The sequence below is a fragment of the Mytilus edulis genome, chromosome 8 (assembly GCF_963676685.1).
Source record: "Mytilus edulis chromosome 8, xbMytEdul2.2, whole genome shotgun sequence".
NCBI classification, from domain to species: domain Eukaryota; kingdom Metazoa; phylum Mollusca; class Bivalvia; order Mytilida; family Mytilidae; genus Mytilus; species Mytilus edulis.
In genome coordinates this window covers 72,433,441-72,577,619 of record NC_092351.1, presented here as the reverse complement: position 1 = coordinate 72,577,619, position 144,179 = coordinate 72,433,441, and the positions used below count along the sequence as shown (strand labels likewise).

Here is a 144,179-nt window from a genome sequence, read left to right as displayed (position 1 = left end):
TGAAGGTTTCAACTCGGATCTTTAACAGGATGATAACCCTTTCAGAGGTCTTTTTATACTGTTTGTAACAACCTGAACTAAAAAATACAAACATTATCTAATATAGATAGTGAAAAATTACAAATATAAACATAAATAAAATAGTTATAAATGGTAATGTAACTTTTGAGGGACATCTGGGAACAGTATATCTAACATATATATGTTCCTGGGGACATGGACCTCATTTCCTCAATTCTAAAGATTGCTTTATAAAGTCACCAACTTCTGTCAAAAGCTCAGATTCAGGATTTAAAAATTGTTTTAGCTTTAAAAGTGGTTGATAATTTGTATAATCAGGGTTTATGTATGAGTTGACATGGTACAAGTTTGCAATGGTACGAGTTCACCTGCTTCCGTGAAAATAAACGAGTTAGTTCACATGTGAGATCGAGATTATCGGAGTTTATCACAATGGGAAACTCACATAAATTACCATCATCTATATAATAAATGTAACTACCTAGAAAAAAATAATATAAAACAAAAATATCCGGCAAAATTTTGTTTTATGTTTCTTTTTGTTTATAGTTTATTATTTTGTTGTTGTTTTTAATGTGTCTTTATTTTTGTCTTTTCTTATACCATATAAATTGAAACCAATGAAATTGCAATTCATGAAAAGCCCTACTTCAGGAAAATTATCCCCTTTTTCAGATTGTTACTGAGTATGAACGAGCTGTCATCTTTCGACTGGGTCGAGTACTGCCAGGAGGGGCGAAAGGACCTGGTAAGTTTGTTACATACTAATGAGCCTCCTACTGGGGTTTTTATACGACCGCAAAAATTTGAATTTTTCGTCGTATATTGCTATCACGTTGGCGTCGTCGTCGTCGTCTTGCGTCGTCGTCGTCCGAATACTTTTAGTTTTCGCACTCTAACTTTAGTAAAAGTGAATAGAAATCTATGAAATTTTAACACAAGGTTTATGACCACAAAAGGAAGGTTGGGATTGATTTTGGGAGTTTTGGTCCCAACATTTTAGGAATTGGGGGCCAAAAAGGGCCCAAATAAGCATTATTCTTGGTTTTCGTACAATAACTTTAGTATAAATAAATAGAAATCAATGAAATTTAAACACAAGGTTTATGAACTCAAAAGGAAGGTTGGGATTGATTTTGGGAGTTTTGGTCCCAACAGTTTAAGAATTAGGGGCCAAAAAGGGGCCCAAATAAGCATTATTCTTGGTTTTCGCACCATAACTTTAGTATAAGTAAATAGAAATCTATGAAATTTAAACACAAGGTTTATGACCATAAAAGGAAGATTGGGTTTGATTTTGGGAGGTTTGGTCCCAACAGTTTAGGAATAAGGGGCCCAAAGGGTCCAAAATTGAACTTTGTTTGATTCATCAAAAATTGAATAATTGGGGTTCTTTGATATGCCGAATCTAACTGTGTATGTAGATTCTTAATTTTTGGTCCCGTTTTCAAATTGGTCTACATTAAGGTCCAAAAGGTCCAAAATTAAACTTAGTTTGATTTTAACAAAAATTGAATCCTTGGGGTTCTTTGATATGCTGAATCTAAAAATGTATTTAGATTTTTGATTATTGGCCCAGTTTTCAAGTTGGTCCAAATCGGGGTCCAAAATTAAACTTTGTTTGATTTCATCAAAAATTGAATAATTGGGGTTCTTTGATATGCCGAATCTAACTGTGTATGTAGATTCTTAATTTTTGGTCCCGTTTTCAAATTGGTCTACAATAAAGTCCAAAGGGTCCAAAATTAAACTAAGTTTGATTTTAACAAAAATTGAATTCTTGGGCTTTTTTGATATGCTGAATCTAAGCATATACTTAGATTTTTGATTATAGGCCCAGTTTTCAAGTTGGTTCAAATCAGGATCCAAAATTATGATATTAAGTATTGTGCAATAGCAAGAAATTTTCAATTGCACAGTATTCAGCAATAGCAAGAAATCTTCAATTGCACAGTATTGTGCAATAGCAAGAAATTTTCAATTACACAGTATTGCTCAATAGCAAGAAATCTTCAATTGCACAGTATTGTGCAATAGCAAATATTTTCAATTGCACAGTATTGCGCAATAGCAAGAAATAACTTAGCAAGAAATTTTCAATTGGAGTTATCTTTCTTTGTCCAGAATAGTAGTTGAATCAGCTTAAATCACTGTTTTATACAATATACAATGTATATTCACTTTTACTACCAACTGATAAATTAAAACAATCTTTACCATTCAGTGATAACAAGCACTTTATTTTACATTTTAATATTTTATGATGTATTTAAATGAGTAGTTATTGTTGCAAACTCCATTAGGAATTTGAATTGAGATCAGTTTTGGAAAAAAGGGAAAGGGGGATGTGAAAAAAATGGGGGGGGGGGGGGGGGGTTAAATTTTTCTCATTTCAGATTTCATAAATAAAAAGAAAATTTCTTCAAACATTTTTTTGAGAGGATTAATATTCAACAGCATAGTGAATTGCTCAAAGGCAAAAAATGTATTTTAAGTTAACTAGACCACATTCATTCTGTGTCAGAAACCTATGCTGTGTCAACTATTTAATCACAATCCAAATTTAGAGCTGAATCCAGCTTAAATGTTGTGTCCATACTTGCCCCAACTGTTCAGGGTTTAACCTCTGCGGTCGTATATAGCTGCACCCTGCGGAGCATCTGGTTGATTATGTGATTACTTGTCCGTTTTTATAGTGATTATTTGATTACAAGAACAAATATTTCATGAATATTTAATTATTTGATAATCTAGGACTTTATTTTTGATTATTTGATTACCTTGTTTAAAAAAAAATTAATGATTATGTGATTATATTGGCAAAAAAATTGTGATTATGTGATAACTTGGACATCCCCATGAGGGGCCATACTAGTACTTTTCATTTACTAATGCAATTGTTAAATATTCTCGATAATGCAACAGAAATACCGATACTCGGTCAGTCTTAATTTCAGCATTCAGATAGAAGTATATTTACGTATAATTACCGGTATAAGGCAATGGCTACGATTACCCGCAAAAAGTAACGAACGAATGATACTTTTGAGACTAATTGCCGAAAAGTAGTGCCGGACAAGGACCCGATTTCATAAAACTCTTTGAGGGGTCGTAGTCGGTCTGTTGCAAGGCAAATGTGCTATCCTACATATACCCCATTTTCGAGTGACGGTCTTAATTTCCCACACTCTGGCCTCGTTTCTATAGACCAGCTTTGCAGAACCTAGTTCCTATTGGACTGACATGAATTTTTATTTTGTTGTCGTTCTGAATTTGCATGAAAAATTTACATATTTTGTTTTACAGGAATGTTCTTCATATTACCATGTCTTGATGAGTTCAAAAAGATCGACCTTCGTACAGTGTCATATGATGTCCCACCACAAGAGGTAAGAAAACGTATTGATAAATAAAAATGCTTAAAATCTTGACCACTGTGCACAGAGGATTTGACTTCAACCATGCAACACCAATGCATTTCATTATTTCATATAAATTTTTAAATCAAAGCGCAGTTTAAGTAATAGAACATTCATACCAAATAAACATGAGGCTCTGAAATATGAGTGAAGAGTAGACAACAGCAGCCGGTTGTACGAACATTGCATTAGCCTAATGTGTCATTAAGTCTTCATTATCCTAATGTATCATAAGGGCTTAATGAAGACTTAATGACACATAAGGTTAATGACACGTTCGTACAACCGGCTGCAGTAGTATACTGCTGTTCAATAAAGTAAATGAGTGTAAAGCATCGATCAACATTGTGAAAACTCCTGTTATCATTTACGTAGTTCTAATTCGAATTGGATTGTGAATGTGTTACTTTAGTTCATAGAGGGGCATGGCACGCTTTTGGGATATGGGATATAAGGGATAAATAAATGGGGATGTTGGATAGAGGGGATAAAAAATTGGGGTTGTTGGATAGAGGGGGTAAAAAAATGGGGATGTTGGATAGAGGGGATAAAGAAATTTGGGGATGTTGGATAGAAGGGGTAAAAAAGTAGGAATCTAGGATAGAGGGGTAAAACAAGTGGGGAGGGGGAAACATTTACACAAAAAAAAAGCGGGATTAGCGAAATGATCATCCCCGTGTCACCCCCTCACTGTTTTAAAAGTTGTGTACTCCTTTTAGATTTTGACGAAAGATTCTGTAACAGTTGCTGTAGATGCTGTTATTTACAGCCGTGTTTTCGACCCCACGATGTCGGTGTGTAACGTAGAAAATGCCGATTCATCTACTCGATTATTGGCAGCGACAACCTTGAGAAATGTCCTTGGAACTAAAAACATGTCGGAACTCCTGACTGAAAGGGATTCTATTGCTCAACAAATGCAGGTTGGTATTGATCTATGAAATTATAACGCGGTGAAGTATGTCAGTATATATATATATATAGCCAATTTGTTTTCTGTTATCATTCAATATGACATAAAAATTATGATTACACAAAGGACGTGGTATGATTTCGGGCCAAATTGGTCCTAAACTCAAATTAAATATATATATATAGAATTTTGAATGTATGTACTTTGATAAAATAATGATGATTTGGTTATTAATATACCCTTTTTAAGAGTTATATGACCATAAAGTTACAGTGAATTTAGTAAATGGTGAAAAAAGGGAGGTAAAAGATACCAAAAAAGGCCAAGGGACATTCGAATCAAACTCATAAGTCGAAAACAAACTGACAATGCCATGGCGAATAACGATCAAAAGACAAACAACAGTATACAAAAGTTTAAACACAACAAAGAAAACTGGAGACTGAGCAACACGATGATTTCAGGTGCTCTGGAAGGTTTAGCAGATCCTGCTCCACATGTGGTTGCTCATTTAAGTACAAACCCGGTGATAAGTTTAATTCGGTAGGTCACATCCGAGGAAAAGAGGACGGGATTGTGGTTAAGACTATTGGAACATATCCGTCGGCATCTGTGAAACAAATATGACATAACGGTCAACCAACTCGCGATTGCTCCCGTTAAAGGGGGTCTCATTGGGGGGTTCTTATCCAGGATCACGCTTACTGTTTTGTCAGATTCCCGTATCCCGCTTACACTATATATGTAAGCAATTATCATTTTTTGGTAATTTTCCATGTCCCGCTAGACTTCATTTCCCGTTTTCACGCACAATAATTTGACTTTCACGTGTCACGCTTACAAAAATCGGCAATCCCGCATCACACTTAGACCCCAATGAGACCCACGTTAAATTTTCGAAGGGATAAGTTCAACTTCTCTACTTGGAACTCTTGGTTTAATAGCTTCTTTGTAATTAGTAACCCTCTATTACGGAAATCATGATAGGAAATGCAAGCTCTGGAATATTGTATGAACTGGGAGATGTATACTTCATATGCAGGCGCTGCTAGAATGTTGCTACATAGAAATGGAAAGTTAACAATTGGGAAGCTCAAATCATCTCTCATAGACATACCGGGTGTCAGTCTGTCCATTTGTCCGTTCGGTCTTGTTAACGCTCTCACATGTACAGTTTTTTCCAGATTTGTATAGAACTTGTATCATAAGTTTATATCAGCAATGAAAGAGTTATGCCCTTGGAAACATTAATTAAATTGAAAATTGCATCTCTCTCATTCTTGCCAGATTTTTTATAAAACTTATATCATAGGTTTATATCATCAATGTTTTTGACGAGTTCAAAAACCAGTGTGATCAAACATTTTTAAAAGAGTTATGCCCCTTGGAAATATTGATTAAATGGAAAATTGCATTGCAGTTAGTGCTCTCATGTGTAAAATTCTTGCCAGAATTGAATGAAACTTGTATCATAGGTTTATATCAGCAATGTACGTCTTTTACACTTTCGAAAATAAGTGCTGATCAGATATTTTTAATAGGTTATGCCCCTTGGAAATATTAATTATAAAGGAAAAAGTTATTTTTTTTTCAGTTATTGCCCTTGTTCCTTGGATAGGTAATTTTTCTTGTTCTTTGGATAGGTAATTATGTGCAACGCAGGGAACATTGAAACTCTGTTCTTAGACTTTAATGTTATAAAGTTTAGTTCTTATCCGATTCTCATTGTCAATTTCTAGATTGTCATTAATAGAGACATCATGGAGAGTAGGTGATCTATAATGACGATGACCATGACTGTGTCTACGTTGAGGAGGAGAGTTGAAAATATTCATCACATTCACCGAGCTACAGAAAGGACAATTGCAACCATATGGCGTCACAGTTCCCAATTGTCGAATCCAGTCGTCTCCTTTTGTCTACGGAGAGGTGTTACAAGAGGAGGATTGTTAGTCCTGTGGTATATTTTTTCGATGTTGCGAACTCGCATAGAAAGTATTTTTTTTATAGAAGTTCCTTGATCTGTTCTGCAAGTAATAGATATTTACTGAAAGTAAAAAAAAAGTTTGTCTTGTTTGTAAGAAAAAGTGTGAAACCTTTGTCATTTTATGGAACCATAGACTATTTTGGACATCATTATTTCAATTGTTCTGTCTTATTTTTCAGGCAATCTTAGATCAATCTACAGATCCATGGGGAATCAAGGTAGAGAGAGTTGAAATGTAAGTATCAGTCATGTCACTGTTATTATTTATACCCACTTCAATGGGGGGTGGGGAAGGGGTAGTATTAGTTATCTTGTTGTATTCAAGTTGTACAAAATTGTACACCAGTATTGAAAATTCATACACCCTGAGACGCTCCTTTACTTATTTTTATACTCAGGTTTGAAATTGAAAAATTCTTATGAAGAACTTTCACTTCACATTTTATTAACACCGATGTTGGTGTGCATGTCAAATGTAACCTTTTTAATTTTTATATTTTATTTGGGGAATTTGGGGGAACATTTTTTTTAATTTAAAAAATATTTTTGGCAATTTTTTTATTTTTAATTTAACCCTGGGTGATCTGGGGTGGGGTGTTATTTATCTGGGGTGGGGTGTTATTTATCTGGGGTGGGGTGTTATTTACTACCGGTGAATTAACCAATCAGATCGTAAGATTCTTCCTTCATAAGAAATAAACTGTTTTATCCCTATTTGTCTGTCCGTTCGACTGTCCTTCTCATGAAATTTCAGTTGCATTTTTCTCTGGAACTATAAATCAGAGCTTCCTGAAATTTGGTATCAGGCTTCTCAGTGAATGTGAGCATGCCATACTGTGTGACGTGTTTTCATCAGGCTTCTGAATGTGAGCATGCCATACTGTGTGACGTGTTTTCATCAGGTTTCTGAATGTGAGCATGCCATACTGTGTGACACGTTTTTATCAGGCTTCTGAATGTGAGCATGCCATACTGTGTGACGCGTTTTCATCAGGCTTCTGAATGTGAGCATGCCATACTGTGTGACGCGTTTTCACATCCATTGCTCATCAACTTCCAGTTTACAGATTACTTAAATAGCTTGAGTATCTTCAGTGAATATAATAGCTCACAGTTCAACTTGTTTTATTATGCTCCACCTACGATAGTAGAGGGGCATTATGTTTTCTGGTCTGTGCCTCCGTTCGTCCGTTCGTTCGTCCCACTTCAGGTTAAAGTTTTTGGTCAAGGTAGTTTTTGATGAAGTTGAAGTCCAATCAACTTGAAACTTATTACACATGTTCCCCATGATATGATCTTTCTAAGTTTAATGCCAAATTATAGTTTTGACCCCAATTTCATGGTCCACTGATTGCACTGAACATAGAAAATGATAGTGTGAAGTTCAGTTTAAAGTTTTTGGTCAAGGTAAATTTTGATGAAGTCAAAGTCACATTAACTTGAAACTTAGTACACATGTTCCCTATGATATGATCTTTCTACTTTTAATTCCACATCAAAGTTTTGACCCCAATTTCACGGTCCACTGAACATGGAAAATTATAGTGTGCGAGTGGGGCATCCGTGTACTATGGACACATTCTTGTTCTCTATACATTCAATGTATGAGGATCAGAATGGGGTTTACAGAATAGAGAATAATGGACAAAAAGTGCAGTAAAAAGGGAAAACATAAGGAATAGAGAAATATAGGCCAACAAATAAAGAGAATAATGGACAAAATGAATAAAATAAACAGAATATAGAAAAATTGTTTAAAAAATTAAAGAATAAAGAAATGAAGGACCCCCATGCAGACCCTCCTACATTCCTTGTCAAAGATTTTCTGTACCCCCATACAGACACTCCTACATTCCTTGTCAAAGATTTTCTGTACCCCCATGCAGACCCTCCTACATTCCTTGTCAAAGATTTTCTGTACCCCCATACAGACCCTCCTACATTCCTTGTCAAAGATTTTCTGTACCCCCATACAGACCCTCCTACATTCCTTGTCAAAGATTTTCTGTACCCCCATACAGACCCTCCTACATTCCTTGTCAAAGATTTGCTGTACCCCCATGCAGACCCTCCTACATTCCTTGTCAAAGATTTTCTGTACTCCCATGCAGACCCTCCTACATTCCTTGTCAAAGATTTTCTGTACCCCCATGCAGACCCTCCTACATTCCTTGTCAAAGATTTTCTGTACCCCCATGCAGACCCTCCTACATTCCTTGTCAAGATTTTCTGTACTCCCATGCAGACCCTCCTACATTCCTTGTCAAAGATTTTCTGTGAGTTCTTTTTTGTGTAGCTGGGGAGGCAAAGCATCTGTTACTAAACCATGAAGAACAGAGAAACTCCTTCAATCCTTAAATGTGAACAATTGAACCTGGGAACAGTATATCTAACAATATATATGTTCCTGATTGAACTTTTTTATTTTTGTTGTAAAATCAATTGTCAAATGAAGATTCATGATGTTATGATGTTAGAAGATAATGCATGCTTATTTAATTACCATTACAATGTTCCGACCATTAGTTGTAAATAATGCATTCCTTTTGTTACAGTAAGGATGTCAGACTTCCAGTACAACTCCAGAGAGCAATGGCTGCCGAAGCAGAAGCTTCTAGAGAAGCACGTGCTAAAGTATGTTCACAACACGTTTTTCTTTCTTTTTAGTATTTGATATGTAGCTAAAAGCAATGCAATTTTCAATGCATTGGTTGAAACACAAGATGAGGGGGGTGACACACTTTTTGGATGTAGGATATAGGGGTAAAAAAAGTGGGGAAGTGGGATAAAGGGGGTAAAATTGTGTGAATGTGGGATATAAGGGGTATAGAAAGTGGGATCTGGGAAATGAGCACCGCCGTGTAACCCCCTGTCATGATTAGAACTAGCATTTTCTTTAAGCAATTATAAATAACCTCTGTATACTCATCCAATGTATTTTAATTGAAGTGGGCTTGGACTTAATATATTTTTAGTATAATAGTCCCAGGAGTGGGGTGTGGGTTGAATTTTATTTTTTTTATTTTTTTATCATTTATTTTTTGTTCTTGTCAAAACTTCTAAGGCAATACAATAAAATAGCCAGAAATAAAAATAAGGTTGTTTTGTTTATTTTTTCTTTAAGTAGTCTAGTTTTTTTCTTCATTATAGCCTTAATACAATATTTACAAATATTCAAGATTGGAGTTAACTCAATTATTCTCAGCCATGGTATCATTGAAAATTTGTTTGGTAGTTGCTTTTTTATTTATTTGTTATGTGTTCATAAGGTTGAAATTGAAAATGACCTTTGGCTTTAACATAATAAACTAACTTTAGAAAACACTTTTTTATTTTTATATGTTGAAGGAGATTATTTTATTTATTTTCAATAGGTAATAGCAGCTGAAGGAGAACAGCGTGCCTCACGTGCACTGAAGGAGGCAGCCGACATCATGGCCCAATCGCCAGCCGCCATTCAGCTCCGTTATTTGCAAACATTGCAAAGCATTGCAGCAGAGAGAAATTCCACCATTATTTTTCCATTACCAATGGATTTGTTGAGTGGATTTGGCAAAAAATAAAACTGGTGTTTTTATGTTTTTAAATCCATTGTTGTTTGTACAACGTAAATGAAAGACTATGCTTGAAAATGGCGTTATATCAAAACAATATAACTTTATATATATATAACAAAATATGCATGGTCTTGTGATCTCATGAATATGCCTTAATTACAAGATTAAAAACGAAAACGAGATTTTTAGTGTTTAACAAGTGGCTTTTTTAAAAGGGCTGGATCCGCCCCTGAAATATCAAAAGTGTTAATAATTCAGCTGGTACAAAACTGGGCTTTACACCAAGGGTAAATAGGTCTATAAATACGTATTTAAATACTTGCCTTTTTTTTAATGTTACACGTTAAGCATGTTGATTAAGAGATGCAAACACATATTCCATGTTTTTTTTTATTTACTTGTTGTTTGTATACTATATTATTCTTAATTTCATAATAAATTTGAATTATGATCCTTTCCCAAATATTAAAAGTTTTTAATATATTCTATTTTTACTATATTGTTATTTGTACTATATAATATCGTAAAGGAAAAAAATCAATAAAAAATAATCTATGTATTGTTTCATTTTTATTTTGACAAATATGAGTCACGCGGAAGACACCGAAATTGATTATTGAATCATTGCAATACTTTACATGTCACGTGGTAACGAGCTCGCTTCGAATGCAGAGGTCAAGGGTTCAAACCCCGGCTAACGTCAATCAAAAGACTAAGCTTTAAAATTGGTATTTGCTGCTGAAGCAAGCATCAGCATTTAAAAAGGAATGCACAGCAAGTACTTGTCGGTTCGAGGTTAGAATAATATGAGGTTTAGGGATACGGCAAAATTTATTCCTGTGGACTATTATCTTGTGAACTAGCAGGTAAAAATCGTCGGTCTAGAATAAAACAGGATCCATGATCATATTCTAATCATTGATTGTAATATTTGCAGCTGGACGTTAAGCAGCTATTCGTTCTAAGGGTCAGCATTAATATGCTAATATAAAAAAAAATGTGTCATTCTATTTATTATCGTACATACAAAATAACCGGAAAATTTGGGGAGACGGAAACAATTAACACATATGAAGAATTCGGGGGCATTTAGTTCCAACTATGTGTCCCCATTCAATTAACTGGTTCGCCGTTCTATCTATAGCTTCGCACCGTTAAGCGATAAGTGAACACAACAGGGGTCCAGTTTACCCATTCAAATGCACTGATCGTCAAAAAAGGGGGGGTCCAATCCTCGGACCCCCCCGCCACTGAGAATTTGTCGTTTGTGGTTGAGTTTAAATAACCTGTCATAATTGAAACATAAAATAATTTGTTTTAATCTATTAATCTATTTAGATTGAGAATTGAGGATATACATTTAGAATAAAAAAAATCTGTGTGCGAAATTATAAAATAACCTGGAAAATTAGGCACAAATAAATCTGTAGCTTTTATGTGAAAAATAAGCGCATTATTCTCGTCTGGATGGGGGTCTCCATATGTATCTTTAAATTTTTCGGCCATTTTTTTCGATTTATTATATTTTTATTATATTTTATTTTTTTTTGGGGGGGGGGGGGTTATCCTCTATTTTTTATATTTTAGTACCCCATTATCCTCTAGCTATTCTTTATTTGTTTGCTCTATATTCTGCATTTTCCCATTATTCTCTATTCTGCAAACCCTATGTAGAGCCTCATTTACTATATCTTGGTGTTGCTCTCCCATAGACGTCATAGGCGGATCCAGGGGGGGCCCGGGCCCCCCTTTGGTGGGACAAATTTGGTTGATTATATAGGGAATCAGCATGATTCGAGCGCCCCCCCCCCCCCCCCCCTTTTTGGAAAAGTTCTGGATCCGCCACTGGACGTATACCGTCATCTCCTTTTATTAATATATACAATAAGAAAATTGCATACAGGTAAACTGGACTGTCTTTCGCTTATTATTTTACTTATAAATCAGGCCTTTGGTTTTCTCTTTTGAATTGTTTCACATTGTCATCCGGGGCCTTTTATTTCTTACGCTAGGTTAAAGGTTATTTCTTTGGTATATGATGGATAGTTGGCTCATTGACAATAATACCACAGCTTCTTCGTATCGAGCTAAGTATACCCCACACTACGAAGATGCGAGGGGTATTTAGGAGGGTTTGGATGGGGTTAAATGATTAAAGAACAATGCCCTTAAAAATGAAGATTAGAGAATAACGAGCAAAAAAAATGAAGATTAGAGAAAAAAGGGGTTAATTTTTTGAAGATTAGAGAAAAAAGGGGTGAAAATTAAATGTTTACAGAATAACAGACCCCCCCCCCCCCCAATCCAGACCCTCATTTAGTCTTTGACCCGTCTGTCAGTCAGAATGCCGTTGTTCTGCATGTAGATATATAAGATAAAATAGACGAAAATTTCAAAAATTTAATATCTAAAGAGGTAGAAAACAGAGAACAAAAATTAAATGAAAAACAAACAGATGACCCTATTAAAATATCTGAAATAAAAAATGTTATAAAATCACTAAAGAATGGTAAAAGTACTGGCCCAGACTTAATTTGTTATGAAATAATAAAACACAGTAGCCAGGTAATGCTAACTTCATTAGCAAAATGCTTTAATCTAATATTAGATAGTTCAATTTATCCAGATGAGTGGAATAAATCATATATAATACCTATTTTTAAACAGGGAGACTTACTCGATCCAGCTAATTATAGGGGTATTTCCCTAATGAATTGTTTAAGTAAGATATTCAATTCTGTCATAAATAACAGGTTGATAATATTTTTTGAAGATAACATGAATCCATCACAGTTTGGGTTCCGAAAGAATAATAGAACTTCAGATAGTTTGTTTATTTTAAAAACAGTTATTAATAAATATATAAATAATAAAAACCAAAAATTATTTGGATGTTTTGTAGATTTGAAGAAGGCATTTGACTCAGTTTGGAGACTAGGCCTTCTATATAAATTGATCAAGACTGATAATATTAGACCTAAATTATATAAAGTGTTAAAAAATATGTATGAATGCACTGAAGCTTCAGTAAAATATAAAGAAAACATATCTGATTCAGTATTTATAGATAGAGGCTTGAAACAGGGTGACAGCCTCAGTCCTAATCTTTTTAATATTTATATAAATGACCTTCCTGAAATTTTTGATAGTGACTGTAAACCAGTAAATCTCAATAACATGTCATTAAGTTGTCTTATGTTTGCCGATGATTTACTTTTATTGTCTGAAAGTGCAGAGGGTTTACAGAAGTCATTAGAGAAATTAAGCAACTATTGTAAAAAATGGCAGTTGTCAATTAACATAAATAAAACTAAAGTGATAGTATTTCAACAAAAAAACATACAATACACTAAAGCAGAGTTTACTTTGGATGGTTATAAATTAGAAAAAGTATTAAAATATAAATATCTAGGTAATATTATAGAGGCTTCTGGTAAATTCCATACATCACATATGGAACTATCAAAAAAAGGCACAAAAGTTCTATTCAGTTTGTTTAAATATATGAATAATATAGAAAATATACCTATAAATATACATAAAAAACTATTTGAATCTTTAATAAAACCAATTTTAATGTATAACTCAGAAATTTGGTATATGGACTACTATGAAAAAGTACTGAGGTCTCAGAGTAGAGCAGTAAATAATGATAAAGATTTTGATATACTTACATCAATTGATAATAGCTTTATTGAAAAGGTGAATTTAAAATTTTGCAAATTAATTCTAGGTTTAAGTAAAAAAGCAGTTAACATTGCATCAAGGGCAGAGTTAGGACAATATCCAATACATTGTAGATGTATATGTAAAGGTTCAAGCACTAAAATATATGGCAAGAGTATCTAACACAGAAATTAATCCGTTGTTATATGATGCATACTGCACAACTAAACTGTTGGATGAAACAGGAACCTATTCTTGGTATACTTTTGTAAAAAATATAACTCATGAAAATAATTTAAATATATCTGATATACAAAATATTGACTTCATAAAAGAAAAATATAAAATGAATAAACACATGAAAGATATTATGCAAGAAAACTATAAAAAGCTGTTCTTTAAAAATTAAATTCTTTAACAGAAAATAATAAATTATTTATTTATAGTAAAATCAAAAAAAAATATGAAACTGAGCCTTATTTACTTAAAGAGAATAACTTTGAAATAAGGAAAAAATTTACTAAATTAAGGGTAAGTGACCATATTTTGGAAATTGAAAGGGGTAGATACAAAAATATAAAAAGGGAAGAACGTTTATGTCAACATTGTTGTCTAAATAAAATAGATGATGAAGAACATTTTTTATTTACATGTATTAAAAATAAAGATTTGAGACTTCAATTTTTGCAGAAAGTTAGAAATACCTATTCTGATATAGATAATATGGATGATGTGGATAAATTGGTTTTATGTCTTTCGTGTCCGTCAATTATGCAGTATACGGCTCCATTTGTTAAAAAGTCATGGTCACTGAGGAGAGTGGACTCAACAACTGCATGATAGATACTTATATGTATATAATGTTTGTTCTTTTGTTGTTATTTTTGTATGATGTATTGTGTTCATTTATATATGCCTTCAACCCCATTGGGGTATAAATGTGCATTTATTCAATAAACAATAAACATATAAGCTTTTCATATGTTTTTTAGTTATAGCTCTAAACGTTAGCATTATGTCTTAACGTTGCATGTGTGCTTTATTTTTTATTCGTGCTTAATTTTTAGTTGTGCTTCATTTTTAGTTATGCATCAGTTTTGGCATATTTAGATGTGTAGTTTAGTAGTGCTTTGCATGTATTTCAAAATGCCTGTAATAGTATGCATTGAAATAATAATTGGTGCTTATATATCTTATCTGCATGTTCTGTGTTTTGATGTGATATGTATATGTTATTTATATTCGGTAAAAAGCTCTCGAGAGCTTACTATGTTTGTATTGTTATATGTGAGCCGAATCAAAATAAAAGTTTCGTATTAAGGTGGTACCTAACACTACATGGAGATAACTCTGTAAAGTCAGCTAAACGTTTTAATTACGTTGTGTTGTAAAGGGAATATTAAGCTTCTCAATGATCAAAATTGGTGTTTGTCAAACTGCTATATAACCAGTGTAATTTTTCTGACAAAACGGTTGGTTCAAAATTTTTGAAATTTTTATATTTTTGTTAAAGGTTTTACAGTTAATACGTTGTAACAATTTTATGAAAATTAAACGAGCCAAATTAATTTTAGTGAAAGTGTTGGGTACCACCTTAACATTCGTATTCGTAGATATTTGATATCGGATTGCAACCTTACTTGGATATATGGTCTCATATAATGAAAGGATTGTGAGGTCAATTAATCAAGGGATAAGGTCATAGTTACTAAAATGGACCGCAATTTGTACAGGAGAGTGGTTTTCGGATGCTTAATCAAACATTACATATAGGATTGAAACTTAACTAGGATATATGGTCACTTATGAGAAGAGGAAGATCCCTATAGATTTTAAGCCAATATCTTCAGGTTCAAGGTCAAAGTTAGTAAAAATAGACCGCAATTCGTATATAAAGTGATTTCTAGATGCTTAATCTAATACTACAAATGTTTTTTTAAAGCTTTTGCCCTTTAAATGAGAATGTGGGATATGTAAGCTTACTCACTAAAGAGTCTTTATTTTTTATTGGCTGCCTATATCACAAATTCAAATGTTCCGTACTCCTTAAACGACGGTAACTGTTTTCGCATGGTATAATATATCAGATATTGGTCAAAAGAAATTCAGAATGTACTTGCACTTAAATACAAGGATGTTTTTTTTGTCAAAATTCAGGAAACAGTTTTACATGGAAAGATATTCGAATTGGTATACTTAAGACAAAATACTGAGTATACTAAGGTTATTCGAGTTGGTATACTTGTGACAAATTAGTGAGTATACTAAAGATATTCGAGTAGGTATACTTAAGATATTCGACCGGGTATTCTCAAAAGATTCGAGTGGATATACTTACGATATTCGAACACTGTACAGCACCAATACCAGATGCGTTTTCTGCGATTATGATATTTTTAAGAAATATGTGTATAAATAATGAAAAATATCAACCACCTTAGTATGCTTAACCCAAAAACAGGGATTTTTCGATGGTGTTACAAGAGCGCAATTATTATTTTACTTTTTACAAGCATTTCTTTTTACCAAGGATAGTACCAAAATGAGATCCTGTCCAACTCTTGACTGCATGGATGAAAAAGGATTGAATTTTGTTTTGTTTGAAAGCTTACTAAACTAATTTTAAATAATCCAGAAAATTAAAGTCAAAATTATAAAGTCAATGTTTTTACGAAGGAGACATTCAAATTTTGTCTTTCCAATTCATTGAAAAAGACGCGTTTTTCAACTTTACATATACAGTGGAGGGTTGAGCTCTCACAAAACATGTTTAACCCTACCACATTTTTGCGCCTGTCCCAAGTCAGGAGCCCAGGCCTTTGTTAGTCTTGTATGTTGTTTTTTTTTATAAATTTTAGTTCATTTTTATGTTTCGAAGTTTAGTGTGGCGTCCATTTTCACTGAACTAGTGCACATTTTTGTTTAGGGGCCAGCTGAACCCCGCACATATTTTCTCTGTGTTGAAGACCCATTGGAGGCCTTGTGCTTTTGGCTCTATGGTCGGGTTGTTGTCTCTTTGGCAAATTCCCCATTTCCATTTTCAATTTTATTTTAGGTTAACATTTGCCGCATGACTTTTACTACTTTCTGGCTGGAAGATAACGCAGACATTTCTATTAACTGAAACTGCTACCTATATTTTCTAGATTGTGTAGTCTTCAAGAGATAAATATGGAACACAACTAGTACTCTATGGAAAATCCATTTCAAATAATTGCGCTCTGGTAACATATCATAAGTCTGGTATATTTGATGAGGTTTTTTAAAACTGTTGAGCCAGGATCATATACATTTGTATATACATGTAGCCCATGTATATATGTCTCTGGTTAAGCTGATGAAACTAATTTATAGATATGATGATTGATCTATGATATCACTCGATCCTTTTGCGTATCGGGAAATTCTGAAATGAAAAAAATCAAAAGAGTTGCATAAATGTTAATACGCTCAACTTCCAAGCAAATATTGCAGCTCGCAAACTAAGCAATGCTAGAAACAGTTTGTTTCGGCAGATTTCGTTGAGCCCGGATATCAGGCATTGCTTCAATTCGCAAGTTGTTGTAAGCTTGTAGAAAGCTGATTCAAATAAATTAAATAATTCTACAAAAAAGTGAATTAAAGATCGAGTCTTATTTATCAAAATGACACGAGACTTTTTCGAATTCAAATTTAAAAGTGAAAATGTTCAAATCATTTCCAATGATCTGTTTTGTATAGAGCGACACGATGAAATTATTCTTTTATGCTGAGACTGCTGTAACACAGTGTTAGAGTAGTCTCAGTTGTATGTAGAAATGGTCTGGGCAATGAATATTATCACTTTAATATTTGTAGTAATGATGGACTAGGAAACCGTCAAAGCTTAACTATGCGTATAGAGATTTTACTCACATTAAACTCAAAATCTTTGTGTATTGTCATTAAAATTATTTAAATAAGTTTGCGACAAATGCAACTTGATAAGACAAAATTGACTGTGTAACACAGTGTACATGCTCCACGCGTTAGTAAACTTTGGTGGTTGTGGTGGTGCTTTTTTTTTTTAAATTTATTTATTAAAAAAGGGGGGGGGGCGGCAATTAATTTTTTTGAAATTTGTCACCCAATTTGAGAGGAATTTAAAAAAATGTTAGTAATATTATACATGTTATACAATCGAAGTGTTATATGTTATATAGCATGTTATTATAGACTGAGACTACTATAACGATAACATAATATGTGTTATAGTAGTCTCAGTTATAGATAACAATCTATCAGTCTTCATTTTTTTCTTACCATCAGTGACATCAGGGTTTTAAATCCGCCCAAAGTTACTGAAATTAACAAGATTTATTTACGATATAAAATTCAACATCAAATGATTTTCTTATAAATACGTTTTAGTTTTACGCATTTGATTACATAAATAACCTACATCTATCTTTTCCTATTTACAAACGTTCATTCATATTTAAAACCATGTGACTTTTATTAATATAATTCTTTTCAGGATATTTTTAGAAAAATCGATCGGTACAAATGTCGCGAGGTGACCTTTAATCCAACAGGTAAATTAAGGTAGATAACAAAACATACCCAATACATATCTATTGATTAAATACATACATGTATATTTCATAATGTATACTTCATGGTCATGTGTGTTGTGACGTATCTAAGTGTGGTTTTCCGGCCATTTCAACACAACAACTTATTACCTGTGACTATTTAAATTTCGTTACAGGGATCACGACAACACAGTTTTTAGTGCACCTGTGGATAAAGCGAATATTCACAGTTTATCAATCTGGATACTGAAATGTCACAGTCCAATATTAATAAAGGTAGGCATGAGTTAACATTTTACGATTTTTTTTTATTGATTTGTATTCATATGTCAAGGTAAAAAACATAGGGGTGTGGCTGTTTGCTTGGGCAAGCAACATAAGCACAGTAAGCTTGTTACCCTGGTGAGGGCAAAATTTGGGACACGGACAATTCCACATTTTATCTACTGACTGCGGAAATATTTATAATTTGGTACATTTATAATGCGTTAAACATGTTAAACAGTTATAACAGTTAAAATTGTATTGTTTATAAAATGATGAAGATAATATTACCAAATAAATTTATTTCATGTTAGTCTAGCTGTTGTTTTTGCATGAATACATTTGTCTCGCTGGCTAATTGGCTGAATATATAAAACACAGATGCACACTAAAAAAAATCTAATGCGCTGTGTCTAAAAATAGGAAAATCTGCCCGTTTACTAATAAACATGTGATATTAAAATAAGTTTTGGTTTTTTGGTTTGTTTCGTTTTCGATTGATTTGTTTTGTTTTTGTGTGATCTTTGTCTGTATTTTTTATGGTAAACATTAGATAGATATAATGTGTAATATTCGTATATTAAAATAAATCAGTAAATTATTATTGTATTCAGATCGATGACCAGCACTAACCAGTTTTGCGCACTATGAAATTGACATAAAATATCATGCATGATCTGTATGTATCACCTGTATCTAATGAATTTCTGCCAATATAGGCACACCTCCGAATCGTAAAAAAAACTTTAGTGGAATGAACTGATATTATTTAATTTGCATTTATCCCAACTAAGACATAATTGCAATCATGGTGAATGTTTGGAAGTAGAGCATATGAGGGGCGTGTTATGAAGCGAGTTAAGTTCTAAATATTGAGTACCAGACTGTATAAATAAAAAAGAAGATGTGATATGATTACCAATTAGACAACTCTCCACAAGAGACCGAATGACACAGAAATTAACAACTTACTATAGGTTACCGTACTTCAACAATGAGCAAAGCCCATACTGCATATTCAAAGTTTTGAACCTGCTACTCTGGCTTTTTTTTATGTTGGTACTTGTTTTTAGTTCTCCCCCTACCCCCCTTTCCTAGCAAGGAATTTTCAGTATTGTATACAAATCCGTGTTCCTACATTTGTCCTTGACAATTAAAAATATATCAAAATTGAATTGTCGTATATTTTATATGTTATTTTCTGTCGAGACCTTTCCAATTGTGAACTTTCCATTTCTAAGTAGCAACATTCCAGCAGCACCTGCATACGGGGTATATATCTCCCAACTGATACGATATTCCCGTGCTTGCATTTCCTATCATGATTTTCTTGATAGAGGGTTGCTGCTCACAAGGAAGCTATTAAAGCAAGAGTTCAAATGGTGAAGTTGAAATCATCCCTTCGTAAATTTTACGGACGCTATCACGAGTTGGTTGACCGTTATGGAATAGCCGTTTCACACATGATATCGGATATGTTCCTTACGTCGCAACTACAATCCCCTTCCCTTTCATGAATGTGACCTACCGAATTAGACTATTTACCGCATTTGTTATCACATTAGCAACACGACGGGTGCCACATGTGGATCAGGATCTGCTTACCCTTCCGGAGCACCTGAGATCACCCCTAGTTTTTGGTGGGGTTCGTGTTGCTTATTCTTTAGTTTTTTTATGTTGTGTCATGTGTACTATTGTTTGTCTGTTTGTCTTTTTCATTTTTAGCCATGACGGTAATTGTCAGTTTATTTTCGATTTATGAGTTTGACTGTCCCTCTGGTATCTTTTGTCCCTCTTTTTTTAGATCTTAGAAACTATTTACGCATGCATATACTTATTTGTAATATTCAAGTACACTTATATGTTGAGGATATCCGTTTACAAATTATCGTCGGTCTTATGCGACTTTGAAAATATATATTTGGGGTCACGTGTTAAAGCAATTCATCGATGATAAAATTATAAACAGCAACCTATTGACAAACTGACAAACGTGTAATGGAATAATGCGGCTGTGTACCAATATATCTAGCATGATATTTATCCATCTATGGGTGCATTTCTTTCTAACACAAACGATGCAAACGGTTAAGCGCGCATTTGCTTATAACATACGTTAGCATTTACATAAACTTTGACAACCTATGCACTCGATAAAAATGCGTCTACAGAATAAACGCTACAATTGTTTTAACTTCACCCTGATTAAACGATGTATGTGTTTCTACATTTGTAAAAAGTCTGTTTATCAACAAAATGTGCATGCATTATTGAAAGTTCAAACAGGGTCAGTAAACACTGATTAAACGATGCAATCTAATTAAAAACCGATCTCTCATCGCTCCTGTTTCTGATATGTCGCTCCCACGCGACATATTATCAGAAAACGGGAGCTATGAGAGATCGGTTTTTAATTAGATTGTAAACGATGTATTTGTTTCTATTTTTTGTATCGTTAAAAATTAACAACAAACGCCACACAACGTTTACAAATTTTGGTTAGAAAGAAATGCACTCTTAATTATTTACGAATTTTTCGTCACTTGATCATGGCGATTTTAATTCATCGTTGGATCAAGAAGGGGTCCAGAAGTAGAAACCCTAGAGGTTTTTTGGGGACCTTTTTTATCACTTAAAATCGACATGATTTAGGCTGAAATTTCCCTTCTTTCTATGTTGCCATGAACCCAGTTAAAAACCTTCTTTGAAAATTTCTTGATCCAAACCCTTACAACGTTTACATTTTTGCTAATCATTTAATGTAATGACTCACAAATCAAACCAACTATATGAAAGGACTGATTTTTCAGACGTTGAGGTTGCTTTACTGTTTAAAAGTATTAAATGACCGAGAAAAACATGAAACGAAAATGCTGGACGAAGTTTTCGGACTCAAAAAAAAAAATGAAACACACTTTTCTTACCTCGACGAAAATTGGGTTTGTCTCCACCTTTTCCAGGTTCAAAATCCGTTGACCCTCTTATGGGGGTAATTTGTGCCTCATAAACATGATAAAGTTTTTGTTTATATAATAAAATCTGTAAATCTAAACAATTATGGATCCTCTCCTGTTAGTTTAAACATATTTATTTATAGTGGTTTGGGAAACAAGTTTTGCAACTTATATTAATCCCTTTCCACTTTGCGGGTGCGAGTGCTGCCTTGTAGCGGCATTAACCTGCTCTTTTTCGAAATCTACAAGGTGGTCTTTAACGTGTTAGAGATGTGGCTCTCTCGTAACACGGTTCAACCATTTATCGTCCCATTCCAACAGACTATCATCGTTTCCTCAAGACCATTCTCGCAAATGGTGTCAAGGGAGAGCCGAAAATTCAGTCCCTGAAATTTTCATCCCGCAACGGGAATCGAACAGGAACCTTTGTGTTAGTGATCCGATGCGCTAACCATTACACCACGGCTCTCCTGTTCAGTATGATTCAGAGGCGGATTTAGGGGGGGGGGCAGGGGGCCCGAGCCCCCCCATTTTGGGAAAAAATTTGATTGCTTATATAGGGAATCACTGAAGCGTGACTGGAGCGGGCCCCCTCTTAGGTCAGTAGGTAATAAAATTTCTGGATCCGCCACTGTGATTAACTACGCTTTATTGAATGATATAGTTTACTTTTGTTTTACCACACTTATTGCATTTTTATACGACCGCAAAAATATAAATTTTTTGGTCGTATATTGCTATCACGTCGGCGTCGTCGTCGTCGTCGTCGTTGTCGTCGTCGTCGTCCGAATACTTTTAGTTTTCGCACTCTAACTTTAGTAAAAGGGAATAGAAATCAATGAAATTTTAACACAAGGTTTATGACCACAAAAGGAAGGTTGGGATTGATTTTGGGAGTTTTGGTCCCAACATTTTAGGAATTAGGGGCCAAAAAGGGCCCAAATAAGCATTTTCTTGGTTTTCGCACTATAACTTTAGTTTAAGTGAATAGAAATTTATGAAATTTTGACACAAGGTTTATGACCACAAAAGGAAGGTTGGGATTGATTTTGGGAGTTTTGGTTCCAACAGTTTAGGAATTAAGGGCCAAAAAAGGGCCCAAATAAGCATTATTCTTGTTTTCGCACAATAACTTTAGTATAAGTAAATAGAAATCAATGAAATTTAAACACAGGGTTTATGACCATAAAAGGAAGGTTGGGTTTGATTTTGGGAGTTTTGGTCCTAACAGTTTAGGAATAAGGGGCCCAAAGGGTACAAAATTGAACTTTGTGTGATTTCATCAAAAATTAAATAATTGGGGTTCTTTGATATGCCGAATCTAACTATGTATGTAGATTCTTAATTTTTGGTCCCGTTTTCTAATTGGTCTACATTAAGGTCCAAAGGGTCCAAAATTAAACTTAGTTTGATTTTAACAAAAATTGAATCCTTGGGGTTCTTTGATATGCTGAATTTAAAAATGTACATAGATTTTTATACGACCGCAAAAATTTTAATTTTTTGGTCGTATATTGCTATCACGTTGGCGTCGTCGTCTGTGTCGTCGTCGTCGTCGTCTGCGTCGTCGTCGTCGTCGTCGTCGTCGTCCGAATACTTTTAGTTTTCGCACTCTAACTTTAGTAAAAGTGAATAGAAATCAATGAAATTTTAACACAATGTTTATGACCACAAAAGGAAGGTTGGGATTGATTTTGGGAGTTTTGGTTCCAACAGTTTAGGAATTAAGGGCCAAAAAAGGGCCCAAATAAGCCTTATTTTTGGTTTTCGCACAATAACTTTAGTATAAGTAAATATAAATCTATGAAATTTAAACACAAGGTTTATGACCATAAAAGGAAGGTTGGGTTTGATTTTGGGAGTTTTGGTCCTAACAGTTTAGGAATAAGGGGCCCAAATGGTCCAAAATTGAACTTTGTGTTATTTCATCAAAAATTGAATAATTGGGGTTCTTTGATATGCCGAATCTAACTATGAATGTAGATTCTTAATTTTTGGTCCCGTTTTCAAATTGGTCTACATTAAGGTCCAAAGGGTCCAAAATTAAACTTAGTTTGATTTCAACAAAAATTGAATCCTTGGGGTTCTTTGATATGCTGAATTTAAAAATGTACTTAGATTTTTAATTATTGGCCTAGTTTTCAAGTTGGTCCAAATGGGGGTCCAAAATTAAACTTTGTTTGATTTCATCAAAAATTGAATAAATGGGTTCTTTAATATGCCAAATCTAACTGTGTATGTAGATTCTTAATTTTTGGTCCAGTTTTCAAATTGGTCTACATTAAGGTCCAAAGGGTCCAAAATTAAACTAAGTTTGATTTTAACAAAAATTAAATTCTTGGGCTTATTTGATATGCTTTATCTAAATATGTACTGTGATTTTTGATTATGGGCCCAGTTTTCAAGTTGGTCCAAATCAGGATTCCATATCAAGTATTGTGCAATAGCAAGAAATTTTCAATTGCACAGTATTGCACAATAGCAAGAAATATCTAATTGCACAATATTGTGCAATAGCAATTAATTTTCAATTGGAGTTATCTTTCTTTGTATAGAATAGTAGTTGATAATATATGTTGGAAATTTGCCAGACATGACTATGATGTCATTTTCTATTTTTATTTGCCAATAACTTTATGTAAATAACTTCATTGGAAATTTGCCAAACAAAATGTTGCTGATGAAGCTTTTTTTCCTTATCTTATCTAAAATGTTTTTAGATAATGTATGTTGGACATTTGCCAGACATGACTATGATGTCATTTTCTATTTTTATTTGCCAATAACTTTATGTAAATAACTTCATTGGAAATTTGCCAATATAAAATGTTGCTGATGAAGTTTTTTTTTATTGTTTTATACAATAAACAATGTATATTCACTTTTACTACCAACCAATCTTTACCATTCAGTGATAACAAGCACTTTATTTTACATTTTAATATTTTATTATGTATTTAAAAGAGTAGTTATTGTTGCAAACTCCATTAGAAATTTGAATTGATATCAGTTTTGGAAAAAATGGAAACGGGGATGTGAAAAAAAAAGGGGGGGGGGGGGTTTAAATTTTTCTCATTTCAGATTTCATAAATAAAAAGAAAATTTCTTCAAACATTTTTTTGAGAGGATTAATATTCAACAGCATAGTGAATTGCTCAAAGGCCAAAAAAACCTTTTAAGTTCATTAGACCCCATTCATTCTGTGTCAGAAACCTATGCTGTGTCAACTATTTAATTTTAGATTTAAAAAGTTTGAAGAAGAAATCTTTAATTGATTTGTAAAATCTTGACATTTGTTTTGTGTAAAAAAAAACAACATGTAATGTCAAAAATTTGATCACAATCCAAATTCAGAGCTGTATCACGCTTGAATGTTTTGTCCATACTTGCCCCAACTGTTCAGGGTTCGACCTCTGCGGTCGTATAAAGCTGCGCCCTGCGGAGCACCTGGTTCATATATGTATTAAAAACGTCCATTATCATGTGATAATTAGGCCAAATAAAAATATATGTGTGGTCCCAGTTACATATACTTTTAAAAAATAGGGTCGGTAGGTCGGCAAATTTTTATTTTTTTATTTTTTATTTTTATTTTTGAATGTCAAAATCCGGAAAAAATATCGTGTTTACCGAAATTGTTTCCGGTATTATACACACCCTTACACCGTTTACTTTTTTGCTAATCATTTAATGTAATGACTTAGCACAAATCAAACCATATATTTGAAAGGACTGATTTTTCAGACGTTGAGGTTGCTTTACAGTTTAAAAATATTAAATGACTGAGAAAACTGAACATGAAAGGAAAATGCTGGACGAAGTTTTCGGACTCAAAAAAATGAAACACACTTTTCTAACCTCGACGAAAATATGTATTAAAAACGTCCATAATCATGTGATAATCAGGCCAAATAAAAATATATGTGTGGTCCCAGTTGCATACTTTTAAAAAATAGGGTCGGTAGGTCGGCCAATTTTTTTTTTTTTTTAATTTTTATTTTTGAATGTCAAAATCCGGAAAAAAATCGTGTGTTTACCGAAATTGTTTCCGGTATTATACACGCCGAAACCGGAAGTCCACCATTTTTACATGTGTTTGGTTGTAAAATAAACAGTCATGTCAGATACGTTTTTAGTTAATTTTGTTGCATTTAAGCCATAACAGATACTTGTGATGGAAATTCAGATGACAGAAATCTATGAATTTCAGGTTAACCAGGGTCGGTCGGGTTACTGGAACCACACATATATTTTTATTTGGCCTCATGATAATAGGGTACATTTCATAACTATAGATTAAAACAGTAACACGACACCAACGTTTACACTTAATTCCCTTCGATAGTTTATTCCGGGGAAAAAATAATAATTGAATAAAAAACAAACGATTATGTAGAACAGAACATTGTATTTCACGCTGGAATTGATTATGTGCTTAAATTCCTGTAAAATAAATCGTCTATATTAAATCAGAGACATATATATATGTCTCTGATTAAATTAAAAAAATTGAGACGCATGCTAATTTGGTGCGGTCTCAAATCTTCACAGAATCTTTGGACTTGTATTTTTAGATGAAAAGTCGATCCTTGTACGTTCTGCACATAACAATACAAGTAAGTGTGATCAGTTTTGGACAGTGGTCTAAACGGGATATAAATGTCCATTTTTAGAATCTACAGCTAATTTGTTTTAACACTATAAACGCGGAAGAAAGCTCATTATCATTTGTGATTGTTGTTACAGCATATTCCATTGAGTTTGTAGACAAAGGTAGTATCTTTGGTTAGCTTTAATACTTGCTAGCTGAACTGCGAAGTCATTATTAGGCTAGGTAAATTACCCTCTTTTAAGAGTAGACTAGTCCGACAGATAACCTATCTACTGTCTGTATGACCAGACTACTTCGAAAGGAGGGTAGTATTTCTTACCCAATAATGACTTCACGCTTGAGCTAGCTAGCAAGCTAACCAAAGATATTACCTTTTCCTACACACTTAATGAAATCTGCTGTAAACATAGAAAAGATATCAAACTATCTGTAAGCTAAGCGTGCCCGTCACAGATATAACAAACATGGGCCATATATCTATCATGTGTACATACATGTACATGCACATGTACATGTATCATTTGGACTTTTTTTTTTTATTACAAGTCAAAATAAGTGAAAATTTGTATCATGAATACATGCACATGTACATGTATCATTTGGACCATTTTTTGTTTGTTTTGTTTTTATTACAAGTCAAAATAAGTAAAAATTTGTATCAAACTTAGGTTTTTCACGTATATGTTTGTATATGTATTCATACAACCGTAATGCTAACATTAAGTTCACCGAAAATTATGACTGGTACTAATTTGACTTTCAAAAAGAGAAAATCTTCGTTATTCTGGAATCGGTTTTAAATTCAAATATCGCCGGAAATTAAACCTAAATTGGACGCCAAACTATCTCGTTTTGACCATTTCCCTGGCTTGGTTGACGCTTTAGGGTGGCGGCGTTCAAATTGCTTTTTTGTACAGCAGAAACTGTAAACCGTTTGTCTTGCAAAGGGTTAATTGCTATTCATATTGTGAAAAAATGTACTTTTTAAATTTGACCTATGGTTTAATGAAACAGCTTGGTTAAGTGATTTTCACAAGAAATTAATATATAAGATTCAATTAAAAAGTTTATAGCATAGCACTGATGACTTCTTGCAAGTGAGTGAAGAACTACTGTCTGCTTTAAATGTCTGTTGGTGTGATACTACTGCTGCTTATGATCAAATATGTGTCCACTAAAATCGAGCTAAGTCTCTCAAGCTTAATCAAACTTTCCTTGGAAAACAGAGCTTAAATAAATTTCTGTACAAAATCAAGCACAATCATACTTTCCGTAGAAATCAAGCTTTATCAAACTTTCCTAAGCATATCAACCTTTGATAAGCTCTTTTCAGAAATTAACCTTTTCTTCATAGCATTTATGGTTTCTTTGCATAGCGATGTAATAATGTGCAATCTCTCCCCTCGGGCAAGACATGCATTATTTGTTTCTCATCTGCATGAACATGCATGCCATTTACTCTTTAACAAACTGCATACTCAGTCAATTATATTTTCTGTTTTAACTTAAAATAAAAAATAATAATCTTTCGGCGAAGCTCTCAAATGCTTTCCTCTGTATTTCAACAAGACACAAACAATTTCTGCTCTCATAAGTATGGTTATAAGAATATATAATCCTTGCACGGATTCGGCTATACTTTTTGGAACTCAGTTTGGATTATAGCTCTTCATCTTTTATATAAGCTTTGGATTTTACATATTTTCGACACGAGCATCACTGAAGAGACATGTATTGTCGAGATGCTCATCTGGTGCAGAAAAATTGGTACCATTAATGTTATTATAAGAAGCTGTTAGGTATAAAGCATGGACAAACATTTGACTATCTATCACACTGACCATACAGTCTGGTAAGGTCCGTGAATGCCTGATAAATCTGTTCAAATGGTGTGCAAGTAACTTACTACCAACGATATAGGATCCATTTCTTTCTTGTTTGAAAGTTACCATGCGTCAGGATTATTCTTTTTTCTGTCTAGAAACAAGTTTTTGTTTTGGAGGTCAAGATGAAATTCTTAAAGGTGAAGGTTTAAACCAGTAAATATATATATATATATATATATATATATATATATATATGTTTTTACTTGGCGTTCTTCAAACATACAAATTCAAATTTTGATGTTGCTATACCAAATGATAAACAACAGTTTTGAATGCCATAAAAATGAACACTTCAATAGAATTAAGCGTTGATTTCATCTCAACACAAATATGTTTTAAAGCAGCCTCCCTCTCTTTCTAGCAAGAAAATATTTGTGTTAGAGATGAAATCTTACCTCCATCACTTTAAGATATGGACCGCAAAATGTCGGTTGGAAAGAATTGAGAACCATGACACACACATACGTTTCGATTCAATATAATATTTTTTTTAGTATCAACACAGGTATCACACTTAATTGTAGGACAGCTAAATATTTATATATTTCTCGTTTTTATATAGATTAGACCGTTGGTTTTCTTGTTTTACTGGTTTTACACTAGTATATAGCTTGCTGTTCGGTTTGAGCCAATGATCCGTGTTAAAAACCGTACCTTGACCTATAATGTTTTACTTTTATAAATAGCTACTTGGATGAAGAGTTGTCTTATTGCCACTCAAACCACATCTTCCTATATCTATATATATTCTTATCACATGATCCCTCTTACTAGAAACAAAAACATGTACATTTGAAGTTTTCATTCTATAGTATAGGATTTTTCATGAAATTGCGGGTACATGAATTGATGATTTAAACAAAATATCAAATTTAACCTTGACATTGCAAAAATGTCGATACTAATTATAATTGATATTGACACAAAATATAAATGGGAGAGATCCGATTGCGCAAAAATATTATTAACTAAATAAACAAGTTAATATTAGTTATATTGATTGTCTTTTAACAAATGACGAACCATATCGATTTCGGCTGAGAAATTTGGAAATGATCTAGTGTTTATATAACGTAGAAAAAAGAAATGCGTTATTAAAGAAAATTTATTTTTAAATACATATTGTGTTCTTATATCCAGTGTGAAAAGATGTTCGTGGTATGATTTTGAATAGAATTTTTAATGTTGATATTTAATTGTCAAATTCTTATTCTCTAAAAGTGCAAAAATGTACAAATTACAGGGGCGGATCCAGCCATTTTAAAAAAAGTGGCGTTCCCAACCCAAGACAAAAGGGGGGTCCAACTATATGTCCCCATTCAAATGCATTGAGCGGCAAAAAAAGGGGGTTCAGACCCACGGAACCCCCCCCCCCCCCCTGGATCCGCCAATGAATTATATATTATTTTTTAATCTCAGAAGAACTCTAATCAAATATAAATCAACTTTTCTACAGAAACCTGGTAACAATATATATGTTCCTGCTCAAACCATTGCAAATCAAAAATTATAATATAATACATCTGTTTAGTGTTGCATTTTTTAAATAATAGAACAGGAGAAGTATAATAAACTAGGTAAAATTGTGTTTAAAAATATTTTTTTAATAATCCTTCATTTGATTAACTTTAACCTGAACTTCAAAGCCCCACTTGATGTATCACAACATTAAACAGGAATATTTGTATGCCCTAACCTAGGGGCATTGTGTTTTTGGGTCTGTGCGCCCGTCCGTTCGTCCGTCTATCCCGCTTCATGTTAAAGTTTTTGGTCAAAATAGTTTTGATGAAGTTGAATTGAAGTCCAATCAACTTTAAACTTTGTACATATGTTTACATTCCTGAAACATGGGTCGTTATACAGATTTGTATAGTCTTTAAAAAAAAACATAATCCACTTATGCCGTGCCTTCATGGAAGCCATACCGAGTTAGGTAAAATATCTTGAGTAATAATGAAGTATGATTATAGCGTGAACCACTTTCAAATTGTCATGATTTACAATAAATAGAAAATATCATCTTCCACACATATGACAAAGAAAATACTGAGATATTATTTTTAAGTTGAATTATTAATTAGGATAAAAAAAGTTCTAAGGTTCACGTATTGTCTTTCTTTTTAAAAAACAACTTATTTATATATTGCAGGTTACCAAATGGGTGACCAGAGGAACATGCAGGATTCATCCGAGGACGGGATCGGATGCTGCGGATGTATATTGATGGGACTATCGTATCTTCTTGTTGCCTTGTTCTTTCCTTTTTCTCTTTGTATGACAATAAAGGTAAGTAAAAAACAATGAGATATGGTAGAACTCGAATAACTCAGCGCCCTCTATCCACTAAAATTTTGGAAAGATATCGTACTGCCGTGTCCAATTTTTGTCGAGCCTGCAACTTTTGTTGCAGAAAGCTCGACATAGGGATAGTGATCCGGCGGCGGCGGCTACGGCGGCGGCGGCGGCGGCGGTGTTAGCTCACTTCTTAAAAGCTTTATATTTTAGAAGGTGGAAGACCTGGATGCTTCATACTTTGTATATAGATGCTTCATGTTACGAAGTTTCCGTCAGTCACATGTCCAATGTCCTTGACCTCATTTTCATTGTTCAGTGACCACTTGAAAAAAAAGTTCAAATTTTTTGTAATGTTGAATTCTCTCTTATTATAAGTAATAGGATAATTATATTTAATATGTGCGTACCTTGCAAGGTCCTCATGTCTGTCAGACAGTTTTCACTTGACCTCGACCTCATTTCATGGATCAGTGAACAAGGTTAAGTTTTGGTGGTCAAGTCCATATCTCAGATACTATAAGCAATAGGGCTAGTATATTCGGTGTATGGAAGGACTGTAAGGTGTACATGTCCAACTGGCAGGTGTCATCTGACCTTGACCTCATTTTCATGGTTCAGTGGTTATAGTTTAATTTTTGTGTTTTGGTCTATTTTTCTCATACTATATGCAATAGGTCTACTATATTTGTTGTATGGAATGATTGTAAGGTGTACATATCTAGCGGGCAGATGTCATGTGAAGTAGACCTCATTTTCATGGTTTAGTGGTCAAAGTTAAGTTTTTGAGTTTCGGTCTTTTTATCTAATACTGTATGCCATAGGTCAACTATATTTGGTGTATGGAAATATTTTATGATCTTTATGTCAGTTGCGCAGGTTTTATTTGACCGTGACCTCATTTTAATGGTTCATTGCACAGTGTTAAGTTTTTGTGTTTTGGTCTATTTTTCTTAAACTATAGGTAATGGGTCAACTATATATGTTGTATAGAAGCATTGTTAGCTGTACATGTCTGCCTGGCTTGGTTCATCTGACCTTGACCTCATTTCAAGGTTCATTGGTCTTTGTTTAGTTATCTTGGTTAATGTTAAGTTTATGTGACAGTTGTAATAAAGCTTAGCTTTATACTTAGGACTATCAACATAATATCAATGATTAGTATAAAAGGCGAGACATTTCAGTGTGTGCACTCTTGTATTAATAAAGTACAGATCCGGTGTTTTGCTATAAGGATATGAAATGCTCCGTAATACTTAAGAACTTTCGGGGTCCTCTGCTTTTTGTCGAGCCTGCACCTTTTGTTGCAGAAAGCTCGACATAGGGAAAGTGATCCGGCGGCGGTGGCGTTAGTTCACTTCTTAAAAGCTTTATCTGACCTTGACCTCATTTTCATGGTTCATTGGTCAATGGTAAGTTTTCTTGGTTAAGTTTATGTGATAGTTGTAATAAAGCTTTATATTTAGGACTATCAACATAATATCAATGATTAGTAAAGAAGGCGAGACATTTCAGCGTGTGCTCTCTTGTGGCAAATTAATACACAACTTAAAAATTTTAAACGTGTTGAAATTTCACAATCGGCAAACTTCGGTTGGTTCCGATTTTCGGAAACGGCCGAGTTGTGACGAATAGAAATTAATTGGCTAATGTAACAATTAAATTGTTGTCAGATTCTTGAACCAAAGTTTGGAACAGGATATTTTGAGCAATGTTAGATATCAATAAATCAGAAGATCATTTATTTTTTTTACGGTTTTGGTTAATTTGTGTCAGTAAAGGTTCCGAACAGGCACATGTTCAAACTTCTCGGACCCGACTAAACTTTATGGTTCACTACACAAAATCGCAGTGGTTTGGACCTGTTTTATAGAAGCATTCAAGATTGATGTTGATGATAAAACTATTTTGACATCAGTACATTTTTGATTGACTGTGACAGTCACAATTTTCTTAACGACTATCCTGACTGTCACGACTATTATGACTTTATTGGCTGTTTAGTCATGACAATCATGACTATTTTAACTAAAACCATCGAAATCACCCGTAGGTTTAAAAAACTAAGACAACCCTTTCGTCATCAACCAATCAAATATTTATGGAATAGAGCAGCTCGATACGGAAATCAATTATATTGTGTCACATACTATAATTAAATATGTAGTGTATGGCAATAAAGATTTGAATTGAATTATTATTATTAAAAGACCTGAATGATGTGTCGTATCTCTAATAACTAAAGTGACGGAAGGGACGATCATTCGCTTTTCGAGGGAGAATTTTTTCGCGGGATGCCTCAACTCTTCACCTGTAACTCGATTAATGTTTAGATATGCAGTCATTCTATTTGGAGTAAGGAGGGTCAGTGGTCGTATTCCGATTAACCAATAACCAAGTATTGTTGTTTTTATATAAGTCCCTATGTGTGAAGTATTTGCTACTGAACGTTACTCAAACAACAATCAACTGTTAAAGTAAATAATTCTGCCGGAAAATTAAATATATCACCATTGCCCTCTTTTCAAATGTATATTTAATTATCCTATCATCAGGTTAACCATTATGATTACCAATAAATAGGTGAATTGAGGTCCTTTAAAAATCATTCGTCCATACATGGCATCCATTAATGGTTGTTTACTTAATTGATTCGGATGTTATTTCACATTCCATACATATTCATAATTTGTCATAATGAATTATGATAGGTTAAATATGGATCGAGTATATGTTTACTTACAATCATGATACACGTCTAATTGGCGATCATATCACATTCAATAATTTTTATGTTGATTTTTGAGTGCGTTTCTAGTGAAGTGTGGAGACAGTTAAATGTGTAGTTGAGCATTGTGAGTTCAAAACCCGCACGTAAGGAGCGACTATGATTCTCAGTTTGCCTGTCGAAGGTCGGCGCTACTCACTGCTTCCCCCTGTACGAATTGAAATAAACCAAATATTAACGAAAGTGGCATCAATTATCAACAAGCTTTTGTTGTTTTTATATATTTTAATGTTTAATATATTATTTTTTATCTTTTCTAATAAAACAAAACAGCCTTTCCGTGACAATGTTAAAATGATGCATAGATAATTTATGCTGGAAAGAACATGGGAAAAATATATCTAATATGTATGTTCCTGATAGACCTGAATGCTTCTTTTTATAATTTTATAGGGTTGTTAAAGCGTTGATTATGCGCAATTTTTTAATATCATCATAAAGTATGTGCTTCGTTTAGCACGTTTCCACTCTACTAAAATTATAAAAAGAAGCATTCAATTCTATCATGAATTAAATCCCATGATATTTCAATTTATGAATAGGCAAACTTAAGGAAAAGTATCTCTTTCTTCAGATTGTAACGGAGTATGAACGAGCTGTAATCTTTCGATTGGGTCGAGTACTGCCAGGAGGGGCGAAAGGACCTGGTGAGTTCATTAGATACTTTAAAAAAACCTTTGAATTTCTAATGCAAATGGCTAAAAATTTTAGATTCTGCAACAAAAATGTCGATACTTCCTCTCTTTCTTTCAGTCCTTATTTTAGATTTCAAACAAATAAATATTATGTATGTATATATAATTTTTATATATTAAAGTAAAACTATATATTTAAGCATTTTAAATTGTTGTCTGCTCTTTGGTCGGGTTGTTGTCCCATTGACACATTCCCCATTTCCATTGTTTATTTTAATTTGTTCTCCCAGTTCTAGGTAGTGTTTTAATAAATGATAATAAAATATTTATTTTATATATTAGCCATGTGTCACTAATTTATAACAACATGCCGTACAGTAATTCTCTTATCGGGACCAAATAGCCTAAAGCTGTACTCGTAAAAGAATTAAAATAGAAATTAAAGCACTACAAACTAATAGCCTGGTTCAATTTGTTAATAGCAAACGTGTTGCTTGCAGTTACGACAAAACAGAGCTCTGATTGTCTTTCTATTTTGGCTGACGTGTCAAACAAAAAAATATAGTTGTTATGCAATGTGAATGATCTTCCGGTTTTGAATTTATTATTAGAAATCATATCAGAGGACCATTCCATCAATAAATGTATTCTTTCACAGAGACAGATTTAGAGGGATGCCCGGTCCCCCTTTTGTGGGAAAAATTTGATTGATTATTATAGGGAATCACTGAATCAAGACTGAAGCGGGGTCCCACTTAGGTAGTCAGTACCATTCCCGTATGAAAATGTCTGGCCATGATCCGCCACTCTTTCAATTATATAAGAGCTTGATAAGAGCTTTAAAGGCTAGAATGGGAAAGTCCAGCAATGAGAATATTTCTATACCCAAATTCGTTGGGGTTGAAATAGTTTGAATACCTACATATATACACTATAAACCAGCACAACCTGGGACCAAGTGATAAGTTTTCATACAACTGCATGATATGTACCCTTTTCTGACGTTTTCATTTTTTTTATGCAGGAATGTTCTTCATATTACCATGTCTTGATGAGTTCAAAAAGGTCGACCTCCGTACAGTATCATATGACGTCCCACCTCAAGAGGTAAGAGCACGTATTTAAGGTGGTACCTAACACTACAGGGAGATAACTCTGTAAAGTCAGCTAAATGTTTTAATTACGGTTGTGTTGTAAAAGAAAATTAAGCTTCTCAATGGTCAAAATTGGTGTTTGTGTCACTGCTATATAACTGTTCCAGACCATACGAGTATTTGGACCGTACGCGTACGGTCCGGACCGTATACGTATACTCGTACGGTCCGACCATACGCGTACGGTCGGACCGTATGAGTATACGCGTACGGTCCAGCTGACCATACTTGTGTTGGGATCATATGGGTTAAATGTTAACAAACATTTATCAAAACCTTTATTTTTAGTTATACAAATTGTTATTATTACAATTAGATGGAGAAAGTGAATAAGCGAACAATTAACATTAAATATTAAATTTTGTTTAATTTTATAACCGTAAATCCTATTTTGTTACTCTGGCCCAAGATGACACTTGCTTCCACAAGGAACGTCATATATTTTTAACATTAACATGTTTTGTTCATGCATGTTCCTTTGCATATGCATTTTTTGTAAAGTTCCTAAATATTCTAAAACAATTGTCCTCCCACATTATGTTTACTTCCGATAACTTCAATGTCAATGAGCATACTGGGCTGTAATTAATGAATTACTGACATGCTAAGTTAAATAAGCCTGATTTTTTACAAATAGTTAAAATATTAAGCTTTTATTTCAATAACTATTCAACTTTTTATGTAAATTTGAGATCTGTTATATACATTTGTATCTAATAAACTTGACTTGAAAAATTCTTAATATTAGTCAGACCGTACGCGTACGGTCCGACCGTATGCGTATATTGAAAAAGTACGCATACGGTCCAGACCGTACGCGTACGGTCCAAATACTCGTACGGTCTGGAACATAACCAGTGTAATTTTTCTGACAAAACCGTTGGTTCAAAACTTTTGAAATTTTTATATTTTTGTTATAGGGTCAAAGTAAATACTTTAACAAAATTTTATGAAAATTGAACGAATCAAATTAATTTTAGTGAAAGTGTTTGGTACCACCTTAAAAGAATGTCACCAATAAAAAAGAAAATTAATAATTATTTCAATCTTATATACAAATTCAGCACATTTTACATTGTTTTAAACAAGAGAACATTCATAACAAAAAGAATTAAACATTGTCATGTTCCATCTTGTCATCTTTATTATAATTTTTGTAAACATTATTAAAAAAACAAATTAACAAGTGAAAACAGTTAAAACATTAGTCTTGTTATGTAATGTGTGTAAAAGGGGAGAGCAAACATCACGATGAAAAATAGCAATAGACTGTACTTTTTCTGTAAGATTACAATACAAACAAGTAAACTAAAAAGTATTGCAGTACTTCTTTCTTAAAGATATTTGTTTCTATGCTAAAAATTGCTTACTATATATAAGTAATAGTGTAAAAAGTAAAATTACAAAAATACTAAACTCCAAGGAAAATTCAAACGTAAAGTCAATTATCAAATGGCAAAATCAAAAGCTTAAAATTCATCAAACTTATTGACACCAACTGTCATATTCCTGACTTGGTACAGGCATTTTCGGTTGATTAAACCTGCCGTTTTAAAGCTAGCTAAACCTCTCAATCGTATGATAGTCCCATACAATTCCATAATATTGAATACGATGTTTGAACAAACCAATCAGACATAATTAGTAAAATGTCAATAACAGGGGCACTGCAGTCAACATTGTGTTATAATCTAAATCACTATAAAAACAAATATGTTAATGATTTGCAAGCACCAAACAACTCCTGTGGCCTTTTGAGTTCTGAATTGGTTCAGGTTGTTTCACCTAAGTTTATTGTACCAGTTATGTTCGTGTTATCATATTTATTTATGTACTCCTTTCAGATTTTAACCAAAGATTCCGTTACAGTAGCTGTAGACGCCGTTATCTACAGCCGTATTTTCGACCCTACAATGTCTGTGTGTAACGTGGAAAACGCAGATTCCTCTACTCGATTATTGGCAGCCACAACCTTGAGAAATGTCCTTGGAACTAAAAACATGTCTGAACTCCTGACTGAAAGGGATTCTATTGCTCACCAAATGCAGGTTGGTATATTTAGTATGTCTATAACCAAAGTTTTTATTCTGTAGAACATTTATCAACTTGTTGTCTCGTTGAAGTCAGGAAAATGAGACTTGAACATGCTGTTTCCAGAGATGTTGACAGCAATGGTGGTGTAATATCATTTTGTTAAATTTTGTGATCAACATTTTAAGGGAGATTGTCAATGGTAACTCATTGATATTTGATCATATGCAGTTTGAGTATCATTGGTACATCTCATTATTACCGCCCCTTAGTCATTGTTTATCGATTGTGGAGTTTTGCGTACTAATATTGGGGCCTCGATGACTGAGTGTTCGAAGTAGTTACTACTGCAATCTCTAGCCAGTCAACCCTAAGGTTGTGAGTTCGAATCCCGCTCGTGCAGGTGCACTCGACTCCAATCTTAATTGACTAGGTTCGTCATTTTTCCCACCGAAGGTCGGTGGTTTTCTTCGGCCACTCTGGCTTCCTCCACCAATAAAAACTGGCCGCCACGAAATATCCCAAAAGCGGTGCTTAAAAATGGTGTTAAAACACCAAAATTCTAAATCAAATCATACTAATATGTTAAAGATTGGGATTTAAAAGAGAAAGACTGGGGGAGATAGCAATACACATTTTCTCAAGTTTCTTGTTCTATTTTTCAGTCTATCTTAGACGAATCAACAGATCCCTGGGGAATCAAGGTAGAGAGAGTTGAAATGTAAGTATCAGTTATGTCCCTTGTACTCAAAATTGTATTTATCATGTATACCCCGTTTCAAGGAGGGTACAAAAAGGTTAAAATTGGCAGAATAGAGGGGGAAATTAAGAAATGATCGGCAAAAAATTAAAACAGAATAGAAAAGAATGTGGGTGTGCAAATATAAAGAGTGATGGCCAAATGGATAAAGAATAGAGAAAAATGGTCTAAACATTTGATAATACATAAATGAAGCTTTCAGTGACCCTCATCATTACCAAATATAATCTTTGTCAAACATTTTCTATGAGTTGTTTTTCAAGAAGCTCTAGAGGGATAGCAACTGTCATTTTCTTGTAACTTTTTCTCTTCGTTTTTATAATTAATTGTTTCCTTAATAAGCATCTCATGTTCTGCACATTAGTTGTAAATATTTACATTTCTTTTATTACAGTAAGGATGTCAGACTTCCAGTACAACTCCAGAGAGCAATGGCTGCAGAGGCAGAAGCTTCAAGGGAAGCCCGTGCTAAGGTTTGTTCACAAAACAGTTTTGGTTTTTTTTTAAGTGTATCTTTTTGTATTTTGAAGCTTTTTCTTTTTTAGAGCAAAGAATTACTCTAAGCATACTTTGTAAGAAATAAATGACGTTATCCTCTAATCAAAGGGTTCTCCAAATTTATCATGAGTTCATGGCGTTGTTCTTTTATTTTTTATAAGTTCATGATGTTGTTTTACTATCGATTTGCGACATAATCACGTCATTGTAAATAAGTTAGCCTCAATAAGTTCCTGATGTTGCTCTTATATTTAATTGTAATCTGTTCACAACGTTGTTATATTATCAATTTGTCACCGGTTCATGACGTCACGTTGTAAAAAAGTTAGCCTCATGTCTGTAACTCAGTAAACGCTTCTATTTTGATGTAATAAACAAGATATTTATATATTTTGTTTATTTTCACTAGGTATTAGCAGCTGAAGGAGAACAGCGTGCCTCACGTGCTCTGAAAGAAGCAGCCGACATCATGGCCCAATCACCAGCCGCTATTCAGCTTCGTTATTTGCAGACATTGAACAGCATAGCAGCAGAGAGGAATTCCACCATTATTTTTCCATTACCTATGGATTTGTTGAGTGGATTTGGCAAGAAATAGAACTGATATTTTTATGTTGTTTTAATCCAATGTTGTTTGTATAATATAAAAGATGGATTATGCTAGAAAATGGCAACAATCAAACAATATTACTTTATATATATAACATAATATGCATTGCCATGTGATATCCTGAATATGCCTTACTTACAAAAATAAGAATAAAAACGAGATTTTTAGTTGTTTAAGAAGTGAATAGTGACCTAAAGATGTATACATTCACGTTTTCTTGTCTCTGCTGAAAGTTAGCTTTTTCGCAATCGTACTGTGTTTCTATTATTAATTCCAATTTTTACCTTTTTATATCAAAAAATGGACATGCATTCTCCTCCATCAGAGGCATAACTTGTGAGGCACTGTTGGCTGGGTTTTTTAAAAATGATACTATTATTGCTTTGATGATTAAAATGGTCTGTTTTATGTTAGATTGAGAAGACAATCAAACCACTTCATAAACATCTCAAACCATTCAAGTTCTTTGGTTTGTTTTTAAGTATGTTTTAATACTAAGTGCTTAGGTATTTCCTTCATTTCAGGGTGAACTTTTTTTGCAACTAATGTTGCCATATTGAGTGATATTATATGTTACAGTTTCAATACATGCGGGTGTTAGATATTAGGCTAGATTCAGGGGAACATCCCCATTTCTCATTCACAGGTCAAATGAATACAGGACTACAAAAGGTTATTTCGTTTTTACTATTAAATGTAATTTAGGGCTTAAAAGAAATATTCAATTTGTTTAAAAAACGAAATGAATAAGTGGGTTGATACATTAAAAAAGTATCTTTTCAAAATAACAATTAAATTGAAATTTGACAGGCTTTTACATTATTGAAATGACATATATTAGAAATATATTTATTTTATTTTTTAAATTGTAAAACCAATAATAGATCTTTAAAAAACTTGTTCCAATTTATTGAAATGTCAAAGGTATTCAAAGAAAATAGGGTGATATACATTTTTATATTTATCTATACTTCTTTCTTTAAAAAAAATCCACTTGAAGCACGTGAAATAATAATTACCTGATAAGCAATACATATACCTTTGACGTCAGTCAGATAACTATAAGAATATGGTTGTAGGTCTCTTAATTACTATGTTTTATTTTGTATCTGTATCATATTGCTGTCGCCAGGTGTTATTAGTATTGCAAAGTTTAGTTGTTATGGTAACATAAAATATCGTCTGTTCCATAAAAAAAACGATTGTACATAAGGGGTAAATGCGTATTTAAAAGCTTGCCTGTTTTTAAAGTTACATGTTAATCATGTTGATTAATTAAGACATGCAAATACATATTCCATGTTTGTTTTTACTTGTTGTTTGTACATTATATATTTCTTAATTACATAATAAATTAAAATGATAAAGTTCCTGTCCCAAATTTTAAAACATATATTCTATTTTTTCTATATTGTTATTTGTATTATATAATATCGTAAGAAAAAAATAATAAATTAAAAAAAAAAATCATGTATGCTTTAATTTTTTTATGTAACAAATGGGTAATGCGTAAGACACTGAACGCAGACTTAATTTGATTGTTGGTTCAATTTTAACACTTGACATTACACGCCTCGTGCCCGTGCTACTCCGAATGCAGAGGTCCAGGATTCAAACACTGGACCAAAACACTTTGAGTGTGTTATTTGCTGCTTGCTTAAGCTTCGACATCTAAAAGATGGGGGAGTAACTTGTCAACTCGAAATTAGAATACTATGAGATTTTGAGATAGGGACCATGTCTTCTTGTTGACTGTTTCCTCGTGAACTAGTTGTTCAGTGGTTGTCGTTTATTGATGTGGTTCATAAGTGCTTCTTGTTTCTCGGTTTTTATAACAAAAACAAGACCGATAGTTTTTCTTTTTAAATGGTATTGCATTAGTTATGTTTTGGGCCATTTATAGCTTGCTATTCGATGTGAGTCAACGCTCCTTGTTGAAGACCATACTTTAACCTATATTGGATTACTTTTACAAATTGTGACTGGGTTAGAGATTCGTCTCAATGCCACTCATACCACATCTTCTCATGTCTATACAAAAGGTAAAAATCGCATGTCTAGAACGAAACGCATGTAACATTTCCGTGCCCTTGTCATTGATTGCAATATTTTCAGGGTTAAGCAGTTATTCATTATTGGTTAGTGTAATTTAAACTAGCAACTGCGTCGGTAAATTAAACAAATTGCGTCATTCTAATCATAATCCTACATACAAAATAACCAGACCATTTGCTGAGACAAAACACAAATGAAGATTTGTTCTGTTGTGGTCGAGTTTAAATAACCTGTCTTCATCATTGAAACATGCAATGATGTATTATACTCCATTAAGATAAAAAAAAAATAATAATAATTTTAGAATACACAAAAATTGACCTGAAATTGAGTACAGTGCTGTGCTAGTATTTTCCTCAATCATGTAGCGACGCAAGCTGCTAGGTCATCCTGCGCGGCCGTGTCGTGTAATTCGTCTCTTTGTGATAATTACTTTGGCCAACAATGTTGTGGTTCCGTGGCTTCCCCATCCTCAGTGATGACATGACTTAGAAAGTTAACTTTCTTTGTAAATAGTGTGCACTTTGTGGGCTTAAACTCATTTCAGCCAATCAAATATCAAAAAGGGGTTTAGATGCATCTCATGAACTGATTTTCAAAATACAATAAAAACTCTATTGTAGACCCGCCTATACCATTTCCATCAATTTTTAAAGATTGTTGGCGCGCAAGTCAGACTGAATGTAATCCGGTCCCCTTTTATAAGCAAACGTCGATTTAGGTAGCTATTTCTTTTCCATTTCCATCTGTCGGTACGCCCAAAATAAAGTATAAAGTAAAGAACCAATTATTTTCTAAATATACAATGTATGCTTTAATGAGTCGTCGATGAGGGGCAACTGCTGTACATCTCTTACTGTTAAACCGTTAACCTTGCGAAAATCTACACAAAAACGAGTAGTTTCGTCCTTCATTTTCAATACTATCACAGAAGCCCATTGACCGTCGGCTGGTGTAAATACTCCGCATTCTATCATGTCATCGATATAGTTATTTTCGTTCTCACGCATAATAAGTGTGCTGCGAGATGGTTATTTTGAGCTTTTTAAAAATTCTAGTAAACAAGTTATTTCCTTAATTTTGAATAAAGATTAATAGAATGTTCATATAGACACTGACGCTATCAAACACGCATTATTATCATATTTATAATTTTTATTTAGACATTTGCGCTATCAAACCACTAAAGAGACATGCATTATTATATTTGTAGATAGATTATGCCAAGAGCAATATAAGATATATGAGGGTTATGATGGGTGTTATTTATTCCTGCATTCTTGAATTTTTATTGCATTTTTTCTGTAATTTTGTAAGTTTCTAACATTATTCTCCTTTCTTTAATTTCTAGCACCACTTTATTCTGTATTCTTTTATTTCTAGCACCACTTTATTCTGTATTCTTTAATTTCTAGCACCACTTTATTCTGTATTCTTTATTTTTCGAACAATGTTCCCCTACTCTTTCCTTTTTTGTCCTTTAATTACTCTCCCTTCTCTATCCCTTCTGGTTAATATCTATTCTGCAAACCCCACTTTTGCTAACCAAGAGTCACTATATAGGATACTGTAGAGGGAAAAACCACATTGTATCCCTTGGCTCGTGAAGATATTAAACCCCATCCCGACCTTAATGTAATTGATCATTATTTACCTGAAACGTGACCATTTATCAGGGGCCTGCATGTTACGAAAATTATATACGGTCAATGCGATTTGACTTCTCAGATAGCACTGTTGTAGTATAAAATTGTTATCTTATTTATTTTTCGTAGTAATTTGTAACTCGGATAATTACTTGCATATAATAAGTAGGACTATATGTAAATACGTTTTGAACTTTCAAGGACTCTATTATTCTGTGTTTACCTGTCTCACATATAGATTTTTACCTGAATGTGTATTGAATACTTGTGTTGGCAACTAGGTCAAGATCCTATTTCGTAATTATTTCTTTGCTAATTTCGAAATAACGTCGACGAAATTGATCATGTGCTGTGTGTAACGTCACAGGAGTATATCGTCTTTCATAAAACTATATTATTTAAAATAAATTAAGTTAGATAATAAACAAGCCCGATTTGGAATCATTTTGCATCTACCCGTGACGTTATTGTAGAAAAGACAAATCCATAACTGGAATAATTTCGACACAAAAGATGGATGGAAATAGAGGTAAGACTATTTCAATTTCAAAAAATTGTTTCAAAAGTGATGGTTGATTTGGTATGAAGGGTAGACTTGCTACAATTCCCTTTCTTTTATTTCTTTCTTACTCATTTATAAGTTTACTGATAAGTGCCAGTCTACTGATTGCCCTTGGATGTCAGTATAATGGTATTCTCCTAGTTATAGCAGTAAAATTGTTAAAGGGGCAAAATTGAAAAAAAACATAATTAGGATAATTGTAGCAAGTCTATATGAAGGGTAGTGAGGATTTTGGAACCTCCTCTATACTGTTGTGTAAATGAGGTGCGACATGCTTTACTATATTAGCAAAATATTAGACACATGTATATATCTTTGACGATAATTTACTTATCAATAGATATTCAGATGGTTCTGCAAAAAATTAACGAAAAGAAAAAACAAAAATCAAACAACTACAACAACAACAACAACAACAACAACAACAACAACAACTGAACCGCAGTTAATTAATAGAATCGCAGGTTGATTTACTTCGTTCTTGTTTTTTAAAGGGGTTAATTTAATTGATGTGTGCGTGTTGTACGGAGATTATCAACCTATAATAGTCACTTAATGTTTTCGTATACTAATATGATTAGTTTTTCACCCCTATATATGATGATTTAATACGATATGAGAGCATATGATAGTACTTTATATTTAAACTTCAAATATTGCAGTCTGCCAATGTATGATTGGGTAGATAATACGGTGTGCAATTGTGTGTACATGTACATATGTTGACGAAAAGAGTCATTTATTTAAATATTTACATTTATTTATTTTATTTGATACACAATTTAATATAATTCTTTGATTTGCTTTTTTTTTTAAATGCTGAATTTTTACAACGGGTGTCACATGTAGAGGATGATATTCTTATCCTTCCGTAGTACCTATGATCACCCCCAATATAAGGTGGGGTTCGTGTTGCTCAATATTTGGTTTTCTGTGTTGTGTTTTGTGTACTATTGTTTGTCTGTTGATCTTTTTCCTTTTAGCCACGGGGCGTTGTCAGTTTGAATATTTCTCTGTAATATTTCACCTACTTTCTTTTACGCTGCTCTGTTTTAATTTTTGTTTTGTTATGCTGTGCTAGTGATGTAAGGATGTATCATAAGAATGCTTTCACATTTTCTTTCAAACTATTTTTTTTCATAAACAGCGTTTCATACAACTGAAAGCTGTCTGTTTGAAACCGTCTTATTTCTATTGTTAACAACTGATTATGTGTCGGAACACCACTTAAAATCCCTATCTATTCAACAAAATTTTGCAATTTTCTCAGCTTTCTTAAAAATTTACCTCAGGTTTAATTTTACAGATACCAGGTATATTCTAAATTGTAAAGGTATCACCGTAACTGCGTTGTAGATGCCAAATTTCAACCCACCTTTAAAGTCTTATAAGAAAGAGATGCCTCTCGGAAGACCAGTACTCCTAAAAATAGCCCCTGGTTTTCAAGAAATCTTAAATTAGTATACCATGGAACGTATTTAGCCTCAATTTTTAATGCAAACTCACAGACAAGTAAGTTTTGGCTCAAAATGTGTCAGTGGCGGATTCAGAACATTTCATATAGGAGGAGGGCACTGACTGACTTAAGGGACTCCAGTCATGCTTCTGTGATTCCTTATATAATCAACCAATTTTGAATATATTTTTATTTCACCTAAAGTTTCATTTCTGTGAATTCGTTGGTTAGTGTATATAAACAATGACACCAGAAACACTATTTTGTTTCAGAGTAGGGCAACCTTTACGTTCTAAATTGGAGGGAGTGAATTGGTGGTCTGACACCATTATGAAAGTGTTTATTCAATAGTTAGATATACTGTCTAGTAATAATAATGAAAGAGTGAACTTTAAGCGAATAACTGTTGTTCTATACAATTCATTATAACCATGGTACATACAAATGTCATTTCAGTTAAACATTCAGACAATAGTCAAGGAGATGACGGTGGGATAGGATGCTGTGGATGCATTTTAATGGGACTATCATATGTTCTAGTTGTTTTATTTTTCCCAGTTTCACTCTGCATGACGATAAAGGTAAGCAGCATCAAATAAAACATTACGCGTCACTACTCGGCTACTTCCGACAAAGGCGGAAATGGCCGATGTACGATTGGTCAGACATGAATATTCCGCTGTTATAGAAATTTATGAAACTGACCTATATTAAGCTTGTTTAATGCAAAAAAAAATAACATTTGAATTAAAATTTTAAAAAGACAATTATTTGCTTTTGCAGTATCTAACTGATATATAAACTTATTTTTGTAGTTATAAAGGCAACAGTAGTATACCGCTGTTGAAAACTCATAAATCTATGGACAAAAAACACAATCGGGGTAACAAACTAAAACTGAGGGAAACGCATTAAATATTCGAGGAGAACAACGACACAACAATAAATTATCATTTATATACACGTTGCTTAAAACATGTAAAATTTAAGACACCAAAAACTTTGTTAAACCTTCCTGGAAAATAAGAAAACACAATTTTTTTTATCGAAAAAGACGTTTGAATTAGCATCCGTATTTTACTGATGAATTGATCTAGTTGATTTGTCTTTCTTGTTATGTGTCTTACGTCGTCTATCCAATATCTCCATTTAATTATATTTATGATTTAATTACTCATCTGCAAATACGTACAAATTTTGACTTTTCGGTTATATATAACATGGTTAATGATTTGAATTTAAGCAATTGTCATGATTTCTCGCAATTTGATTGGCTGATATTATCCTAATAAATTTCTGTACTATTAGTTACACAGTGTTCAATTGTCCTAATACGAGAATTTATCGGGTCAATAAAATTCATATTGGGTGAGGCGAATGTAACGAATTTATTCTGATTTTGTTATAATACATTTTATTATATTCAAATTCAATATGAGGACAATATCAACCAAATAAATATAAGATATTTAACCTAAAATTGTGAAAAATTAAAAATATTAGGACTATAAAACAACTCACTTTTTTTTTAAATTTTATTATGTCAATGGTATAAGGGAGATAATTCCCATTGACGTAATAAATAAGGGAGATAATTCCAATTGACGTAATAAAAAATTGTACAGAAATTTGTTACACAGTGTTCAATTGTCCTAATACGAGAATTTATCGGGTCAATAAAATTCATATTGGGTGAGGCGAATGTAACGAATTTATTCTGATTTTGTTATAATACATTTTATTATATTCAAATTCAATATGAAGACAATATCAACCAAATAAATATAAGATGTTTAACCTAAAATTGTGAAAAATTAAAAATATTAGGACTATAAAACAACTCACTTTTTTTTTTAAATTTTATTATGTCAATGGTATAAGGAAGATAATTCCCATTGACGTAATAAATAAGGGAGATAATTCCAATTGACGTAATAAAAAATTTTGTCATGCTGATTTTAACATGTACATATGATTTAATTGTGATGTCTACTGTAATTATTAATATTTTCAGATCGTGCAAGAATACGAGAGGGCTGTCATTTTTCGACTTGGACGCGTACTTCCTGGAGGAGCTAAAGGTCCAGGTAAGATTGTTACAAATTTGAATTCATATTCAACAGAAGGGTTGTTGTTGAAATTGTTGTTGTTGTTGATCTAGTCATAATGATCCCACAATCAGCTAACCGTTGTAAGTTTTGCTCTACATAGACATGTATTTATATAGTTTGAAAAGACCATTTCTGTCCATTCAATATTTGTGGTAACTACTTTCATCCTTGCATCATCAACTGCCTTATCGAAATATTTGAATAAATATAATGTAGTTAGTTTTTCTATAAAAAGAATGCAGTTCAGATTCTTATATGTCCCTCCATTGACCCATTGAATAAGAACAAAAACATACTAAATAGTTGTTACAAAAAAATTATACCACAATAACTTTTGACTTTTAAGAAGCAGATTTTTTTGTTTTAACATTTTTGCAGGAATGTTCTTTATATTACCTTGTCTTGATGAGTTTAAAAAGGTCGATCTTCGAACCGTGTCCTATGATGTTCCACCTCAGGAGGTAAGCTGTTTTTTCATCTCTAAAACAACAATCGGCTATCCTCGGGTGAATCCGCTCCTCGTCTTCTAGAACGTACGGAATCTGCCGAGTTGTGACGAATGCCCTAAACAAAATTTGCATAAAATGTCGTGCTTAGGTCTTACACATCCAGCTACAAGTTGTCGAAATTCACACAAAAAACTTGATTATCAGTGGTAATGATTATAAAAAAAAATAATTCTAGAATAGTTAACGTTTTTAACTGTAAGACGAACGGACAAACGAATGAATGGAAAAATTTGCAGTATGCCACTCTCTGTGAGAGTTGTTAAGAAGTCGCGATTTTGTAGTTTACTGTACACAGTGTGAGCACCAGTTTTTAAATAAGTTTCTCTCCTTCAATGACAATTTTACTTCTTTTTTTTTTTACAATTTTACTGAAAACGGAAAAAGAATATAAAGCAGTAACACAGATGTTTTCTAATAGACAGGAATATCTTAGCTGTTAAAACAAACTTCAGATGTACCGTAAATGACATTCGTAACAACTTGAAGTACATCCACTAACCTACGAAATCGGCCCTTTATTTTCCCAGTATTGTTTATTTTCTTGAACGTGTTTATTACAGATTTTGACGAAAGATTCCGTTACAGTAGCCGTAGATGCTGTAATTTACAGCCGTATTTTTGACCCTACAATGTCTGTGTGTAACGTGGAAAACGCCGACAGTTCTACAAGATTGTTAGCAGCTACTACTCTACGGAATGTACTCGGAACAAAAAACATGTCTGAAATTCTTACTGATCGAGATTCTATTGCTGCTCAAATGCAGGTAAGACAATACCTATAGACGTATACAAACCATACGCCCTTTACGCCCCTTCTATCAGGAGCGCCTGAGATCACTCCTAGTTTTTGGTGGGGTTCGTGTTGTTTATTCTTTTGTTTTCTATGTTGTGTCATGTGTACTATTGTTTGTCTGTTTGTCTTTTTCATTTTTAGCCATGGCGTTGTCAGTATATTTTAGATTTATGAGTTTGACTGTCCCTTTGGTATCTTTCGTCCCTCTTCTATCTCAGTCTGCCTATGTTGTTTTTGAAAAACTCATTCTTAATATGTTTACAACAGCTTGTTCTATGATATAAACACGTTTTTATTGTTCCCCTCTATATTTTTTGTTTTGTATTGTCGGGTTTGCTCAATCAGGTACATGAAGTGGGTTTACTTTCTTTGAAAAACTGCAACGGTTATTTTATGGCGAAAACACAAATGTTTGCCAAAGTTTTGTAAATGGCATTTACTACGAGTTTTTCATGATTCACATTTGCCTAATAGGAATAACAGACTAAGTATTTTAACAATCACCATGCAGTCTATCCCTCAGTATCAAAAGTATACATGTCAATTAAAATTCTATGTTTTCTCAATCGTAGATCTCAATTATAATATTTTTTTAAAATTTCAGCACATTTTGGATGAATCGACAGATCCTTGGGGAATCAAGGTAGAAAGGGTCGAAATGTAAGTTATGTCTTATTTCGTTAAATGTGAATTACGGTATTTCATGATAGTGAATTTTCCCAACGTGATGTTACATTTTATAATATTGTTATTTTAAATAAATTTTATCCTTGAAAAATGTATTAACTTGAATTGATGTAAGGGACGACATCAAAAGATCAATGTAAGATAAAAAAAAAAAAAAAACTTAATTCAAATAGTTTGGGGGTAGAACTGCTGCAAGATTTGGTTATCCGACATTGATTTTTACATATATCCATATGGGTCAATCAATTTTTCCCAAATTAAGTTTAGAGGGGGGTTGGGGGGTCATGTGAATTAAGTTTTTTATCCTTCATTGAACTTTTGATGTCGTCCCTAATTTATAATAAATATCAGAATAAGAACTTCTGCCATCTATCCAATTTATGTAAAACTAAATTTAAGTCAAGTTACGTAAAACAGTTCTGTGGCAGAATATGATAAAAACTTGTGCACGCTGAACTTTATCGAATCGAGAGAGAGAAAAAATAACTGTTTTATTTATTTATTATTGAACGAAAATCCTTAAACAGATCAACATTTGTATTGAATGCACGAAAAATCTATATAAGAAAAATAGAGTCAAAATGATGTTTTAAAACTTTTTTTTCGTAATTATAGATTCAAACAAAAATAGTAATTTTCACATTTTTTTTCAAAACTTACTCTCAATATTTAACCAAGATAAATTTTGTGATTTCTAGCAAGGATGTCAGGCTTCCGGTACAACTCCAGAGAGCAATGGCTGCCGAAGCAGAGGCTTCAAGAGAAGCACGCGCTAAGGTATGAGAATCGTTTTATTACGCTAGAACTATATGCCGATTCTTTGGTACTAGCAATATCGCAGATTTAAATTTATATCGATGCTTTGTTTTTGTCATTTTGTTTAAGAATTAAATGCTTCTTTTTAAATCTAGAAATATGCGCATGGTCAAAGCTTTTACAACCCAATGAAGTTACAAAAAGAAGCATTCAATACTTATAATTAATGCATTTTTAAGCTAGGATCACGAAATCACGAATTTTATCATTTTTTTATTTAATTCACCTGTGCAATTTATTGTGGGACCTCGTGTTATCATGAATGATAAGTTTTATTGAGTTATGCAATTGCTTAAGGAATAACACATAGGTGCAGTTAGCCAATCAGAATAACGTTTTATAATGAAACATACATCTAATGTAATTATTTTGTTATAACCATCAATTCATATTCGTCTTGAAATGACCTGATGAAGAAAACTATCCAACCGAGTCAAAATAAAAGTCGACCTAAGCAAAAAATATCAATAATATATAGGTCACCATACGGCCTTTTAACTACGAGCATATCCAACACCGTATAGTCAGTTTTAAAAGACCGAACTGGTGATTTTTAACTGATAATACAGGATCACATATTCGTTTGTGTACGTTGAGGTTCGAAAACTAAAACGTTTTAGTTAAACCGTTTTTGACGGGAAAGTTGCGAAGCTTTAAGTAATTTTTTTTTTTTGTGACTAAAATAAATAAATAAAAGGGTTTCAACACGATGAAATTCTTAAACAATATTTGTCTGTTCATTTAAAGAATTGTAAAGTTTTACACTTTTATTACCTTTTCTATTTAATGTATAGGACTTAAAGTGCACTGCATGTTTGTTTCATTTTCATTTTATTTTTTATTTTCGAATCCCGCTGACGTTTATCAACTTTACGATTTATATCCTGTTCTATGGCAAGCCGTTCTCGTCAAAACTATGTTTAAACCATTTTTCGAAAAATTTACACACTGAGAATTACAACAAAGCACACTGAGATTTAAAAACTTCAAAATGCACACTGAGAATTGAAAATTACACACTGAGAATTGAAAATTACACACTGAGAATTGATAATTACAAACTGAGATTTCATAAAGACGCACTGAGATTACAAAAATGAAAAACGCACACTGAGAATTGAAAATTACACACTGAGAATTGAAAATTACACACTGAGATTTCAAAAAGACGCACTGAGAAATAATAAACTGAAAACACACACTGAGAATTTGAAATTACACACTGAGAATTTAAAATTACACACTGAGATTTGTGCGCACTTTCTATGCGCACATATCTAATTAGCATACTTAATCTGAATCTATTACAAGCTTAAACATGTTAAAACAACAAGGGGACAGAACTCGTTAGTCCTTCGATTTGGTTCCAAATAATTAATAAAAAAAACTTTAGAAATACAAGAACAAGAAAAATACCCACTTACTCTTATTACAAAATATATAACCAAATGGTGAAAAACTTTATTAAAATCATAAGAAAACATTGGAACAATCTGCAAAAGAATGCAGTGAAAGTGAAATTTTTACTCAAGTGTCTATATAAAGCATATAAACGTAACAAAAATATAAAAGATTAACTAGCGAAATCAGGGAAACAGTTGGAAGACTTTTAAAAAGGGACCCCTGTTTAATTACTGGTAGTAATGATCTGAATTATAGGCAACAAACTTATGAATATGAGCGATGTTAAGTCTTGAAATTTATTACGAATGTTGGTTGAAGGACTCGCATTTCATTATAATGACAAGAGTTCTTGAGATCAAGATATCAATCTGTTGAATTATTCATCTCATGAATATTCATTAGTAATTTGCATATTAATCTCAGTGTGTATTTTTGAAATCTCAGTGTGTAATTAACAATTCTCAGTGTGTGTTTTCAATTTATTTCATCTCAGTGTGTCTTTTTAAAATCTCCGTGTGTATTTTTGAATTCTCAATGTGTGTTTTTTATTTTTTGAAATCTCAGTGTGTAATTTCGATTTCTCAGTGTGTTATTTTAGGTTTTTTAATCTCAGTGTGTATTTTTTTTTCGAAAAAAGGGTTTAAACATAGTTTTGACGAGAACGGCTTGCCATACTGTTCGACATAAAACAAATACAAGAGAAATTTGGCGAAACCTCTGATTTTAACGAAAACAGTCTAACACTATGTTTAAAAATTCTGATTTTCTTTTAAACAGGTTCTTGCAGCCGAAGGCGAACAACGTGCTTCACGTGCGCTTAAGGAAGCAGCCGACATTATGGCCCAATCACCAGCCGCCATTCAGCTCCGTTATTTACAAACCTTGAACAGCATAGCAGCAGAGAGGAATTCCACCATTATTTTCCCATTACCAATGGATTTATTAAAAGGATTTGCAAAATGATAACGGGTCGAATTTGCAGAAATGCGAACTCGGCATACAGTTCTAAAGCTAACCAATAACCTTAAACCATACACTGACTCGTTTCTTAAAATCTTGACAAAATATCCTTTATTATGGTTTGGAAGATTTGTTAATCAAATGGTATCAAATTCATACATTTTTTTTTCTGATTTGAACTTTGAGTTTATATTTTTTTGAAAAAGAATATCTGATATAATCATGATAATACGATTTTCGGTTTTTAACGTAAATTGTGTATGACTCTTTGTTGCAAAATCAACTAGAGGGTACTTCAGTTGTGTTTACAGTGATCACAATGTCACCTTGTATACGTAATAAACATTTCGTAGACAAAAAAAGATCTAAAACTATATATTTCCAGTTTTTCCCCCCTTTATTGTTGTTCACAGCAATCTTTGATGCCATTTTAAAATGATCTTATTTGATGTGCAATGCCATTAGTTGAACATTGAAAAAGGATTTAATCTGTGCTAAAACTGTGCTGTTTTCAGCCCGACATTCTCGTGACTAGTAAATTAATCAAACACAAAAATTGTAAAAATAAATAAACACTAGAACACACCTGTGATATCGCGGGTCCCTGGCTGAATTAAAGTATATAACTATGAGTAAGCCTTATTTTAGTATTGGGAATTGTCATCTGATAAAGTCATGCCGATTATAAGACGCACAGTTTTCTCTGCTTTCAAAATCTTTCTGTTTGAACTCGTCGACCTGAAGCTTATCAATTATTGGTAATATTAATTATTTGGAAAACAAAAGGTCCTAGAATGGAGTATTTTTAATCAACAGCATGTCCTATATAAGTTATGAATAAAGTTGAATTCTTTGATTTGCTGTTTTACGTCATGCCCGCTAACAAATTGAGAACTGTACCTATACGCCTTATTTTAAGTCCAGAATTTTAGTATTCGTATTGTCATCTTAGAAAGTCTAACTGATCAAATTACTACAATAGGGAACAATTTGACAATGATTGAATTTAGTAGTGTCAACCCTGTGATTATGGCCCGTGTATATATATAGCAAAATCCGAACTACACCGCTTGGTGGTGCGCCTGTAAGATGCGGAACGTACAGATAAGGTAATATGTAACAGGTGAATATACTATTGGTATCGGTATCGGATTCGACCCGTATCTTGTTAATTATTGGCAATATTAATTATGTGGAAAACAAAAGGGTTATTAGTGGTGTAATTTTTAATCGGCACCATTGTCCTATATTGGCTATATATAAAATTGAATTCTTTTGTCGTTTTTACCCCATGACGGCTGACAAATTGGACCTCGTTATTTTAGTATAATAGATGTAACTGTTTTCTTGCATAAATTTAGCTATTGATACATTTTGAAGATTGCATGACTTCGGATATAAACCATTTATGATATTTTTCAGTTATCGATTATTGATTAGAATTTTACCAATTTTATGTAGAGTTTCGGTTTTTGAGCCTCTCTTTTCTTTGTTGTTTGTTTATATGGTCTATTTAAAGTTCAAAGCAATCTGTGATGCCATTTTAAAATTATATAATTTGATGTGCTTAGAAATCTATGCTAGTAAGTTCTTTACCTGTTAAATCTTATAAATACTTTGTGTGTAATACTATATATTATTCATATATAAAATATATTCATACATATGTCAATAAACTAGTTTCTTTAAACAAGTGTGTTTTCTCTGTGGTTTCAGTGGCGGATCCAGATATTTTTACACGCGGGTGCCCACTGACTGTCTAAGAAGAGGCCAGCTCCAGTCATGTTTCAGCGATTCCCATATCATATATAGTCAATCAAAACCTCCCACAAAATGAGAAAGGGGGGGGGGGGGCGGACACCCTGGTAACACCTCTTAATCCTTCTCTGTTTATTATTCAGGACAACATGAATCGAATAAAAATACCGTAATCGATGATTGAAGGTCTATAATCGTATTGTTTACAATCGTTTATATTTCATTTGAATTATATTTGATGAACATTTGTTTGAGAACAATATTCTTTCTCCATATCTAACACGAACTTGTCATTTGAAGACATTAAAACGAAAGAAATATGGTAATTAAAAAAGTCTAATCTACTCAACAACATCGTTTAAATAAAAACAAGAGGCTGTCACAACGACAGCAAACCGGATTTATTAACATTTATTTGTGTCCTGGCAATATCACAAGAACCATATAACTGATGAATGCTGAAAGTGAAAATCGTCAATATCAAATTTGACCTCCATTTTGTAGTCAGTATCAACATATTAAAATTTGAAAAGCTTAGATTTAATGGTTCATTAGTAAATGCAACAACGTGAATGGAAACGCCATTTTACGATCTTTCAAGAACCATAAATCCTGAACGGTAAAAGTCAAAATCGTCATTATTGAAATTGACCTCTGTTTTGTCATCAGTAACAACATATAAAAATTTCAAAAGCTTTGGTTGAATGGTTTATGAGAAAATGCACGGACACGACTGGAAACACCATTTTTCAATCTTTCAAGAACCATAACTCCTGAACGGTAAAAGTCAAAATCGTCATTATTGAACTTGACCTCCATTTTGTCATCAGTAACAATATATTAAAATTTGGGAAGCTTTGGTAGAACAGTTCATGCGTAAATACACGGACACGACTGGAAACTCCATTTTTCAATCTTTTAAGAACCATAACTCCTGAACGGTAAAAGTCAAAATCGCCATTATTGAACTTGACCTTCATTTAGTTGTCAGTAACAACATATTAAAATTTTAAAAGCTTTGGTTGAACGGTTCATGAGTTAATGCACGGACAACATTTGATTGCCGCCCGCCCGCCCGCCGTACATCCCCAAATCAATAACCGACATTTTTGTCACAAAAATCCGGTTAATAAAAACGATAATCGATCATCTGAGACAACTGTTATAACTTTTAATTCTTTTTATCGTCTGGCAGAAGAAAAATAATATTGCATGACTGTTGGATTAGCCTATATGTTTACACCCATCATTGGTACACCACACGGTGTAAGCTTTGCTTGTATTTTAATAAAGATAATGTTATAATGGAAATTTTGTTTGTAATTTTTATGGAACATTAGTGGTCTGCTTTTTTTGTCATCTCTCTTGTAGTGTGTTTGTTAAAAATATATGAATAAGAAGATGTGGTATGATTGCTAATGAGACTACTCTGCATCAGGAACCAAATGATACAGAAATTAACAACTATAGGTTACCTTACGGCTTTCAACAATGAGCAAAGCCTATACAGCATAGTCAGCTTTTAAAGGTCCAGAAATGACAAACGTAAAACAATTAGACAGCTCTCTCACATGCAAAACCAGATGCTCCGCAGGTCGCAGCTTTATACGACCGCAGAGTTCGAACCCTGAACATTGGGGCAAGTATGGACACAACATTCAAGCTTGATACAGCTCTGAATTTGGATTGTGATTAAATAGTTGACACAACAAAGGTTTCTGACACATAATGAATGTGGTCTCAGAATTTAAACTTAAAAACTTTAAATTTTATATTGGACATTACCTATTATGGTCCAATATTCAAAATCAAAATACATGGTTAGATTCAGCATATGAAAGAACCCCAAGAATTCATTTTTTGATGAAATCAAATAAAGTTCAATTTTGGACCCTTTAGACCTCAATGTGGACCAATTTGATAACCGGGCCCAAACATCAAAAATCTAAATACATGGGTAGATTAAGCATATATCAAAGAACCCCAAATATACAATTTTTGTTGAAATCAAACAAAGTTTAATTTTGGACCCCAATTTGGACCAACTTGAAAACTGGGCCTATAATCAAAAATCTAAATACATGTTTAGATTCAGCATATCAAAGAACCCCAAGGATTCAATTTTTAATGATATCAAACAAAGTTTAATTTGGGACCAACTTGAAAACTGGGCCCATAATAAAAAATCTAAGTACATGTTTAGATTCAGCATATCAAAGAACCCCAAGAATTCAATTTTTGTTGAAATCAAACAAAGTTTAATTTTGGGCCAATAATCAAAAATCTAAGTACATGCTTAGATTCAGCATATCAAAGAACCCCCAAGGATTCAATTTTTGTTAAAATCAAACTTAGTTTAGTATTTGACCCTTTGGGCCCCTTATACCTAAACTGTGGGGACCAAAACTCCCAAAATCCATCCCAACCTTCCTTTTATGGTCATAAACCTTGTGTTTAAATTTCATTGATTTCAATTTACTTATACTAAAGTTATTGTGCGAAAACCAAGAATAATGCTTATTTGGGCCCTTTTTTGGCCCCTAATTCCTAAACTGTTAGGACCTTAACTCTCAAAATCAATCCCAACCTTCCTTTTGTGGTGACAAACCTTGTGTCAAAATTTCATAGATTTCTATTGACTTAAACTAAAGTTATAGTGCGAAAACCAAGAAAATGCTTATTTGGTCCCTTTTTGGCCCCTAATTCCTAAACTGTTGGGACCAAAACTCCCAAAATCAACCCCTACCTTTCTTTTGTGGTCATAAACCTTGTGTTAAATTTCATACATTTCTATTTACTTATACTAAAGTTATAGTGCGAAAACCAACTGTCTTCGGACGACGACGACGACCCCAACGTGATACCAATATACGACCAAAAAATTTTCAATTTTTGCGGTCGTATAAAAACTATTAACTGTAAAAATATAAGGGTATACACTATATACACGGAGATAGATGCATTCTATTGCATCCACGAAGCTTAGACAGCTCTCTCCGTGGCACAAGCAAAAAGCCCTAACCGTAAAACTATAATTATTTATATGTACAAATTGTGACTTTAATGGAGAGTTGTCTCATTGGCACTCATACCACATCTTCTTATAACTTATCTATACACTACATGCACGGGGAAGGGGAAACATTCTACTGCCTCCATACAGCACGTTTACATCCTAGTCATTTGAAATTCTTCAAATTCCAGTATGGCTGTTTTTACCGGGCCCGATTTGGTGGTGATACATCTTATTTGCAAAGGATTCCACTCAAACCAGTGCTAGGGGCCGTTTAAAACTTAGTGAGTTGAGGTTGTTTTTTGCTCAGTGTTGAAGGCCTAACTAAGAATCTCAATAAAAGCACTGTTCCTTTGCTTTTTTAATGTTCAATGTCATGGATTGACACCCTATATCCTTTGCGTTTTCCAGCATTGTCTCATAAGGATTGAAACTTCAACTCATTTTATAGTGTTATACACTTTCAGTGTACATTTGTATTTCACTATATTTATAGCCAATTGTACGCTTTGTGCACTGTTTTTCTCATTGTTGAAGGCCGCGTACGTTGGCCTATTATTGCTTAAATTTACTTCATTTTAACTTTAATTGATAGTGGTCTCATTGGCAATACTTTTACCACATGTCCTTATGTTTAAACTTTCAAGGGAGGGACGGACCCTGTAGTCTTAAATCGAAGTCTAGGAGTTATTGTTTGAAAAAAGGTCAAAAGACAAAAAACAGTACACAAAATATAGCATAGAAAAGTTAAGACTGAGCAACAAGTGTAAGTGATAAATTTGTCCTGGTAAAATATGTCTGGGCGGACAAATATTACTAGTATAAAAAGTCCATGTTACAGAATTTACTAGTACATTTAGTCTGATGTTAGTTATCTATGTCCCCAGACTAATTTTCCTAATAAATCATGTCCTATAATATCCTATATATAAATTCGGTTACATATATACACAATGTAAATTTAAATGTTATAATGGAGTTGTGTATTTATATCTTGGATAAAATTAATGTCCCCAGATTAATTTTCCTAGTAAATCATGTCCATGTCTTTAATATTCCTAGGTAAAAACGTCTATGTCCTTAATTTGAAAAGATGAATAGAAATGTTATGTTTTGATAGTATTAAAGAGTTGTGTATCATTTTTTTTTAATAAAACTTATGTCTCCAGACTAATTTTCCTATGAATTTCTGTCCACGTCATTAATATTCCTAGGTAAAAATGTCCATGTCCTTTATTTTAAAAGGAAACTTTTATAAACAAAGGAAACTCAATATTTATGTTTTAATATTGTTAAAAAGTTGTGCATTCAAGACATTTAATAGGATTCATGTCCCCAGACTAAAATTCCTAGGAAAATCATGTCCATGTCATTATATTTCTAGGTAAAATGTTCATGCACTTTGTTTCAAAGGTAAATTTAACTTTGATGTTTTAACATTATTTTGCAGTTGTGTATCAATATTTAAGTGAAATTTATGTCCCAGATTAATTTTCCAAGGACATCATGTCCATGTCAATAATGTCTCGCGACATTGAAGACCCATTGGTGGCCTTCGGCTGTTGTCTGCTCTATGGTCGGGTTGTTGTCGCTTTGACACATTCCCCATTTCCTTTCTCAATTTTATTAGGTTATAACGTATATATGTCATTTATTTTGATAGGAAAAAGTAATGAAACTTTCCAATCTCAATTAAAGAAAATATTTTTCCTTTGGAATTAATTTTATAATATAATGAAAACTTATAAAAAAACAAGTTTTTGGACAATTTTCCCTAGGAAAATAAGTGCCAGACATATTTTACTAGCTATGGACTTATATTCCTAATAAAATCATAGACATTGACTCGATTAACTAGGAAAAAAAGTCTGGCGGACAAATTTTACTACTAGACTTAATTTACTGTTACACAAGAACCCTACCAAAAACGGACGTAATATCAGGATCTCAGGAAGGGTAAGCAAATCCTGCTCCACACGTGGCACCCGTATTTAGACCTAATCCAGTAACATTAACAGCTTATAAATTACGACATAATGAAAATCAAATACACAAAAACGCTCAATAAATAAAATATGATAAAAATAGCATCAATTTTCAACACTTTATCACAGGTTTTTGCCCCCAAACAATCACAACATTCTCAAATCTTAATCATACATGTAACAAACCAATAAGAAAATCCATCATAGTTTTGAAATTAAAACTTAGTAGTGTTTGTCCATTTTTACTTTTTACTAACAATTCACATAATAACAAAATATGATAAATAACAATAATTCATAGTAAATTAATAATATTCAAAGTAATCAGTATGACATTCTTATATGATATTTCAATAAATATGTGTTTTTTAAAAACAATAAAGCCATTAGGTCATGATAACGAAATTTGTGATTATTGAAGTTCTAAATCCAAACAATCATACACCATCCCGTACATTGCAGGCATTCCAAATTTCAGTCATACTAATTTCAAAGTATATTTGAAACACTGAAAATGTCAGTTCTAGAAAATTGTGATTTGCATTGATTTTACGAAACTCTTTTTGAATGTTCTACTTTTCGCTGTCTTCTGGTTTTGTTTCTGGTTCTTTTTTACTTTCCTCTTTCAGAGCAGGTGCTTTTGGTGGGTCTTTATATTCCTCTTTCGGTGTGGCATCTTTTGGTTGGTCTTTAGCATCTTCTTTCGGTTGCTCTTGTGGTTTAGGCATCACCTCAATACGTGATTTAGACTTCGGTTGCTCTAGTGGTGTAGGCATGACTTCGATACGTGACTTAGATCTCGCTTGTAGAAGGCCTGGGTTCTGCTGGTTTTGTATTTGTTTAGCCAGTCTTTTGACGTTACATTGCAGGTCATCAACTGCGTCATGAATCAGTTCAATCCTCTTGTCCAGATTCTGTAGACGTCTCTCCTCTTTTCTGGCGGCATCCTCGTCGAGAAGGTTGTCTTTACGAAGGAGTTGTTGACCCTTGTGCATAAGATTCTTCCTGGCTTCTGGGTATTCTTCTAAAGCATCCCATAGATCCCTTTTCGACAAACAAAACAAATCTGAATAACCAACACTGCGCACGCTTGCAGTTCGACGATTTCCGGTCTTGTTTCCAGAGATATTAAGAACGCTGATTTCGCCGAAGACGGAACCATCGCTAAGTGTAACAAAAATTACCTTTCCATCGTCTGACACAACTTGTAATTTCCCGCGTTTTACAATATACATGTCTTTCCCGATGTCTCCTTTACGACATATATAATCACCAGGGCTAAAGACCTGTAAACGAAGTTTCAACACAAGTTCGACAAGCAATCCTGGCTCGCTGTCCTGGAAAATTGCGACTCGTCTTAATGTCCCTAAATGAACGTGCACCGAAATTTCGGCGCGTAGTTTATCGGGAAGGTAAAATAGTACCTCTTTGTCATCAAACGACTGTTTGTTGTTCCACGTGTAATCGAACCATTTGATGACACGTACTTGTAGTTCTCCGAACACACCTCTTAATTCCATGTATCTCTTCACTGAATCTACCTTGGCCTGATATTCCGTTCTTGCGGCATCCATTCCGTTAATCAACGCACCAACGTTTCCAAAAATAGTAGCAAAAATCAACACACCAACCAGTGAGTCGACTATACAGAAACAATAGGATATGACTGTTTCCGGATAAGCCGTGTCTCCGATTGTAGTCAACGTCAAGCAAGACCAGTAAAAACTGGTTACATACTGCTTAAAGAAATCGCCGTAATCTTCGGTGGTTGGATCAGGGTAAACCCAACCATCGCTTCCGAACCCAAGATAACGGCTTATTGCGAAGTAAAAACAGGCGTTCCAGTGTATAATAATGATAATGTATAAAATCAACTGAGCAACACCAAAAAGATTGGGAAAGTTTGTATGAGTCTGAGCCAAGCCAAAAAACTCCCTCATTCTCCAAATTTTGATAATTCTGTTTAAACGAAAGGCTGTATTTCGTTGTAGAAAATAAAAAAAGTCGGTTGGTAAGATGGCTAATATGTCGACCTTGAACATCCAAGACTTCAAGTATACGTTGGTCAGGCGACCAACATCTTTCACCAAGAGACCACTCTCAAGAAACCCTGAAAAAGAAGTAAACGTAGATATAAGTTATAACTTAAATAAATTCGGCTTAATATTCATATATTTATTTAGTCAGTGGCTATTATACCGGCTCCGGCATAATAGCCTCCATGGCGATTTATATAGAGTTTTGCTATCTTGCCGGTCTTCACTAAGATTTTTAGTATATAAATTGAGAATAGAAAATTGATATTTAAAAACTAAATTAAATACAAATTAACCACAGCATGCAAACTCAAAATATTGACACTCTAATTAAATCTTTTGATAAGTATTAATATCCTATTAGTTTTGAAATAATCAGTAACGTAGCTACTTGGTAACGTTTTGTTTGAAAAATATCGATTTTAGTTGAAATGATAGGACAATTTTTGAGTTTGTCCTATGACTGATATAAACATGTATACTGCTGGGTGTCTTTAATTCTGTATAGATCTGTAATTTTTGGGATATTTTTTCGTTGATTGCTGACTGTCATATCAGGCCATTATTTTTTTTTTATTATTTGAATTTTAATTATTACATTTTTTCATGTCTGAGCCTTTCATAGCGGACTAAACGGTATAAATTTTGCTCATCGTTTAGGGCCGTACAATAACTAATAATTGCTTAAATCCATGTTATTAAGACTCAATTATATGACTGTCTATTGACAATCTCACCACATCTACGTATTTTAACAAAGACAGATTTTGTGTCTTAATACCAAATAATTAATAAGACAATGTGATTTGGTGGTATGACACGAAAGCCGCCGCCGACAACACCAAAAATCCATTAACTGGAATCTAACGCAAAGCTTTTCCCAACTTATCAAAACATGTTCTTATGTTGTGCTGTTACACCTTTAATGTTTAAGATGAGGGGAGTTTTGAGTGTTCATATTATATGTGGCGGGGTGACTGTACTTATTACCACAAACCTGTCGTTCAGTGGTTGCCGTTGGTAACGGTCTGCTAAATATATAATTTTCGTTCATTGTTGAAGTATGTATTAGGTCGTTGCATATCTCTGATGAATTGCTTTACGGGTTTTTTTTTCATATCGGGACATTTTATAGCTTACTTTACGCATTATTTCTAACTTATAAGTACATGTTCAATTAGTCAAAGATTGCTCTGACGTGTGACGGCCTTTTTCGAGGACTAGTTTTTGGGCCCGATAAGCCTTTAAAAAAGCTGTCAGACGTCAGAGAACTCCAGGACTAATGATCGAAACAGTTGCTATAGCTATAATGGGTATTAACCGATTCTGCTTTTGACAAACATAATTATCACAAAGATAGAAGAAGTCGAGATATAATCGAAGGCTAAAAAGGGGATTTCAATCCCGGAACCCACCCCCTGAATCCGCCACTGAACAATACCCATATACTTCTGCTACCACTATAGCATTGTAAAGTAAGTACTAACCGATTCTGCTTTTGACAAACATATCACAAAGATAGAAGAAGTCTGAGATATAATCGAAAGCTAAAAAAAGGGGATTTCAATCCTGGAAACCACCCTCTGAATCCGCCACTGAACAATACCCATATACTTATGCTACCACTATAGCATTTTATAGTAAGTACTAACCGATTCTGCTTTTGGCAAACATATCACAAAGATAGAAAAAGTCTGAGAGATAATCGAAGGCGAACCAAATGGGTATATTGTGATCAGCCTCGACTTGATCGTGAAAGGTTATTCTCAGGATGATGAACACGATGTTGTACATGATGACCGATGCAACCAACATCGACCAATAGTAATATGGGAAATCAGCAGGGTCAAAAACCAATTCCTTCCAATATCTAAAAATAGAAATATTTAAAATTACAATATCAAAATATTAAAATTCGAGAATTTTCAACGAATACGGCAAATTCCAATATCAAAGTTCTAGTATTTATCAACGTCAAAGGCAAGTTACAATATCAAAATTCTATTATTTATCAACGTATACGGCAAGTTACAAATTAAAATTCTCGTATTTATCAACGTCTACGGCAAGCTACAATATCAAAGTTCTCGTATTTATCAATGTCTACGGCAAGTTACAATATCAAAATTCTCGTATTTATCAACGTCTACGGCAAGTTACAATATCAAAATTCTCGTATTTATCAACGTCTACGGCAAGTTACAATATCAAAATTCTCGTATTTATCAACGTCTACGGTAGTCCGAGATTACTCTGACGTCCAACGTTAATGATTGGTTAACGTCTTCTTTTTCATACATTTTCTTTAGGATAAATACGCAACATCAAATTTGTCTTCATTTTCTGTAGACACAAAATATGTTATCAACAGAAATGAAAGTGTGTTTTTTTTTAAACAAAGCAATCTAACGACTACAAAAGTTATTTAATTTAGAACCAATAAAATCCTTTGAGCAACATCTGATATTCATAGAATCATTGTAGATACGTCTACACTAGTTGTATTGTGCATTATATATCCCACTAGAATATCATCTTTATTTGAAATTACCAAAGATATACAAGGTATTCAGAATAAAAAATACCCCCCCCCCCCCCCCAAAAAAAAAAAGAAAGAAAGAAATGTGCAAAAAAAAAAAGATAAAGAAAAAAAGACTGAGTAATGGGGTGCTAAACTTGATGTCCATTTACGAAATACATGTATAATAATCAAATATACATAATGTACTATATCTACTGTTTATTATCTCAGGTATCCAAATTATTACGAAGAAAGTTAAATAATTCCCCCCCCCCCCCCTGATTGGTTTTAAACAGATAGTAGTCAAAATTGATTAATATATCATTTGTGCAGTATAGTGACAGATTCGGGGGAGCGGGTAAAAGGGGCAGGTGATAACTGGGTAGTGTCGTCATATATTTGTCGTTGATACAGACAAAACATGTATCATGTCAAAATCATGATCCAGAAGGAAATTTCAATATGCACGATCAGAACACAAGAAAACATTTCTTACGGAATAGAGAAAAATGGCCGATAGAATTACAGATTACGGAACTACAGAATACGGAAAAATAAAACACTCTCCCCACTCCCCTTTTCCCCTTATCAAGACCCTAATATATCATTGTAACTGATAGTTTTGTTTTTTCTATTAAACAGTTTTTATTTAAAAAAAAAAATATTTAATAAATGAAAAATTAATGGACAATATAATATGCCATGCCTTCTCAAACGACGTACTCACATTTTCTCTTCCTGACGGTGCAATATGATATTTAACTCAGAGCAGTTTTACTACTTGCATATGTTTAATTGTATTAAATTCTGTATCAAATTTATATTAATATTTTTAAAAAGTAAAATATCTTGAATATTGAAAACGGTTTAAAATTATTTGCTGTCTTTCATATTGATGTAAGGCAGTAACCATTTGATGTTTCGGGATTTTTTTTAGGACAAACTTTTTTTCTGTCACTTTTAGCATAATATATAGTGGCAGCTTAGGGTGAAACAAACATTTTTTTTTCTCAGGGTCAAAAACAAATTATTTTTGTTCTCCAAAAACTGAGAACATTCGTTTTTTTACGTGTTTTGTTTGTTTGTTTGTTTGTAGCTTTGTTTCACTTTAATAAATAATTGACTTAAAATTGCCACATGGCGTCTTCTTATGTCGTCTGAATTCATAATGAATGTTATTGATTCGTAATAAATGTTTATTTGGCATGCCATACACGATAGAAGTGCGGACGTGAAGATATGGACGTGAAAGAGCACTCTTCACGTAAACGTCAACGAAGATTGACTCGAGTCAAGATTACATTTACTAATCTGTATAAAAAAAAAATATATATAAAGAAATAAAGAAATATAGAAAGTAGTATATATTTTTAAGAAGGTATGGGTAAATAACTCAAAATATTTCAAGATCTTTCTCTTATATTATATAATTTCAAACAATTGCCCACAAATTATTTGTGACTTTATACAGTATCCTGTGACTTTTTGTCCATTAACAGATGCTTACAAACTTTCCATTTACCGATGCTAAAAAAATGCTTCTTGTCATTTTAGCTATCATAGATTATTTTTATGTTTTACATTATTGCTAAACAGATAAAACTGAGTTTAAGCGAAGTTTGGTATACTTTTAAGTTTGAAAACATCTATTTTACCGCTTACATCACTGAGAAAAAAAATTCAGCAAAGAAAAAAAAATCTCAGCTGAGAATATTCTCAACGTTGAGAATATTTTTTATGGCGGATAAAAAAGTTCTCATTCTTAGCTGAGTAAAATAATTCATTCTGAGAATTGGTTCTTGTCTTATATAAGTCAGATAATAATTCATATAAAAAAGACAGAAATTAAATAACAAGAAAATACAAAAGATTTTTTTTTTTCAGAAATAGAACATATCAGACGGATAGAAGCATTCATATAGAATAACAGTCACCATCATATAGATCCATAATTTCAATCTAATTTTTAAACCAACTAGCAAGCAGCGCCACCATAATTTGGTGGCGTCTTTAAAACTCATTAAAAATTAATATAATTACTTTTTGGTAAATAATTTAGAACATTCAAAATGGTCATCTTCGTCTTTTTCGAATGCTCTTCCTGTGACTGTAAATTTATCTAGAAACGGGTCTTTCTCTACCTCGCTCTTTCTTCTTAACTGTAAATAATAAAAATAATGTTATATACTTTGCTCTAACAAATATAGAATGACGAACAGTCAACTACCAAATTGAATGTAGATGCGGTTGGTCAATATATTTTTTTATGGCAGTTTGTTAAGACGTCTTGAAGCAATCTTCTCTTTTCAAGTTTTTTTGGAAAGATCTGGTAGGATCTTATAAATCTGTATAAACTGCCCTGCCCAACTGGTAAGTTATTGTGAAACAAAACAAAAATTGTGTGTTTTATCTTATTTGTGTGTGTGTGTAGGTATTTGTCTCAAATGTCTGTTTGTGCTTCAAATTTAATATCAGAAGATCAAAAACTATGAGCATCACTGAAGAGACATGTATTGTCGAAATGCGCATCTGGTGCAAGAAAATTGGTACCGTTAATTTTATTACTACCACTGGGTCGATGCCTCTGCTGGTGGACTATTAGTCCCCGAGGGTATCACAAGCCCAGTAGCCAGTACTTCGGTACTGGCATGAAAATACGGATTTTTTTGTATTATTAAAATTTGCTGTTATAAAATGATAGAAATTATTATAAATTAAGGGTGTTTGCTGCTCAGTTTCAAAATAAATAACTTTTCATATAACTAGTTTGTATTGATAGGGAATAAATTGAGGAATCAAAAAAGCAAAAAAAATATAGGGGTCAATGTGCTTGTTTTCGAGATGTTAGCCATTGGAATTTCGGCGGGGAAAATGTTCTCTCTTGATTTTATAGCTTTATCATTGACCAGTTAAAGTTCTCAAATACTATTAAAAAATAAATATAATTTTTTTAAAGGCTTTTACAAATGAATTATAATTATACAGGAAAAAGATTTATAAAAAGAAAAATGGGGGTTCATGGGGATTTTTTTGTAAGGCATTCAAATGGATAAAAAAAGAGGATTCCGAAAATCTGACAAAAAATCCAAAACATGACAAGCAGACATCCTTAAGGAATGTATCTCCCTCATGCAAAGCTCTGATTCCTTGAACGGATTTGGCTATACTTTTTGGACCTTTTGGATTATAGCTCTTCATCTTTTATATAAGCTTTGGATTTCAAATATTTTGGCCACGAGCATCACTGAAGAGACATGTATTGTCGAAATGCGCATCTGGTGCAAGAAAATTGGTACCGTTAATTTTATTAACATTCCTGATGTAAAACGTGTATAAAAACTATAAGCTTACCGTAGTTGTGATTTTCAATTTTCATTTTGTTGATAATTTTTGATTGTGGAGCTGTTCTACATGCGAAAATATGGTTACTCTATAAACATGATAAAGGGTGTAAAGATCCTGAGAGGAAGCTTCGTGCCAAACTAACGAGGCAATTCATGTTTCAATTATGTTTTACAGGATTTTACTCTTTACAGTAGGCTTTGCGTTGTAAGTGTTACGTTGCTATACCCGGTGAGGGACGGGTTTAGCACCACATACTCTGTGTGCCTGTTCTAAGTCTAAAGCCTGAGATTCAGTGCTTGTCGAATAATGTTTTGTCATAATTCATGCCTCTTGTTTCCTTGTTTGAATTATTCAACTTTTATTATTTTGTGGCAGATTGCTCTAACGTCTGGTTGTCTTTTTAAAATTTGATAGGGCCCATCAAACGTCAGAGCAATCTCGGGATTTTTTTTATCGGACACTACGATATGCATGTAACGTTGTTGATCATTGTTGAAGGTCGAACAGTGTCCTATGATAGCTTAAATAATTTCAAAGGAGTAGGTCCGGTAAATCCCTTTTTGGCCCCAAAGATAGCAGTTTTACAAAATTGTTAAAATGTAAACTTTTAGTTATTTATTGGACAGTAGAATGCTTCTTCTACATAAATATGGGCTGTTTTTGACAATACAATGCACATATATCGGGTACTAGCACCATTAAGTCATACTAAATCACTGAAATCTTCACAATTCTAGCATTTTAGGTAAATTTTAGACGGTTTTCGTGTAAAACGAAAGTGGCCGCATTCGTGTTCATCCTTAATATTAAAATGTATGTTGTATTTGATGATAATACATAACATATATAAACATGATAAAGGTTGAGGATGAACACGGATGCGGCCACTTTCATTTTCGACAAATACCATCTGAAAAGTGACATTTTTCGGCATATATAATTATATTTGGTAGATTTTTCATATTTCAGCTTGGATTGGATCGTTTTTAATGACAAAGCAGTTAAAATCTTTCACATAAACTCATAGAATCAATTAAAATAGACAGGTAAGTGTTTAAAAAGTGGTCAAAATCTTTCGTCAGATGAACCTGAAATTTGAGGACAAAATCGGTCCTTACCGGACCTACTCCTTTGGTGGATAGTTGTCCCACTGGCAATCAAACCTCATATCATTGACTGTTTTTAAAGGCAGGTTTATTTGCATAGTGTTGCGTCACTATTTCAACAAATTTGAATAAAAATGCAGATAATTGGAACAAGCTTTACCTACAAGGCAAAACTTGGACACATGTTCGAAATTTTAATCAGGTTGGAATTTAAAACGTTTGAATTTATAAATTAAAAAAAGTTCGTACTTACCGATTGTCTCCGATTCTGAAAAAGAGAAAAAAGTAGAAACATAAACCATATGAAAAGAACCCAAATATATATTAAGCTAGGTTCACACTGCCGATCAGATCAAGTCGATGATCCCGATTGTCCAAATTTCCACGACCAAGCGTGACCAACTACCACCCGACTGCTATCCGACTGTACACGAACTTAACTCGGTCATTCACGACTCCTTGATGACTCCATCACGACTCCAACCCGACCAATCGAATATAGTTGGTCTGGCTAGTCGAGTTAAGATCGTGTATAGATCGTGAATTGGTCGGAATTATCAAATAAGTATTCAATTAGTGGTCTCAGCCTAATCTCGGCCAGACCAGATCGACTTGATCGTATAGGGGTCGCAGGGATAGTCGGGCATTGGTCGGGTATTTATTTCAGTATAAAATATCTAAAAATTTTATCACCCGATGGAGCGGAGGATGAATTAAGAGTTATCCGTGTCCGTCCGTAAGTACGTAATAGTATACGTACATCCCCAGTTTCTGTATGTTCTCTAATTTTATTTTGCCTCAAACAAATTTTATGAAACATAATACCATAAAACACAGATCAAGTGCGAATTTGGGTGGTGTCACTTATACCGTTCTTATGTTATGACTCTTGATAACGTTATATGCAAACACGGGCATTATCTGTGTCCAATGGACACGTGACCCGTTTATCTGGTTAGATTCAGTAGTTCCCAGAAGGTCTGAGTAAAATTATACATTCAAAATATCTACATGGAAATAAAGCAGTTGGATTGTTTGGCAAGGTGGTTAGAGCTCAGATAGACAGGTTATGAAATAGCTGTGACGGAGCTTGTAGATGGCGTAGAAGGGGTAGACAGCAAAGGGTGCCGAGAAATTTAGGTGATGCAGAGGCTGAGAAGGCGACCACTGCGTGGGCGGTATAAATTTTAATCACAACAAGAATGTGTCCATAGTACACGGATGCCCCACTCGCACTATCATTTTCTATGTTCAGTGGACCGTGAAATTGGGGTCAAACTTATAATTTGGAATAATAATTACAAAGATTATATTATAGGGAACATGTGTACTAAGTTTCAAGGTGATGTAACTTTAACTTTATCAAAAACTACCTTGACCAAAAACTTTAACCTGAACTTTGCACTATCAATTTCTATGTTCAGTGGACCATGAAATTGGGGTCAAAACTATAATTTGGCATTAAAATTAGAAAGATCATATCATGGAGAACATGTGTACTAAGTTTCAAGTTGATTGGACTTCAACTTCTTCAAAAACTACCTTGACCAAAAACTTTAACCTGAAGCGAACGGACGCACAGACGGACGGACGAACGAACGGAGCCACAGACCAGAAAACATAATGCCCCTCTACTATCGTAGGTGGGGCACAAGACCAAAAACTTTAACCTGAAGCGAACGGACGCACAGACGGACGGACGAACGGACGCACAGACAGACGGACGAACGAACGGAGCCACAGACCAGAAAACATAATGCCCCTCTTCTATCGTAGGTGGGGCATAAAAATACTGAACTCCGAGGAAAATTCAAAACGAAAAGTCCCTAATCAAATCACAAATGGCAAAATCGAAAGTATGAGAGACTTGCAGGAGCTGGACAAAGAGGACCCCAAATGGTTATAAAAACTTCTTGAAAGTAAAGTAGGACGCTGATTTTAAAACAGTATGTATTAATGAAAAATTATAAAATATTACAATGTTACATAAAGTTCAAATATGGGATTCGGAAACAAGTTTGGAAAAACTTTTATAAATTTTAAAAATTACCCTTGGCTACTAGTATTTCTTGTTGGGCCCCAATTGAAGCGTTGAGTATTGCCTATAATGGTCAAGCTTGACAGTTCAATTTACAAATGACTGAAATGTCAATGTAAACCTTTTTGGACTATTATACCCGATTTTTATTTCATTTGATGTAATTTACACTATTTAAATGCTTTCAATTGGCATCAATGTTGAATTACGCCGTCATATTCAGGCTTACCACACTTTTGACAGCTGTTCCCCATTTATTTTTTAAGACTGGCGTTTTAGGACTGCCCGGCTCATTATTTTCTGTTTCCTCGGACTCAGGAGCATCATCCTTTGACCAGATTTTTCGTGCAATGGTAAATCGTCTAAATGCCCTAATCATTTTTCTAGATGGTATTTAATAATCATATTTGCATGTACAAATCAAACTCCCAAAATTTTGCCAAAGTAGCCATTTTGTTGTTAAGGCGTTATGACGTCACAAAAACGTAATTTAAAATGAAAGGTGGAATGGAAATGAATGGAATACGGAATCGCTCAATTATCAAAATATAATTTTATCCCTGAATATAAATTATAGTTTAATTCGTGATTAATCAATTCTCGGCACCTTTTTATACGTGCTAAATTAAATTAAAAGAATGTGTTTCATGATAGTTCACATAGGTACTTGAAGACAGGACAATTTTTTTTGCCCTCTCCCTTTTTCAATTCAAGTTATATTTGTAGGTCATTTATGTTCGTATAATACAGAAAAAAATGCGAACATACATAATAGCTGAAATTAATAGAAAACAAAAACTAACGGATTTTGAAAAAGGTAGAGGGTAAAAAAAGTGCATTGTCCCCAAGTAATCCAAACCATGGTTCCAAATAATTCTAAAAAGTATAGTTAGGCCGGAAATAGCTAATCATGCAGAAATTAACAATGATAGACCTACATTATAGATTAGCATAGGCATTGGCATTTATATAATACAGAATGTGGCGGGGTTAAACATAGGAGTTCCTCCTATTTTTGACAGATTAATTTTTTTTAATGTTTCTGTGGTGGGAACTATACCATTTGATTTTTAGGGGGGGGGGGGGGGGGTCTAGGATGAAATTTGAAAAATATATAGACAGGACAGGAGTTTTGATAAAATAAAAAAAGGCAGGATGAGACATTTTGCTAAAACAAATCTCAGAATAAACTAAAAAAAAAAAATGCCCGTCCGAATAGAGTGAGAGAAAAAATGCAGCACCTAGATTACAACTAAAAAAATGCAGGACTAAATTTTTTATCCTAGACCCGAACCCTCTAAAAAATTGAAATGGTAGCTCCCAAAGTCATATTTGTCAATGAATGATTTTGAGATACCAGATTGTGTCCTGTGCAACTTTAATGGGTTTAATTCTAAGTTAAACGAACTGTGGACACAGATAGAAAGTTTCCATCAAAATTTTGACACATTTAATTTTTTCTTTCAGCTTTCTCGTGTGTTGAGGATGGAGGCGCATAGTTTCTGTATTCTTTAATTCTTGTCCATTGTGTTATATTCTTTATTTTTTGACAACTTTTCTCGTCTTCTTTATTTATTTGCCCTTTACTCTTCCGTTTTTGTCCATCATTCTGCCCTGTTTGCCCTTTTGCTAATTATTCTACCCTGTTTGCCCATTATTCTGCCCTGTTTGACCATTTATTCTGCCCTGTTCGCCCTTTATTCTGCCCTGTTTGCCCATTATTTTGCCCTGTTTGCCCATTATTCTGCCCTGTTTGTCCATTATTCTGCCCTGTTTGTCCATTATTCTGCCCTGTTTGCCCATTATTCTGCCTTGTTTGCCCATTATTCTGTACTGCTTGTCCATTATTCTGCCCTGTTTGCCCATTATTCTGCCCTGTTTGTCCATTATTCTGCCCTGTTTGTCCATTATTCTGCCCTGTTTGCCCATTATTCTGCCCGGTTTGCCCTTTCTTCGGCTCTGTTTGCCATTTATTCTGCCCTGTTTGCCCATCATTCTGCCCTGTTTGTCCATTATTCTGCCCTGTTTGCCCATTATTCTGTACTGTTTGTCCATTATTCTGCCCTGTTTGTCCATTATTCTGCCCTGTTTGTCCATTATTCTGCCCTGTTTGCCCATCATTCTGCCCTGTTTGTCCATTATTCTGCCCTGTTTGTCCATTATTCTGTACTGTTTGCCCTGTTTGCCAATTATTCTGCACAGATAGACCATTATTCCGCCCTTTGCACTTAATTCTGCAGGACTAGCCAATTTTTCTCTATAATTCTGTAAATCCCATCCATATTACTTTCGGAAACAAATGAGTAATATTTTTTTTGAAAATTGACAGTCTAGTATCAGTTTACAAATCTTTCCACTAAAACACAATGGATGATCATCTGTGTATTCCAAATAACGTAAATCCAATTTATTTCACAAAAGAAATTATTTTACCTAAGAATTTTCAACTAACGGTTGTTTTTTCCAAGCAGTACAGTATGCTGCAGGTCCCAACAGTTTTATCTTTGTTAATCTTGGAATTCAGACCAACACTATATCAGTCCTTCATTTTCTCCCAATATTTATTAATTGTTTTAGCTCAACAGGATTCCAGGCATCTACATCCCTCAGTGTCCATTGCCTTACACCACATGGTCAACAATGTTTATGTACCTGTGAAGTCAGATGCCTGTAATTTAAGCATGTCCGTCAATTGTTTTTTCTTCTCATAAATGGAATTGTTATAATTAGACCATGAGATTCTAGTTTGAATTGTTTCACATGAGCATTGTTAGCATTTTTTGTTCATTGTTGAAGGCCAATAATTAGATTATCATTTGAACTCTGACGGATAGTTGTTTCATTGGCAATGTTACCACAACTTACTCTTTTTTTTGTATCAGTAAGAATTGATCTGTTTACTGTATTTACATTTATTTATCTTTGTAAAAAGTAAAAAAACAAAAATATTGAACTCCAAGGAAAATTCAAATAGGAAAGTCCCCAATCAAATGGCAATATGAAAAGTTCAAACACATCAAACGAATGGATAACAACTGTCATATTCCTGACTTGGTACAGACATTTTCTAATGTAGAAAATGGTGGATTGAACCTGGTTTTAAAGCTAGCTAAACCTCTCACTTCTATGACAGTCGCATCAAATTCCAAAAACAACGTTTACTGAAACTTGATTTCCTTTTTAGCTCACCTGGCCCGAGGGGCCAAGTGAGCTTTTCTCATCACTTGGCGTCCGTCGTCCGTCGTCGTCCGTCGTCGTCGTCGTCCGTCGTCGTTAACTTTTACAAAAATCTTCTCCTCTGAAACTACTGGGCCAAATCAAACCAAACTTGGCCACAATCATCATTGGGGTATCTAGTTTAAAAAATGTGTGGCGTGACCCGGTCAACCAACCAAGATGGCCACCACGGCTAAAAATAGAACATAGGGGTAAAATGCAGTTTTTGGCTTATAACTCAAAAACCAAAGCATTTAGAGCAAATCTGACATGGGGTAAAAATGTTTATCAGGTCAAGATCTATCTGCCCTGAAATTTTCAGATGAATCGGTCAATCGGTTGTTGGGTTGCTGCCCCTGAATTGGTAATTTTGAGGAAATTTTGCTGTTTTTGGTTATTATCTTGAATATTATTATAGATAGAGATAAACTGTAAACAGCAATAATGTTCAGCAAAGTAAGATCTACAAATAAGTCAACATGACCAAAATGGTCAATTTTTAACCATTTTTCGTTAATTAAAGTAATCTTTTACAAAAATCTTCTCCTCTGAAACTACTAGGCCAAATTAATCCAAACTTGGCCACAATGATCTTTGGGGTTTCTAGTTTTAAAAATGTGTGGCGTGACCTGGTCATCCAACCAAGATGGCCGCCACGGCTAAAAATAGAACAAAGGGGTAAAATGCAGTTTTTGGCTTATAACTCAAAACCCAAAGCATCTCGAGGAAATCTGACGGGATAAAAATGTTAATCAGGTCAAGATCTATCTGCCCTGAAATTTTCAGATGAATCAGTCAATCGGTTGTTGGGTTGCTGCCCCTGAATTGGTAATTTTGAGGAAATTTTGCTGTTTTTGGTTATTATCTTGAATATTATTATAGATAGAGATAAACTGTAAACAGCAATAATGTTCAGCAAAGTAAGATCTACAAATAAGTCAACATGACCAAAATGGTCAGTTGACCCGTTTAGGAGTTATTGCCCTTTATAGTCAATTTTAACCATTTTTCATAAATTAAATTAATCTTTTACAAAAATCTTCTCCTCTGAAACTACTGGGCCAAATTAATCCAAACTTGGCCACAATCATCTTTGGGGTATCTAGTTTAAAAAATGTGTGGCATGACCTGGTCAACCAACCAAGATGGCCGCCACCGCTAAAAATAGAACATAGGGGTAAAATGCAGTTTTTGGCTTATAACTCAAAAACCAAAGCATTTTGAGGAAATCTGACATGGGATAAAAATGTTTATCAGGTCAAGATCTATCTGCCCTGAAATTTTCAGATGAATCGGTCAATCAGTTGTTGGGTTGCTGCCCCTGAATTGGTAATTTTGAGGAAATTTTGCTGTTTTTGGTTATTATCTTGAATATTATTATAGATAGAGATAAATTGTAAACAGCAATAATGTTCAGCAAAGTAAGATCTACAAATAAGTCAGCATGACCAAAATGGTCAGTTGACCCCTTTAGGAGTTATTGCCCTTTATAGTCAATCTTTAACCATTTTTCATAAATCTAAGTAATCTTTTACAAAATCTCCACTGAAACTACTAGGCCACAATCATCTTTGGGGTATCTAGTTTGAAAAATGTGTCCGATGACCTGGCCATTCAACCAAGATGGCCGCCACGGCTAAAAATAGAACATAGGGGTAAAATGCAGTTTTTGGCTTATAACTATGAATTCAAAGCATCTAGAGCAAATCTGACAAGAAGTTAAATTGTTAATCAAGTCAATATCTATCTGCCCTGAATTTTTCAGATGAATTGGACAACTGGTTGTTGGGTTGCTGCCCTCCAATTGGTAATTTTTAAAGAAATTTTGCCGTTTTTGGTTATCTTGAATACTATTATAGATAGCGATAAACTGTAAACAGCAATAATGTTCAGCAAAGTAAGATCTACAAATAAGTCAACATGAACTAAATGGTCAATTGACCCCTTAAGGAGTTATTGCCCTTTATAGTCAATTTTTAACAATTTTCATTAATTTGGTAAATATATGTAAATTTTTACCAAATATAGTTCTCTGTTACTAATGGGCAAAGTTCATTATAGATATAATTGTAAGAAGCAAAATCGTTCAGTAAAGTAAGAACTTCAAACACATCACCATCACCAAAATACAATTTTGTCATGAATCCATTTGTGTCCTTTGTTTAATATGCACATAGACCAAGGTGAGCGACACAGGCTCTTTAGAGCCTCTAGTTATGAAAAACCTTTATGTAAATATATTCTACTTTCACCTTAAGGTAATGCTCAAAACTAGCATATCAAACAAGTGAAACTGCGAGCTACTGCTCAGTGATGATATCCCCGCCACAAGTGGATAATGTCAATAGTGTAAAAATATGTAAGTGTTCAGTAAACAGGAAGTTGTCAAGTGATGAATCTGAAAACACATCACACAGTATATCAGGACTGACTTGACGGACTGATGGATGGACTGACGGATGGATGGATGGACAGACAGACAGAGGTAAAACAGTATACCCCCTTTTTTTGAAGAGGGGGTATAAAGAGAAGACAACAAGAATGTGTCTGTAAACACTCTGATTCGGCATTAAAATTGGAAAGATCGTATCATAGGGAACATGTGTACTAAGTTTCAAGTTGACTTCATCAATAACAACCTCGACCAAAAACTTTAACCTGAAGTTGTACAGACAGACAGACAGACAAAATGACACACATACCAAAAAACATAGTAAAACAGAAATGTCCAAAAGACAAACAACTGTATACAAAATATAACATGATAAAATCAGAACAACATTAACTCCCACAAAAAGCAGGGATGATTTCTCATCCTTTAGAAAGGTAAACTGTTACAAGTTATAATACAAAAGAGAAAGATCTAACTTTTAATCAAAATGAAAACAGTTTGTAGTTGAAGTTATTCTGTTTAATCAAGATTATACAAATACATTTTTTGTAAAACAATTTTAAATTCATAATGGGAATATTCATATATAAAACAAATTGAATTTTCACAGAAAATAAAATTCTTTTGAATATTAAAATTATTTGGTACATATAATACAGAGGACATTTTATAATCATAACATTACAATACAAATACATAAACAAACACAACAAAACAACAAAACAACAAATTATTTGTGCTTAGAAAATTGAGAACTCATGAAACCAGAGACAATTGCTATCCCAACAAAGACAATCTACTGAAAATGAAATTAGTTCTCCACACTTGCTCCTAAATTTCTTTACAATAAACTAGAGGCTCTTAAAGACCAAACAGCCTATTGTTTATGCGCATCAGCTAACGCAACTTGGTAGTGACATAAAAGCTCTATGACGTTGTTTCTAGCAATGAAAAAAACGTCAAATTATAACGTCCTATTTCGCGTTTTTCTCGGATACGCTACGTAGGTACACTACGTCTCCCAAGAAAAGAGGAACTATTATGCGTCGCGCTAATCTAATATCCTGTGGAAATTTAACATAAATGGACACATAAGATACTACACTATATTTTATTATTTAACCTTCGTTCTAATAAAAATAATAAAATATAAATTTTGATCTCGACTTTTTGCATTTGCGCCGTTCAGCATTTCATTTTTTTTTATTTTTTCACATGCGTGGATTTTGTCTTAATATATTTGCGTCGATCTGCATTTCATTTTTTTTCTTCTTCACTTGCGTATATTTTGTCTTTCGTTTGCGCTGATTGTGTACAGGTTAGGTGAAAAGTATTTTTTTGCCCGATTTATGGGCATTATTTTTTCTGGTCTGTGCGTCCGTTCGTTCGTCCGTCTGTCCCGCTTCAGGTTAAAGTTTTTGGTTACAGTTTTGGCCAAGGTAGTTTTTGACGAAATTGAAGTCCTATCAACTTAAAACTTGGTAAAGATGTTCCTTATTCAATGATCCTTCTAATTTTAGTGTCAATTAAAACAAAAATAAAAAATTGAGTATTCACAAGGTTAGGCCGATAATCAATTATTCCTAAAAGTTGTGACATACTGGCAACATGTGCATGTACATTTTTGTAACTGATGTCTGGATGATTCTCGTAAAATAATGTCCGATCCTGCAATGAAGTTAAAATTTATTATACTGCTTATTTGACAAAATCTTATAGTAAAAATAAAATGATGACAAAGGGTCCTTTTTGTTTGTCATTTGTTTCATTTCAAATTGTCTTAAGGAGAAATGATAAACATATTGTCTAATCTCACTGAAGCTTACAGCTAATTTCCTAATGTATGTAGATCAACACTTTGGTTTGCCTGCTTGCTTTGTTTGTATATTTTGTATAATTATATTTTGATAACGTCCAATTCAATTAAATAGCATATATGCAGGTTTACCTACCTATATATAAAGATGTCAATCTTAATTACAGAGCTTGAGTAAACATTTATACAAACAAAGCAAGGAAGCCAACCAAAGTTTTATCTTACAGGCATTAGGAAATTAGCTGTAAGGCAAAAAATATTAATAAAACTTATACTCAGCGAATGTGAATTAAAATCAAAATTTTCGGTGTTTAAAATTAAATTGTTGTAAATTTAACTTATGACAAAAACAATTGCTCCAAAAATAATATCTTACATAAAATCGCTTCCTTTCATTTAGCTACAACTGTTACCGGAAAGATTGAAAACAAATTTCGATTTTCAATGCCGGCAACAACCTTTTCTTTGTTTTAATTTCCAAAATGAGCAACTTAGATTTATTATATTTTATCCTGTTGGAGAAATCTTACTTTGTAGTTTTCAGTGTTTGAATCAAAAACTTTTTGTATTTTATATCTACTGTCTCGTTTATTGAAAACACATGAAGTAGTAATAAAAGGATTGTAAGATAGATGTATAACTTTTTAGAATCAAAACTTTCATTCATATATTATACCTATAATTTTAATTTCCTTATATCTTAAATATTCTAAAATAATGAATTCACAAACTCGATGCAATAATTTCTAAACATTCGTCTTAGTCGGGAAAAATAATGGTATAAAGAACTCCGTCCATGCTTTTGTATGTCCGTCTTTCAACAGTACCAAATGAGTTCGTTACGGCAAATTTCTGAAATTGACGCGAAAAAGAAACAAGCACATCTAGTCTGGTATATTCAAATACTCTGTAAGTTAACCAATGCCATCTTTCATTTCTATTTTTATTTTCAATAATTTTGCTTATGTGGGACAGAGGACAAAACAGACTTTCAATACAAAAGCGGCGTGAAAGGTTATTTCAAACAATTTTCCATTCCGGCGGAAGGTGTTTCTGAAGGTTTATATTGTGCGGCAACAACATCATAAATATCTGAAACTGATACATGCTTAATCTCTAGTATTACTGGATAATAAAGTAGGTGAATATAGTTGTTATTCTTGGAAATTTAAATGTGGGTTTCAAACGTCCAATTTGCGATTTCTTTTTTCAAATAGTGCGCCAGCAAGGAAAGTTTGTACTATGACGTCAGATGCAATGTTCTGAAGAAAGACAACTCTTTTCTTCAAAACGAACTAGAAAAAAACACACTTTTTTTTGCTTTATTTTGAAGAGTACATATTGCACTTTCCTTCTTTAAATTTTTATAAAGAAATCACTGGTAGAAATTTTTTTATACTGGAAACGTTTTTCAGTTTTACGTTTAAATTTTGGCGGGAATGAAATAAATCATATTTTTAAAGATCAAATCAATATGAACCTTAAACTCTTGAACCTGTATTTGAAAGATACAAATCTACTGTTTAACGTGAAACAAGAATTATGCTTGTAGGTTTGATATAAAGCATTTTTTTGAGAGTTTAGATAACAAGCAAATATTATGTTAATATTCGGGAAAACACGAAACTGAGGTTGCTATAGTGACAAAACTAAGTCGGTGACCCCCAATTTTTTTCATCATATTTTGTTCCTCAAATCATGCAACACCTTCACACAAAATTTTAAGGAAAAATCACTGATAGAAATGAATAGGCTGTTTGGTCTTTAAGAGCCTGTGTCGCTCACCTTGGTCTATGTGAATATTAAAGGAAGCAGATGGATTCATGACAAAATTGTGTTTTGGTGATGGTGATGTGTTTGTACATCTTACTTTACTGAACATTCTTGCTGCTTAAAATTATCTTTATCTATAATGAACTTGGCCCATTAGTTTTAGTGGAAAATGTTAGTAAAAATTTACAAATTTTATGAAAATTGTTAAAAATTGACTATAAAGAACAATAACTCCTAAGGGGGTCAATTGACCATTTCAGTCATGTTGACTTATTTGTAAATCTTACTTTGCTGAACATTATTGTTGTTTACAGTTTATCTCTATCAATAATAATATTCAAGATAATGACCAAAAACAGCAAAATTTCCTTAAAACTAACAATTCAGGGTCAGCAACCCAACAACTGGTTGTCCGATTCATCTAAAAATTTCAGAGCAGATAAATGTTGACCTGATAAACAATTTTACCCCACGTCAGATTTGCTCTAAATGCTTTGGGTTTTGAGTTATAAGCCAAAAACTGCATTTTACCCCATGTTTTATTTTTAGCCATGGCGGCCATCTTGGTTGGATGGCCGGGTCACCGGACACATTTTTCAAACTACTAACCCAAAAGATGATTGTGGCCAAGTTTGGATTAATTTGGCCCAGTAGTTTCAGAGGAGAAGATTTTTGTAAAAGATTACTAAGATATAAGAAAAATGGTTAAAAATTGACTATAAAGGGCAATAACTCCTAAAGGGGTCAACTGACCATTTCAGTCATGTTGACTTATTTGTAAATCTTACTTTGCTGAACATTATTGCTGTTTTATAGTTTATCTCTATCTATAATAATATTCAAGATAATAACCAAAAAGAGCAAAATTTCCTTAAAATTACTAATTCTGGGCCAGCAACCCAACAACGGGTTGTCCGATTCATCTGAAAATTTCAGGGCAGATAGATCTTGAACTGATAAACAATTTTACCCCATGTCAGATTTGCTCTAATTGCTTTGGGTTTTGAGTTATAAGCCAAAAACTGCATTTACCCCATGTTCTATTTTTAGCCATGGCGGCCATCTTGGTTTGATGGCCGGGTCACTGGACACATTTTTCAAACTACTAACCCAAATGATGATTGTGGCCAAGTTTGGATTAATTTGGCCCAGTAGTTTCAGAGGAGAAGATTTTTGTAAAATGTTACTAAGATTTACGAAAAATGGTTAAAAATTGACTATAAAGGGCAATAACTCCTAAAGGGGTCAACTGACCATTTCAGTCATGTTGACTTATTTGTAAATCTTACTTTGCTGAACATTATTGCTGTTTACTGTTTATCTCTATCTATAATAATATTCAAGATAATAACCAAAAACAGCAAAATTTCCTTAAAATTACTAATTCAGGGGCAGCAACCCAACAACGGGTTATCCGATTCATCTGAAAATTTCAGGGCAGATAGATCTTCACCTGTTTAACAATTCTACCCCCATGTCAGATTTGCTCTAAATGCTTTGGTTTTTGAGTTATAGGCCAAAAACTCATTTTAACCCTATGTTTTATTTTTAGCCATGGCGGCCATCTTTGGTTGGCTGGGTCACCGGACACATTTTTTAAACTAGATACCCCAATGATGATTGTGGCCAAGTTTGGTTTAATTTGACCCAATAGTTTCAGAGGAGAAGATTTTTGTAAAAGTTAACGACGACGACGCCGGACGCCAAGTGATGAGAAAAGCTCACTTGGCCTTTTAGGCCAGGTGAGCTAAAAAACAACCAAAGGAAAATGAGGAGCAAGATGGGGAACTAATTCTAATTAGATAGACACAAATAATGAATCCACAGTATTATCAAAGAAGTCTGAGTTGCTAAGTAATTCAAAGAAAATTTTAGTCAATATATCAAGGATACTAAAAACTTAACGACTAAAATTATCTCAACCATAACAAGTCTAAATTATTTGTGTCTTTATAAAGCTTAACTTAGACACTTTGCCTCTATTCATGAAAAATATACCGAAATATCACAATAATCTACCAGGTATATGTGTTTGGAGAAAAAAAACAACCAAACATCCTTATATTTATAAGACAAATTAATTGACAACTCTGTGTATTACACTATATATACAAAGATTTTTTTTCTTCATAATATTCATATACATTTATAATTCATTCAATAATAATATGCTTGAAAAATTCTAATAGGTAGCTTGGATTTCAAAACTTAATCACAATATAAGTAAAGTTTTTAGATAGCACTTAATGACTTTTGGCAATGTGGTCAAACTCACAGGTAACAATATATATTTACACAAAAAATAAATACATTATTATTAATTGGCGTCCAACTCATTCAAAATACATTGTTATCTATAATAACATTGTTAAAGGGGGAGTAACTCAAATGTTTGAACAAACTGGTACCATAAATAAAGATGTGTATTTTTCATATTTTCCAAAAAAACAAGAAAAATAAACAACAAAAAATACACATAAAAAACAACATTAATGTCTTTATACACATCAACATTAATCAGCAAGGACCTAAAAAGATATTTAACATTTGTTTAAGGATGTACTTGGGTGAGGATTTGGAATTTGTGTCAAATGTTCAGACTCCTTAGATTTTTACCATACAATACAATGTAAAATATTTTGCCCCATAACACCCATTTATCTTTTCATATAAGACTTAATAGCTCATAAAGGTTCATTTGCCAAAATTTAAGAAGATTTTTAATTTTTTCTTTTGATTTGAGACCCAAATAATACCAATGCAAATATAAGGTAAAAGTCTGAGTCAGCCTTTTCCCGCCATATTTAAAAAATCATATATCTAGAAAAGAGGCTCCATGACCTATCAATATCTTTAGCTTATTATGTTCCTTAACTAATGCTCTTCTGACTTATACTATCAATTTTAAATTCTTGATTTTTTTAATATCACAAATCCTCAAGTACATCCTTAAATGTATTGTGTAATATATTTTGAATGAACAATATTCCACGAGTAAATATTTCATAATTATAGTTTTTGATTCTACCTTTTAACTAGAAAAAACTAGATTTACGAAAAATGGTTAAAAATTGACTATAAAGGGCAATAACTCCTTAAGGGGTCAATTGACCATTTAGTTCATGTTGACTTATTTGTAGATCTTACTTTGCTGAACATTATTGCTGTTTACAGTTTATCGCTATCTATAATAGTATTCAAGATAACCAAAAACGGCAAAATTTCTTTAAAAATTACCAATTGGAGGGCAGCAACCCAACAACCAGTTGTCCAATTCATCTGAAAAATTCAGGGCAGATAGATATTGACTTGATTAACAATTTAACTTTTTGTCAGATTTGCTCTAGATGCTTTGAATTCATAGTTATAAGCCAAAACTGCATTTTACCCCTATGTTCTATTTTTAGCCGTGGCGGCCATCTTGGTTGAATGGCCAGGTCATCGGACACATTTTTCAAACTAGATACCCCAAAGATGATTGTGGCCTAGTAGTTTCAGTGGAGATTTTGTAAAAGATTACTTAGATTTATGAAAAATGGTTAAAGATTGACTATAAAGGGCAATAACTCCTAAAGGGGTCAACTGACCATTTTGGTCATGTTGACTTATTTGTAGATCTTACTTTGCTGAACATTATTGCTGTTTACAATTTATCTCTATCTATAATAATATTCAAGATAATAACCAAAAACAGCAAAATTTCCTCAAAATTACCAATTCAGGGGCAGCAACCCAACAACCGATTGACCGATTCATTTGAAAATTTCAGGGCAGATAGATCTTGACCTGATAAACATTTTTATCCCATGTCAGATTTCCTTAAAATGCTTTGGTTTTTGAGTTATAAGTCAAAAACTGCATTTTACTCCTATGTTCTATTTTTAGCGGTGGCGGCCATCTTGGTTGGTTGACCAGGTCACGCCACACATTCTTTAAACTAGATACCCCAAAGATGATTGTGGCCAAGTTTGGATTAATTTGGCCCAGTAGTTTCAGAGGAGAAGATTTTTGTAAAAGATTAATTTAATTTATGAAAAATGGTTAAAATTGACTGTAAAGGGCAATAACTCCTAAACGGGTCAACTGACCATTTTGGTCATGTTGACTTATTTGTAGATCTTACTTTGCTGAACATTATTGCTGTTTACAGTTTATCTCTATCTATAAATATATTCAAGATAATAACCAAAAACAGCAAAATTTCCTCAAAATTACCAATTCAGGGGCAGCAACCCAACAACCGATTGACTGATTCATCTGAAAATTTCAGGGCAGATAGATCTTGACCTGATAAACATTTTTATCCCGTCAGATTTCCTCAAAATGCTTTGGTTTTTGAGTTATAAGCCAAAAACTGCATTTTACCCCTTTGTTCTATTTTTAGCCGTGGTGGCCATCTTGGTTAGTTGACCAGGTCACGCCACACATTTTTTTAAACTAGATACCCCAAAGATGATTGTGGCCAAGTTTGGATTAATTTGGCCAAGTAGTTTCAGAGGAGAAGATTTTTGTAAAAGATTACTTTAATTAACGAAAAATGGTTAAAAATTGACTTTAAAGGGCAATAACTACTAAACGGGTCAACTGACCATTTTGGTCATGTTGACTTATTTGTAGATCTTACTTTGCTGAACATTATTGCTGTTTACAGTTTATCTCTATCTATAATAATATTCAAGATAATAACCAAAAACAGCAAAATTTCCTCAAAATTACCAATTCAGGGGCAGCAACCCAACAACTGATTGACCGATTCATCTGAAAATTTCAGGGCAGATAGATCTTGACCTGATAAACATTTTTTCCCCTGTCAGATTTGCTCTAAATGCTTTGGTTTTTGAGTTATAAGTCAAAAACTGCATTTTACCCCTATGTTCTATTTTTAGCCGTGGCGGCCATCTTGGTTGGTTGACCGGGTCACGCCACACATTTTTTAAACTAGATACCCCAATGATGATTGTGGCCAAGTTTGGTTTGATTTGGCCCAGTAGTTTCAGAGGAGAAGATTTTTGTAAAAGTTAACGACGACGGACGACGACGGACGACGGACGCCAAGTGATGAGAAAAGCTCACTTGGCCCTTTGGGCCAGGTGAGCTAAAAACTGCTTTTCATAACCAAGTGAATAAAACTGAATAATGTTACATATATATAAATGTAGGATGCTTATCAACAAAAGGATGAAATCCTGAGGTTTCTACAAATAAAATCAACAAAATATATTCATTAATAGAACAAATAGTATATATTGACAATTCAAAAGATGACAAATATATAAACGAAAAAATTTATGAATTTGCTAGTTGTATTCTATGAAATCAAGTTATCAGTACTTTTCAGAGGCCCATTACCCTCAGGATACAAGCAGTCATTTTTAGCTACAAATTGGTGAAAAAGTTATTGTGATTCATAAAATATCATTGTTGTGATTTAATAGTCATCTGAAATATTTTTTTGTTACTGTTATTTTTAAGAAAAAAATCAAGGTAATTCATCAAAATCTTTAAAAAAAAATTCTTAGTGATAAAAAGTGTTCATTTTATGGTCATGCATCAAAAATTGCTGTTAACGTCATTCGGTCATTTGTCATGCAGTACTCCCATTCCAGCCTTCTTTCTAGGCTATATTCATTGTAATAATGATGCCTTCGTTTAAAAGTCTTATACACTTGAATGCTGCCTTATACCAGAGACATATTAAATCAAAGAAATGAATGTAAGGTAAATTTTGCAAATAATATATTTCATAAGATATACTTATGAGGCAAAAAACAAACTTGATAAAAGGAATGTCATTTAGGAGATAACTGTATTGTATTTTAAGCTCCGACGGCATCAATTGGGGATTTGATGGTCGCAAATTAAGTTTACTGGCGACGCGTTAGCGGAGGCAGTAAACGGGTATTTGCGACCATCAAATCCCCAATTGATGCCGTCGGAGCTTAAAATACAATATTGTTATCTCCATTCTAATGAAACTGACAGAAAACAACGTTAAAACACGTATTTAAAATCTGTCATATGCCGTCTGCGCTTGCGCGTACATCCCATAGCATCAATTGTCAATTGATGCCATGTAAGAAAGTGACGTTATCCAATCAAAATGAACGTTACAAACGTTGTTGCATTAGAATTATAGATTAAGGTTTCTGTTGACATAATTTGAGAAAGAGTTACTTTCCCTTTGTTATCGTTACCTGTCTGAGGGTAGTGCCCTTAACTGTCAGGCGTCAAACAGTAATTTTCGCCTACCGTTAACGTCAAATTGGTTAAAATATCCTTATTGTAATTCTTTAAAGGTCTCAAATAATTGTCCTTACCATTATTTTTGGAAACAAATAAACGTGATTCATCAGAACTATTTGATTTTTTTTCATCTACAAATGTAAAAGAAAGTGTACATGTTATAGTCATGCACCAAAAATTACTGTTTACATCATTTGGCAATAATTTTTACGGTTATTATTCATGATGGTACCCTCATTACAACCCTCCTGTCTATTAAAGTTAAATAAATCCTTACATAAATCAGTCAAATTAAACAGGTCAATCTAACAGCTAGACCATAGTCAAATACTGTAAATTCAGAAATTATTGCGTGCATTTATTATTGCGATTTGGTCATTTTAGTCTGAAATGCGATTTTAATTTTTGCGTTATATAGAAAATTCTGTTTAATTGATATACAAAATTTCAAAATGCGAGTTTGAATTATTGCGATTATAACCTTGTCGCATTTTTCGCAATAATTTCTGAATTTACAGTAAATAATGGGGGTTTTAATGACCTTGACTAGTATAAAACTGTCAGATCTAGTCAAAAAGGAAAATCAGCCATTCACCTCTTCTTAATGATAGCCCACGGGAAATAACTCATTTTAAAAAATTACATCAAAACCTATCTATTAATAAAAAGAAACATGAAAAAGTCTTTACAACTTTTACAAACAAAATTCTGGAATAAATATAACAATAAATTTGATCTCAAACAAAACTGACTACAGCATAAGTAATCATTAAGTATTTTTTTAAATTAATGTCCTTGACACAGACTCTAGAATTTCGTGTTTTTAAATTCCCGCAAATTTACAATTTGTTCTCAATTCACAAAAATTAATTCACAAGAAAAAAATGAGTTAGTCCATAGTAATTGATTATTCGATCAAATTTTTGAAATTTTTTAACATTTTCATTCATTCTACTGTGGATTCAAATATTTTCTTGGGTACCGATATTTGTGGATTGAGGAAAACTTGCATTTTCGTGGATATTTGAATTTTATGGTCTGCCGATTTCTGTGTACAAAGCCTATAGAAAATATGTTATTCGTTTAACATATGAATTCGTGGTTCACCTGTACCCACAAAACCCACGAAAATTGGTATCCAAGGAATAATAATGAATCCACAGTATCAAATTAAAGCAAACTGGTTCCCTGTATTATACAAAAGCTTCTGGTCCCTTGTCTTTACTATGGTCTAATATAATCATTTGTATATCATCCACACTGCTTGGAGATGACCTCTGACCTGACCTATTCTGTGCTGAGTCTATAACAAAGTCGTGTATACTATCTTCAATAGAATTTTCCTTTGTCAACTTATGATGATGATGGTCGACTTCATTGACAAGTTCAACTTCATCGTTGTTCAATCCTGATCCGGCTGAAAATTGTGGGGAACGATTTCCTGCACCAAGACCAGGAGTGAAACCAGGAGTGAAACCGCCAGAATCGGTGGACTTTGAAATGTCTTCATTCCTTACCACAGTCAGCGCTGACTTCAATTTAGTCCTCGACAAATTTGGTGAGCTCTGTCGTCCTAAATCCTGAGATAACATCTGTCTTATCTCATCTAAACTTTCATGATGACTTTCTCTGTATAAACTGCTGTCTGATTCCACCTGTGGAAAGGCTGTTGCCCCTAGTAACGGTTCAGTGTCTCTTCCAGTTATAGAAATTCTTGCTGAATCAAGTGAAACATCATTGTCCTGTTCCGATGACAAAGAGAATTGAACAGGAAGAGTTTTCTTCTTCTTTACTTCAGATCCAATTTCTAAAACGCTTGAGAGACTTCCAGATGGAGTTGCGTCCGCATCAATTTCTTCTAAATCGCTATCCGACTCTTCATCCTCATCTTCTTCATCCATTTGAGAAAAGCTATGAATGGCATCGTGAAGTAGACTAGATTCGTAACTCATTTGCTGGATAACACTATCGTTACGAGGCATTTTACTTCTCCTATTAAGGGCCACCAGCTCTTCATGTTCCGTAATCGTCTCAAAATCATCAGCATTGTCATTTTTGGGGAGCTTATATTTCAAGGATCCTGAACCTTCAGAGTTTGTTGACCTGAACACTTTTTGTGACTTTTCCGATTTATTATTTGTTCCGTTAGAAACACTCGAACCAACCGTTGAACCTGATCCAAAACTATTCTGTGAATTTCTATTCATTTCTGATTCTTCTCTCACGGGGTTCATTTTTCTAGCCGTGAGATTATTCTCTCTCTCAATAAGTGATTTAACCGCCGCTTTAAATAACTGCCAATCACCAAACTTCATATTTAAGACTTGTCCAAGTTCACTAAGGTCACAGTTGACAAGGACACGCCCACTGATGTTGTTATCCATCACACAGTCTTGGTATTTCAGTAGGAATGTATTGTTGATGCCATCAAGTTTGGATAACAGACTACAAACATCCTGTACAGACATCAAACTCAATCTTTCATTGTTGTAACCCTGAAAAAAATAAAAAAAATAAATGAAACTGCAAGCTACTGCCCACTAATGATACCTGGCCAGGAAGTTGTTGAGTGATGAATCTGAAAATGTATCACAAGAGTATAGCTGATTTATATACATCCTAAAGCCAAATTTCAGAAATCCTTATAATAGACAGTAATGTAGTTCCTGAGAAAGATGTGAAGACAAATATTCATAGGACAGTTAAACAGACAGAGATAAAACAGTATACCCCCACTTTTTTAAAGAGGGGGTATTAAAGCCCCATTAATTGTATTATCTCATGCTAACATTTTTATGAATGGCCACAACAACTGTATGTCTTTCTCCAACATGTCAGATTTTTTCTTTCTTTTTTCAAAATTTCTATTAAATATTGTTTTGCCTGGCATGTTTTATGAGAACATTCTAATGTATGTGCCTGTCCATAGCTGTGATTGAGTGGTTGTTGTTTGTTGCTGTGTTACATATTTGTTTTTAGTTATTTATTTGTACAACAAGAATGTGTCCATAGTACACGGATGCCCCACTCCCACTATCATTTTCTATGTTCAGTGGACAGTGAAATTGGGGTCAAAACTTTAATTTGGAATTAAAATTAGAAAGATCATATCATAGGAACATGTGTTCTAAGTTTCAAGTTGATGTAACTTTAACTTCATCAAAAACTACCTTGACCAAAAACTTGAACCTGAACTTTGCACTATCATTTTCTATGTTCAGTGGACCATGAAATTGGGGTCAAAACTATAATTTGGCATTGAAATTAGAAAGATCATATCATGGGGAACATGTGTATTAAGTTTCAAGTTGATTGGACTTCAGCTTCATCCAAAACTACCTTGACCAAAAACTTTAACCTGAAGCGAACAGACGAACGCACAGACGGACGGACGGACACACGGACGAACGGAGGCACAGACCAGAAAACATAATGCCCCTCTACTATCGTAGGTGGGGCATAAAAATTAGGCTGTGACTTTTCCTGTTTGAATTGTTTTACAATTATCATTTTGGAGCTTTTTATAGCTGACTATGTGGTATTGGCTTTGCTCATTGTTGACATGTAAGGTGACCTATAATTGTTAATATCTGTGTCATTTGGTTTCTTTTGAAGTTGTCTCATTGGCAATCAAACCATTTCTTATTTAAATTTCTATTGAGAGTTGAGATTTTGTTGACTGTCAGTGTGTATGATTTCTGTTGACAGGTTGATTCAGAAGAAGCACCACTTTCTTTGGATTCATTACTATTTTATCCAGGATTTTGAGGGTTATAGGGCGACCACAAGTTTAAAAGTTCAATAAAGTACACATTTTCTATAAGCCTGTATGTTGTCTTTGACAAATACTCAAAATCGATATCTAAAAATTAAATGCAATTTTCAATCCTTCCATGAAAATTTGTAAACACGAATAAATAGAAGACCACACGACCACTGAGGTCTCTTTAAAATTTGTTGCCTACAATGAGTATCTATTACCTTAATAAAAGTATCAGGAGTAGCTTGTTTTGCTGTCATTTCTGGTATTAGTTTGGCATTAGATGATAACTGTGGCATATAGGATGGCATGCCATAAAAATGTGGTGGATAATACGGCATATTTCCATACTGTGGCATTGCAGGTGGCATCTGCCTATCTGTCTGCAACAGATTTGAGGCACTCTGATTTCTGATGTTACTCAATCGTCTGGGTGTGGCATATTGATCTGGAATCATTCCTGTGGCCATGGATGGTGGTACTCCTAGAACGGAGGTAGACATGCCAGACGCAGGAGGAAACATGGGGAACTCAGATCTGAAGACATCAGTACTCTTCTGTAATTCTAAAAATAGAATAAATTTTATAAATTGTAATTTTTCTTTGACAGCTAATCATGTCACTGTAGACTTGTTTTTTTTTCATTCATTTTAGCTGCTTCAAGACAATATTTTTTGTTTGCAGTTTTCTAACTTAGTAAATCTTTTTATGCATTTATAATAACACTATTTGCATGCAACATTTACAGCACTTCTATAAAAGCATGCAACAAATAATTGATTAACTTGCTTGCTATATTTGTTTGGATGTTTGTTTACTATTTACTGGAATTTGATTGGACAATAAACATTAAATTCATTTCATGTCAATTCTTATTGTCCAATCAAATCCCAGTATATGTAAAAACTGACTGAAACCCCGCCTACCTATTGTTTGCAAACAACCAAGCAAACGTAGCAAGCAAGTTGATCAATGTTTTGTTTTGCATGCTTTTTTAGAAGCACTGTAATGCAATTATTTTACTGTCATTAGAATACCACAAGCCAGTTTTGCACTATTTGCAAAACATTTGTCTTAGATTAATATTTTACTTGTGACATATCAAAATGAACCACATATTTTATTTAGCCCATTTAACAAAAGCTGCTAAACACTGATAAGTAAAAAAAAAATCACACTTCTACACAACTACCTAGGCGAGGGTAATAAAGCTTGTTAGAGCTAATTTCCAATTGCTTGTAGAGTGAAACTTTGGTTAGCATGTTTGCTTTGTTTGTAAATTGTACAATTGTAATTGGAATAACCTCCAATCAAATTCAAATATAATACATACAGGTTTAACTATGCCTATACATATTTTTTGAAGATGTCAATCTTTATTACAAAGCTTGAGATATTTTTTTTACAAACAAAACAAGCAAGTCAACCGAAGTTTTACGCTACATGCATTAGGAAATTAGCTCTAATTAAAATAAAATTTACGAAAAGATAATGTTATTATTTAAGGTGATCTATTAAAAGAAAATGTTATTAAACACAGGTATTAAAATTAGGTGAAAAGCAGCAAATAAAGATGATGTCACAATTGGTGGATATTAAATTCAAAGTATTATTTATGTTAAAAACAAAAAAAGACAATGTTATTATTTTAGGTGATTAGTTCTAAAGAAAAACGTTATTCAACACAGGTATTAAACTTAATGTGAAAAGCAGCAAATAGAGATGAATTCACATCTAGCATGACTAGTGGATATTTAATTCACAGCATATGTATAAACCATGTAAAATATACATTGAATATCAAATTAAACACAGGTATTAAACTTATGTGAAAAGCATCAAATGAAGCAGATTTCACTACTAGTGTATATTAAATTCACGCTAATGTAAAATATATACAATAAACATTAAATTTGATATGACAACACTGTTTACCTGGTAAGGCGTCTGTAGACCACAAATGTAAAGACAAGAACAATTATATTGAATTATTTTATAAATGTATTGAATAAAAAGCTAAAAAAAAAATCAGATTTGGATAAAAGGTTAAAAATTTTAAGATTAGAAATAAAACAGGTTATAATTTTCATATGTATTATTTTCTGCTCTATTAAATTATAAAAATTACTTTTCTTCTTTATTAATGAATCTGTTAATTTAGTTATGTATGATTGTACTGCTCTATTTACACCATGATTGGAAATAATAAAATATGTCTATCAGTTATTACTGTCTTTTGTTGTATGTTTTATTTTTTTACAGCTTTCATTATTTCTTGGCATTTTTCACAAATCTTTTAAAATTGATCACTGGATTCAATGTGCACTCACTACTGTGAGAATACCCTGGCATTAATGAGCCATGAAATATACCCATTAAATTAGGTCTTTTAATTATGGTTACATTTAATATGGTAAATTTCCATTAAATTGATCGTCTTGCCATTAAAAAAATGAATAATAACCCTTAAATAAAGTACTGCCGACTCAAAATTCAATTTCAGATATTTAAAAAAATTATTAAAAACACTTAATTGAATTTTCAAAGGCATAATATGATCAAAGAAAAGAAATGGCCTTAGCTTTTCTATGAAGGAAACTTTAATTTCTAAATAACAAAATGTCAGCATATCATATTCTTTGAACTGATAATTTTACAGGACCTACTAATATCCAAAGCAAAGCCTTTCAGTTGAAAATTTAAATGGTCCTAAAATTTCATTCAAAAAGCAAGTTTGAACCCATTTGCCAACAGACGGTCCAGGGACATGTATATAGTTATTTGTTGTCAAACAAATGGAGTCCCTAGTGTGGACAGTGTACAACTTGAAAAAATTTCAAACACCTTCCAAATTTATTTCATTACATGCATAAAATAGTAAGTATTGGGATGAAATTACATGTATAAAAAAAATTGGGGTATGAATTTTAAAGTAAAGTAGTGATTTAGTCCAGTTTGAAAAGTTCCAAAATTAGAATCTCTAAAATGGTCAAACTGCATAAATACCCACTTAAAATAAAATTATCCGTATTTTGATTTATAGCTCATAGATTTTTCTATAATTTTTCTATAATTTGTCCCAAAGTACTACACTGTAAAAATCTTTTTTTGGAAAGAGAAGTTGTGATTATTTGTTTGTTGTTGTTGTCTAAATGAATTGCACTAAGAAATAACTGGGTTTTTGGAATAAGTCGAAATACACAAAAATCCACCATGCCTGTAATGTACCACAATAATAATTACCTCTGATAAGTTTCCTGAGGTATGGATCCAGATTGATCGTACACGGCAGGAATTTCTTTAGATCAGCGATTGTCAACATTTGACTTTTGGATGACGAGGATTTACTAGATAAGAAAGCTTCTAATTTTCGTGGATTTCTATCTATCTCAAGCAGAGGCTCAACTTCTTTTGAAATTGGTAATTTATCTGCAATTCTGGTAAAAATATAAAATAACACGATACATTTATCAGTCTGACAGAAAATTCTTTTGTTTCATTCTATTTTCTAACCATTTTGTTCTTTTCTGATATTCTTTTTGTTTAGCTTTTGCAATTAAGTCATAGTTCAAACAATGTATTACTGTAAATTCAGAAATTATTGTGATGTTTTTATTTTACGGAAAATGCTACTGAGTTATAATCACAATTATTAAAACTCATATTTTGATTTTTTTTTAATGAGTTACACAGGACTTTTCTCAATATTGCATTTTAGTCTAAAATGACAAAATCGCAATAATAAATGAACACAATAATTTTGATTTTACAGTATTTAACTACTTATGAATTCAGTCAGCCAAGTATAATTGTGATTTTACAGTATTTAACTACTTATTAATTCAGTCAGCCAAGTATAATTGTGATTTTTATTGATACCAAACATTTTGGGTTTTGACACATTCTACATGTAAGCCTACATACAAATTTATATTGTGTAAAACTTTCCATTGTATGGTTCATCTTTACCCACACAATCCATGACAATCAATATATTAGTCCCTGAATAATAATGAATCACAATTAATTCTTTAAAGCATAGAAAAAAATCAATTGATATGTTTCCAGATAGACAGATTATTCCTTTTATTTCTTATTTGAATTTAAACATGCCATTTATATGTGCATGATTTATATGAGTTATGTAATAAAATGCTTCGCTGAGGATAGCCTGATACGACCGCAGAGGTTGAACCCTGAACAGTACGGCCAAATTTGGACAAAATATTCAAGCTTGATACTGTCTGAATTTGGATTATCAAATTTTTGACATAATAGAGGTTTCTGACAAAAAACAAATATCAAGATCTTGCAAATCTATTGCGCAATACTGTGCAATTAAAGATTTCTTCTTGAAACTTTTAAAAATTTTGAAAAAATTTGTTGAACCCTTTAAAAAAATTGAACCCCCCAAAACTTTTTGAATATCCCCTTGGAGCAATTATCCCCACACTCGATCCCTGCCTTTCCTTTTGTAATATGGAACCTTGCGGTACAATGTCAGATAGATCTATACTCTTACATACAAGTTATTGTCCAGAAACATCAAAAATGATTGTTTTTGGCCCTTAATTCCTAAACTGTTGGCACCATAACCCCCAAAATGAATCCAAACCTTCTACTTGTGGTATTAAACATTGTGGAACAATTTCAGAGCGATTGAAATACTTATACACATGTTATTATCCTGAAAGTAGAATAATGCTTGTTTTGGGCCCCTTTTGGGCCCTTAATTCCCAAACCGTTGGGACCATCATCCCCAAAATCAATTCCAACCTTTCTGTTGTGGTATTGAACCTTGTTATTAGTTTCAAAGAGATCCATTCACTTAAACTGAAGTTATTGTCCAGAAACCAATGTGTCTTTCGACGACGCAGATGACGACGACAACATCATACCATTATACGATCCAAATTTTTTTTTGTGGTCGTATAAAAATGGTATACAATTGAAGTTAAGAAACTGATTTATATTTTTTCCCAATTTTCCCCCATAAGTTTTATTTGCTGATGAATTTAGTAATGCTTTCATCCTGTAAACTAATCATAATACACAGATATATATTTACATTTTGAAATTAAATTTGTTCATGCTTGATGATGTAGTGTAATGCGGGGTTCACACATTGCCGATTATTACTCCCGTTTGAGATCAGACAGCGATACGACACAAAAAGTGAAAAAGTCGGATTAGTATCCTCAATTATCTGGAATGTCCTATTATTGTCTGAACGCAGTCGTTTTAGTTCGTAACAGATTCCTACTGGTCGGGAAGGGTCCGAATAGTTCGGCAAAGCACCCCGACTGTTAGGTGCGTCCCGTAACATTCGGGGAAACTCAGTCGATTTTGTCTAGTCGTATTACAATCGTGCCTATGTCGTGACAGATTCTGCTGTATCGGATCAAATTCCTAATAATGTTCTGTGTATTCGGGACGGCGTCCTGTGGAACGGGAATGACTGGAGAAATTTGTTCGAAATGATAACTTCCGTCAGCGTCGGTTCACTGTCTTGTCACTATCTGATCTCTGTCGGATTACATTCGGTAGAATCGGGAAGCAGTCGTGACAGACTCGGTCGAATTTTACCTGGCGAAAGATAAAAATTGGATTAGAAGCCGATTTAGAACGGGATTATCGGGATAAATTCGCTTGGAAACAGTTGAATATCAACGCTTCCTGAACAATATCTGATTGTTGTCGTGATTAAATTTTTAAAGTTTGAATTTACATCCACGATTCATAGGATCTTGATCAGACTTTTGATAAATTTTAATCGGGAATGATCCTGTCAAGGACGGCAGTAAAAATCGTGAATGTGTGACCCCAGCTTAAGCTATAACAATTTTATTTTCAAACAAGAATGTGTCCCAAGTACACGGATGCCCCACTCGCACTATCATTTTCTATGTTCAGTGGACTGTGAAATTGGGGTCAAAACTTTAATTTAGAATCAAAATTAGAAAGATCATATCATAGGAAACATGTGTACTAAGTTTCAAGTTGATTAGACTTCAACTTCTTCAAAAACTACATTGACCAAAAACTTTAACCTGAAGCAAACAGACGCACAGACGGACGGACCAACGGAGGCACAGACTAGAAAACATAATATCCCCCTCTACTATCGTAGGTGGGGCATAAAAAACATTCTGTACACATATCTGTCTTATCATTTACATATATACATGATGTAGAACTGGATTTGCTGTAAGAAAGGTATAAAGTACAGATCTTTTGGGTCCAACCCCTGCACCCTCTCTTTACAACAACAAACTTACTTCTGATAAATAGAAAACAATGTAGAATTATTATCCATCATTTCTTTCTCTTCATAATACAATATAATCCATGATGTTCTGTACGGCCATTGTTCTATGATGTTAATCCATGATGCCAGACGATACCAACTAAAATCTATGTTGTATGCTCTCAACAAACGACCTGAAAAAAAATTAATATTATTTCTTTTGTTTACATTTTATACATTGAAATTATGCTCAAATTTGTTCCAAGTATTGCACAAGATTATGTCTATCTGTACTTGTTGAAATTCCAGCCACTGATAATACATGGTCTTTGGTATTCCACTTCAATGTTATTGATGGTTGTCTCCCTTTGAAGACTGATGTCTTTTGTTTTTGTGTTGTTTGATAGTTTTCTGTCTTACATATTAATCACTTAGATCTGCTTTTATTAATACCTAAACAATATTTTGTAATTTATATTTGTTTTTTTCATATTTGTTAAAATGAAAATGGGGCAGAATTCTGGCTTTAATATTTGTGATGAACTACAACAAGTTCTTTTGTGAAAACTTGTCAAATATTAATTTTGTTAATTTTAAAAGAAACTGATATTGACTTACCTGTAACTGCCACGATATTTAACAATCGCCTCATACTACGTGGATTAACATCACTAAAGTAGTCATTCTTGCTGAAGAAGTTTCCTGTGATATCAAAGTTGGATGTTCCAGCTATTGACAGACTGTCAGACCGACCTTGTTTCCTCCGACTCTTCTTTCTCATCTCATAAACTGTTGTAGATGATACAGTCGACTCCTGATGCTGTACGGACTAAAATTTTAAAATTAAAACTAAATTCTACTTCAACATGCAATTTTGTTCTTATGAGTAGATTAAATGTAACTGCATGGGGTTGGTAATCATGGAAATAAATTTTAGGGGCCAGCTGAAGCCCATTGTATTTTTTATTTTTTTTTGGCTGTGTTGTAGACCGACTAATGGTGGCCTTGTGCTGTTTACTGCTCTTTGTCTCTTTGACACATTCCCTCTCTCCTTTATCAATTTTATAAAAGAGGGACGAAAGATACCAAAGGGACAGTCAAACTCATAAATCTAAAACAAACTGACAACGCCATGGCTAATAAAGGGCTGCGCTTTAGCGCATGATACGCCCGTTGCTTTTTTAACTTGTCTTTTATGCTTTAAATGAATTTATATGATCAACTAGAAATATATATACAAATCAAAAGGGATGTTACATTAATATATTCACCAAAGTTTCATAAAATCCCCCTTTTTTAAGTATGAAAATTCATTACTTAAGAAAACGTAAAATCTAAAATTTATAAAAATGGAAAGGGAGCTTATGTCAATAGATATAAACAATTTATCAAAGTTGCATAAAATTTTGTGAAAGTGTTAGTTATTGTCCCAAAATTGGAAAATCACCCCTTTTTTAAGCATAAACATTCATAACACGGAAATGTAAAATCTGAAATTTATAAAAATTGAAAGGGAGCTTGCATCAATAGATATAAACAATTCACCAAAGTTTCATGGACATTGGTGAAAGCCTTTTTGAGTTATTGTCCAAGTGTTGAAAATCCCCCTTTTTTTATGAATAAAGCCCCATAAATCCAAAACTTAAAATAGATAGATCTGAAATTTATAAAAATTGAAAGGGAGCTTACATCAATAGATATAAACAATTCACCAAAGTTTCATGGACATTGGTGAAAGCCTTTTTGAGTTATTGTCCGAAGTGTTCAAAATCCCCCTTTTTTTATGAATAAAGCCACATAAATCCAAAACTTAAAATCTGAAATTTATAAAAATTGAAAGGCAGCTAACATCAATAGATATTAACAATTCACCAAAGTTTCATGGACATTGGTGAAAGCCTTTTTGAGTTATTGTCCGAAGTGTTGAAAATCCCCCCTTTTTTATGAATAAAGCCCCATAAATCCAAAACGTAAAATCTGAATAAAAAAAAACGAAAGGGAGCTTACGTCAATAGATATAAACAATTCACTTAAGTTTCATGGAAATTGGTGATAGTGTTTTTGAGTTATTGTCCGAAGTGTGGACGACGGACGGATAGACGGACTGATGGCCGGACAGAAGGACGGACGGACGGACAACAGTATACCATAATACGTCCCGTCTAAAAGACGACGGGCGTATAAAAATGAAAAAGACAATATGAGTATAAGGGCAGTTTCATTTGAACATATTTTCTTGTTTCAATTGTTTTATAAGTCATTAAAAGGCTTTTAGTAGCCTACTGTACAGAATTGGTTTTGCTCAATGTTGAAGGCTACATGGTGACCTATAGTTATTAACTTCTTTTCCATCTGGTTCTTCTAGGGTTGTCTCTTGGAAATCATACCACATCTTCTTAATTAAGTTCTTACTGTAATGATACCAAGTGAAGGCACTTTTGAAATGGGATTACTATCTATAGAGGCAATTTAGAATGTCACTTTCATTTTCACTGTACTCGACATGCGCCTATAGATGAGATTAATCATAAGACCTCACAAGATTTTATACATGGTAAATTTAATTGTTCCTCAATGTAGCAATACCAACCTTCGGCCTAGTTTCTGACACATCATACTGTGAGAAGCCTTTGGTCATGGTTTGTTTAGGTATAGCCATTCCCTGGCTTTGTAAATAGAAGGGCAGATGTACAACATTTCGTAAATAATCAAACCCATTTACATTCGTATCTACAAATGACGTCTTAATATTGCTCTCAATTCCTTTTATAATGATTTGTGGATCTACAGCTAAAATAGTGATAAATGGCGAGTCTTCGTCTGAAAATAAAGTCTTAATCGTATCTAAAACTTGTAACACTTTATCTTGTTCACAGCTATCTAAACCGTCGACAACGACGACAAGTCGAGTCTGATTTTCGGTAAATCCATCCATGCTTGTCACCATTTTAGCCATGATATCAACTTCAAGTTTCAGTTTATGCATCAATCCATCTAATTTTATCCTATCGAGCTGTGACCCAGCATTCATCACGCGTCTCTTCTGCGACCAAACAACCGCAATGACTGCCTGACCCCATGTGAATATATTAAGGAAGAACGCTCCACCTATAATCACGGAAAATACAATCAACGTCACAAACACGGGTATATTACTACTGATTTTTACTCCAAAGTCTGTAGTTGTCACATTATGCACCGGATCGAAATACACATCATCATCTTTGGCGAAAGTAACCAACATGGCCACGCCCACTTCTAAACAAATAAGAACTATATACAAATAAACAAAATAAGGTACGCAGCAAAATGTTTTGAATCTTCCAGTGTAGGTATCTGAAATATAAAAAAATAAGTAAATTGTTATCCAGTTTATACATAACTTTAAAAGACATTTTAAAATATGAATATAAGAAAGAAAGTAAGTAAATTATTTATTATAGTGACACATGTTTTTCACAAGATATTAAGCCCCAGTCTCACTAGACCATGATCGCACCACACTCACCGCCATCTAAAATAAATTAAGATCGTGGTGAGCTCTTAGTATGAGCAGCATGAAAATGTAAATTGTCGTTTCAATCACGTTGCTACTACGTTCTCATTACGCTTCTACAAAGATCCCGCTACCAATATAACACATTCTCACCACGCTTACTCTGCGACCTCACTACAATTATCACGATCTTTCTACCCTCATTACGTCCTCACTACAACAATACCACAATTTATCAGATTACAACACAATCGTATCACGTTTCTACTGCGATTATAGCACTCTCTTACCACATCCATACTACGATCATACCATGTCCATAATTGCGATCTTACTACGCTCCCAGCAATAACGTTAACATTGTCTTCCATATAAATACTGTATCATTCCTCTATTTCTCATTGATAAGTAGTTTCTCGGAAACAATGCATTCATGCAACCAAAATCTACACAAGGGTAATGCTAGAGGTTGAGGCAGAGGGAGAACTGATAGTAACGAATCATGATCCAGGAGATATATGTCTGACCGACCAATCTAACCTGAAACACAACTTATTGCTGGTCCATCAAGATCAAATGATGATGCTTTAGTGAACATTAGTAGGATTGACACAGATGTGTCAAGAATGATTGAGCCGTTGGAGAAAAAGGACAAGAGGTCCAAATTACATACAAACATACGTAATGGACGTACCTTGACCTATAATGGTTTACTTTTATAAATTGTTATTTGGATGGAGAGTTGTCTCATTGGCACTCATACCACATCTTCCTATATCTATAAACAAAAGCTTGAGAACTTTTATAAATTTTATATGACAATGACAATCAGCATGATGATCGTAGTACATGTATAACGTAGTCAGGTCGTAAGAACAGCGTGATCATGGGTGAACATGTAAACAAGGCGAGTTGTCCCGATACCAAATACACAGAAACGAATGCGGCATACAGAGGTTCAATGATTTTAAAGTCGGCACTATAGGCCTTCAGAAGACTTGAAGTCTTCTTCCACCAAAAACTACCTTGACAAAAAACTTTGACCTGAAACTGGCACTTCCATTTTCTATGTTTAGTGGACCGTGAAATTGGGGGTCAAAAGTCTAATTTGGCTTTAAAATTAGAAAGATCATATCATAAGGAACATGTGTACTAAGTTTCAAGTTGATTGGACTGCAGCTTCATCAAAAACTACCTTGACCAAAAACTTGAACCTGAAGCGGGACAGACGAAAGAACGAACAGACGGACGAACGGAGGTAGAGACCAGAAAAAAAATGCCCCTCTACTATAGTAGCTGGGGCATAAAAATAAACATTTTTTTGCATTGTAATTAGCATATGAAGGTAATACTTACTGGTAGTGTCAGCTTCCTTTTTAAACACCCTGAACAGACGTGCTACGAGGGTACCATATTCTTGTTCTAAACTATCCCCCAAAGTCCCAATCATTGAGGCTAAGGCTTTTTCACCACCAACACTTGTTAATCTTGTACTCTCACTAAATAAAAACCTAAAATAAAATTTAATTTAAAAGATTCAGATTCATAAACTAAATGTTATAATATGGATTTATTATTATTAGTTGTGTATTGGTGAAGACTGTATTGCCTTCATTTGTCTTTTGTCATCAATATATTTCGCATTGACATAAGCATAACATCATACTCATTTATATACTGTGGATTCATTATTATTCGTTGGATGCTAATTTTTGTGGATTTTGTGGTTACGGGTTAACCAAAAATTTAAATGTTCAAAGAATATAAAATTTTCCATAGGCTTTTAAGCAAACTTCGGCAAATCCATGAAATTAAATATCATGAAAATTGGTTCCAACAAAAATAGATGAATCCGCAGTAAAACACAAATCATAAATACATAAATAATTGCAAAATTGTAGGGGGATATGTGTAACAAAAATAGAATCTTATATTTAAAATATAGATAGGGATGTAACTGGATAATCCTTTTGTGTTTTGTTTTTTGTTTTGCCCTCTTTATTTCTTTAGTTTTTATTTTTTTAATTTTTTTTTATTTCTTCTTGAAAATGTAAAATATTTCCAATTAAGATTTATATATAAAAACATGAAAAATGACATTGTATTTATCTTGTATGTATTATATTGTATGTATGTCATGTATATGTTGTAATTGTTGGAAATAAAAAAATCAAAAGTTAAATTTTTTTTTTTTTAAATCTTGATGTTCAATTTTGATATAAGATATTTATTACTATTTTTCTTAGCAATCACTCTCTCTAGAGTTTATTTAATTTAAGAAGTTTATTTCTGATAATCATGCTTGAGTATTTTATAACTGCAAGACCTGAATCCCTGTTTCAACTAAGAAATCAAGTTAAAACTATAATAAATGTTGTTTGGAAATTTACCCAACCTAAACTGCACCAATTCAAGTTTCATAGGGAATTCGATAAAGGCAGATTTCATCAGACAATACTTACTTGACTGTTGGTACATCTACTTTCTTGGCTGAGGATAGCTTTGGATTACAGAACAACACCTTGATGAGTAACGTCAATGATCTCAATTCTTTTCCCAGCACCAGGCTGATATTGTTAGATATTCTAAAGTTGTTTTTCCGCACAAGTACAAAGATGGCAGCTGGAAAGATGATAACACAGAGAATGTAAGTTTTTAGACAAGATAGATAATTTTTTAATTGAAGTACATGTAGTACAGTTTGTAACAATCTATTGCTCTTCAACTTTGTACTTTATTTGGACTTTTTTCTTACTTTTTTGGATTCAAGTGTCACTGATGAGTCTTTTAATTTGTAGATGAAACGCACATCTGGTGTAAATACAGAATGTAATCCTGGTATCTATGATGAGTTTATTTATATCTTTTTTTCCCCCCGAGATAATTGGCTAACACACAAAAAATAGTAATAAATTGTTAGTAAAGGGCAATAACTCCTAATGGAGTCAGTGATTTTGACATTTTGGTAGCTCTATTTTTTTAATGTTATTTACAGTTTTTATCTATCTGTTATAGTAATGACAATAATTGGTTAACATTCATCAAAATAGTCATTTACGAACAATAACTCTTCATGGAAGCACCCAATTGTTTTGGCCATTTGGCATTTTTGTAGATTTTGTATTGGTCACCAGTTTTACCGTAACATTTTTCATTTATTTTTAATACAATTTTCACTGTTGCTATATCCTAACATTGAGCATTTACTGAGCACAGCTGTTTTGTGCTGTATTGCCATTAAGCACAACAGAGGTAGACAGGTGAAAATGGTAAAGTGTGTCAGACCATAGAAACAGAATGAAGCAGGTCACCTTTCAAAACATACTGCATATAAAGCTTAACTGTGCCAAGTAATGATTTAAAAACTTGTGTGACAAAAATGCAAGCTGCTTGACAAGTTTTTCCCATGAATAAACACAGTGTTTGATTAATATCTTTATTAAAAGATGCCCTTTTCATATTATCATATCACACGTTAAATGCCCTTTTTCAGGATTGGCACCCTGCCCTTTTATAATTCTAGCTGGAACACTGTAAGTGATGGCAATAGTTCGTGTGGCTTTATGGCCAGGTGAGCAAAAAAATAGTTGTATTTCATTAATTTAATGAATATCCCAAATCTTATTCAAAAATTTATGTAACCAAATTTCAAACATTTACCTACCTAAAAATCCATATTCCAGAGCAAATAGGCCAAGTCCTACTCCTAGTCCAATCTGCCATTGAACTGCTAACGCTAAAGTCAGACCTATAACATTGTTAATCAGTAACAAGAAGAAGAACAGAGGCCAGCAAAATGTAAAATGTTCATCCTCACTGGCTCTAGTGAAAGATTTCATCTCCTCTGAAAAAAAGAAAAAAAAAAATCATTATTTTTTAGGCATATGGGAGATAACTCATTGTATTGAGATAAAAAAAAAAAAATTTTTTTTTATCAGGTTACCTGCATTTTTAGGTAATTAACAAGTAAAAGGTGTAATTTATTACATTTGTGTTGAATTTTGAATAAAAACTACTTTTAGTCTTCATTTCTTTTGTTGTTTTATCTGCCATATAATAGAGAAGACACCAGTTCCTAGATTCCGTAGCGTATTGCACCATACACAACTTATGATATCGTGGCACAAATAAATGGTTTCGTCCTCAAAATTTTCAGTCAACCTCTGTTTTCCCCTCTTTTTCTACGTCTCTAGTGATCGATCAAATCATATTTTCCACACAAATTAAATGTAATAAACACATTGAGATAACAAGAAACCTTTTAACTAATCCTCCTTGTCAGTTTCGCCATAGAAATGCTGAAATATTTCCATATTTACAGCTTCGTTCCCGATTTCTGCCATTTGCATTTGTCAAAATATTTGTTTTTATTTTTCTTCTACTAGGTCTACCATTGTGGTCCCTTGATTTTTGTTGTTCACAAATATAGTCCCTAGTGTTGACAGTGGGTTACTTGCCATTAATTTTTATACCCCTTCCAAATTTATTTCTCCATGTTTTATGCCTCAAATTGCAAGTAGGGGGGTGAAATTACACTGTAAAAAAGTTTGGGTCCAGAATTTTAAAGGAAAGTAGTGATTTGGTCCAGGTAAAAAAGGTTAAAAAATAGCACTTCGGAAGCTGTCAAAAGATTTAAAGACGCCCTAAAGATAAAATTGTCCATATTTTGAGTTTGAGGCGATGAAGTTTTCTATAATTTTGATATAATTTGTCCCAAAAGTAGTACAACACACTGTAAAAGTTTCTTTGAGAAAGCGCAGGTGGGATTTTTTTTATTTTCATTTATGTTCTAAAAGAAATGCACTACGAAATAATTGTGGTCTCGGACCTACTGCATGATTTTACTATAAAAACTGCTGGGATTTCAAGCACAAATGAGACCTTGAATATCCTCGATTCATACGAGGAAAAATTAGAGAGGACCTGAATGAAAACAGAATGTTTAGAGTGTATAGCGTTGAAAGGGTTAAAAGATTTTTCTGATTTTGGGTACTTTTTTGCACTTCCTAAATATTTTTTTTAAAACTATTTTCATTAACTTCTATGTAACCATTTTTTTCTATTTCCCAAAAAAACTTTTTTTTCAAAATCGATAATACTGGTAATACAAAATCAAGCAAACTTTTTGAACTCACACATGGTAAAAAAAATTATGCCTAAAATAAATGTGTTTGCCTTTAAAGTATTCTTTTTGTCCCTTCATTTTCTGTGCTAGTTTTCAGCCCTTTTCATATCTTTCTTTTTGTGCTTGATTTTATTTAGCCATACAATGCCATGCTAATGCTAAAACTTAATATCAACAATTCACATCGAGACAGCAAGCTTTATTTGTGTTTTTTCTTTACATTGAATATACTCACTCTGAAGTTTTCCTAACAAGAAAGATTTGCCACTCCCCCATTTGGCATACAGTCCTACAGTAATTGGTGTATTGAGGGAGGGGTCACTCAGAATATCAGCCAATGCACTGCTGTATATATCGTAACCAAGGAGATTTTCACCATCAGCGGCATTCAAATTTCCTGTAAAACATAAAAATAAATGAATAAAAGAAAAAATAATTTATAGCATGTAAATTGTGTTCTTAAATTCTTTCTATTTTGTTTATATGAATTAGCATTGAAAAAGTACTAAACAACTTCATGTTTGAGTACATATTTTCTTGAAAAATCGGCCTCTTAGCATACAAACTATGAACGATTTACATGTTTGTCCTGGTGATGCCCATAGATTTGTGACAGAATTTCTTTTTGATGGTGAGCATCTATTTAATACAGCATCTCTTCCGCTTTATTACGTATATACCCTATTTTTACAATTGTACTGATGATGTCCAATGATTTTTGACAGAATTTCTTTTTGATTGTAAGCATTTATATTTAAAATATTAGGTATATACTGTAAATTAATTTATTTTAGTGGGTATCAATTTTCGTGGATGGAGGAACACTTGCATTTTCAAGGGCATTTGATTTTGAGGTTTTGATAAGCTCTGCATACAAAGCCTATAGATAATTTGCAATTTGTTGAACATTTGTATTAATGGGTTACCTGTACCAACCAAACCCACGAAAATTCACAGTACCCTTTTTTTATGTTTATACTTACGATGTCCATAGATTTGTGACAGAATTCCCTTCTGATGGTAAGCATCTATTTGATACGGCGTCTCTCCAGCTTTATTAGGTCTGTATAACAGACGACTATTCCTTGGATTTCTAAGTAGTAATTCTGTAATCTTTTTACTCCTGCCTCGGATAGCTACATGTAATGCAGTATCTCCTTTCTAGAAAATAATTTGGCAATTTTTCAAAAGCTGTAATATTTTAATATAATAGTGTTGTAAGACGTTAATAACAATTTATTAGTCTGAACTTGTTATCAATTAGTCTAAATTTAATACTTGATCAATTACTTTTGAACAACTTAAAATAAATGAGGTAAATGAAAAATAGAGTCAACGTTTACCCATTAACTACTCACCTTGTCTACAACAGATATTTTGGCCTTTTTATCGAGTAACATTCGGAGTACATCTTCATTCCTGGACCTAACAGCTCTCAATAAAGCTGTATCACCATCCTGTAAAATAAATTAATTCATATTGTCTACTTTCCTCTACTCAACATAATTTTAAGGCAATTAATTCAATTTTATACATGTCAGAAATTGCTTTTAATAGAAATTAATATTTCTTTTATACTGTAACTGTACAGCCTTTGATCTATTTCCAAAAAAGTGAAAATGAAAAAAAAACAAAATCTTGTAAGTCATGAGTGATTGATTGTTGTGCTTAACACCACATGGAACACTATTAGCTTTTTGCTAGCAGTAGGTTTGTCTTGTTACCAAAACAATCAACAACAAGCCTGACAATCCTAGTCAAACACACCTGTGATGTGTGGGGTTTGAACTCCCAACCTGAGGCTATGGTTTTAAAGTTGATAACTACTGTAAATTCAGAAATTATTGCAACCTTTTTATCATTGTGAAAAAATGCAACAGGGTTATAATCACAATAATTTAAACTTGCATTTTGAAATTTTTTATATGAACTAGACCAGATTTTTTCAATATTGCAAAAAATTAAATCACATTTTAGTCTAAAATGACAAAATCGCAATAATTAATGAACAACAATAATTTTGAACTTACAGTACTTAAACAACTCTGCTACTGAGACCCTAGTGCAAGTTCTGATCTTTTCAGTATTAATTAGGCTCCATTTTATTCACAAGATTTGCCAGTGACAAGAGCTACTGTTTTGTAGGTGCCATTGCTAATCTCTTTTCTTTTAAGGACTTCAATGTATGTAGGTTGCTGACATTTATTATTAAGTTAATTGACAATCTTTATTTTTCTAGATTTAGAGCTTGAAATATGGTTAACCACATAAAATATCCAATGTTTTCAATTAGAAGTTAATTTTAAAATACTTACTGGTAATTGAATTTTATTTTGGAAAGGGGGGGGGGGCATTTACAATGATGAAATTTTGATGTGTAATATACTGTCTTCAAATTTTTAATGTTTGACACACTGTTGTGTCAAGAAACTTCCAGGTTGTATATGAAGTATTCAGAAATAGGAGTATGGCTAATCCTGATTGGTTGATATGCACAGTCGTTACAGAGGCGGATTTAGGTGGGGGCCCAGGGTGCCCGGGCCCCCCCTTTTTCGGAAAACATTTGGTTGCTTATATAGGGAATCACTGAAGCGTGACTGAAGCGGGCCCCCTCTTAGGTCAGTCAGTGGGCCCCCACTTATGAAAATTTCTGGATCCGCCACTGCGTTATAATGATTATTAGAGTCTTTGCACACTCTGCATTATACCAAAGGCAAAATAATAAATTGTCCTTAGCCCTGACAAAACTGACAAGTCAATGCTAGAATAAGACACCTGTGTTTAAGTGCAAAATTGATAGGCAATGAAGATAAGTACAAATTACGTTAAGAAAAGCCAAAGGACCCTATATTTTTTGGACCAAAAATACTGTCGAATAATTTTTCATTATTTCTAGCAAGGTTTCCTTTAAAAAAATCCACTTTCTAAAGTCTGTATCTTGAAAAAGGCTATCACTGTTGCTTATGGGGATATCTGTATCTAGTATCAACATAAGGGAGACAACTTTTGGGTCCTAGTATTTCCCATTACAATATAAGTTTTTCAAATTTGTAAAAACAGAATAGTTAGCTGGTGTCACATTGTTTTTTTTATCATATAGCAAGCTTACAGTTTTTCTGCTCTATTTATAAATGCATACAGGCTCCTGAAAATTAGTATAAAGTATTCAATAAGTAGGTTATTCAATTCAAATATACTGTGGATTCATAAATCAATGTGGATTGAAGACAAATGGTGTTTTCATGGAAATTCCTGGTGTTACAAAAAAATGTATAGAAGCCTATAGACAATTTATACTTTGTTGAAAATTTATATTCCAAAATTACCCAAACCATTAAATTGAACAAAAATTGGTAACCAACAATAATAATGAATCTAAAGTACTTTTTGGTACAGACTAACAATAAATGTTTTTAGTTGTGTTGGTAAGTTGCTGCCTCATTGACATTTACCTCATATCTCATTTATTTCACATTTTAACTTGGAGATATCTTATATATTTGGATATTCAGGGTCCCCTCAGCTTCTGCAAAAGCAAATATGTTTGAACTCATATCTTTATCATCAAACAGCTGATTATGATTTGATTGATTTGTTTATAAATAGGGCTATTCCATTAAAACATACATGGTATTAAGGGAAGGTATTATAAAAATGGGATAACCACCTAAAGGGACATATTAAATTTTCACTTACATTTCCCCTTGCGAAACCAGGTGCTCCACAGGGCGCAGCTTTATACGACCGCAGAGGTTGAACCCTGAACAGTTGGGGCAAGTATGGACACAACATTCAAGCTTGATACAGTTCTGCATTTGGATTGTGATCGAATTTTTGACATAATATGACTTTCTAACACAAAACAAATGTCAAGATATTACAAATCTATTGTGCAATTTAAGATTTCTTCTTCAAACTTTTCAAAAATTTGGAATTTGAGAAATTTGGGGGAAAAAAATGAAAACTGCTACCACCCCCCTTCTTTTTGGCAATTAGTCCAAAACCTGACATTTCTTTATACATAATTTACAAGTAGTGTAAATCTGAATATACCCAACATTGTATGTTGAATGTTTTGGGGTTATCTCCCTTACACTGCTTTTAAATTGTCTTAATTGTCCATTGACCAAAACCCTAATTTTCCCCCTTTTTTAGCCCCTAATTCCAAAAAACATTTTGAGCCATAACCCCCAAAAGTCAATACTAACCATCCCTTCATAGTATGAAAACTTGTGGTATAATTTCAGAGAGATTTATACATTTAAACACAAGTTATTGTTTGAAAACTACAAAAATGCTTATTTTGGGTCTCTTTTTGGCCCCTAATTCTAAACCTTTGGGACCTTAACCCCCAAAATCAATCCAAACCTATTACCTGTGGTATAAAACATTGTGGTACAATTTTTAAAAGAGCAATTGAAATACTATTACACAAGTTGATATTCTGAAAGTAGAAAAATACTTGTTTTGGGCCCCTTTTGGGCCCCTAATTTCGGACAACGACGCAGACGATGACGACATCATACCATTATACAAACGCATAATTTTTTTGTGGTCGTATAAAAACATAGACAACTTCAACCCAAAGCTGAGATTTCCTGGGTCCAATGTATGTTTTTATGTAACAGCCCTTGAAAGCTTTTTATTCATACCTTTGTACATATTTCAAGATCAGGATCACAATCTAACAGTAAATACACAATAGCTGTATGTCCTTTCTCTACTGCCCAGTATAATGCTGTTTTACCATCCTGTAAGGAGAAACTTTCATTAAAATCTTATAATAGTCTGATACATACAAAACAAACGCCATGAATACATAAACAAAAAGGGTAAATAGTTACATACAAATTGCACAGCATAAATTTCTAAGTAGAACAATCAACAATCAAGCATTAAGTTTGCTATAAAACAAGTTTGGAAGTTGCCTGTACTAAGTCAGAATGCAATTGTTTTTCATTTGTTCCATTGATTGATAGTTTGGTTTTGTAAGCTTTCATGGACTTCCCCTATTTGAATTTTCCTTGGAGTTCAGTATTTATGTTATACTTTCTTAATGTTTACCTAAAATCTCCTTTTATTTATATTTTTTCAAGAAATTCTTATGAAAAACAATTATTAAACTGCAACTTTTGTAACTTTTTGAAATCCCAATTGAATTTAATAGAATATCAGTAGTCTGATTATCATAAATTAACTTACAGCGCCCTCTACATCAACATCAGCATATTTATTAATAAGAGCTCTGACCAGTTCTAGATGTCCACCTTTCACTGCATGGATCAGTATGGTATCGGAAGCCTGTGGGATATAATTACAATTTAATCAATTTTAATTTATAATTACAATTTAATCATTTATAATCACAATTTAATCATTCATAATTACAATTTAATCATTTATAATTACAATTTAATCATTTATAATTACAATTTAATCATTCATAATTACAATTTAATCATTTATAATTACAATTTAATCATTTATAATTACACGATTTTCAGACTTTATTCCATCAAAATGGTAACAGTGACTTGGACCTTGAGGAATATTCATTTAATACTGAAGTCGATGTTTCAACGTTTAACGAACCTATTTCCAGAGAGGAAGTTTTACTGGCAGTATTACTTTCTAAGTAACGCAAGGCAGCTGGAATAGACGATATTCCAGCTCAAGTTTTGAAAAATGACACCGCAGTAAATCTTTTATTCCAAATTATAAGTGGATGTTTCAACATTGGTAGAGTTTCAACTCAGTGGACTTGTGGAATCATAAAACCTATTCTTAAACATATGATGAAAGACAACCATTGAATTACAGGGGAATAACTTTAATTTCAGTGCCTAGCAAAATTTATTGCAATATTCTCAATCACCGTTTAAGTACCTTGCTTGAGAAAAACAACGTTTTATGCGCCGAACAAAATGGGTTCAGGAGAGGCCGAAGCTGTGATGAACATATCCATTCTCTATATTCCGTCTTAAATGATCGTAAAATTTCTAGAAAATCGACATGTGTGTGTTTTGTAGACATGCGCAAAGCTTTCGACACCATACAACATAATTTATTATGGTATAAACTTCAGAAAATTGATGTGTGTGGTAAATTTTTAGCAGCAATTGAGTCTTTATATAAGGAAGTCAAATGTACTATTCGTGTTAACAATGACCATACCCCGTAGTTCAACGTAGAGACTGGAGTGAAACAGGGCTGTATCGCGTATATATCATATCACCGACATTGTTTTCTGTGTATATCAATGACCTCTCACAACGTATCAATTCCCTTGAGTGTGGATTACAGCTTGACAATTTGTGTCTCAGTATACTGCTTTATGCCGACAACATAGCTTTAATTGCACCCGATGAAAGTAGTCTTCAACGCATGCTTGATATTGTGTCTGACTGGTGTACAACATGGAAACTTTTCATAAATGTGAATAAAACTGAAGTCGTTCATTTTCATCCGCAGTCTTTTGATCGTTTTGAATTTAACTTTAAATGTATGGAGAATAATCTCGATTATTGTGACTCATATAAATATCTTGGTGTCTGGATGGATGAACATCTTACATTTACGAAAAACTCAAAAGAATTAGCTAAAGCAGCCAGTCGTGCTCTGGGTAGTTTAATGACAAAAGTGGTATTAGCCGGAGGAATGACTCATAAGGTGTACACTAAACTTTATACAGCTACGGTGGAACTGATATTACTATATGGTAGTGGCATTTGGGGCACTAAATCGTTTAGTGCTATTTCAGCTGTACAAAACAGAGCCTGCAAATATTTTCTCTCCGTTGGAAAACTGACCTCGAATGTAGCTACCCGTGGTGATATGGGATGGACATTTTGTTACACAAAACAATGAATACATTGCTGTAGGCTATTGTGTAGATTTCTTCCGCCGAACAAAATAGAACATCATATAAAATATTAAAATGGACATCTAGGAAGACAAGAGGCTCTCAAGAGCCTGAATCGCTCACCTTAATTTTTTGGGTTAAATCTCTCATCAATGATTATTTTGGCTTTTCAATTTATTTAAATGTTCTTTGAATCGTCCTATTTTCTTCAAAAGCAAAAAAAAAATCATTTTCTCCTATGTTCTATTTTAGCCATAGGAGCTATGTTTCTGACATATAAGGAAATGAAATATAAAATTTATACTAGATACTCTGAAACTCATTTAGCCTAAGTTTGGCTGAAATTGATACAGCAGTTTCAAAGGAGAAGATTTTTTAAAGTAAGTCAACATGATGAACAAATTGTGAAAAAAGTCTTTAAAGGGCAATAACTCCTTAAGGGGTCAATTGACAATTTTGGTCAAATTGACTTATTTGTAGATCTTACTTTGCTTAACATTTTTGCTATTAACAGTTTATCTGTATCTATAATAATATTCAAGATAATAACCAAAAACTGCAAAATTTCTTTAAAATCATCAATTCAGGGGCATTATACCTGAAAAAACAGTTACCCAATTCGGCTGAAAATTTCAGGACAGGTAGACCTTGACCTAATAAATACTTAAACTTCTTGTCTTATTTGCTCTAAATGCTGGAGTTTTTGAGATATAAGCCAAAAACTGCATTTTACCCTGTGTTCTATTTTTAGCCATGACGGCCATGTTTTTTGACGAAATAAAAAAATAAAGCACAAACTTTATTTTATACACCCTACTGATCATTCAGTTGAAGTTTGGTTGAATTTGATTCAGCAGTTTTAGAGGAGAAGATTTTTTAAAGTTAGCAAATATGATGAACAAATTGTGAAAAATTGTCATTAAAGGACAATAACCCCTTAAGGGGTCAATTGACAATTTTGGTCATATTAACTTATTTGTAGATCTTACTTTGCTGATCATTTTTGCTGTTTACAGTTTATCTTTATCTATAATAATATTCAAGATAATGACCAAAAACTGCAAAATTTCCTTAAAATTACCAATTAAGTGGCAGCAACCCAACAATGGTTTGTTTGATTCATCTGAAAATTTCAGGGCTGATAGATCTTGACCTAATGAACATTTTTACCCCATGTCAGATTTGCTCTAAATGCTTTCGTTTTTGAGATATAAGCCAAAAACTGCATTTGACCCCTATGTTCTATTTTAAGTAACGGCGGCCATGTTTTTTGACGGATCAAAAATCGAAGCACACACTTTGTGCAGGATAATCTAAGGAACAATCATGCTAAGTTTCATCCAAATCCATTCAGTAGTTTCAGAGGAGAAGATTTTTTAAAGTTAGCAAATGTGATGAACAAATTGTGAAAAATTGTCATTAAAGGACAATAACCCCTTAAGGGGTCAATTGACAATTTTGGTCATATTAACTTATTTGTATATCTTACTTTGCTGATCATTTTTACTGTTTACAGTTTATCTTTATCTATAATAATATTCAAGATAATGACCAAAAACTGCAAAATTTCCTTAAAATTACCAATTAAGTGGCAGCAACCCAACAATGGTTTGTTTGATTCATCTGAAAATTTCAGGGCTGATAGATCTTGACCTAATGAACATTTTTACCCCATGTCAGATTTGCTCTAAATGCTTTCGTTTTTGAGATATAAGCCAAAAACTGCATTTGACCCCTATGTTCTATTTTAAGTAACGGCGGCCATGTTTTTTGACGGATCAAAAATCGAAGCACACACTTTGTGCAGGATAATCTAAGGAACAATCATGCAAAGTTTCATCCAAATCCATTCAGTAGTTTCAGAGGAGAAGATTTTTTAAAGTTAGCAAATGTGATGAACAAATTGTGAAAAATTGTCATTAAAGGACAATAACCCCTTAAGGGGTCAATTGACAATTTTGGTCATATTAACTTATTTGTATATCTTACTTTGCTGATCATTTTTACTGTTTACAGTTTATCTTTATCTATAATAATATTCAAGATAATGACCAAAAACTGCAAAATTTCCTTAAAATTACCAGGTGAGCTAAAAAAGGGCTGGGCTTTTGAAGTTGACAAAATTGTAAATAGTTTAAAGATTAGAGATATTGTATACGACTTGTCTTATTCCATAAAAACTGTTGTGAGAACTGTGATTGAAAAATTGGTAGAACTCGACAATACAGAGTGGCACAGAGAACTTTTCAATGATAGGCGCAATATACAAAATGGTAATAAATTACGCACTGTTTAAAATCAATGTAAAAACTGAATCGTATGTTTGCCTAAATATGGCCAGGCCGGAAAGACGAACTATGGCTCTGTTTCGGTCCGGTGCACTACCCTTGGCCTATGAGATCTGCAGGTACTCCAGGCCGCCTATTCCGGTAGAAGAAAGACTCTGTGTGTTTTGTTATCTTGGTTGTGTAGAAAATGAAAAACACTTCCTTCTTGAATGTGAACTTTATAGTTCCTTACGGTATAACTTATTTTCCGAATGCTCTAAAAATATTGATCACTTTAGCAATCTTAATATGGAGAATAAATTTATACAAATCATGAACTGTTCAAGTATCCAACACTATTTTTGTAAAGTATTACATAAGTTTTTTACTCGAAGAAAGTTATTTTCATAGTAAATATATATTTTAATCAGAATTTATAAATGTTCTTTAACAGAAATATTTTTACCAGTAGAAAATTTCAATACAGGGCAATAATTTTTAAGCTTATTACATTGTATATGTTAATTTAACCATAGCCAAGAAATTGTTTATATATTCAGATTTTTAATTTGTTTTTAAAACTTTGATATAAAAATTTTACAAGTATAAGAGCTATGATTGGAACATTTTAAAAGTATAAGAAAATTGAGAAATTAGTTGTTTTAAAAATTGATCATTATTGTATAAAGTTTTATAATGAAAGTTTTATAATGTTAGTGTCTCATAAGTCAGTGTTTATGGCTGGATATTGATTGTTTTGTGTGTATATAAAATATTATAACTGTTGTATATGTTTTATGGCAATCAATATGTGACACTTTAATAAACAAATTGATTATTATTATTATTATTTATTACAATTTAATCATTCATAATTACAATTTTTAATCATTTATAATACAATTTAATCATTAATAATTACATGTTTGTGACGAGTGAACCAACACCTTCTAACGGAAAAGCTGGTAGAGTAACCAAGATGGATACCGATGACGCATTAGCGGCGAAACATGTCGACTCAATAAAACTATCACCTTGCGTTAACCCAGATGTTGTTGTCTCTACATATTATATTAATAATTACAATTTAATTGTTTATTATTACAATTTATATTTTATTTTATAATTACAATTTAACCATGATATAAAATACAAATCAAAATAGAAATATTATTTCAAAACATATTCTCAGGGGTTAAAAAATCCACTAGCCCGACGCAAGGGACTACAACATTTAGGCCGGAAAGCAAAACTTGTAACCCAATATGCCCGACGGACTAGTTACAAAAAATTCTTGGCGTTTCCAAAATATAAAGTAGAAAATTCCCTCTTCACTATTATATCTTAGCCAATCAGATTCGACTACGTCATCTGGGATTTTGTAGAAGGATCCCGTACTTTCAATATCGATTTTTCAGTAAAGGGGTATTGCACCCGACTTTTGATGAAAAATTCACCAATCCTTTTATGCCAGGCATGCTTTTATATAACCATGTATAGAAGTGTCAAGACTTGTACCATCTCGAGATTTGAGCAAGTCATTATTACAGTGTATTTAATGAGTATTCAATTATCGAATTGAATATATAATATCTGCTAATAGGATATTTTTGCTGTAAGTTTTGGGTATCCAATTTGCAAAAAATCCACTGTACAATGGATAAGAAGAGGCTGTCACAACGACAGCAAACCGGATTTATTAATATTTATTTGTGTCCTGGCAATATCACAAGAACCATAACTGATGAATGGTGAAAGTGAAAATCATCAATATCAAATTTGACCTCCATTTTGTCATCAGTATAAACATATTAAAATTTGAAAAGCTTAGATTGAATGGTTCATGAGTAAATGCAACAATGTGAATGGAAACGCCATTTTACAATCTTTCAAGAACCATAACGCCTGAACGGTAAAAGTCAAAATCGTCATTATTGAACTCGACCTCTATTTTGTCATCAGTAACAACATATAAAAATTTCAAAAGCTTTGGTTGAATGGCTCATGAGAAAATGCACGGACACGACAGGAAACACCATTTTTCAATCTTTCAAGAACCATAACTCCTGAACGGTAAAAGTCAAAATCGTCATTATTTAACTTGACCTCTATTTTGTCATCAGTTACAACATATTAAAATTTGGGAAGCTTTGGTAGAACAGTTCATGTGTAAATGCACGGACACGACTGAAAACTCCATTTTTCAATCTTTCAAGAACCATAACTCCTGAACAGTAAAAGTCAAAATCACCGTTATTGAACTTGACCTTCATTTAGTTGTCAGTAACAACATATTAAAATTTTAAAAGCTTTGGCTGAACGGTTCATGAGTTAATGCACGGACAACATTTGATTGCCGCCCGCACGACCGCCCGGCTGCCCGGCCACCCGCCGTACATCCCCAAATCAATAACCGACATTTTTGTCACAAAAATCCTGTTAAAAATTGTGAAGTTTATAGAATTCATTGTTTATTGCAAGAAACTCTGAATGTGGAAGGCATACCCGGGCTAGTAGGTCAGTTTTGTTGGGCTATTAATTCTTTCAACAGGGCTATTAAATCCTGCTACCAATTAGCCCTTGGCTAGTGAACTTTAACAAAATTTCTTAACCCCTGATTCTAATGCAATTATTTTGTATCCATGGTTCCAATTGGATGAGAGTAAGTGTAAAATTCTGTATCTCCTTGTCTGCAACTAATGAAGCCGACATTTTGAATTGCTGAATGTATTGACATGTAATTTCTACAATAATAAGCAATAAACCTCACTTTGATGCACCTAGAAATCTTTAATCAAATTTTATTATATTCTGAAGCGATCAAAAAACCATAAAACGCCTGGTATTTATGTTTGACACAGGAAGCAAACCTATGACGTCTCCTAGTTTAGGGCCAGGGAAGATAACATCTTTTCGCAGAATTTTCGTTAATTAAAATTTGACACTGAAATACGATTGAAATTGAATTATGAGCTTGATTTGCATTAGCATAGAAATAACTGTATTGTATCTGTAGTTTTGTGTCGCAAATACCTGTTTACTTGTTTCAGCTTACAGATACTGGTCTTCATAAGTGATTGTTTAGAGTGTCAAAGAGTAATTTAGACCTTGAAATATGATTAAGATAGATTTCTCTTTAATTGATGATTGTACGTTGCCCTTTCATTCAATTTTGTCATTTACCTCCTTGGGTTGCTGTCTCATTGACATATCAGTGTTCTACTCCGAAATTTATTATATCATCACACTATCTATAAGAAATTCATTTCAGATAGCATCACATTATCATGATGCCAAAAGGCCCTGGAGAGAACACTGCATATACATTGTACACCACATTTTCTACATTTATATGCATTTTTTCTATTTTACAGCATCTCCTCCTATCAAAAGACCCATCTGTTAATAAGACTGATCATTGTCCATAACCTAATTGTTCTGCATACTATATACCTTATCAGCAATGTTGACATATGCTCCTTTGGACAACAATTCATGTGCTATGTCAGCAAAGCCTTCTTTAGCAGCAATACAAAGGGCAGTGAAACCATCCTGAAATATAAAAAGATACAATTAAGCATAAAGGTCAGGTCAAAAAATTTAAAGTTGTTGTTTAGTATGTTCTATTGGACATTGATATGGTTCCTATTTCTAACTTAATTTTCAAATAATAAATAATTCTTTTGATTTTCTTCCTAAGGGGCAAAACCTTTCAGAAGTTTTGGTCTTTAACTTCATACTTTATTTGGCCTTTTAAACTTTTTTTTCAAGAGGCACTTATAAGTGTTTTGTAGAGAAAAAAGTGTTTGATAAACAAAGGAGTAAGTTCGGTAAGGGCCATATTTGGCCCCAATTATAAAGTTCATAGTTACAAGACAATAAATGTTTTAAGTTGCCTTAAAGACATGTGAGAAAGTTTAACAGAACTGTTTTTGTCAAAATTTTATTCTAACACGTTGATTTTTACATCCCAAATAGGTCAAAATAAAGGGTTTTGTAAAATTTGACAAAAACAGCTGGATTTCAACCAATTTAAGGACCAGGAAAGATAGAGCGCAGGCGTCGACAAACTTAATATTCAAATAAAACATGTGAAATGTCTTCACAAACATTATAGTAAAAGATCTTTGTTGTCGACGTATGCGCTCTATGTTTCCTGTCTAATAATCTATGGGAAATTTACCCATTTTCATTGATTTTTTCGTGAAAAATCAATATGAGTACAACTTGTGACGTCATAATGAAACGCAAAAACTTAAAATTTTCAACAAAATGGATCATTTCCTATCTAGTCACTGTATAAGCTATAATTTATTGTGATATTGGTCAATAAATCCGAATTTGAAATTGACGCTAAAAATGGGGGCCATTTTAGGACCTTACCGAACATACTCCTTTTAATCCTGGTATCTATATGAGTGTTTTTTTAATTGGTTGCAATGTATTACTGTAATTTTCAATTAAAATAAAAAAGGGTTAAATTCACATGCATTATCAAGACATCGCCTTTGACATTGCGTGAAAACAAAATGAGAATGTGTGGAAAAAATATATAGTTCCTTGAATTCTTTATATTGTCATTAAAAAGCCTGGCTCAATGCTATAAAATGAATAACTGATCCAACAAAAATGTGTCCCCAGTACACGGATGGTCCATCCGCACTATGGACCGTGAAAATGGGGGAAAATCTCTAATTTGGCATTAAATTAAAAGATCATATCATAGGGAACATGTGTACTGAGTTTCAAGTTGATTGGACTTCAACTTCATCAAAAACTACCTTGACCAAAAACTTTGACCTGAAGCAGGACAGACAGACAAACGAACAGACGGACGAACGAAAACATAATGCCCATAAATGGGGCATAAAAATAAAAAAAATAATGATTGATTTTTTGTGTGTTTGTGTTCTGAATTTTGAGATTTATCTGCATGGTTAGGACTGATAAAGAATTAATCAATTGCCTTGACCAGAGCAGTTTTATTACAAAAGTTTTATCGTACCTTGTCAAGAGCAGTGTATTTACAGAAGTTTTTTCATACCTTGTCGAGAGCATTAACATTAGGATCATGTTCTAACAGACTCTGTACTATTTCTGTATAACCACCTTTTGTAGCTACAAGTAACGCTGTCCAAGAATTCTACAACAAAATTTTAATAAACATATACATGATATACAAAAATATATAAAAATTTAAAAAAAGTAACATATATAACTAGAGCGAGATTGATTTAAAATCACTGATATACCTTCTATTCAAATAATTTTTCAAATACAAAATAAAAGATTAATTTTGGTCTGTTTTGTAGGGTTCTTCTTATCAGCTTTATTCCACTCAATTTAAAAAAAAAATTACAGCCTTTACATAGAGGTTTTTCCATTATGAAATGGATGAACAGAGGTAGTGATATTCATTTGAACAAGGATGATTTCTAACCAGCATAGCTCATTGTAATAATTGTTATATTTTATCAAGGTTGATCATTCTATCAAACTTATTTATACTGACATAAACCATGCATAAACTAACCATTCCAACAACATCTACACTGGCCCCAGCCTCTAACAGACTTTCTACCATCTCTAAGTTCCCTCTCCTACAGGCCCAGATCAGTGGTGTAGTACCATACTGAAATAACACAAATATAAGTTATACAAAATAAACAAACTTTCTACCATCTCTAAATTCCCTCTCCTACAGGCCCAGATCAGTGGTGTCGTACCATACTGAAATAACACAAATAATACACTCATAATAAAATAACATCAATATCTAAAACTGGCCCCTGACTCAGACCTTCTCCAATCTTTAAAACAACTTATCATCATCATGTCTCTTAATATAGCTTGTGGAGAGTTATCTCATTGGCAATCATACCAGATCTCTTTTTTATTTTTATTTTTACATTTACAGTAACTCTCTTGGGAACAGTTCAATAATTCAATTTCATGATTTTAGGACGTAACCTGCTCACCAGGTTTTTTTTCCTGATCTACATTTACAGTAACTGTCTTGGGAACAGTTCAATAATTCAATTTCATGATTTTAGGACATATCCTGCTTACCAGTTTTTTCCCTGATCTACATTAACAGCAACTCTCTTAAGAACAGTTCAGTAATTCAATTTCATGATTTTAGGACGTAACCTGCTCACCAGGTTTTTTTTCCTGATCTACATTTACAGTAACTGTCTTGGGAACAGTTCAATAATTCAATTTCATGATTTTAGGACATATCCTGCTTACCAGTTTTTTCCCTGATCTACATTAACAGCAACTCTCTTAAGAACAGTTCAGTAATTCAATTTCATGATTTTAGGACGTAACCTGCTCACCAGGTTTTTTTTCCTGATCTACATTTACAGTAACTGTCTTGGGAACAGTTCAATAATTCAATTTCATGATTTTAGGACATATCCTGCTTACCAGTTTTTTCCCTGATCTACATTAACAGCAACTCTCTTAAGAACAGTTCAGTAATTCAATTTCATGATTTTAGGACGTAACCTGCTCACCAGTTTTTTTTTCCTGATCTACATTTACAGTAACTCTCTTGGGAACAGTTCAATAATTCAATTTCATGATTTTAGGACGTAACCTGCTCACCATTTTTTTTCCCCTGATCTTCCATAAAATTCAAATTTACTATTAGTGAATATTTCTTTATCATATATTGATCATGAAATAAGTGACATTTTTCTCTTCTCAGAACTTGGCTTATTTCTGAATGGATAACTGCAGCTGAAGAAAATACAATCTTGACCTTGACTTCTCACCTTATCAGAAGCATTGACCTTTGCCCCTTTCTGTATCAGGTACTTGCCAACTTCATTATGCCCTCTGCCAGCAGCCCAAGCCAAACATGACATGCCAAACTGAAAAGTAAATAAATATTTGTTTTTATTCAAGCATAGTAATTATAATTTAAAAGTACTGCTCCTTTGCTTTTTTTTTTTACATGGGTGTGTGGTGATTTTATTTAATGAATTAATCGATCAAAACACTGTCTCTTCTCTTTATTATGAAATAGATCTCTAAATAAACAAAACATTGAAAAAGAAAACATGTTTTTTCCCTTTGATATTGATGGCATATCATGCATTTGTTTGGTAGTCTTCTGTCAATTTTGTTGAGCATGTCAGTGGTTCTCTTCCAACACCCTTAATATTTTAACCCGCCACTTTCTGTATGTACGGGCCTTTCCCAAGTCAGAGCCTGTTATTCAGTGGTTGTTGTTTGTTGCTGTGTTCCTTATTTGTTTTTCCTCATTTTTTTCCTGCACATTAATTAGGCTGATAGTTTTCTCGTTTGAATTGTTTTACATTTGTCATTTAGGGGCCTTTAATAGCTGATTATGCAATATGGACTTTGCTCATTGCTGAAGGCTGTATGGGGACCTATAATTGTTAATTTCTGTGTCATTTGGTTCTTTGTGGAGAGTTGTCTCATTGACAATCATACCACAGCTTCTTTTTTATATTAATTCCTCAACACATAAAACTGGCTGCCACTACATAGTCAATAGTGTTGAAAGTGGCACTCAACCTCAAATATATATCAACCAATAAATTTGGTTGAAATTTTGTCTTCACATGCTTAACATAATTGGTGATTTGAAATATAATTTCTGGTTTTATTGTGTTCTTTGATTGCGTATAATCATAATATCTCTTTTTATTCAAAACTTAGTTTTTAGTTCATCCCCATCTTGACGAATTAATAATTTGACAGGGAAATATCTGAGTTCTTAAATAAAATCACTATCAATATTTTCTAAAAAAAAAAATGAAAAATCTGTGTTCAATGTTACAAAAAAGCTTTTATATATTGTAAACATCTGAATGATTCAGATTTCTGCTCACCTCTGCCTTGACATTGAAGTTAGCTCCCCTTTCAATCAGTTCCTGCACAACAAGGTTCTTTCCTTTATAACAGGCCCACATCAGTGAAGTCCAGCCACTCTAAAAACATAATTGTGAAAAAGATTAATATAATATCCACATTTTAAAAACTGTATAAATATCATAAATATGATCAAACGAAATATTCATAGTTCAGAGGGAAACTATGTTCAAACTAGACTGCATATGTGTTGACGTACTAACCCTACCCCAACAATTCAAAGTATCGCAAACAAGAAGTAGGTATTTTTCATCACAACTCATCAACCTGCTGACCAAATATTGGTGAGGAAAATGTTAATAGCTGGTCAATGGACAGATAGAAAAGGTGGTTGCAGCATAGCCGCTTCATCTCATCTGGGGTAATAATAAAGACTACATCTGTTATTCAGCAAGCTCAACACAATTGAATCAAACATAATTTCTGAGTGTGGGATTTTTTCGCAGTGTTCAAGACTCATTGGTGGCCTTCGCCTGTTTTCTGCTTCTCCCAATCTCCATTCTCAATTTTATAAAGGTAAACCTGTATGACATTTAACTTCTGAAGTTTTTTAGGTTTCCTGTGCCGCCTCCTTGACCCCAATCAATAACTATCATTCAAACTGGCATTGTTTACCTTTTGAAAAGCAGAGATATCCGATTTAAGAAAGTTTTAATGATTTATACCATATCTCTATGTTCAATGTCTGCTCCTCTCTCTAATAATTCTATCACCACTTCAAGGTGACCTTCTTTTGCAGCACACAGCAGGGCACACCATTTCTCCTGGAATTAGAAAACAAATTGGGGTAAAAATTTATAATAATTGTAATTCAACAGTCTGCACCGTTAACCACTAGTCCGATGCCCCAGACTAGTAAATATTGATTCGGAGTTTCAGACTAGTGAAATTTTCAAAATTTTATATAGTCATAAAGGGACAAGTTCTGGACTAGTAGATGTAAAAGTCACAGACTGATTCATTATTACATATCTATGCATTCATCAATTTCTAAATTTTATCATAAGGCCAAAATAAAAAATATATGACTGTGTGGTTCCAATAAGATCCTCGAAAAACTAAATGGTAGGTAGGCATTTTATCCTTTTTTTAATCGTTAAAATCCTGAAAAAAATTGTGCATTCATAGAGTCCTGTATTATACACATCCTTGCTGAAAGGTTGCCATTTTCTATATGTTATGTTGTAAAATAAACAAACATGTGAAGTTGTTACTCCATATTGTTGCATTCTCTTAAGAATTACATGCATTAAAAGCCATAGATGCTTCCAATGAAAATTCAGATGATAAAAGTATGCGAATTTAATTATTGAAATTCACATTCCCCAAAATGGGACTGTTCAAAATTTATTTTGCAAAATTAAACAAGATTATTCTATTGTAGGGGGTTTAAACTATGTTAACAACTAAACTTACTTTTGGGCTCATATGAGCTAATCATATAAAAATACCTACACTATCTACAGCGTTAGGATCTACATCGGCATCTAGTAATTCACGGACTATATTTATCTCCCCTAATTCACAGGCTAACATTAAAAAGGTCTGTCCATTCTGAAAGTAAAACATAATTGTGTAGCTGCAACATATAACACAAATGTTTTTATTAAATTTATTTCTTTAAAGGCTTCTACCCCTATATTCATGTATATTACCCTAGACAATTGTCCCTGTTCAAGTTCAGCAATTTTCCAAGTGAAAAAGGGCCATAACTCCAGAACTGAAAATGACTCACTGCTCAAATTCGTATTTTGTCTGTGTGTAACAGATCACAGCATTGTTTACTTGTTTCGTAAAATTTGAATGAAAAACTTAAGTTACATGTAAGAGTGAAACAAAAGATTTGCAAATTTCCCCAAGTTATAACAGTAAGTTTTGGTTATAAGCATTGGGCATGATCATCAGTTTTATACAATTTCGATGAGGAAAACCTAAGTTAACTTGGAGTACAGAAACAAGAAAATTTGGAATTTTCCAAGTTATAAAGGAACACAACTGTAGAACAGTAGTTGACTAACTGCCTAAATTCAAATTCAGTGCAAGATTTGGTTCTTAGCTATGTGTATGGCGAAGTAAATATAAATATAATGTGTCATCCAACCCTTTGTCTGGAATACCACTTAGAAAATTAAAAAATATTTTCTTTTTATATGGCAAATGCATTTGCAAGGTCTACACTTATCGTAGTGATCACATTTATTAACCTGAGATAGAGTGATAAACAGTAGGCTATAAACATGTCACCTAAAGAAAACAGTTTCATAAACAAATACTATTAATGTATCTTGAATTGTAAAATAATTCTTATCAAAAGCAAGCCCAGCATGAAATTATTATTTTCCATACCTACAAGAATTATGAGGTTATAAAATGAACACTTTATATAAAGCATATCAATACCGGAATTGTGACTTTCATCGATCAAAAATATTTGTTTATGAGAATTAAGTGATCAAAAGTTGTACAATTTACGATTTTAAAGATTAAAAGAGTATAATCCTGCCTTGCAGTTGTAGTTAAAAGTTTGTTTGCCCTATGACTGCTATTATTCTCAGATTTGGCAATATACAATATATTATCTAGATCATATCAGTAGTCAAACCTACATGGGGATATTTCCATGTCTTGATTTGGACAACGGTTGTTTTATTTCGTTGGACACTTAAATTTGTGGATATAGTCATCCACGAAAACCATGAAAATTGGTTCCCCACGAATAAAAGTACTTTCACAGTAGATTGAAAGCTTAATTGAAAGCTGTCTAAGGCGGTAAAGTGACCTATAGTTATTAGTTTCTGTGTCATTTGGTCTCTGTGGAGAGTTGTCTCATTGGCAATCATACCACATCTTCTTTTTTATAATTGTACTTCTTTACATTGCTCTTATGCCAAATAAAAAAGTATGTGTGGTTCCAGTTACATCTGAAAAAAAATTAGGGTAGGTAGGTAGGGATTTTTTTTTATTTTATGTTTTTTTTTTTACATTGAGTCTTTGGGAGCAACATTCTGACTTTAACAGTGCTTAATGAAAAATGACCATAAAATCTTTAGGGTAGGCTATTTTTAAGCCGAAAAAGTAGGGATGGTAGGGTTACTGGAACCACACATATATTCTTATTTGGCCTTACTTGAACTTGTACCATAATGTCCTACCACAGAGAAGTTCATATAATTACCTGTCCAAAAAATATAAAATCCAAAGTCAAAATTTCGGTAAATGTGAAAATAGTCTATTGAGATTAAGTCCAGAATATTTTGTTGCTTAAATGTTATTATAAGCATGCATATTGAGTACAAGTACAACAATCTCCTACCTCGTCTCTCTCCTCCAGGTTAATGTTGCCATTTTCCAGGAGTGTAACCGAGGCAGATAGATCTCCTCTCCGTATACTGTCCCATAGCATCTGTGTTTTTAACGTCCCCATGATGTGCCGATCCTTCAAGTTAAATATCTGTTCTATGTGTACAGGCATAGGTCTACATCATTCTGTAATGAGAGATTCTATCAACATGATCAATCAGTTTTAAGTCAAAGTGTTAACAAATGTGTAGGTTTGCATCATTGGGTTTTACATGTTTTAAAATGTGTGATAATAGATACAACAAGAATGTGTCCATAGTACACAGATGCCCTGCATGCAATATCATTTTCTATATATTCATGATGAGTGTACCATGTAATTGAGGTCAAAACTCTAATTTGGCATTATAATTAGAAAGATTATATCATAGGGTACATGGGTACTTAGTTACCATGGTTACTAGTTGATTGGACTTCAACTTCATCTAAAAACTACCTTGACAAAAAACTTAAACCTAAAGCAGGACCGACAGACGAACAAACATAGGACCACAGACTGTAAAACATAATGCCCCAAAGTGGGGCCTAAAAATAAAGTTCTAATGTATAAAAATTCTAATTTCAAAAATATTTGACTGACAGCTCAATCAAGGTAATATAATACTAAATTCAGTATTGTACCATCATGACCATGAGGAACATATAGTTGTTACAAACATTGTTGACTGACAGACATCAATGGCAAACCACACAAGACATTAACAATGATTAATAAATCTACCATATTGTGAAAAAATGCTAAATATTTATGACTAAATTTTCAAATAAAAAGTTACATAAATTTACAATCACCATGACCAAAGATCAATTCAATTGTCATTCAACAATGTTCAATGCAGAGAAACATGTTTTCTCATCAATAACATAGTCAAATTCTTTTTAAATTTAGTTTTCTTTAGTGAATATATATTGAAACTAACATTTGAGAAGAAATAAATGTAAATTTCTTACACATTTTTTTTAAACTGTTATACATCATGACATGTACATGATGTACATATATGTATACATCAAAATTAAAATATCAAATCCCCTTCTTTCATTGTGTCTTTTCTTGTGTATACAATTGAAATAAAACTTAACCTTTTCACTGAAAATGATATCCTCCACAACTCTAACTTTAAAATATTGCAGTATTACATTGTAAGACAATTCCTACAAATTTGAACATGTTGAATGTCTTACAAAAATGACCTGCTAGCCACAACATTTAAGACAATATTTGACCATGTATTAAGGTATCAATCTATCTTTGATGGTCAACATTAAACTTTTTTTCTATTATTATACTATGTTTACATCATCATGTATCAATAAGATCACTATCTACTCTAATCCATCCGCAAACAAAATGTTGGATATTTCACCTCATTGACCACAAGTCTCTTTAAATTATTTGAAGACAGTTACCTTTCAACTCATGACCTTTACAAAAACTGTCTTGACTATTAAATGGACATGACTTTTAAACATGTTTAACAACTTTGTTGTGGGGCCATAAAAAATATAATGCATATGTTTTTTTAAAACTCAATGATTGGATAGTTTTCATTATAAAACTTATGTAAATATACTTTTTTTCTGACGAAAATTCTTTAATTTGTTCATTATTAGAACAAGGTTACTTTATATTAATTGTTTCCTTCTTATGCAAAGTGACCTCAGTGTGACCCATCTCATAAAATTCCAGTGATCGCAATTCGCATGGATGTCCTTAAAATAAACTATTATCTGATTGTACATGTTAAACACATGCTCATTATCCATGCTTTTTTGTTGATTGTTGACAAACAGGTGACAATCATTAAGCTTCAAAACCCGAACTTTAATTACCTGCTATATTTTCACAACAACACTGACTGATTGAAAAAAAAATTGACGATTATACAAAATTTATGCGAAATAAAATGATAAAATCGTGCACAAAAGACTAAGTTTATCAGTCAGGGGACTTACTTAAATGAGTGGTTTTCTAAATCACTGATTTAAATTTCATGATAAAGGTTGGAAGTAAGAGTTGTCTTTCTTTAATAATCACCTATTTAAGTAGTACAAATTCATCACTAGAAGAAGTGATTTAATTTTACTTGAGCTTAAAATATAGAATACTAATGATCCAGGTTAAACCTGATTAAGTTTCTAAAATTATCAGAACCAACATCTGTGTTGATAGGATGACCAGGTCATTTCAGGTGATGACATTGTACTGAATCTAGGATATTGTCATAAAAACACTTATCTAAGTATCATACCTCAATTTCCTTCCCAAAAATCACTTCTTTAAGTATCATTATTTTAATAACCCCCACTAATTTCAACACCCCAGGACAGTGAAATTTTATCAGGAACAGTAGAATTTTATTACATAATCTGAAAGATGAAACCTTGAACTTTACAGGAAAAATACTCCATTTACTGCTGGGAAAAATCTGTAAAGAAAGCATCAAAGGCATAAACCTTGCTACATAAAAGAAGCAAAAAGTTCATTTTTTTCAATTTCATTAATGAAAAGATATTATTTAAACCTATGTGTTTAAAATTTTGGTAAAACTACAAAATCACAATTTGTGACAAAACTTCAAATTTGCTACTCAAATAAGTGATTGAAAATTTAAAAATCACTTATTTCAATAAGTCCCCTGACTGTTTATGATGTTTGTATCATTTGGTTCAAGAATTTGAATAACATAAGTCATTATTTTTCACCGATTACTCCTTTCATATGACTTTAATAATTCATTGTGATCATTAGCTATATATATAGATAATAACAAAATAGTTGTAAATATGAAATTTATCACAATAGACCCCTCACACATGAATGCCACAAAAAATTACTGTCCAAAATGCATCAACCTCGATCATGTCTACCAAGAGAATATCATTTCAACAAAGTAATGTGACTTTATAATCATAGCTGTTTCAGTGGCGGATCCAGGGGGGGGGGAGGGGTTCGGATCGTATTAGACCCCCCTTTTTTTTGGCCAATCAATGCATTTGAACGGGAGCATATAGTTGGAACCCCCCTTTACTCTGTGTTGGGAACCCCCCTTTTTAAAATGGCTGGATCCGCCACTGTGTTTATACATTAAATAGAGGATAAACTAAACATTCTGGCTTTACTTTAATATCAGTTTTGCCCTTACATGCCTTACATAGAAATTTACCTTTACACAGTTTCTGTCATAAATAAAAAGTTTAACATTGAAAATTAACTGATAAAAACTTGTCAATAAAAAATAATAAGTGTCTCCTCATCTACATTTATATCTACATGCAAGTCTGTTATACTCACATAATTGTATGATTCCAACATTTTTTCATCTAAAAACCTTTATTTAAAGTTTTAAATGCATGAGAATGATGAGTGACCTAACACAGAAATGAAATACCATCTAAATTTAAAGTTCAAATTGCATGTCGGATGTAGTAAAGAGTAAATTTATGCATGCCTAGTTTTACAATGTAAATTTTACCTGGTTTAGACGAATGTGAACACTGATTCGACCTAATAAACTAGTCATTTTATCGCTTTTTTGAAATATTATTAAATATATCATTTGTACTTCATTAGTTTTAGTATATATCATGAATATTAATTTATGCAAATTGGTAATGATTTACAACAAGCATCTTAATCATGAAATATAATACATGAAATAGCTTATTGCATACATTTGATAAGTAGTAGGTGTAAAAAAAAATTCCTCAAAAGTAAAAAAATAACGCTCTGCAAATTTTCTGTTCTAGATACATGAGGAGGACATCAACGTTCTGAAATGCTTTTAAAACATTTTCATCACCTAATACATTGTAATACTAGATTACATGTAAGTGAACTGAGAAATAATGCTTTATGTCAGGACATAAATATGAAACAATTAACATATATCATGTATATAGAAAAAACAATGAAATTAAAAGAAGAAATTTGTGTGACATTACAGGCACTTAACCAGTCAGGGGACTTACTTAAATGAGTGATTTCCTAAATCACTGATTCAAGTAACATTATTTCCATAAAGGTTGAAAGTAAGAGTTATCTTTCTTTAATAATCACCTATTTAAGTAGTACAAAATAATCACTAGAAGAAGTGATTTAATTTTACTGTAGCTTTAAATATAGAATATTAATGATCCAGGGACTAACTATGTTTCTAAACTTATCAGAACCAACATCTGTGTTGTCTAGGATGACCAGGTCATTTCAGGTGATGACCTTGTACTGAATCTAGGATAATGACATAAAAATCACTTGTTTAAGTATGATTGATATACCTCAATTTCCTTCCCAAAAATCACTTCTTAAAGTATCATTATTTTAATAACCCCCACTAATTTCAACACCCCCGAACAGTGAAATTTTTATCAGGAACAGTAGAATTTTATTACATAATCTGAAAGATGAAACCTTGAACTTTACAGGAAAAATACTCCCACTGCTGGGAAAAATCTGTTTAGAAAGTATCAGTTCATTATGTAAAGCCATTATTATAGCATTTTTTCAACTAAAATAGAATTTGCAGCTAAATGATAGCATCAAAGGCATAAACCTTGATACTTAAAAGAATGGAAAAAAAATCATTTTTTTCATTTTTACTAATGAAAGGATATTATTTAAAGGATATTTAAGGATATTATGTGTTTCAGATTTTGGTAAAATTACAAAATCACAATTTGTAACAAAACTTTGAATTTGCTACTCAAATAAGTGTCAGTGATTTAAAAATCACTTATTTCAGTAAGTCCCCTGACTGTTAACGTCTTAAGTGTTAAAGGAAAAATACAAAAATCAACTGACCTATTTATCAGATGTGTCCTACAATGTCGTAGAAAACTTATCTTCCAAAAATTAATAACAATTCCTATGAACCTCTTAAATTCAGTGTCACTAACAAAGATAAACGACAACTTACCTGTTCAAATAAATTTTAATCACAGAAACTTAATATCATAGTATAACAACTGCACTAAACATGCTAAAGTTTCTTGTACATTGTATGTACAATTAAATGTCACATGTGGTCCCTTATATTGTGGAAACTACTACAAGTCATATTGTCATATATATATATACATGATAAAGGAAGATGTGGTGTGAGTGACAATGAAACAACTCTCCATCCAAATTTTTTTTTTTTAAAGTAAACCATTATAATATATAGGTCAATGTACGACCTTCAACACAGAACCTTGGCTCACACTGAACAACAAGCTATAAATTAAAGGGCCCCAAAATTACTAGTGTAAAACCATTCAAACAAGAAATCCAACGGTCTTATGACTGTATGTACAATTTACAAGCATTTGTTTCAGGAAGTTGAGAGTATGGAAACCAATTTATGGACGAAGACAGTTGAACAAGGGTGAAACTTACTTATGCTTACGCTATTTTTGGGGGGGGGGGGGGGCATAGATAGCATGTCCTGCAGTCCTTCATCAAGTTTATGGAATTTGATTTTGGAGGCAGATCTTAAAATTATAAGCTAAGTTCAAAATGAAGTTATCAAGGTTATAAGATTTTCAAACTTTTAAGGTGCGTAACCATACAATATGTTACTTTTAATTATGCCCCCCACCTACGACATAAGAGGGGCATTATGTTTTCTGGTCTGTGCCTCCTTTCGTCCATCCGTTCATCTGTGCGTCTGTTCAGGTTAAAGTTTTTGGTCAAGGTAGTTTTTGATGAAGCTGAAGTCCAATCAACTTCAAACTTAGTACACTAGTTGCTAATTGTGATATGATATTTCTAATTTTAAAGCCAAATTAGACTTTTGACCCCAATTTCACAGTCCACTGAACATAGAAAATGAAAGTGGGAGTTTCAGGTTAAAGTTTTTGGTCAAGGTAGTTTTTGATGTTATAACCCACCTACAATAGTAGGGTCGTCCGTCCGTTCAGGTTAAAGTTTTTGGTCAAGGTAGTTTTTGATGAAGCTGGAGTCCTATCAACTTCAAACTTGGTACACTTGCTGCTTATGATATGATCTTTCTAATTTTAAAGCCAAATTAGACTTTTGACCCCAATTTCATGATCCACTGCAGCTGAATGTAGAAAATGAAAGTGGGAGTTTCAGGTTAAAGTTTTTGGTCAAGGTAGTTTTTGATGTTCAAAGCTAAAGTCCAATCAACTTCAAACTTAGTACACTTGTTGCTTACGATATGATCTTTCTAATTTTAAAGCCAAATTAGACTTTTGACCGCAATTTCATGGTCCACTGAACATAGGAAATGAAAGTGGGAGTTTCAGGTTAAAGTTTTTGGTCAAGGTAGTTTTTGATGAAGCTGAAGTCCAATCAACTTGAAACTTAGTACATGTATATGTTCTCTATAGTATAATCTTTCTAATTTTAATGCCAAATCAGTTATTACCCAATTTCACAGTCCATGGAACATGGAAAAGGATAGTGCGAGTGGGGCATCCATGTACTTTGGACACATTCTTGTTGTATTTAATTTGGATTCCTTTATCTTTGAATTGCCAGTAACAATTATTGTGGATTAAAGAAATATGTTATTTTCATTGAAATATATTATTTTGCAGTCTAATTGGTTAATATATCTCATATTATTTTGCAGTTTTTAATTTAGACTAAAGTCTGCATACAAGACTTTAGAAAATTTGTATTTTCAAAGACTATTTCAAGATATGGTTGGCCTAAACCACCAAAATCCACGAAAAATATGTTTATCTACAAATAGCAATGAATCCACAGTATACAGTTTGTATTTACATACATGTACAGTTTTGTTTAAGAAGACATTGACCTTTTGCATGTAACTGCTAACAGATGTCATGGTTTTTATTGTTGTGCTGAAAATTGACCTCTATCATTCTTCTCTTCATGAGAGTCTAGATGGGGGTTCTTCATCATTTTTGTTCATACAATAACTTTAATTTTAACTCTAATATTAACATTAATTTCTCTATTCTGTATTTATTTATTTTTTAATTTTCTATTCAAAATATATTCCAGCACCCCATTTTTCTCTATTATAAATTTGTTTTCACCATAATTTTCTATTCTTTATATTTCAGCACCCCACCAATCATGCTAATGGCACTATTTTTTATTTTATATCTTTATGTCTTTTTTTTTTTATTGCTAACAATTTCTGACAATTATTCTGCGCTTTTTATTCATCATCATGATCATTATCTGTAAACCCCATCATATTTTAGCCTCAATTCATTGTTACAGTTACAATTTACAAAATGTTGTTTCAAGATTTCAGGTTTATGTTAGACTTGCTACATGCAATGACATGTTCCTTCCGAATTAAGTTTTTTTTCAATTTTGCCCCTCTAACAATTTTACCATGTACAATGTAACATGTTTACTGAGCACTATAGTATAAATAAGAGAATACCATTATATTGACATCTGCAGAAGGAAGTTAAAAGAAAGGAAATTGTAGCAAGTCTAGGTTTACGTGTACTGAACAGTTGACATTAAAAGTATATCATGTATTTGATAACCAACATAATAAAACGTGTATCTGGATAAACTGATCATCTACATCTTCTTTAAACATGATAAACATTAAGGCCAAATTAATATAAAAAAACAACAACATGTGCATAGTGTATTAAGTTTTGAAAATACAAATGTTATAAACACATGGTAAACAGGCATGACAGGTATGATCAATTTGTTCACCTGAAAAATTTAAATATATATAATTTTCAAACTTGAATCAAGCTGTATTCAGTCACAAGACATGAAAGATACATTGTACATGTAAATCTATTCAGTACACATGTTTACATTTTACATGAAAAGAAATTTATTATGTTTTTTTTTAAATATTTTTTTTCCAGATATATTGATAACCAATCATGTTGATAAATCCCTTATTTTATACTCTAATAATAGCTACATGTATTAAAACAAAATGTAACTGCATGATTGTCAGAACAGCCATGGACAGAATGTTTTCACTCACTTCTTCAACCAACTGTTTTGTTTTCAGGGATGACCTACTTATAATGATGCTTTAAAATATTAATTAATATAATGCATTGGCACCCATATGGAATCTCTATGGCTATACACAAGAAAATATACAGAGCGGGTCCAGAGAAGAGCAGTTGCTACATTTTCAACGACTGCAGTAACGAATTAAGTGTTACTAGCATTATGAGCAGGCTAAACTGGATATCTCTAGTCCAACGAAGAGTTAACATCAGATTATGCTTGTTCTGTAAAATTCTTAATGGACTCATATCAATTACAACAGAAACCTACTTGATTCCATTATAGCATTATGAGCAGGCTAAACTGAAAACCTCTAGCCCAACGAAGAGTTAACATCAGATTATGCTTGTTCTGTAAAATTCTTAATGAATAATGGACTCATATCAATTACAACAGAAACCTACTGGATTCCATTATACAGAATATCTAGACACTACACTATCCACAGCCAACATGACATGGCCCAAGACATGACTACTTCAACATTGTTCAAATCATACTAGATATAGTTGTTAATGTCTGTGTCATTTTGGTCTTTTGTGGATACATTTTTGTAGCTGAAACACATTGGCAGTCATACCACATCTTCTTTTTTATATAGGCAGATTTATGAAGGTGGGCCCTGGCCACCCCTTTTATTGGAGTTTAACTAGCTGCCAAAGAAGAACATGAAGAAGAAGAAACTTTGAGACGTGACCTCATTAAACTTTCTCTGAAAAATATATAATTTAAGGAGGCTCGAGGGAACAAAAATTTCAGCAAAAATTGAACATTTGTTTTTTCATGACAAATTTTATTACACTATTAGTTATTACCATGATTACTTTATAATATGGTTAAAAAATCAACCAAAAAAATTAATTCGGTTTGGTCCCAGATGACTTTTAAAATGTTAATATCATTGAACATGTTGAAAAAGCTCCATATTATCTCCCTTTGGTGCAAAAAAGAAATATCTTTTTAACTCATCGGTGACCTATATTTTTTTTTTTTATTGTTTTCAAATAAGCAGTACATAAACTAAATAATTGTAAAATTTAAGCGAATTGTGTAATTTAATTTTTTTTATATGGATATATTACGTACCTCTATTTCTCCTATTAGCAGTCAGGGGACTTACTTAAATGAGTGATTATTAAATCACTGATTCAAGTAACATTATGTTCATAAAGGTTGTAAGTTAGAGTTGTCTTTCTTTAATAATCACCTATTTAAGTACATGTAGTACAAATTTATCACTAGAATTAAGTGATTTAATTTTATTGTAGTTTTAAATATAGAATACTAATGATCCAGGGACTAATTATGTTTCTAAACTAATCAGAACCAACATCTGTGTTGTCTAGGATGACCAGGTCATGTCAGGTGATGACCTTGTACTGAATCTAGTATAATGACATAAAAATCACTTGTTTAAGTATCATACCTCAATTTCCTTAAAAAAATCACTTCTTTAAGTATCATTATTCTAATAACCCCCACTAATTTCAACACCCCTGAACAGTGAAATTTTTATCGCGAACAGTAGAATTTTAATACATAATCTGAAAGATGAAACCTTGAACTTTACAGGAAAAATACTTCCACTGCTGGGAAAAATCTGTTAAGAAAGTATCAGTTCATTAAGTTAGGCCATTATTATAGCATTTTATCCACTAAAATAGAATTTGCAGCTAAATTATTGCACCAAAGGCATAAACCTTTCTACTTAAAAGAAGCAAAAAGTTCTTTTTTTTCAATTTTACTAATGAAAAGATATTATCTACACCTATGCGTTTAAAATTTTAGTATAACTACAAAATCACAATTTATAACAAAATTTCTAATTTGCTACTTAAATAAGTGATTTAAAAATCACTCATTTAAGTAAATCCCCTGACTGATTAGTTCAACAGAAATAAAGGACATGAACAAAAATATTTGTTAAGGGGCCAGCTGAAGGACGCCTCAGGGTGCGGGACTTTCTCGCTACATTGAAGACCCATAGGTGGCCTTCGGCTGTTGTCGCTTTGACACATTCGCTATTCCATTCTCAATTTTATGCTTCTTTCGGAGGCAGATTGTGAGAAACAGTAACCCATTTTTTTTTATTTCATTGTATATGATAGAGCTCATTTATAAACAGATATAACCAAATCCTATATTAATTTTTTTTTTTGGTTTATACTCTTGAGCCCACTGAACTGGCACCAAGGATTTGTCTAGTTAGACTATAAAAATTCTTGATGGCACTCATGACAGGGTAACACGAATGATCGAGAATGATCGAATAACACTGTTATTATACGACTAACATTTGTAATGACTTGAAATTTTAATATTAGCACATTATTGGTGACTTTTAAACATTGATTATTAAATAATAATATATACATGTAGGTTATCTATGTTTTTTGTCACTTAAAAATGATTTACTGACAGCAGAGAAGTTCATAAAGATCATTTTGAATTTAGTGTGTACATCGAACATGGTGGCCATTGTGATTTCTGTGGTCACCATGTTGGATGTACACACTAAATTTAAAAAGTTTTTAATAAACTTATCTGCTTTCTGTAAATCATTTATAAGTTATGAAAAATATCAATAATATACTATTATTTAATAATCAATGTTTAAAATTCACCAAAATGTGCTTATATTAAATTCAAGTGTTATTCGGTTATTACAAGTGTTATTCGGATATTAACAGTGTTAATCGGTCATTCGACAATGTTCAAGGTACCGCTCATCAGCTCATGACATGCATTATAAATGATTTTCATTGCCACTGTAAATGTGTTTGGGCAACTGTATTCCAGAAGAACGGGCACTTGTTTCTATCCACGGGAATGTCAACTACATGGTAACAGTTAAGTAGACCTTCCCAAGGACATATTAAATTTATGAGGGACAAAAATAAAGACCATGGTGGAGAGACAAGTGATGATCATGATCAGCTGATGGCTGTGTACAGTAGTCACTTTTGACTTTAGACCCTGAAAAATGCTGATTTTCATGAAATAAAATGTGGAACATTTAAGTTTAACTTTACCCTTCTAAGTCAGCTGTTTTTCTTACAACCTTCGCTATGAATCAGGTTGTTCTAATGAAATTTACATCACATGAACTAACCATCCAAGCTTCTAAATCAACTGACTTCGCGGCTGCGCTTTGAAGCGTGTCGAACGTCACTTCCGTCAACAAAAGCAGGTGCTTTCGTTTTGTACTCAAAATTCATAAATTTACAGAAAATGGAAGATTCCAACGAGGATGAACTTGATAGGTAGACAATTTACATATATGAAATTGCTAAACCGCTTCGTGCTTTAGAGTTCTGCCATACATTTGTTAAAAGGGTAGAAAAGTAATGAAAGAGTGCACTAAAATAGGCACAACGCTGGATTATAAACGAAATAAATCCGAGTTCAAAATATTATTCAATAATTATGAGGGGGGGCGAGACCATTTTCGGGACGCCGGGATTGACCGATTTTAGCAACGGGAAATTGGGATTGCTTTTTTTAAAGATCGGGAATTCGGGATAGAAAAACATCGGGATACGGGAAACCCACGTTTTTAGCCATGGGAAATCGGGATTTTTATGTTGAAATATAACGGGATTGACAAAAAACTGTACCTTGGACAGATAAAAGTGCCATTTTCATAATACTTCAATCCGAATCGCATCTAGAAACAGAGTAGATCCAGATCTTATTGTTATTTTCTGCTCGTGTTTATGCCCCACCTACGATAGTAGAGGGGCATTATGTTTTCTGGTCTGTGCGTCCGTTCATCCGTCCATCCGTCCGTTCGTTCGTCCATCTGTCCCGCTTCCGGTTAAAGTTTTTGGTCAAGGTAGTTTTTGATGAAGCTGAAGTCCAATCAACTTGAAACTTAGTACACATGTTCCTTATGATATGATCTTTCTTATTTTAAAACGAAATCAGACTTTTGACCCCATTTTCATGGTCCACTGATCATAGAAAATGAAAGTGCGAGTTTCAGGTTAAAGTTTTTGGTCAAGGTAGTTTTTAATGAAGTTCAAGTCCAATCAACTTGAAACTTAGTACATATGTTCCCTATTGGTTGATCTTTTTACCTTTAAGGCCAAATTAGATTTTTTACCCAATTTCACGGTCCATTGAAAATGGTAAATGATAATGCAAGTGGGGCATCCGTGTACTTTGGACACATTCTTGTTTTAAAGTAACCGTAGCCAGTGCCATATATTTTATATCCACTGTACGTGAATGAAATGCTAACCAAAATTCATGATAAATGTCTAATCTCCTTGGTATTAGTGTCGCTCTGATTTAGAGGATCAGTATACCCAAAGAGGGTGGTAAAGGTTTTTTTTCGTGCAACGTGTTTTGCCATTTTTAATTTCAACCTCCCGTGAAAACAGTTCGTGCTTCACTGTGAAATTGGTAAAAACGGCAACGTTCAAGCAATTTTTTTTATTTTTCGTTCATCGTGAAATTTGAATTTTATTTCGCGTTTGTCCGTGAACATAACGCCTCTTTACAACCCTTCCCAAAAGTTAGACTTGCTTTGGATATTTTCAATAAGAGTAAGATTATGTAAGACCTAAAAGAAAACACATCTGTTTCCGGTACCCTTAAATATATCTACCCCAATTTTAAGTACCTATAATCTAACTCTACAACTAAAGTTTTTTGGATGTTATGTGGACAAGCACTTATAAAGTCAGATTTTTTTTTCCATATGAACCAGTCAAAAACGTTTGAAAAAAAATAATTTTGCTTTCCTACCTATCCTAATTTTTTAGGGGATGTTACCTGAAACACCTGTATTTTTTCTTGGCCTTACTACACAGATAATTTCATAGACACAGTCTTCTCTATAATCGAATATCATATAAAAATATTTATGACATTCTACAATTTTGAAGAAAACAAATACCCCAACTTGACGTGTTTAAAATGTACGTACTGAATATATTGTTCAAAATGCACAAATTCAGGAAAGCAAATAATTAAGAACAACATTACTCAGAGGGTTTAATTTTCAAAGTTTACCAGGACGGCCTCCTTTAAAAGATGTGTCAGATGTGTCTATTCGTTACCTAAAATAGTGGAGGACCTCTTTAATAAATAAATGGTGATTTCTTGTTTATCGGGATCGGGATTTTTAACAAAATATGTCCGGGATTTCGGGATTTTCTGATATTAAAACCGGGAAATCGGGATGAGACCCCCTCTAGCCCCCCCCCAATTATGTATTGTGCGGTCAAATTAAAATAATAAATCATTGTTAATATATTGCTATAAATGACAATTTCCAAAATAGGGATTACTACATCAAAATGAAAATGAGATATAGGTAGTACTTCATTTGCCACAGCGGCTTAACCCGGGTTAGCCCGGTCGACGCTTCCGGTATATAGGCACAGTCGCTTCATTGGCTGTAAAATCAGCTGCCGGTGCAAAAAGGCATACGCCCCCCTCACCGGTATTCACTCACAGTCAAGCAATCAGTCGATCATAAAAGTATGGCGTGAGGCGCAATTTTAGATAAATTGTCGGAATTTGAAAGGTGCAGATTGATTTTTTTTTCAATCAGACTATATTATATGATACTGCATTGGTCCACTATGACGATGATAAATTGCCATGCTATATTTTATTTTCAAATTGATAAAATTATCTCGGAGAAACCTTTTGATGGTGAAAAAGACCTCAGAAAAAAAGATTGCATTTTAAAAACATATATTTATTGTTAACAGATTAATTTTTTATATTCCCTAGCTTAGAAAGCAAAAAAGTATAAATTTGAACTTCTGTCGCCATCTTTGAATCAGCCGGTTCCACTCGTTTTATTTTCAGCCATATTTAACCCGGTCACGTGTATGGGCATGATGGGCGAACCGGGCATAGCCCAACCTAGAACAAATGAAGCAGCCCCTAAATGTTCGAAATCACAGGCTCCTCTGGCTTTTGCAAGTTTTGACCCATAATGCCATTCTTTCACACTTTTGACACAGCTCTTCGTTGTGCAGCTCTCTGTGATTATGTTGATTAGGTACAGCATCATTTCTTCTCAATCTGTCCATACTATACATCATTGAGGGATACCTACATACAAAATATTAATAAAAATATTCAATTTTATTAAATTGCAGTCCTCTATAACACTGAAGCATTTGACTGCACTTTTAAATAGCAGTATTCCAGTCATTATATATTTAAAATCACCATAAAGTATATTAATGATTGTTTTTTATTTAGAACATCTGTATAACTTGTTTTTTTTTTTTAATATGCAACCTAATTTTTTTGTGTTCCTTTTTTAATTGTTCATGAACATTAATAATGTGTTAACTTGGTATTTATAGTCTTTTTTTCTTCACTGTGAAATACCACTGTCACTCTAATATAATTATAATCAATTTAACTATTGTCAGTTTATTGTCTTAATTTTGTATGCCATAACCATTTAATGTAAATGTGTTTGTGCTAATAAATATTGTCTATTGTCTATTGTCTATCAAACTATCCTTTGGTGAAAGAGTGGATTAACTTTTTGGTTAAAGAGAGATAACTCTATATATTTTTTTTTTCTAAATTAGGTTCCCAGGGCTGGTAGTCCAAATAATTATGACGTCTGGCAAGGCTATTTTAAATATAAGTGTAACAAAATAAAGTATTTCACATGACATAAATTGTTTAAAATTTTACTGGTGAAAGGGATGATCAGCGTTCACTTCAAGTCTTGTTTAACACTACTGCAGAACAAAAAAAAAAGATTACTTGTCAACACTTTATTTCCACTTACTGTAAATTCAGAAATTATTGCGATGTTTTTATTATTGCGAAAAATGCAACAGGGTTATAATTGCAATAATTTAAACTCGCATTTTGAAATATTTAATACGAAAAAAAAGTATTTTTCTCATTATCGCAAAGATTTAAATCACATTTGAGTCTAAAATGACAAAATTGCAATGATAAGTGCACACAATAATTTCTGAATTTACAGTCCATGAATTAGGTGGTTGCTTAAACATTAGTTAAGAATATATTCGTTAATTTTTAGTTTACAAAAAGGATTTCTAACTCTTATTATGCAGAACCAATCAGCACCACACAATTTTCTTTCCATTGCAGATTAGCCAGGGAAGAACTTACAAAGGAGGCTAAAAGAGGAGCCGAGAGAGCCAGGGAGATAGGAGCATATGGATGGTAAGTTAACTTTCAAATGAAGTTCCAGTGGCAGTGTAGGGCAATGTCAATGAGTCTGAATGAGAGAGCAATCCGAACAACTTTGATAACTAAAGAAAAAGACTCAAAACACAAAAATCTATATTATCTATACAATGTATATCCAGAGTTTCAGACCACAACAAAATTTCAACTGATTTAAGAAATAATTGATGCAAGCTATACTTTATTGGTTGTTTTAACATGGGTAGGCATTATATTTGTGATAATTTTTGCCTGAGCGATAGTGAGGTCTAAAATAACACGAATATAATATGTACGCATGTGCATAAAAAAATTATTGGATTTAGAGTATGGGTTTATTCATAAAGCGAAAGAAGCACATCATATTAGAATTCTCTTCAACCTATATGACCAGGAGATAAAAAATTATAAACCAAAACATAAAATTGTTAGTCTTTGAGATTGTAACTTGGCTAGCAGCAGACTAAAATATGATTGTAAGAAACATGCAAATTAGTCATGTTAGTCTTGATCTCATCACAGAATCCACATGTTTGTATTTTTAAAGATATGTCATATGGTAATTATTGTAAAACAAAACTTCCAAATCAAGGGAGATAATTTATTACATTTGTCTGTTTTAACATGCCATTTAAAATTGTAGAACTTTTTCTTCTTTTTTCTGCAATTATTTCTTGTTTCTTCTTCCCTGAACTGAAATTTCAACTTTATCATGTTTATGCTATTGGAAGTTCGAGGTACAAAATTCAGCAAAACTTTATTTTCCATTGCAACTTTTATTTATTACACGTCTTTTAGTTGTTAATTTATGGTATGGTACAAAATCAACCAAAAAAAAAAAATCAATTCATTCTGGGCCCAGATGACTTTTAAAATGTTTATATCATTAGAAAAAGCTCCAAATTATCTCCCTTTGGTGAAAAATTACAATTGTAAAATTTAAGTGATTTCTGTAATCATGGTACATTGTAATGTAATTGAGTTCTTTTTATGCCCCACCTACGATATTTTTTCTGGTCTGTGCCTCCGTTCGTACGTTCGTTCGTCCGTCCGTCTGTGCGTCCGTCCGTCTGTGCGTCCGTCCGTTCGCTTCAGGTTAAAGTTCTTGGTCAAGGTAGTTTTTGAAGAAGTCCAATCAACTTGAAACTTAGTACACATGTTCCTCATGATATGATCTTTCTAATTTTAATGCCAAATTATAGTTTTGACCCCAATTTCATGGTCCACTGAACATAGAAAATGATAGTGCGAAGTTCAGGTTAAAGTTTTTGGTCAAGGTAGTTTTTGATGAAGTTAAAGTTACATCAACTTGAAACTTAGTACACATGTTCCCTATGATATGATCTTTCTAATTATAATTCCAAATTATAATTTTGACCCCAATTTCACGGTCCACTGAACATAGATAATGATAGTGCGAGTGGGGCATCCGTGTACTATGGACACATTCTTGTTTTATTTCAATATTACCTTTTTTTTCTCCTATTACATGTATTAGTTCAACAGAAAGGTAGTACCTCAAGAAAATTGCATGCTTCTATTGAAGCAAGATCGTGAGCTTAAAATGAACAGTGACGCCATATTTTTATTTTATTTTTTATTAACTATATTAAGTATTATAGAAAAGAAATAATCCAATATTTAAAAAAAGAAGATTTATACCCTCAAGCCCCCCACTTAGTCACAATTTTTGATAAAGACAGTTTGAAAATTCATTTACCTAGGGTAGTGATAGCATAAGAAGATATGGCATGAGAAGTTTGAAATTGTTCTGACTGCACCTTCAAGACTTTTTATTTGTATTATCCTTAAAAGAAAAACTTTACCATACTTAATAAATTAGTAATAATCTACTTTTCTCCTTAAAGGGTAAAGAGACAAGGAGCTTCAACTGACAAGAAATTTCTAGGAAATGTTTTAGTCAGTACTCTCAGATCCAATAAGAGAAAACCTTCACGAGATCATGATCACAGATCCCATAGAAGGAAATATGTAGATAAAAAAAACAGTTATGACCGTCCCCGTCACAGTCATCATCAACGGCATCATCCACCAAAGTTAATAAACGGTGGATATTTCCGTTACAATGACCGAAGAAAATATTCTCATACTGAAAATGGGAAAAATGAAGAAAAAGGAACTTCAGAGAAACATGAAAGGAAGAGTGACAAAGATGGTTTTCCAGAAGATAAACAAACAATGTCTTTATCTGATAGACTAATGGACAGAGAGAAAGAAGGAACGAAAGAAGAGAAAAGTAGTGAACATAATAAAACATACCCAAAAGAATTGCATAAAGATCATAAAAAAGATTTTAAGAATAAAAAAAATAGGGATGGTAAGAAAGATCGTGAGAAAAAGACAGCAAAAGAAAGAAAGAAGAAAGAAAAAAGAGTGGAAGAAGAGGCACAGTATATTCATTCAGATGAAGAAATAGTGACAATAACATGTGATAACTCTGATAGTGATCTCATCTCAGAAAAGGCATATCACAAGGACACGGGTCAAGGTCAACGTAAAAGGAATATTTCAAGTAAAAGTGAAGAAGAGAGCTTGCTTGAAGATATTAAAAAACGTAAAGACAGTGATGATGACAAAAATCCTCAGGAAAAAATTATTGAAATTTTTGGAGACTATTTAATTGAGAAAAAGCAGAAAAAGAAGAAACTTAAACATAAAAGTCACAGAGCAAAACATAAACACAAAAAACACAAACATAAACATGATAAAGCAAATGAAGATTCTTGACTGATTGTTTTCATATAAAAAAATCTTTGTTAATACTACATTGACAAATGTGTTTGTTTTCCGTCTTGCAAGCCATGAATATAAAAAAAATGATATGTACATGATGTAAGGATGCTATGATTTTAGAAGTGGTGCCGTTATTAATTAGCAACAGACTTTATATTTAAGAAGGTAGAAGATAAGGATTACCCTTATTTGGTTCCAATCTGTAGATATGAGAAGATGTGGTATGAGTGCCAATGAGAGGACTCTCATCCAAGTCACAATTTGTAAAAGTAAACCAATATAGGTCAAGGTACGGTCTTCAATACAAATGTCAAGCTATAAAAGGCCCAAAAAATAACTAGTGTGAAACCATTAAAACAGGAAAACCAACATTGTAATATATATTTGAAAAATTAGAAAAGAGAAACATTAATGAACATGATGAACCACATCTACAAATGATAACTTCTGAACTCAGGTTCCTGGCATACTTTACATTATTTTCATGGATCTTTGCAAAGTTTATGTCATTTTGGTTTTAAAGATAGCATTTACTTTATTCATGATCAGTCATGCAGGTGAGACATAGATACATTGTATGCCAAGGAGTTACAAGGTTAAGTGAGATATGTTAGGATTCACAAAAAATCTGTACAAATTGTAATTTGTACAACATTACATTTTGTACACAACATATATATGTATATATACATACAAGACACGGTAGACTTTTGATTACCCAAATAGATAAACAATACTTGACCTCATAGTCAGTACAAGATAGATGATGATAGATTCAAAGTCATAAATTTTTCATTTGACTGCATACATGCTAGATCTGTTAAGTATGCCTTGAAGATTATTGACAAAGGATTAATAAATTGTGAGGGTAGTTTTTAACACCAAAAAAGTATTCAACATTTTAAAGAACGTTTTACTATTAACAATAACCACAATAAACCTATTTCTCGTATCAAACATAAACTAAAATAACTAGCCAAGAAATTTGTTTTTGTCCCGGCCGATAAAGCTGCTAATAATATTATTATTGTTTGACGTAAATTTTACATTGAGGTTCTGAAAAAAGAAATCACCAATTCACCAACATTCCAACTGACTCCATTTTCAGAAAATGACATCTGTAACATACATAAACTTTTAGCTACCGCTTTACAAGCAGAGCCAAATACAATGAAAGTCCCAACTATGTATTGGCTTCCGAAGCTACACAAAACACCTACAAATATAGATTTATTTCGTCTTCAAGCCATTGTTCCACTACTAAATTGTCTATTTTTCTTACCAGCACACTTGGTACAATTAAAAACCTGATAATAAATTGTTCAAATAAGGCCTTCGAAAACAGTGGAATTAATTACTTTTGGAGTGTCAAGAACTCATTGGAAGTACTTGATAAATTGCATGCTTATATTGGTGATTTTGATTCTGTTCAAAGTTTTGATTTTTCTACCCTGTATACCACATTGCCTCACATTCTCATTAAGAAAAAATTCACACACCTAATTAAATGGGCATTTAAGAAGTCAGAATGTGAATATATATGTTCAAACTCCTTTAGGTCATTTTTTAGTAGCAATAAACAAAAAAACTATGTCAATTGGACATGCTTTGATACTATATATGTATGCCCTTGAATTTTTACTAGATAACATTTTTGTTCGCTTTGGGGATTCCGTTTATCGTCAGATTATCGGAATTCCAATGGGGACTAACTGTGCACCACTTATTGTAGACCTGTTTTTGTATTGCAATGAGTTACAATTCATGACAAAAATAAGCAAAGACCCATCGAAACAACATCTGATAAACACATTTAATAATACTTTTAGATATTTGGATGATATTTTTGCTCTCCATAATGACGACTTCAGTATGTATATTAAAGAAATTTATCCTGTTGAACTTAATTTAAATAAAGCTAATACTAACAATGACCACTGCCCTTTCCTCGATCTTGATATCTATATCACTAACGGAAAGCTGAATACTAAAATTTATGATAAAAGAGATGATTTTTAATTTCCTATCGTTAATTATCCATTTTTAGATGGTGACGTTCCCTTGTCACCATCTTCCGGTGTTTATATATCTCAACTTGTACGATTCGCTCGTTTATGTAACAATGTTTTAGATTTAACGAGAGAAATTTATGTGTATTACTGAAAAATTATTACACCAGGGTTTTCGATATCACAAACTAGTCAAAACATTTACTAAATTTTATCATCGGTATAAGGACATCATTCGTAAATATAGCTCAACATGCAGACTTCTTATACGTTCAGGTATTTCACATCCATTTTTTTATGGAAATATTCTTTATAAAGCACAAAGGTGTCAGTATTCACCTCAAAAACTAACAAAACCTTTGAATAGACTTATTAAGAAGGGATATAGTT

General features: G+C 32.9%; 7 protein-coding genes across 12 annotated transcripts in view; 4 read left to right on the top strand and 3 right to left on the bottom strand.

The window, feature by feature from the left end:
* LOC139486222 (stomatin-like) overlaps positions 1 to 10,454 on the top strand; it is a 20,508-nt gene extending 10,054 nt beyond the window's left edge. For both annotated transcript variants that reach the window (XM_071271013.1, XM_071271012.1), the window contains exons 3-8: positions 697 to 769; positions 3,328 to 3,410; positions 4,160 to 4,363; positions 6,520 to 6,575; positions 8,896 to 8,974; positions 9,715 to 10,454. In XM_071271013.1, the coding sequence (XP_071127114.1) occupies positions 697 to 769; positions 3,328 to 3,410; positions 4,160 to 4,363; positions 6,520 to 6,575; positions 8,896 to 8,974; positions 9,715 to 9,903 (684 nt within the window). In that variant the 3' untranslated portion in view covers positions 9,904 to 10,454. The remainder of the gene's footprint in view (positions 1 to 696; positions 770 to 3,327; positions 3,411 to 4,159; positions 4,364 to 6,519; positions 6,576 to 8,895; positions 8,975 to 9,714) is intronic.
* Positions 10,455 to 18,106: 7,652 nt separating this feature from the next.
* On the top strand, positions 18,107 to 39,990 carry LOC139486212 (stomatin-like). 4 transcript variants are annotated; one of them, XR_011655508.1, is made up of 10 exons: positions 18,107 to 18,392; positions 25,909 to 25,950; positions 29,982 to 30,118; positions 33,487 to 33,559; positions 34,572 to 34,654; positions 36,546 to 36,749; positions 37,398 to 37,453; positions 37,887 to 37,965; positions 38,400 to 39,306; positions 39,373 to 39,990. XR_011655508.1 is itself a non-coding variant. In XM_071271006.1 (9 exons), the coding sequence occupies exons 1-9, from the start codon at positions 18,368 to 18,370 to the stop codon at positions 38,586 to 38,588; spliced, it is 888 nt and encodes a 295-aa protein (XP_071127107.1). In that variant the 5' UTR covers positions 18,179 to 18,367; the 3' UTR covers positions 38,589 to 39,990. The 4 variants fall into 4 exon arrangements, 2 of the variants coding, with proteins under 2 accessions (XP_071127108.1, XP_071127107.1); XR_011655509.1 differs by lacking the exon at positions 25,909 to 25,950 and having other exon boundaries at positions 18,109 to 18,392; XM_071271006.1 differs by having other exon boundaries at positions 18,179 to 18,392; positions 38,400 to 39,990.
* A 2,522-nt stretch (positions 39,991 to 42,512) lies between these two features.
* On the top strand, positions 42,513 to 53,263 carry LOC139486214 (stomatin-2-like). Its single transcript, XM_071271008.1, has 8 exons — positions 42,513 to 42,830; positions 44,776 to 44,900; positions 46,334 to 46,406; positions 46,809 to 46,891; positions 47,500 to 47,703; positions 48,337 to 48,392; positions 49,118 to 49,196; positions 51,417 to 53,263. Exons 1-8 carry the CDS (start codon positions 42,815 to 42,817, stop codon positions 51,600 to 51,602), a joined length of 822 nt encoding a protein of 273 aa, XP_071127109.1. The 5' UTR covers positions 42,513 to 42,814; the 3' UTR covers positions 51,603 to 53,263.
* A 5,197-nt stretch (positions 53,264 to 58,460) lies between these two features.
* LOC139486195 (cyclic nucleotide-gated channel alpha-3-like) lies at positions 58,461 to 69,874 on the bottom strand. The gene is made up of 5 exons (XM_071270985.1): positions 69,631 to 69,874; positions 67,617 to 67,631; positions 64,953 to 65,071; positions 62,044 to 62,261; positions 58,461 to 60,465 (listed from the first exon to the last, which is right to left on the bottom strand). Exons 1-5 carry the CDS (start codon positions 69,778 to 69,780, stop codon positions 58,928 to 58,930), a joined length of 2,040 nt encoding a protein of 679 aa, XP_071127086.1. The 5' UTR covers positions 69,781 to 69,874; the 3' UTR covers positions 58,461 to 58,927.
* A 1,165-nt stretch (positions 69,875 to 71,039) lies between these two features.
* On the bottom strand, positions 71,040 to 71,612 carry LOC139484321 (uncharacterized). Its single transcript, XM_071268058.1, has one exon. The coding sequence runs from the start codon at positions 71,610 to 71,612 to the stop codon at positions 71,040 to 71,042; it is 573 nt and encodes a 190-aa protein (XP_071124159.1).
* Positions 71,613 to 84,782: 13,170 nt separating this feature from the next.
* Positions 84,783 to 135,014, bottom strand: LOC139486207 (kinase D-interacting substrate of 220 kDa-like). 2 transcript variants are annotated; one of them, XM_071271001.1, is made up of 23 exons: positions 134,874 to 135,014; positions 123,817 to 123,989; positions 121,959 to 122,057; positions 121,169 to 121,267; positions 120,464 to 120,562; positions 119,378 to 119,476; positions 118,132 to 118,230; positions 117,643 to 117,741; positions 116,052 to 116,150; positions 108,672 to 108,770; positions 108,122 to 108,220; positions 104,828 to 104,926; positions 104,453 to 104,630; positions 103,705 to 103,866; positions 102,009 to 102,188; positions 100,807 to 100,966; positions 99,701 to 99,855; positions 97,439 to 98,184; positions 95,467 to 95,677; positions 94,880 to 95,042; positions 91,845 to 92,038; positions 88,823 to 89,166; positions 84,783 to 87,336 (listed from the first exon to the last, which is right to left on the bottom strand). In XM_071271001.1, exons 2-23 carry the CDS (start codon positions 123,973 to 123,975, stop codon positions 86,035 to 86,037), a joined length of 4,944 nt encoding a protein of 1,647 aa, XP_071127102.1. In that variant the 5' UTR covers positions 123,976 to 123,989; positions 134,874 to 135,014; the 3' UTR covers positions 84,783 to 86,034. The 2 variants fall into 2 exon arrangements, with proteins under 2 accessions (XP_071127102.1, XP_071127101.1); XM_071271000.1 differs by lacking the exon at positions 134,874 to 135,014 and adding an exon at positions 128,665 to 128,765.
* LOC139486210 (protein FAM133-like) lies at positions 134,981 to 141,819 on the top strand. Its single transcript, XM_071271004.1, has 3 exons — positions 134,981 to 135,104; positions 138,949 to 139,023; positions 140,895 to 141,819. The coding sequence occupies exons 1-3, from the start codon at positions 135,073 to 135,075 to the stop codon at positions 141,772 to 141,774; spliced, it is 987 nt and encodes a 328-aa protein (XP_071127105.1). The 5' UTR covers positions 134,981 to 135,072; the 3' UTR covers positions 141,775 to 141,819.
* The last annotated feature ends 2,360 nt before the right edge of the window (positions 141,820 to 144,179 follow it).

Coding starts and splice junctions, on each gene's coding strand:
- LOC139486210 (XM_071271004.1), top strand. CDS start 135,073: ATGGAAGATTCCAACGAGGATGAACTTGATAG. Junction 135,105..138,948: donor AACGAGGATGAACTTGATAG/GTAGACAATTTA, acceptor TTTCCATTGCAG/ATTAGCCAGGGAAGAACTTA. Junction 139,024..140,894: donor GAGATAGGAGCATATGGATG/GTAAGTTAACTT, acceptor TTCTCCTTAAAG/GGTAAAGAGACAAGGAGCTT.
- LOC139486212 (XM_071271006.1), top strand. CDS start 18,368: ATGTCACAGTCCAATATTAATAAAG. Junction 30,119..33,486: donor CTCTTTGTATGACAATAAAG/GTAAGTAAAAAA, acceptor CTCTTTCTTCAG/ATTGTAACGGAGTATGAACG. Junction 37,966..38,399: donor CAAGGGAAGCCCGTGCTAAG/GTTTGTTCACAA, acceptor TATTTTCACTAG/GTATTAGCAGCTGAAGGAGA.
- LOC139486214 (XM_071271008.1), top strand. Junction 44,901..46,333: donor CACTCTGCATGACGATAAAG/GTAAGCAGCATC, acceptor TAATATTTTCAG/ATCGTGCAAGAATACGAGAG. Junction 48,393..49,117: donor AAGGTAGAAAGGGTCGAAAT/GTAAGTTATGTC, acceptor TGTGATTTCTAG/CAAGGATGTCAGGCTTCCGG.
- LOC139484321 (XM_071268058.1), bottom strand. CDS start 71,612: ATGGTCTATCTGTGCAGAATAATTGGCAAACAGGGCAAACAGTACAGA.
- LOC139486207 (XM_071271001.1), bottom strand. CDS start 123,975: ATGCCTGTACACATAGAACAGATATTTAACTTGAAGGATCGGCACATC. Junction 104,631..104,827: donor AAATATCTGTTGTAGACAAG/GTGAGTAGTTAA, acceptor ATTATTTTCTAG/AAAGGAGATACTGCATTACA. Junction 103,867..104,452: donor GTCACAAATCTATGGACATC/GTAAGTATAAAC, acceptor TATGTTTTACAG/GAAATTTGAATGCCGCTGAT.
- LOC139486195 (XM_071270985.1), bottom strand. CDS start 69,780: ATGATTAGGGCATTTAGACGATTTACCATTGCACGAAAAATCTGGTCA. Junction 62,262..64,952: donor TCTAAATTATTTACCAAAAA/GTAATTATATTA, acceptor TTCTATTTTTAG/ATATTGGAAGGAATTGGTTT. Junction 60,466..62,043: donor GTTTGCCAAAAGCAGAATCG/GTTAGTACTTAC, acceptor CTTCTTTTTCAG/GGTTTCTTGAGAGTGGTCTC.